The sequence below is a fragment of the Dama dama genome, chromosome 20 (genome assembly GCF_033118175.1).
Source record: "Dama dama isolate Ldn47 chromosome 20, ASM3311817v1, whole genome shotgun sequence".
NCBI classification, from domain to species: Eukaryota; Metazoa; Chordata; class Mammalia; order Artiodactyla; family Cervidae; genus Dama; species Dama dama.
In genome coordinates, this window is record NC_083700.1 from 42,657,122 (window position 1) to 42,801,300 (window position 144,179).

At 39.1% G+C, this 144,179-nt stretch overlaps 2 protein-coding genes and 1 pseudogene across 3 annotated transcripts; 1 reads left to right on the plus strand and 2 right to left on the minus strand.

Annotated features, from left to right (window-relative positions):
• Nucleotides 1-2,625: 2,625 nt before the first annotated feature.
• LOC133040988 (vascular cell adhesion protein 1-like) lies at nucleotides 2,626-25,682 on the minus strand. 2 transcript variants are annotated; one of them, XM_061121286.1, is made up of 9 exons: nucleotides 25,497-25,681; nucleotides 24,679-24,957; nucleotides 21,933-22,253; nucleotides 20,184-20,450; nucleotides 18,004-18,279; nucleotides 15,618-15,938; nucleotides 14,282-14,548; nucleotides 10,413-10,679; nucleotides 2,626-3,546 (listed from the first exon to the last, which is right to left on the minus strand). In XM_061121286.1, the coding sequence occupies exons 1-9, from the start codon at nucleotides 25,558-25,560 to the stop codon at nucleotides 3,401-3,403; spliced, it is 2,208 nt and encodes a 735-aa protein (XP_060977269.1). In that variant the 5' UTR covers nucleotides 25,561-25,681; the 3' UTR covers nucleotides 2,626-3,400. The 2 variants fall into 2 exon arrangements, with proteins under 2 accessions (XP_060977269.1, XP_060977270.1); XM_061121287.1 differs by lacking the exon at nucleotides 10,413-10,679 and having other exon boundaries at nucleotides 25,497-25,682.
• Nucleotides 25,683-44,058: 18,376 nt separating this feature from the next.
• Nucleotides 44,059-71,624, minus strand: LOC133040987 (vascular cell adhesion protein 1-like). The gene is made up of 9 exons (XM_061121285.1): nucleotides 71,439-71,624; nucleotides 70,415-70,693; nucleotides 67,814-68,134; nucleotides 66,087-66,353; nucleotides 62,020-62,295; nucleotides 59,663-59,983; nucleotides 58,297-58,563; nucleotides 56,111-56,377; nucleotides 44,059-44,962 (listed from the first exon to the last, which is right to left on the minus strand). Exons 1-9 carry the CDS (start codon nucleotides 71,500-71,502, stop codon nucleotides 44,802-44,804), a joined length of 2,223 nt encoding a protein of 740 aa, XP_060977268.1. The 5' UTR covers nucleotides 71,503-71,624; the 3' UTR covers nucleotides 44,059-44,801.
• An 18,725-nt stretch (nucleotides 71,625-90,349) lies between these two features.
• LOC133041898 (U2 spliceosomal RNA) lies at nucleotides 90,350-90,559 on the plus strand (annotated as a pseudogene).
• Nucleotides 90,560-144,179: the final 53,620 nt, after the last annotated feature.

Sequence of the window (144,179 nt, forward strand, 5' to 3'; positions counted from 1 at the left end):
AAGAGTCGGACACGACTGAGTGACTTCACTTTCACTTTCATTTTATTAGCACAAAGGCTGGAGGCAGAGATAAAATATACTGTTATAAAGTTCTCATAAAAGTGGTGTAATAGTAAACTGTGACAAGTTAAAGCTATGGGCCATAAAGCAATGGGCTTCCTTGGTGGTTCACTGGTAAAGAATACACCTGCTAACGCAGGAGACACAGCTTCAATCCCTGGGTTGGGAAGATGCCCTGGAGCAGGAAATAGCAACCCACTCCAGTGCTCTTGCTGGGAAATTCCATGGACAGAACAGCCTGGTGGGCTACAGTTCCTGGGGTCACAAAGAGTCTGATATGACTTAGCAACTACTAAAAACAAAAACAAGTAAGCCAACAAGAAGGATAAAATGTAATTGCTAAAAATGTAATAACCCAAAAGAAAGCAGAAAAAGAACATAAAGAACAGATGGGATTATCTTACACCATATACAAAAATTAACTCAAAATAGACAAAGACATAACCTTAAGACCTAAAATTGTAAAACTCCTAGAAGAATACATAGGGGAAACCAACAAAGGACTAGCATCCAGAATAAATACATACACACGTATACATATGAATATTATATATGTTGAATTTTACATGCATGCCTGCTAAGTTGTTTTAGTCACATCAGACTTTTTGTGACCCCATGGGCTGTTGCCCACCAGGCCCCTCTGTCCATGGGATTCTCCAGCAAGAATACTAGAGTGGATTCCCATTTCTTCCTCCAGGGTATCTTTCCAACCTAGGGATCAAATTCCCGTCTCTTCCATCTCCTGCTTTGGCAGGTGAGCTCTTTACTACTAGTGCCACTTGGGAAGCCCATATAAATATATATATATATATTGACCAGGGATCGAACCTGCATCTCCTGAATTGGCAGGCAAATTCTTTATCACTGGGCCACCAAGGAAGCCCATTGCTTTAGGGTAATATATATACATATTCTAAAATATATAAACATATTTTAAAATCTCCCCCAAATCAATAAAAGACTACCAAACACCAGGAAAACAGCAAAAGAAATGTACAGATATTTCACAAAAGGGCCAGCTCCAATGATCCTAAACACAGAGTCCTTAAATATGTGATAAGATGTTCAACCTCACTAGTAATCAGGAAAATGCAAGTTCAAACCATATGGAAAATAATTTTAGGGCATAAGAAAGATAAATTTCAAAGTCAGACAATGTCACTGGTAAGCTATTTAGTAATGTGAACTCTTTTTCGCTGCTTTTGGGAGTATAAATTATTTCAACTACTTCAGAAAATAGTTTAGCTTTCCTTATAAGCCTGAAAGCGTACATTTCCTGCAATCCAGCGATTTCATTAGAATGTATACACTACAGAGGAATTCTTGCACCCTAACTTAATTCGTACACGTAATTCAGGAATATGTAAAACAGTGTTTACAGAAACTTTGATCATATTGTAAAAACTGTAAACAGGTCAAATATCCATCAGTGATGGGATGGATAAATAAGTTGTGGCAAAATCTTATAATAAATAGACATAGCTGAATATAACTATATGGATTAATTAAGCCAAAACATAATTTTGAGTGAAAAACAGTCACTGTCAAATATACCATTTGATTATATTTAGGGGCTTCCCAGGTGGTGCTAGCAGTAAAGAAATCACCTGCCAATGCAGGAGACACAAGAGACAGGAGTTTGATTCCTGGGTTGGAAAGATCCCCTGGAGGAGGAAATGGCAAGCTACTCCAGTATTCTTGTCTGAAGAATCCTGTGCACAGAGGAGCCTGGCAGGCTACAGTCCATGCGGTGACAAAGAGTCTGACTCGACTAAAGCAACTTAGCAGGCATACATGTAAAATTCAAAAGCTGGCAAACAAAACAACGTTCTACTTAGGGTTACCTATATAGGTATAAGGACTTCCCAATGGCTTAGCAGATAAAGGATCTTCCTACGAATGAGGAAACAAAGGAGATGCAGGTTTGATCCCTGGGTCAGGGTGATCCCCTGGAGGAGGAATGGTAACCCACTCCTGCATTCTTGCCTGGAGATCCCATGGACAGAGGAGCCTGGTAGGTGGGCTATAGTCCGTGGGGTCACAGAGTTGGGCATGACTGAGTGAGTAAGCATGCATATAGGTATAAAATTTGGGGATTTTATACCCCCAAGAAAGGGAAAGGTTAATGTACAATCCAAGATATTGTTGAATCCTCAGTAACAGAGCTACAATCAGTGAGTGCCATCTAAAAAGATTTGAAGAACAATAATGTTCTATCTCTTCACTTTAATGGTACATATGGGTGTTCACTTGCTGCCCTTTAACGTGTCCATGTTCATCTGCATTCACTCTTTCTGTGCATACTATATTTTAAAATTTATTTTAAAATTGCAGATTCCAAGGCTACAAAACAGATATTTCAATTCAATAAGTCAGGATGGCCCCAAGATAAGTAAGTATTTGTAGTTTCCATGGTGATTCTGATAAAAGTAATCTGAAGACCACACTTCAAGTATCTGCTTATTATCACCATGGGTTTGAACACTTCAGTCTTGGGACTGATATTACAAAAAGAGTTACAACATGATTAAAGGAGGCAACTTGTAATAAATAAACACACAACTCTTTCAATTCCAGAAATTATCACTTTACTATACAAATAAAAAGCCCTAAATATTTACAAATGAAAATCAAAAGAAGTTGCATTTTTAGACCACTTGGGAAAGTTACACAAGAGTCTGACAAACAAACAACATCAAAAAACATCTCCGTACCGTGTCAGTACCACCCAGAGAAATCCAGTTAACCATTAAATCATAGGTTGAAGTGTTTAGTACCTGAAAGTCAACCCAGTGCCCCCTTGGTCTGTCATTTGCCTATAACAATATAAAACCCTGGCATCTTTCCACAACATGAAATTGTTGCCCATGAACTTTATAGGAATAAAATTTTGTTACAGGAAATAAAATATTAAAAAGATGACATAGGTCAGCTGCCAGTTGATATGAAGATGCATTAAGTTATAACAATCAGTTCAAGCAACATTTTAATAATTTTAGATATATTGACTCTAGTGTGCTGATATTCCAAGCAACCTTGCTACGGCATAGTTTTACATATATACAAATCATGTTATTGTATATACACATCAAGAAATTACTCCAGTCACCTCAATGGTAGTGCCTAGTTTTTAAGCAGAAATTTTCCTTTGGCTTCTTGCTCACAGTGAGGGCCATAGGCAGCCTTTTCTTTCCAAGTGTTCGCTGCATTCAAGAAAGCCTGAACTCCCAGTTTCTGTTTTCCTCATGGAATGATGAGCAGTACTGAGCATCTGAACTGATAGTGTCTTTGGTAGAGCATTTCATGCAGTAGCTACACTTTACAAGCATTAGCACACTTTCTATGCTTCTACAAGACTGTACGACCCTGTCATGTTAGCTCTTCTAGCAAAGTAAATAATCATTCCAATGGCAGGTATTATTAAGGAGGATGCACAATAGAGTACCAGAAGTCCAGGAGAAAAATAGTCCTTGTAACTTTCTCTTCCTGGAAAATAACAAAATAGATGCAATTAATGTCTGGTACAAAAAGAAATTGTTTAATAATAAAAGTCACATGTTTTATTTTAATAGTACCATTAGTTCTCCAAAGAAAAGTGAATCAAAGTGGTGATATGAATCAACAGGACTCAAAATGCACATTTCTTTGAATGTGCATTCAAAGAATGCAAATAATCAAATAATCAGTTAGCAGTTGCTATGGTCATGACGAGTCTAAAGATGTTGTTGGCTTCCGCAAACTTGGATTCAAACACTGATGCTGGTTCAGTAACAGGATGGAAGGAAGGGTGCAAATTTTTAGGGTTCATTTAGAGGAGTAAGAACTGGAGAAGAGTGTTTGCCTTGGGAAATATAAGTATACACTAAAGAACTAGAACGCTGATCATTATGAACTAAAATAACTAACTGTTTCTCCAAGAAAAGTATTTTAACACCTACTATGACACCATCATAGTCAAACGTCACCTGTAAGATATTAAGAGAAAGAATTCTTGCTGATGGTTTTTTTAGAAATATGTAGAAAATTTCATATTTTGTATCTCTGATGTAGGGCACCTTAACATACATTATTCCTCTTCAGCAATTATATCATTTCATGATAATATGAAGTTCTTTGGATAGTATTGTATTTTAGCTTGAGAAGCCCATGAAGAGTATGAAAAGGCAAAAAGATAGGACACTGAAAAAGAACTCCCCAGGTTGGTAGGTGTCCAGTATGCTACAGGAGATCAGTGGAGAAATAACTCCAGAAAGAATGAAGAGATGGAGCCAAAGCAAAAACAACATCTAGTTGTGGATGTGACTGGTGATGGAAGTAAAGTCCAATGCTGTAAAGAATAATATTTCATAGGAACATAGAATATTAGGTCCATGAATCAAGGTAAATTATAAGTGGTCAAACAGGAGATGGCAAGAGTGAACATCAACATTTTAGGAATCAGTGAACTAAAATGGACTGGAATGGATGAACTTAACTCAGATGACCATTTTATCTACTACTCTAGGCAAGAATCCCTTAGAAGAAATGGGGTAGCCCTCATAGTCAACAAAAGAGTGTGAAACGCAGTACTTGGATGCAGTCTCAAAAACGACAGAATGATCTCTGTTCATTTCCAAGGGAAACCATTCAGTATCACAGTAGTCCAAGTCGATGCCCCAACCAGTAAAGCTGAAGAAGCTGAAGTTGAATAGTTCTATGAAGACCTACAAGACCTTCTAGAACTAACACCCAAAAAAGATGTCCTTTTCATTATAGGGGACTGGAATGCAAAAAGTAGGAGGTCAAGAGATACATGGAGTAACAGGCAAATTTGGCCTTGGAGTACAGAATGAAGCAGGGCAAAGGCTAACAGAGTTTTACCAAGAGAACACACTGGTCATAGCAAACACCCTCTTCCAACAACACAAGAGAAGTCTCTACACATGGACATCACCAGATGGTCAATACCAAAATCAGGTTGATTATATTCTTTGCAGCCAAAGATGGAGAAGCTCTATACAGTCAGCAAAAACAAGACCGGGAGCTGACTGTGGCTCAGATCATGAACTTCTTATTGCCAAATTCAGACTTAAATTGCGGAAAGTAGGGAAAACCACTAGACCATTCAGGTATGACCTAAATCAAATCCCTTATGATTATACAGTGGAAGTGAGAAATAGATTCAAGGGATTAGATCTGATAGATCAAGTGCCTGAAGAACTATGGACAGAGGTTCGTGACTTTGTACAGGAGGCAGGGATCAAGACCATTCTCAAGAAAAAGAAATGCAAAGAGGCAAAATAGTTGTCTGAGGAGGCCTTACAAATAGCTGAGAAAAGAAGAGAAGCTAAAGGCAAAGGAGAAAAGGAAAGATAAACCCATTTGGATGCAGAGTTCCAAAGAATAGCAAGGAGAGATAAAAAAAGCCTTCCTCAGTGATCATTGCAAAGAAATAGAGGAAAACAACAGAATGGGAAAGACTAGAGATCTCTTCAAGAAAATTAGAAATACCAGGGATTATTTCATGCAAAGATGGGCTCAATAAAGGACAGAAATGGTATGGACTGAACAGAAGCAGAAGATATTAAGAAGAGGTGGCAAGAATACAAATAAGAACTGCACAAAAAGATCTTCATGATCCAGATAATCATGACAGTATGATCACTCACCTAGAGCCAGACATCAAGTAGGCCTTAGGAAGCATCACTAAGAACAAAGCTAGTGGAGGTGAGGGAATTCCAGTTGAGCTCTTTCAAATCCTAAAAGATGATGCTGTGAAAGTGCTGCATTCAATATGCCAGCAAATTTAGAAAACTCAGCAGTGGCCACAGGACTGGAAAAGGTCAATTTTCATTCCAATTCCAAAGAAAGGCAATGTCAAAGAATGTTCAAACTACTGCACACTTGGACTCATCACACGCTAACAAAGCAATGCTCAAAGTTTTCCAATCCAGGCTTCAACATATATGAACTGTGAACTTCCAGATATTCAAGCTGGGTTTAGAAAAGGCATAGGAAACAGAGATCAAATTGCCAACATCTGCTGGATTATTGAAAAAGCAAGAGAGTTCCAGAAAAACATCTACTTCTGCTTTATTGACTATGCCAAAGCCTTTGACTGTGTGGATTGCAACAAACTATGGAAAATTCTTAAAGATATGGGAATACCAGACCACCTGACCTGCCTCTTGAGAAATTTGTATGTAGGTCAAGAAGTAAGTCAGAACTGGACCTGGAACAACAAACTGGTTCCAAATCAGGAAAGGAGTATGTCAAGGCTGTATATTGTCACCCTGCTCATTTAACTTATATGCAAAGTACATCATGCGAAATGCTGGGCTGGATGAAGCACAAGCTGCTGCAATCATGATTGGTGGGAGAAATATCAATAACCTCAGACACGCATATGACACCACCCTTATGGTGGAAAGCAAAGAAGAACTAAAGAGCCTCTTGATGAAAGTGAAAGAGGAGAGTGAAAAAGTTGGCTTAAAACTCAACATTCAGGAAGCTAAGATCATGGCATCTGGTCCCATCGCTTCATGGAAAATAGTTGGGGAAACAGTGGAAACAGTGGCAGACTTTGTTTTTCTAGGCTCCAAAATCATTGCAGATGGTGATTGAAGCCATGAAATTAGAAGACACTTGCTCCTTGGAAGAAAAGCTATGACCAACCTAGACAGCAAATTAAAAAACAGAGACATTACTTTGCCAACAAAGGTCCACATAGTCAAAGCTATGGTTTTCCCAGTGGTCAGGTATGGATGTGAGAGTTGGACTATAAAGAAAGCTGAGCATCAAAGAATTGATGCTTTTGAACTGTGGTGTTGGAGAAGACTCTTGAGAGTCCCTTGGACTGCAAGGAGATCCAACCAGTCCATCCTAAATGAGATCAGTCCTGGGTGTTCATTGGAAGAACTGATGTTGAAGCTGAAACTCCAATACTTTGACCACCTGATGTGGAGAGCTGACTCATTGGGAAAGACTCCGATGCTAGGAAAGATTGAAGGCAGGAGGAGAAGGGGATGACAGAAAATAAGATCGTTGGATGGCATCACTGCCTCAAAGGACATGGGTTTGAGTAAGCTCCGGGAGTTGGTGATAGACAGGGAAGCCTGGTGTGCTACAGTCCATAGGGTTACAAAGAGTAGGATACGATTGAGCAACTGAACTGAACTGAACTGATATTTTAGCTTAAGTGTTACTTAAACAGAGAGGCATCCTCTGACCTGCATTTCCTCCAGCCTAAATTAGGAACCTTAATATAATTTTTTTCCCTAATATACTTTTATAACCACTACATTTTCCCTCCATAGTTCTCATTACATCTTATAGTTAAACGTTTCTTTGATTATCTATTAATTTTGGTTTCCTCCTTCCGACTGTGAATTACATGAGGAAACAACCTAGTTTCTTTTTGATCCATCACTGTATAGCCAGTAACTGGCTCACTGCTTGGAGTAGCTTGCACCCAGTAAATTTTTTTTTTCCAATAAATATTTTTCTTTCTACATCCTATCATTTTGTCATTTAGTTATAAATTGAGTACATAAAGTAATAGTATCCCAAAACTTGAAATTTAGTACTCTTTCTACTCTACCAAAAATCATCTGACAGCTACAGTATTATTTAACACTTTAACCTTATAAGAACATCTGAAGAAGACATCATGGTATTTACTGGAGAATCATCTCTATTTACATTTATATTTGCATAGCATAGTATGACCTCACAAATACTACATTTTTTCAGTCCTGGAAAAAATGAGTGATTTGGCCTTGGAAGTCATTACTTTACTTCTAGGGGTTTCTAATCACTGGAGGTCAACCAAGAAGAAAAGAATCATTAGATGAAGGGAAGCCCATTTTTGAATTATTGAAGTAAAAAATATATCACCACAAATATAATGAAAACTGTCTTATTTTTCTACTTTCCCTTGCTAGAGTAGAAGTAGTCAGAGTATGAGTCCTAATTTAATGGGATATTCATTATCAAAATTAAAGTTAGGCATCAATATTGATGACATGGTAAGTAATGGTATTGTTAGGGGAAGCACACTGATTGAAACTGCCCACTCTGGCCAGGCACCATAGTAACCATTTGCATGAGTTGTTTTATGACAGGAGATCCTGATAAGGAATACGGAACTAATAAGCCACCACCAACCGGAAGAGTTCTGGAAAGGTCAAAAGGAGACACTGCCTCTCCGTCCACTTCCCAGAATCCCTCTCGCTAGCGTCCATCTTGGCTGAGCAATGCGTGTGCCACCAGGAAAGACTCTGAATTAGAATGATTGGCCAAAGACCGCCCAGAAACTAATCCCATCACCATAAATCCCAAGACTGCGAGCCACGCAGCAGAGCAGTTCTCCTGGGTTCCCTTACCCTCCTGCTCTCCGCCCGGGTGCCCTTCCCAATAAAATCTCTTGCTTTGTCAGCATGTGTCTCCTCGGACAATTCATTTTCGAGACAAGAGCCCAGTTTCAGGCCCTGGAAGGGGTCTCCCTTCCTGCAACAGTATTTTTGATCCTATTGTTTTCTTTTCAATTTAATAAATAGTGTATTATCTTTTCCCTTTGGTTTCCCCCTCAAGCATCTATGGTAAAATTTTGCCAACGAGTTGGTTACCAGGGCAACCTTCAAATACAATTTTCTATTAGCTGTAACACTGAAATTCTTAAAGACTTCCAACCATTTCTATCATTGGACTACATTTGAGCAAATGTATTTTTAAAACAAAATAAACAAAAATTAGTTTAAAATACCAGCTAAATGCAAAGGTTGACTAGATAAAAATTTCCAGGAAAATGACAAATTTTTGTTTCCATTCATTTATAGTTCTTTGAAACCATAATTAGTTTGGGGGTTCTAGCTGAGTGCCTATAATATACTTCAATTGTTCATTTAAGTAATGAGTGAAAAAATAGCAAATAAATAAATTTACTAACTTAATAAAGCAATTAGAAAAGACAGCAATGTGTGAGAAAGAGTTAAAAAGTGGAGAAGAAGCTTTGCTATGTCTTTAAAAGAGAAACATTAAGCACAGAAAAAATTATAAAAATGTTAGGAGTGCAAGTTCCTGGAACCAGGCTTAATTAAAGGTGGTCTGGAGCCAAGAGGGATTAAATAGGAATAGGTGAATTTCAATGTACTCATAATGGAGATCTCAATCTCTCCAGAAATGTCCCCAACCTCATTGGAAGCACTGATTACATATACCCCTGTATCATTTTGAGTGACATGATACAAGGTAAATGTCCCATTCTTTGAACACATAGTAACTTAATTGGCCAGATCAACTCTTTTCAGAATGATCACTGCATGTGGATGACTAAAAGTTTTACATGTAATAGTGATATTTTCCCCTTCTTTAACATTTCTAGATGGATATATTGATATTGTTTCAAGGAGGTACTGTGAAGACAGAAAACCTATGGTAAGGCATGAAATCTTGAGAGATTTGGCCAGATGAGTATAATTTTAAGTCATTTTCTGACCCAGGTGCAAATTTTGTTTACATTGATGAGTAGTTGCTGTATCTGGGAGCTCAGTGCCAGAGGCTCTTAATAGTTGGTATTTGTTTACAATCATGTTTATTTCAAGTTTGGCTTCCAGTACACAAAGGGGGCTCGTTAGCACTCAAGGAGTGGAAGATTGAGTAGTAAAAGCTGACAGATTCTATTCCCACTGATAAGATCAACATATCATACAGTGTGTTCACAGTAGGATTAGCAGGGTTAGAAGATTAAGAGGCCCCTGAAATTCCTCTGCTGAGGCCATTGCCGCCTCCCTTCCTTTCTCCATTAGAATACAGCAGGATGAGTAAGGATCTTGGATATCTAAGAAAGCAGTTCTGCAGTCTAGAGACTCGTTATGCTGTTCAACATTAAGATCACTATTCTCAATTATTATCCTGTAAAGAGTCAATCCCAGAAAATATGCAGTCACTTTGTGTTCAGAGAGTGGCCCTCTCTTCAGGTAGGAAGGAAAAGGGCCTGGATAGAAACTTGCTTTTTCCATGAACCAATTCTACTTCTTCGTTTCCTAATAACTCCCAAGGAAAGGTTTTGAAAATGGATTTAAACACATAAGAAATGCAAGACCTCAGAGACAAATGATGAATTGTCAACGTCTCAAAAAGCAAATGGGAATTCTACACTGACTCATGATAAAAAGTCAACATCCTGGCTAAACTCCTTAGGACAGAGCACATGTACATGATTATTTTAGGAAACACTAAGAAATAACCTAAGTCGACATGGAATTCAGTTCCATTTTGCCAACTCATTCATCTAACCCTTGAAATTTTTTTACAATCCACCAAGCTTGTTATAAAAATAACAAGAAACAAAAATAACAAAGAAATAAACTAACCTTTAACATCAAGTGTTAGGCTTCTTAGCTGTGAGCCAACTTCATTTTTGGATTCACATTGGTATACTCCCGCATCCTCTAACTGAGCCCTGTGAATGGTATATGCACCATCTGTAGACTGTAGCACTGTGTAGCCAGTCTCTGCTTTTTTCTTCAGAATTATCAAAGTTGGGGGAACATTTCCACATGTACAGGAGATAATGACAGTGTCTCCTTCCTTGACACTCTCAGAAGGAAAAGCTGTAAGTTGTATATCTTTTGGAGCAACTGTGGAAAGAATTTAAAGATACCTCTGATTGACTGACATTCAATCGTCATTGAACGGACAGAGGAGACCAGTGGGCTACAGTTCACAGGATCGCAAGAGTCGTCCATGACTTAGCAACTAAACCACCACTGACTGAATGAAATATAAACAAATTCCATATTAATTTAATGACAGTAGTAATAGCTGTCAAGATAGTACTTGTGCTTACTGTTTGCATTAACTATTTATAGAGGCAATTAGAGAGGTCAAGCATTTATTGGATTCTTGTAAAATGATCATGTTTTAATGAAAGAAGACATCTTATGTTTCTCTCATGCTCCTTAATACAAGGGTCCCCAACCACCAAGCCATGGGTCTGTGGCCTGCTGAGAACCCAGTCACACAGCAGGAGGTGAACAAATAGTTATCAAGCTTCTTCTGTATTTACAGACCCTACCCATTACTCAAGAAGTGAGGTGACAAGAATACACAGAAGAATTATACAAAAAACCCAGATAACCACAATGATGTGATCACTCACCTAGAGCCAGACATCTTAGAGTTCAAAGTCAAGTGGGCCTTAGGAAACATCACTATGAACAAAGCTAGTGGAGGTGATGGAATTCCAGTTGGGCTATTTCAAATCCTAAAAAATGATGCTATGAAACTGCTGCACTCAATATGCCAGCAAATTTGGAAAACTCAGCAGTGGCCACAGGACTGTAAAAGGTCAGTTTTCACTCCAGTCCCAAAGAAAGGCAATGCCAAAGAATGCTCAAAGGATTGCCCAATTGCACTCACTTCACAGGCTAGCAAAGTAATGCTCAAAATTCTCCAAGACGGGCTTCAACGTACGTGAACCGTGAACTTCCAGATGTTCAAGCTGGATTTAGAAAAGGCAGAGGAACCAGAGATCCAACTGCCAACATCCGTTGGATCATAGAAAAAGAAAGAGAATTCCAGAAAAACATCTACTTCTGCTTTTTGACAATGCTAAAGTCTTTGACTGTGTGGATCACAACAAGCTATGGAAAATTCTTAAAGAGATGGGAATACCAGACCATCTTACCTGCCTCTTGAGAAACCTGAAGCAGCAGTTAGAACTGGATATGGAACAACAGACTGGTTCCATATCAGGAAAAGAGGACTTCAAGGCTGTATATTGTCACCCTGCTTATTTAACTTATATACAGAATACATCATGCAAAATGCCAGACTAAATGAAGCACAAGCTGGAATAAGATTGCCAAGAGAAACATCAATAATCTCATATGCAAATGACACCACTCTTATGGTAGAAAGTGAAGAAGAACTAAAGAGCCACTTGATGAAGGTGAAAGAGTAGAGTGAAAAGCTGGCTTAAAACTCAATATTCAAAAATGAAGATTGTGGCACCCGGTCCCACCACTTCATGGCAAATAGATGGGGAAACAATGGAAACAGTGACAGACTTTATTTTTGGGGTTCCAAAATCACTGCAGATGGTGACTGCAGCCATGAAGTTAAAAGACACTCCTTGGTAGGAAAGCTATGACCAAACTAGACAGCATATTAAAAGCAGAGATGTTACTTTGCCAACAAAGGTCCATATATATAGTCAAAGCTATGGTTTTCCAGTAGTCATGTATGGATATAAGAGTTGGACTATAAAGGAAGCTGAATGCTGAAGAATTGATGCTTTTGAACTGTGGTGTTGGAGAAGACTCTTGAAAGTCCCTTGGACTGCAAGGAGATCCAACCAGTCCATCCTAAAGGAGATCAGTCCTGAATATTCATTGGAAGGACTGATGCTGAAGCTGAAGCTCCAATACTTTGGTCTCGTGATGCAAAGAGCCAACTCATTAGAAAAGGCCCTGATGCTGGGAAAGATTGAAGGCAGGAGGAGAAGGGGAGGACAGAGGAAGAGATGGTTGGATAGCACCACTGACTCAATGGACATGAGTTTGAGCAAGTTCAAGGACAGGGAAGCCTGGCGTGCTGCAGTCCATTGGGTCACAAAGAGTCGAACATGACTGTGAGACTGAACGACAACAACCCATTGCTTGAATTACCGCCTGAGCTCCACCTCCTGTCAGATCAGGGGTGACATTAGATTCTCACAGAAGAATGAACCCTACTACACTTGAATCTCCCCCAAACCAGCCCCCTCTCCCATCCATGGAAACATTGTGTTCCACGAAATCAGTCCCTGGTGCCAAAAAGGTTGGGAACTGCTGCCTTAATGTAATTCTTACCCAGCTTAGCCAACAAATAGCTGTTTTAAAACAGTCATAGATTTCAAATCTGAAAAATAATTTTTTTTTTTGTCACACAGTTGTGCAGATATTTCTTTAAGTGTAAAAGCCTTTGCAGGATTCTGAGTTTTGAGCTAGATCATTCCAGATCAAAAAATTAAGCTCTGCAGTGATGGCTGTCACAATCCTTAACACCAGTTGTTATCCTGAGCTAAGTACCTGACATACAACACTTCTGTTAATATGCAACCTGTGGAGGGAGGTAACACATCACTGTTTTGTGAGGTTCTCATTAAGATTATCTGTTTTGCAACTTGACACTCTGTCTTCAACCAAAACTACAGTCTAAGGGCCTTCTTTAAGGTAGTGAATTGCTCCTCCAAGTTTCTTCCTTTCCTTTAAAATACAAATTATTATTATAATGGTAACAAGACAGTCCGTAACACCTTAGTGAAAATAATACCAAGAGATAAGAGAGGAACTGACAGCCCTAGTGAAGAAAAGGACCTCAAACCCCAAAAGGGAAGGTATGAGGGAAATCCAAATTGACTACTTCATGACTTTGCCCAAAACTGCCTAGAGCTTCAACCTGTCAACTAGAAATTATTTTGTTCTCAGTTTTGCCTCTCCATCCTGGAAAGAATGGGTCTGGATCTCCTAACTTAATCCATCCTGGTGATTCTATGCCATTTTATTGACGAACCAGAGGGCAAGGTAAGTGCTACTCAATCTCTGAATTTATAAAAGATTTAAGTGCCTTCTTAGGCTTCTAAGCAAACCCTAGCAGTCATTTTATGAGATTACCATGAGGAATTTAATCCAGTTAGATAAGGTGATCTGTATGCTAGGTGCTAAGTTGTTTCAGTCATGTCCAACTCTCTGCGACCCTATGGAGCATAGCCCGCCTGGCCCTCCTGTCCATGGGATTCTCCAGACAAGAACACTGGAGTGGGTTGCCGTGCCCTCCTCCAGGGGATCTTCCAGATCCAGGGATCCAACCCGCATCTCTTACATTTAACCCACATTGTCAGGCAGGTTCTTTACTACGAGAGCCACCTGGGCCCTAAGTAATTCCAAAATATGTATATACATCTTCCTATCCTTTTTTCAACACCATAATCAATGCCTCGAAAGTATAACTGGAACTTCTGGCACAGTTCCTGGAGATAGCCTTCCACTTGAGGTTGAAAGAATTTTAGGCTAAGTGACTTGGAATGGTTCATGGGGATAACTCTTCCAGGAGCTTTCTATGCAGAGGAAATATCATGAGCTCTTCAAAACGCTCACTACTTTTTATTTTAGAAAATCTTATTTCCAGAAGGACTTTGTTCAAAACCAGTAACACAACCAAAATAAGACTAATAACTCATTTAATCACTTTAGCTCACCTTGGATAATTAATTCGACTTCTTTTCTGCTTATTCCAGCCTGGTTAATGCCTTCACAGACATAAATACCAGAATCTTCCATTTTTGTAGACGTGAAGGTGAGAGTTGCATTCTCAGAAATAGGCTGTAGATCCCCATTACTTAGCTGCCTGCTCCACAGGATTTTGGGAGCTGGAAGGCCATCGCTAGCACATGTCATATTCACAGAACTACCTTCCTCCAGGATGGAGGAGGGACTGACCAAGATGGTTGTATCCCTGGGAGCAACTGAAAAGGTAAAACACACTTGTTAGCTTGGCTGGCTACACCCTGCCAAAGAGTTTTACTAATGTTATAAAACTTGGCTATGAGTTGAGTGGATTAGAACAATTTGTATCTTGATAACTTTACCAAAGGAGTTTTCTGCCCCCATTTACTATAGCAGATACAGAATAATTGTTGTTGCTATTGTTTAATCCCTAAGTCATGTCTGCTTCTTTGTGAACCCATGGACTGTAGCCTGCCAGGCTCCTATGTCCGTGGGATTTCCCAGGCAAGAATACTGGAGTGGGTTGCCATTTCCTCCTCAGGGGATCTTCCCCACCCTAGGATCCAACTTGCGTCTCCTGCATCAGCTCTTTACCACTGAGCCACCAGGGAAGCCCAATATAGAATGATAGAGGAGAACATGGATGCATCATGGATATTTACTCTCTTGCTATCAAAGACTGGATGGTCAATGATATTGTGTATTGACATTTAAGGTACATTAAACATGACCATGAACCATGTAAACCACCTATGAAAAGGTGGACTCTATTTTTCTACCTCTTGAATCTAGGCTCCCCTTGTGATTAACTTTGAGCAATATACCCTGGAAGAAGTAACACCGTAGGACTTCCAAGCCTAGACTGCAAGAGGCCACCTTCATTATCACTCTCTTGAAACACTGCACTCTGGTAACTAAATCTATGCTACCTTCCCTGAAAGACACCACATGGAGAAAGGAAGGTCCAGACACCCCCAGCGAAGGCCCAGATGTGTGAGTGAAGCTACCTAGGACCAACCCCCCACTGAGCTTCTAACTGACTGAATGAATATGTAAGCTCATCTAATACCATATTGAACATACTACCCATTTGACCTCTTCTCAAAGTGCCAGCTTAGAATCATAAGCAAATAAATGGTTGCTTTACGCTCAGAGGTGTTTTAAAAAAAAAAAAATCAATATTTTGTAATTTCTTTTCATTTATTTTTTCACAATTGTTTCAACTATGAACCTCATGCTGACTATTACCTGGCAAACATGATAAAAAAAAATCATAATCTATTGTGAATACATCACACATGTACTTACCATTAACATAAAGTGTTTGTGTACTCTGCCTTTGTTTGGGTTCAAATTCCACTTCATCAATTGATAACCGAGCCAGACAAACAAGAACAATTCCAGTGTCTTCAGTGGTGGGGATGAAGGTCTTTTCCAAACTCTTGGTCTCTAGGGCTTTCTTACTTACATCTTTCGAGAAGATTTTATTCATCATAATACTCTCTCCTTTAAGCAATTCAATCTCCAGCTGGTCAAAAGGATATACATTAGGAACCTTGCAGCTTACAGTGACTGGGTTTCCACTCACTAACGGACCACTCATTTCAATTTCTGGATCACTAGAGAAGGCTGCAAATATCAAGCAAAATATGAGGTTTATATGTAACACTAGAAGAAAAACAGAGCTAATCTTTATTAAATGCAAAGGTCTCAAAATGAAGGCTTTAATTCACCTGAAATAAAATGATCACTAATAGATGCATCACAACATTAAATATAAATATTTATGATATCAATATAAATAATGCTGGAAACAAAAAATACCTAGCACATCAAATCATCAACAAATAAATATACTTCTTACTCTTCTCTCCTTAGTGATACAGTCTTGCTGACAGCTACAGACTAGCCTTTTCAAAGGACACCTCAGCTTCTACCAACTTACTTAGTAAATATATATTCTAAGCATTGTATTATTTTTTGTGATATATTAGATGTTTACTGTGTGCTAGTCCCTTAATATCCATTATCTCAGCTTCAAAGCAGCCTAATCTAATGGGTGTTAATTTATTTTAAAGCCAGAAAAATGTACAGAGAATGTATTTGATAGCTAGGGAGACTTATAAAACTTATAAAGGTTAAGAGTCTGCCATTTGACATCATATCTAGCAAGTCACCCAGCTGAAATCAGAATTCTTATTTCTTTGATTTAGAGCCCAGGCTTGGTTTCACAGAGCCATGCAATTTAGACATTTTTATTTCCAACAGCCAAATTTAGGCAGATAGCTTTAAGTGTTCCTGGGATAATACTTGTAGTTCAGAAAAAAATATAAGAGATGTAGATTCTAAATAATGTTGATAATATGTCTGATACAAATCAATAAAAGTGAGATTAGAATGGTTATGAAGAGCAAGAGCAATGCTGAATTATTTCTTTCTCCTTGAGAAAATGTCATCAAAGTGATAGGTTCTCTAATGTTCCCACATGACTGTAAGGCCTCACTGCTGGTTCTCATTGCTGTTGGGAATATGCCTGATTCAGCAGCTCCTGGACTCTTGGTAACATAGTAAAGGAATCATATTGCTTCTTTGGAGAGATTCAGATATCTTTCTGGACATGCTCTAACTCATTTTGAACAAAATCCTGAGGGGTAACACAAGTTTGGGCAGGATTTCTGGAGGAACGTGTCCACAATTGTTCTCTTGAATTCTGCTGAATAAAAACAAGGTAGAATGTACGGGCTGTGTGCTGTGCTTAATCATTCAGTTGTGTCTGACTCTATGCAACCCCATGGACTATGTAGACCCCCAGGCTCCTCTGTTCATGAAATTCTCCAGACAAGAATACTGGAGTGGGTTGCCATTTCCTCCTCCAGAGGATCTTGCTGACCCAGGGATTGAACTCGAATCTCCTGCATTGCAGGCAGATTCTTTACCATCTGAATCACCAGGGAACTTTCTGATCACTTTGCATATCTTGTCCCTCATTCATTACAAGCCAAGTAACTCCAGCAATGGCAATTCATAGAGACTGAAGCTATTCAGGATTTTTGTTAAGGTGACAAGACTAGCAAGAAGAATGTAGTATACGTATGTGGTATAAATCAATACTCAAATCTAGTGCAGTCTCCTGGTGCTTCTTTTCACCTGAGCTGCTGCACTGACCGTCCCTGGTGATCATTCTAACTCCCAGGTTTTCTCCTGCTCCCCATTGCCTCATGTCTCCATCCTGCCAATCAACTTTCAAATGTGCCTTCAAAACTGGAGGTTCGGGCCTCACCCCCAATTTGAATAACTGGGCAACAGTCATCCCACCCGATGATCTGAATGGGCACTGACACTACTTTTTACACACAACCATCTCCGAATACACCATATACATCATATTTCCACCAGAGCAGGGTAGAAAGCAGGGAGTATGAAGTTTGTTCAAGTCCATGATGAGAGAGTATCCACACGACACAAACTAGGGATTGGGGATGCTCGGTTTATACATAATATATGCTTAAGATTTAGGGCAATTAAGCTGCATCAAAAACTCTTGTTTGGAGATTTAGGAACCATTCCCAATGCTAAATTCCCTTCCTAAACACAAAGATCTTGTTGGATATCACAGATTTCCATTCTGCTTCTTCCAATGGAACTGGGAACAACAACAACAACAAAACAGTAAACAATTCTGAAAACCACTTACAGTAGGGCTTCACCTGGATTCTTTTTTCCAGTTTCTTTTGCCCACACATCACAGTGCACAGGTAGAAATGTTCGTTCTCAGGACTCACAGGGCTCAGGGTCAACATGGACTTGGAGCCCTCGCTCCTCACCTCCCCGTTCAAAGGGCTGTCTATCTGGGTTCTCCAAGAGAAAGATGGGGAATCGCAGTCCCTGACATCACAGGTCAACACGACTGAGTCTCCAACCTGAGCAGCAATCTGGGGTCCAGGCAAGATCTCAACAGTAAAGTTTTTCTCTGGGGTGAGGGGAGAAAAGAACAAAAAAATAAAATAAAATATTTTTCTTTCACCAAAGTTTAATACACTGTATTTTTTCTGAACTCTTTTCAGTTAACATCTGTGCCAAGAATATATTACTCCTTTCCACTTTGAGACTATCAGGAAGGGAACCACATCTTTCAAGAACAAACCCACAAGACGCTGTGATTCATTCATTAAAGAGATTGAACAAGGATAAAAACTTGTAGATGGAGATTGGCATATTTTCCCAACAAAAATTCATTCTCCACTCGAATGTATTTATCAAATTCCTATAAATGTGGAAGAACAGCTCAAAAATATGAGGTTCCAGTGTATCAGGCACTATTTAAACCACTTTACATATATTAATATTATCTCATTTAATCCACACAGCTTCATGATCTGGTATCATTACTTCTTCTCCTTGACTCTCATTTTCTGTTTCTACTTTTCCTTATTTTCCGCCCCTTCCTCCTCTCCCTCCTCCTCCCCTTTCTTCTTGAGGAAAATTGATAATTTCACCCAGCTTGCAAGTGGCAAACTTAGGACTTGAAGTCAGGTGATTTAAGATCCCAGCTTTTAACTTGAACAACTAAATCAAAATATCCTCATGTGGAAATAAAATCTAAGAAAAGTACTGAAAAAAAGCTATATGAATATGCCTTCTGATTAGAAGCAGTACCCGTAATGGACCAGTACTTAGAGCTTCTATATCAATAGAATAAAGTTGTACCATTGAAAGTCACACAGAATCACACTGAAAACAAAGTCAAAATTTAAGCTTTAAAGTGGTATGCAAGTCACCTCTTAAACTTGTTTAACACAATGTAAAAATACAATAAATTCAGGGACTGAAAACAAATGCCAGGTCAAACTCCTAAGTCTCAAATATCTAGGAAATCTCTTTGGCTGCCAATGTTATCCCCATGGGGCACCCTGGCTGCTTTGGGATTACTACTGTCCCAGGAGAAAAGGAATTTCAAATCTTGACTCTATTCCCCTGGCGAAAGTGGGAATCCTTGAGCACCTCTGTAAGTGACAGATGAGACTCCACAGAAAACTTGCCCTTATAAATAGCCGGCCGGAGGAGGAAAAAAGAAAGCTCAGCATATACATGATCCAAAGGCACTACATTTTGAAGGGTTCTCATCCATGCCAGAAGATTTTTTTCAGTCTGATTGGTCTGACAGGGACATTATGGTATCTTCCAAAGAATGCTTTCCTCATATTACCATAACAAGCTGATGTGCTATCAGATTTTTGAAGAGAAATTTCATTCAGAGCAATAAGAACTATTTCTGAATTCCTAATATACTAGTGTGAGAATGGAGAATTTAAGGAGATACTTCCTGCCTATGAACAGTCTCAGGTTGTTCTTCACAGCTGCTGCATGTGTTACCGTGTAAACTCACGGCTCCTGGAAAAGCAACTCTGAGATAGAAAAATGTGAGTGTTAGTCGTGTCTGACTCTTTCAAACTCCATGAACTATAGCCACCAGACTCCTCTGTCCATGGAATTCTCCAGGCAAGAATACTGGAGTGGGTAGCCATTCTCTTTTTCAGGGGATTTTCCCAATCCAGGGATCAAACTGAGGTCTCCTGCATTGCAGGCAGATTCTTTACCATCTGAGTCACCAGGGAAGCCCTCAAGGGGCAGAAAGAAGAGGAATGAGACCATGGAAGAATGATGAGCAATGAAAAAGAACCAAAACAGCAGAGCCATGGAAGCTCTGGCAGGAAAGATTTCCAAGAAGCAAGAGTAAGATGAGTATATAATTGTGCTAAAGTACATAACAGTCAGATGGATCATTAATAAAACTTAATGAAATAATTTTGACATTGAAGCTTTTTCACTATTGCTTAAATCTCAATGACAGCACCTTTTTCACATTTTGCTTACCTTGAACAATTAATTCCACCTCTTTTCTGTCTTTCCCAACAGGGTTATCTCCTTCACACACATAAATTCCAGAATCTTCTGCCCTCATAGAAATTAAAGTGAGAGTTGCATTCTCAGAAAGGAGCTGTAGATTCCCATTGTCTAATTTCTTGCTCCAGAGAATCCGGGGAGCTGGTAGACCTGCACTGGTACACGTCATCGTCACAGAGTCGCCTTCCTGCAGCCTTGTGGAGGGATCCACGGATATAGCTGTGTCTTTGGGTGAGACTGAGAAGGCAGAGCACAGTATTAGTCATTGTTAAGCATCATAATGGTCCCACAGGGCTACTGTGTTTCTCTCATAGACTGTATTTACAGCTTTCTCAATTGGACATACTCTGCCAAACTAGCATAAAGAATTGCTGAGTCATAAAAATTAGTCAATCCAGTTTCTGACTGATTTGATGGAGTTACTTTTTTTGATGTTTGGTGTTTTCAGGTGGCCATAGATACTCAGAAATTAAGAAAAACCCTTAGAATTATGTGGTTCAACCTCCCAGGTAAGGTACAAATTCTAGCTCAGCTTCCTTGCCAAATGTTCATGCAAGTCAGCTTTAACACTTCCGTTGTACAAGGCAATCCACTACCTAATAGTAAATATTGTCCATTTGATTTTTGGATAGCTCTGATTATTAGAACATTTTCCCTCTATTGAGCTGAAATCTTTCTCTTTGTAACTAACTTCTATACACCGGTCATAGTTCAGTCCTCTATTGCTAAAGAATAATCCAAATTTCACTTCTACATGACAGCCATTCAGATAATTATAGCTCTTATTTCCAAGTTTTATGTTCCTAGGAAAAATATCTCCTATTTCTGACTGTTCTTCTCAAAACATTGATAAAATCCTTTCCATCTCATTCTGTCTCAGCTAAACACGTTGTAGAAGGCAATGCTCCTTTTAACTATGGTGTCTAGAGAAGACCAGGGCATTTTAGTCAAGAACAGAGCACAGTGAGTCACTCCTCCACAACTTTGGGATTACAAGACTGCCTCAACTCCCCCAGCCATCTCCGAGAGAATGGATATAATCAAATCTCATCTCCTCTCTCCCACCCCATGCACACGTATCCAGGTATGCACACACACATACGCTCACACACAGACTAAGTGCTGCTTGTAAAACTTCTATACCTTGATATTTCAAGGCATGATATAAGACTTTACAAAACATAATTGGAAACATTTTATCACTTGAGCCTATTATTTCCTACTACCTAATCAGATGGTGGTGATTTAGTCACCAAGTCTTTTCGACTCTTGTGACTCCTCTGGGCTATAGCCACGGGGCTCCTCAGTCCATGGGATTTAATAGGCAAGAGTACTGGAGTGGATTGCCATTCACTTCTCCAAGGGATCTTCCCAATCCAGGGATAGAACCCTGGTCTCTGGCATTGCAGGCAGATTCTTTACTGATTGAGCCACCAGGGAAGCTCCCCAATCAGGTGGTATTATCATTATTCCCCTTTGCTAGACTGAGAAATTAAGTGACTCTAATTCACAGTTAATGGAGACAGAACTTAAGCTCAACTTTTCTCAACCCTAATTGGGTGTGCTTTTTTTTTGAATTATGCAGTTGACAAGAATTATGCTCTCGGTGAATCAAAATGGTATAAAAACTACAAACTTGTTTCTTCTTGACTATAGCTGCTTGGTTTATTGCTGTGTACATCTAAGAGTATATTCCCATAGACAGACACAAGGACTTACTGTAGACTTCCAGTTCTTTTGTAGTTTTCCTTACTTTGGGTGGAGAATCATCATCATAAATGTGTAATGTAGCTTGACAAGCTAGAGCTTTCCCAATATCCTCATCAGTAGGTGTGAAGATCACTTCCAAGCTCTTTGTTTCCTGGGCCTTTTTTTCTGAAGGCTCCAGAAATTCCTTTATTTTCATGGAACGGTTGCCTTTCAACAACTCTATCTCCAGCCTTTCAAATGGGTAAACATCAGGCACTGAACACGTGACTGTGACTGGCTTCCCGACCTCTGGGGGGCTATCCAAATAAATCTCTGGATCCTTAGAGAAAGCTGCAAAGGTCAAACGAGTACAAGCATGTGGATTTTTTGTTCATATTGTATAAAGTCCCTTACTGATTTAAATCAATGTAATCTGAGTCTAATATTTTTGTGAATACGATCTTAATACAGCAGAATGAATTGTTTAAATAGCCTTTCATGGTTTGGAGTGCGTTCAAAATCAGAACAACCTGTTAAAGAGTTCTTCAGTTCTGATCCTGCGTGTACAAAGGGTTGCATGTTGCCAGAGTAAAAGGAGGGAGAAGAAACTTATGTTTATTGAATATTGATATGTGCCCATCCCTGTGCTATTCATTTAACACTGATGACTTTATTTTATACTCACAACAAACCTAAGAATTAGATACCATATTTCATAGATTATGAAAGCCTAGATTTAACATATTTTCATAACTTTGCTAAGGTCACACAACTAGTAATGGTAAAGCTGGGATTTAAACTCAAGATTTTTCTTATTCTATATTGCTACTGGGACTTTCATTGTGTTATATCACAGTCTTTTATTTTAGTGAGGGCAGATATACTTCATTTTATAGTAAGGAACCTGAGGCTTAGAATGTCATGGCAAAGAATAATTATTGGGCTAGATAGGCTAAGAAACGAAAAGAACAACTCTAAATAGTTAGCCTCTGAAAATGGTGTCTCTGAAAGACATTCATCAATCGGAAAGGTATACCTATGTGATCTTTAAGTTATGGAAGGCAGATTTGCCTCCCAAAATGTCTAACTCAACATCTACTATTCCACTTGAAATTTTTAGTGCCAAGGAACACACAAGCTCAGTGAGTCATTGCTTTCTTTGCAAGGCTGCTTTCCATTGCAAACCGCCATAATGGTAACACATTGGCTTAATTCAAGACTGTGAAATAAGAAGAATACAAAGGTCCCCACCAAGAATTTTACAATCAAATGTGGAATGGAGACAGGACTGTTAAACATAATGAAAGACAGACACTTTTGGGGAAAAAAAGAAAAACTTCAGGCAAGATAATTAAAGCCAGAAGAAACTTCTGTTCTCTATTTAAATCTTCAACTATATGGTTCCTGCAAGGAAAAGCAAAGGAACTGGCAGATATTTGCGACATGAAGAAACAATACTTTTCATTTATCCACCCATAATTCTGTCCCTTGTATTCTGAAAGATATGCACCCATAATACATATAGTTTGCTGTCAGGTGATACAAGAACTGGCTACTTTCCCCTGTATTTACATAAGGGGGCCTTTCAAGGAGCTCGGAAGGCTGTACAGACATAAACTCTGCATGTACAACCAGCTTAATTGAAAACAGTCAGCCAAGCACAGTTTCTTGAGAAGTATTAGCAACATATGGGATTATTGAAGAATCAGTTAAGGTTATTGGATCAAGTTGAGCTCCACTATAACAAAAGAAAAACAACATAATTAGAAAAGATAATCAAATGATATCTTCCTGAAGAGATGACTATCAAGAATTCCAGTTTTCTGGAAGGAGCAGTAACCAGAATGCAAGTGATGTATTTCAGGTTATTTTTTTTACTCATTTTGCTACCTTTCTTTACTAGTTTGAGAATGAATTGGAATACATTTTGGTAGGCTAGTAAACAAAGGCTATTCATTCACATTCACTAGGCAAATCAAGTTCATTTTCCAAATATCCTTGAGTTTGAGCTGTTGAGCATTAAGACTTAACGGCACCAAACAAAAACAGAAATAAAACCTCCTAAATTTATCTCTGCTGAAGTCAAATGAGTGAAAAGTTTGCAGATATTTTTCTTCCATCTAAGGGGGAAGGTTTTGTACTGAAGCCCATTATTATTATGGGTCTCCTACTTAATCTTTAAACTAATTTTAAGTACCAAATTGCTTTAGAATAAATAAAGAGAAAATCCCTGAAGTATGGAATTCATAGATTATTTGGACACATGGACAAATAAACATGTAAGAATCCAACTGAAAAGAATTAAAAGAAATGAAAAGAAAATAACCTTAGAGAAATTCACTTTATGGCTAAGAAAACTGAGGCCTAGAGAAGCTGAATCTTACCCCTTACCCATGGTCACCATATTCATGGCAGAGTTGGAAGCAGAAGCCAAGATCTGGGTCTCTAGTCTGGTGGGAGATTCAGCTGTCTTCTAGATTTCTTGCTGCAGTATGTCGCCTAGCCAAGAATCTGGACACGAATATCCTTCTTAATTTTTTTCTCTTAAAACTATCCTTTTAATCATTGACAAAACTATCATTTTGTCACTGACTCGATGAACATGAGTTTGAGCAAGCTCCAGGAGTTGGTGATGGACAGGGACGCCTGGCGTGCTGCAGTCCACGCGTTCGCAAAGAGTCAGACATGACTGAGTGACTGAGCTGAACTGATTCTTTTAAAAAACTTATTTTAAAGCAAAATGGAGAGAAAATCAAACATTATCTGAAGTACTCACAGTAGATCTTCACTTGGATTGCTTTCTCCAGTTTTATAGCCCCGCAAATCACTGTGCACAGGTACTGGTGTTCATTCCCGAAACTAACAGGATCCATGATCAGCGTGGATGTGGTCCCCTCATTTCTCACCTTCCCGTTCAGTGGACTGTCCATCTGAGTTCTCCAAGAAAATGATGGGGACTCACAGCTTGCTGTGCTGCAAGTCAGTGAAACAGAGTCACCAATCTGAGCAAAAATTTCGGGTTCACTTGGGAATATGTCGATTTGCGAAGCTTGAGCTATGAAAGCAAAAAGAGAAAAACAAGCTTACCACTCGTTTGTTTAATATTCTACTCCTTCTTCTCTGTTCTAGTATAACACCCAAATCTGGCTGATCTCTTTCCTAAGCTGCTTCTAAGTAATGCAAGGCAGCACTGGAGTCCCTGCCAAAGGAAGGTATTGAAATTATGTTCACTTAGGAGAACTTTCACTTCTGACCTTGATGCCCATTTATCAGTTGTTTTGTCACTAGCCAAGTTTGATCTCATTATCAAGTACAGGAAGCTAAAGAGACAAACCTTCCTAGAGATAGAATCCAATTACTCATTCAACATTGCAAAAATCCAAAAAATATCAACTTTGCTGCTCTGACTATAACAATATAATTGTCTAAATTAATAGCAATAGTCAATAGTATATTAAAAATTAGGTTAAATTAAGTTTTCCCACTCTTTAAAAATCCTTCTGCCTTTCTTTACTATCATAACAAAACTGACTGAAGCCAAAGTCAGGGCTAAAATGGAATGCTAGCATTTGGAACAAATCAAGAAGAACTTACAAACTGCAAACACCATCCAAAGTATATCTGAGGCTCCAAAGATCACAAACATCTTCCTAAACATTTTAAGTTGTTGCTCTTATGAGAAAATGATTTCAAAACGCTTCTTTCTTTCCCTCCTGAAGGTTCCTGGGAAGGGTCTTGAGCTCCTAAAACCAGTGAGGTTTGGTAAGGAATGAAATAGAAAGTCGGCTCTTTATAAAGTGTCTTGTTGCAGAGGCGGAGGGAAATCCCTTCAAGGGGAAACCTGGAGCAGAGCCAGAAAAAAAGTTTAACTGACTCCTAGCCAAGTCCAGCATTAACCCCTTCTGTTGCACTCAGTACTGAAACTGCTCTCTCCATTATAGAAAAAGAAAACACTTCCAAGTCTATAAAATTAAAACTTTTTCTCGTTTTCAATTCCAAAAGAATATCTTGCTTGATACATAAATGCTAATGCTTGCTTCAGAGTGAGGCTTTCTGAATCCAACAGGGGAGAAGAGATTCAGAGAAATAGTAAATTACACTCTAGTTCTTGAAGTGGCCGAACAAGCACTATGTCATGTGAACTGATTTTTCTCCATTATGAAGATATATTTACAATTCTAAAACAGAGACTACATTTTCTCATGCAAGGAAAAGGAAAAGATCCTTTCTTTTGATGTATTATTTTTAAAAGGGGAGACAGCATAGCTTCTGAGTTTTATACATTTCATTCACAAAATAGGTTTTTGGACAACAAACATCAAGTTTCTGAAATGATTTTCTTGAGTAGAGAATGAAGGAATCCTACAAAAAGAAGAGAAATAATTATCTTCTTTTGTTTTAGAAAAGTTACCAATTCTCAGTTCAGTCACTGGATAATTGAGAGCCTTAAATGCAAATATATGGAATTCCTCTGAAATGGTAAATCTCTTAGACTATGAGACTTAAACAGTAAAAACATGAAAAATAATTTGTTTTTCTTACATGAGAGATGAGGACAATAATTTTATGCTCTTTTTCCCCTCCAATAAAATGACTTAAAGGATATTTCTTAATAGCTGTTTTTGCCTTGCACACACATACATAAGTTTTTGCAAAAGATTCCCCATCAGAAAGAAACTGGAACAACCACTTCCTTGTATTATATATGTGCAAGTCTTTCTCCTTTATCGGACCATCAATTCCTATCATGGTCCCTGACCAGTTCTTGTTCATCATTGTATCTACTTCTGCCTTCCCAATGTCTAATGCATGGTTTACACTTAGTGATTACCAAAAAAAGTGCAACTATAAATAGTTTAAATTAAAATTTGGAAAAGAAGCTCCCAAATGGTTAGAAATAATATGTAACTATTGCATGAGAAAAAATGCTGGATTCTAAAAAAAAAAAAATCCCAAGTTCACTGACTCCCAGGGGTGTGTACAATAAACAGCCCTGTGCCTTGTAACAAAGGAAGACCATAACTGAGATTTGTAACTAATAACTGTTCCTCATGGCTGGAGAGGTTCTGGACCTCCTCTTGGGTGCAGATGAGGCTCCCATCAAGGATAAGGAGAGAAAAGAAGTGGAAGCAGCTAGTGACTGTAATAACATGTAAGTGTGACTTCATCTGCCAAAGAGCTAAGGATCAGAAAAGTAGCTTCAGGCAAAATTAGCTGATGAGTAGGTACTCTACAGGTCCTTTACAAGCTCATGTCATGGAAGAAGATGATCAGAACCATGTAGGTTGACTGCTTAACTCAGAAGAGATAGAAAGGGAATTATGGAATTTCAAGGTAATTCTCTGGAATGTAAAGATAAAAGGAAATAATAGGATCCCAAAATGGGATCACCAAGAACAAGTTATTGCAAAAAACTTCTGTTTCACATTAAATAGGGTTCTAAACTTGGAACACTGGGGAAATATCTAATCTATTGAATTAGTTCATAGTTGTTTCAGCAAAAGTCCCTTATGGTATCTTTGAGTTGGATGCCATTTAAGATCCTACCTGCTCCTCCCAGGTTGAGCTGACTGTATTCTCTTCTGTGACCTTTCCACTAGAGCACACTGGCCGTGAAGCACTTTACCTTTTAGCGTGTTGATTGTTCCTAACTGACAAAACTCAGGTAATTTCATTTTCCATCATCGCATCTAGCTTCGAATAAGGTATTCATTAAAATTTACAAAATGAATGAGTTAATAGAAATTCAACTATAAGCTTAAAATATTGAGACTGGATAGACTGTTACTGTGTTCTGTGTATGAAATTGTTCAGTTCAAGATTTTCATCATTAACTTAGGAGATGTTTTTATCATTAACCATTTAGCCTCATCTGCACTGTTTTTATCATTGACATATGATTATCTAGCATTCATAATGCAAGAGAAAGATAGCTAACCTTAGAAATGACAGAATCAAGATAAGGACGATCCTAAAAGATGTAACAATTTGTCCAGATGATGGAGTGAAATTTAATGGGAATGCATTAAAGTCCTGCATAAATGTGAACATCAAAGTCTTGAGTAAAATATGGAAGAGATTTGCCTTGATAGTTATCATAGGAAGATTGTCTGATGGTTTTAGTGAATCACATGCCAACAGTGCCATGAGAAACCAAAATAGATATTGATAACCTCAAGGTGCACTCATAGCATTCAACCTTCATGTCGTCTGAGGTCATGGTCTCTAAGACCATATTGGGAGCAGAGGTGTCAGTTCAAGGTTCTAGTCCTTATGTGAGAGGCTGACAAAATAGAGGGTGTCCAGAAAAAAGTGATAAGGCTGACAAATGACTCCAAAATCCCTGGCCTGATAGGAGTTGTTGAAAGAATTGGATATTTAGTTTGGATAAGAGACACACAAAATCGTGTGATAATTGAATGGCTGATGTGCAGAGGAAGGAATATACTTGCTGCTCTGTGTTATATCAAAGGCTAAGAGTAGAGCTTTTGGGTAGGTAATTGCTAGATTATTAGCTGCAGGAAGACCAGGAGTGTGTGTGTCCTATTCACCAGTAGATCCTCAGCACTTAATATAGTGACCAGTAGATAGTAGTGACTAAGTAAATCAATACTGAATAAACAAACAACAGTTTGAAAGAGAGCTTGACTCGGATCTCATTAGTCCTGAATTCAAATTCACTGCTCCTTCTAGGAATTGTGCAACCTTGCACAAACATAGCTAGCCTTTCTGCAATTTTGTTTGCATGCATGCACACTAAACCGATTCTGTCGTGTCCGACTCTGTCCAATCCTTTGGACTATAGCCCGCCAGGCTCCTCTGTCCATGGGATTCTCCGGGCAAGAATACTGGAGTGGATTGCCGTGCCCTTCTTCAGGGGATCTTCCTGACCCAGAGATTGAACCGACGTCTCTTGCAGCTCCTGCATTGCAGGCGAATTGTTTACCACTGAGGCATCAGGGAAGCCTGCGTTTTTGTTTGTTGTTGTTGTTCAGTCACGTCCAACTCTTTGTGACCCCATGGACTGCAGCACGCCAGGATTCCCTGTCCTTGACCATCCCCCAGAGCTTACTCAAACTCACGTTCATTGACTCGTGATGCCATCCAACTCCTCTTCTCCTCCCACCTTCAATCTTTCCCAGCATCAGTGTCTCTTCTAATGAGTCACCTCTTTGCATCAGGTGACCAAAGTATTGGAGCTTCAGCTTTAGTATCAGTCCTTCCAATGAATATTTAGGACTCATTTCCTTGAGGATGTACTGGTTGGATCTCCTTGCAGTCTAAGAGACTCTCAAGAGTCTTCTCCAACACCGCAGTTCAAAAACATCAGTTCTTCAGTGTCAGCCTTCTTTATGGTCCAGCTCTCACATACATACATCACTACTGGAAAAACCATAGCTTTGACTACACGGACCTTTGTAGGCAAAGTAATGTCTGTTTTTTTTAATATGCTGTTTAGGTTAATCATAGCTTTTCTTCCAAGGAACACCTTTATTTACACATGCTTAAATAAGGATAACAGTATTTCAAGTGGTTCACATGATTTTTATGATTATCAAATCAAAAGTGATGGTGTGAAATCTTTTTAAATGTAAATAGCAAAGTGCTGGGTAAAAAGCATGTAACGATATTAAAATATGGGCTTCACAGGTAGCACTAGTGGTAAAGAACCTGCCAGTTCAGGAGACGTAAGAACTGTGGGTTCGACCCCTGGATGGGGAAGATCCCCTGGAGGAGGGCATGGCAATCCACTCCAGTATTCTTGCCTGGAGAATCCCATGGACAGAGGAGCCTGCTGGGCTACAGTCTATAAGTTTGCACAGAGTTAGACACAACTGAAGTGACTTAACATGCACAGTATTAAGAAACAACCCTATTAAGTTCACTGTGAAGAAGGTCATTCTAATTGCCAAATCTATCCAGCAGTGGAATGGGTCTCCTTAGGAATTAACCAACTCCTAGTCACTGTAAGTTGTCAAGCAAGGTTGGGTGACACCTCCTAAAAATGTGATAGAGGTCAAGTTTTGCTTCTATGAGATATCCAACTGGGTGACCATTAAGGTGCCCTCCAATGTTAAGATTTTGTTTCTGCGTTATCCATCCTTTCTAGACTAACCTCGGCAATCCCCTCATTGTCCATTTCAAAATTCTAAGCATTCTGATTCTGCTCTGGTTGGATCCTGAGAAGATTCAGGCATACTTTTCTCAGCTGGTTTCATAACCACCATGTTCGTAGCAAGTCTCTTTTAGGACTTCCAAGTAATCAATTTGTTATGGGCCTCCCTGGAGCTAAAGTCCCTCACTTTTTCTAACACATCTGAGGCAAATGACACTCCTAGCAGTAAGAGGGACTCTTTAACTTATTCAGTACCAATAAGTACCAATGAAAGAAACACCATATCCTGATGAGCTAAAATGTTCCAATTAGTCTTACCACCTTACCCAATTTAAACCTCCCATGTTCAAAAGTTATTTGAGTTATGGAAAGATTTTATAAAGATACCTCATATTTGTAAAGTGCTTTCTAATTTTTGTTAATTCTTTAATATGTTTTGTCTCACGTGAGCCTTCTAACAATGCTCAGCGTGAGTATTTTTATCTTCATTAGATGGAGGAAGAAACTGAGGATCTGAGAGGTAAACTGACCTCCTCAAAAACACACAGCTAGGTAATAGGAAAGCTAGGACTAGAAGTGAAGTTTTCTGATTCCCTGTTTAAGTGCCCTCTCTGCTAGCACAGTTCAGCTCAACCGTGGACTTTTTTCGGTCTTCCTGGACCTTTTTTGGCTGTCCAGGAAAGCCTTGGAGATAACGAAGGCACTACCTTTTCCTGGGATGTGGTATCGTCAGAAGCAAACTATTTTTATCCTTTTTGCTTCTGATTTCACAGAACAAACTTTCCATTTCCAAATCACACTTAAAAGTTCACTGCCCTGATTAGGAACTATATTTGTAAGAAGTAATGTTGTGAAGTAAATCAACTGAATTCAAAAATTCCCCCTGTATATTTTTGTTGGCTTGGAACATAAGCCGTGGAAATTCCAAAGCTTTCATATAAAAAATTAGAAAAGCCTGCCTGTGATTTGCCACATTATAGCTAAAATTGAACTTAAGGAGAATATCCTGTTTTTGAAGACTTTGTGCCAGAAGAAATACAATAAATACTAAGTGGTTAAACTGTTTAAAAAGAAAGTTATAACAAAAATTTCAATGTCCTTATGGAAGTTAAATATATTTTCTATAAATTTCCTAAGTACTTTTTTTAAAAACCCAAAGGGAAATAAACAAGTAGGGAGAAATGCTGAATGTGAAAATGAAAGTAGATAGCTTTAACCTGAAAAATTTTCCACTTAAAGGATTTGGCCTCCTAGGAATCTGTGGTTTCCGTCTTTTCCTCCAAAACGGGACCGAGGCCATCTTTGCTTCAGATGACAATCTTCTTAAGCCAGATGACACTGGCAGCCTGACATTTTCCATGCCTCTCAGGATCCTGCAGGAGCAGTGATGAAATTGGCAATTTTCTTCTCAGGGATGTTCTTAAAATTTTTCAAAGAACCGCTACAACAACTTTTCCTTTTAGATTAGCAAACTGAACAGAATTTAGAAGTAATGGTGCTGTGTAACTTGGCTTCCAAGCAATCAATCCAGAAAGACCACTGTGAAAGTCTGCTGGACAAAAGTTTCAAGGCCATAAAGGAGAAGTTTGTGTTGGAAGAGATCTGAAAATCATCTCGTCCTGTGGTTCTCAACCAGAGTGGCGATCAGGTAAAGTGCTGCTCTTTGGAGATGATTTTTTTAAAAAATAGATTAGATTGCAGATAATGCCTATGATGATCATCAGGCTTACTCACTTGCTTTCTGAAATGCTTTCCTGATTGAGAGTAAAAAGGTGGAGTTACAGCAAGTTTCCTGTGAATTGCTTATAACCCACAGTCTATCTTATCTGCTACTAGTGAATAAGACAACAGACATTCTGTTCATTATTATAGTTGTTGTAATTAGGGAGAAAAAAGGCGGGCAATCATTTTTCCTGCATCCTTGAAAAATATTTATGGATTTCTCTCAAGTCTGGGTTTGTGAAAATGAAAATCATCCATCCTATATTGTGGTGGAGATAAATTGGAGTCCCTCTGATGAAGTTCAACACCATCCAATGTTAAATGCAGGAAACAGTGACCACCAGAACCACAGATAGCATCTGCAGGACTGGAGTGGAACTCGAATTCTAAGTGAACTAAGGTCTCTGGTGACCTCAGAACATCTGCCTTTAAGATTCGTTGCACATTAGAAATAAAGTAATTTTGAGTAGTTCCATTGAATATCAGCAAGAAAAAGGAATGCATGACCATTTTGAGAAGTATATAAAAATAATTCTTTAAGGATCAGACATACAAAGAAAGCAAAAGAGATGATAAGTTTACAGAACTTAGCCATTTGATTCGTTGTAGAAAATAGAGTAACATCTAAAATATTACAAAGTGTAGTATCTTGTAGTCATAATGTATCCTTTCTCTGTGGCCCCTGACAAGTATATTGTCTCATTAATTCCCACATTATCTTTGGGCAGCAGGACCCATTTTATAGAATGTAAATGGTGGAGTGTTTCCTTTTTTCCAGAATTATATATTTGGAAGCAAGATGCTACTGCAAATCTTGATTCCACCACTTCTTTTTTGAGTAACCTGTGGGAAGTCACTTTGCCTCTCTAGGTAAAGCTTTCCCCATCTATGAAATAGGATAAAAAAAACCACTCATCTAATAGGATTGTCTCAAGGGTTACATAAGATCCTGCAAATAGAATTCATAACACCTTTCACAGTAAACAGAAAATGCTCAGTAAATACAGAGCGAAAGGGAGAACATATCTGAACTCTGATTTGTGATGTTTCTGTTGAATTCTTCTATAAACTGATGAGACACCATCCAAAATACACCAAGCATTTAAAATAATTTTTGGCCAAATTATAAATCAGACTGTCTACAGTTTTGAACCATGAAGAGAGGAAGAGTGGAGAAATTGAGTGACTGTACATGAATTTGCCCTACTCTCCATTTTCTGTGTTGATGGTGTGTGTGTGGTGATTATTACTGGAAAACAGTCTTCTGGAATCTGAACTAGAAGGTCACGATATCATCGCAAAGACTGCCCATCACCCATTGTAACCTGGGGACGAGGTTGACATGGAGGGATCAGATCACTGCCTCAACACTGGGCAAATGATATTCTAGAACCCTGTAGTCCCAGACCAGCAGCAACACATCACCTGAAAATTTGTTAGAAATAAAGTTTTCATATCCTGCCCCAGATCTCCTGAATCAGCAATTCTGGGGGCGGAACTTAGCAATCTGTGTGATTGTGATGCTGCTAAAGTATGAAAACCACTGTTCTCCAAAAGAGTCCAAAAGGGCCCAGGACCATATCCCCATGGCCTGATCTGCTTCTTAGCACAGTGCCTCCATAGGTATCAATAGTTCTGTTCTGGGGAATATTAAATCATAAAAAGAAATGTCAAGATGACAAAAAAACGTTATTTTACATACTTGATCCAAAAAATTAAAAGGTGAGGGCAAGCAGAGGCATAATAGTCTAAGTTCCTATTGTAATTTGACTTTTCCTCTAGGCTTAATACTTTAACAGCTTATGAACTGGACAACATCTTGGCATTTGTCTAGTCTAACTAAAGCCCGCCATCATGTGCCCAAATACATAAGACTGCTTAGAGTAAAAAGCATAATTACTACCCAGGCCTCTAGCCTAAAATTAGTTGAGTTTTTTCAGTGGATTTTTTTTTTCTGTCTTTTATTTTTTATTTTATTTTATTTTTATTATTATTATTTTTTTTATTATTTTTATTTTTTTTTTCCAGTGGGTTTTGTCATACATTGATATGAATCAGCCATGGATTTACATGTATTCCCAATCCCGATCCCCCCTCCCACCTCCCTCTCCACCCGATTCCTCTGGGTCTTCCCAGTGCACCAGGCCAGAGCACTTGTCTCGTGCATCCCACCTGGGCTGGTGATCTGTTTCACCATAGATAGCATACATGCTGTTCTTTTGAAATATCCCACCCTCATATTCTCCCACAAAGTTCAAAAGTCTGTTCTGTATTTCTGTGTCTCTTTTTCTGTTCTGCATATAGGGTTATCGTTATCACCTTTCTAAATTCCATATACATGTGTCAGTATGCTGTAATGTTCTTTATCTTTCTGGCTTACTTCACTCTGTATAAGGGGCTCCAGCTTCATCCATCTCATTAGGACTGGTTCAAATGAATTCTTTTTCATGGCTGAGTAATATTCCATGGTGTATATGTACCACAGCTTCCTTATCCATTCATCTGCTGATGGGCATCTAGGTTGCTTCCATGTCCTGGCTATTATAAACAGTGCTGCGATGAACATTGGGGTGCACGTGTCTCTTTCAGATCTGGTTTCCTCAGTGTGTATGCCCAGTAGTTTCCTAGTGTTTGTTTTACAAGTTCTGTACAAGACATCTGCTCAAGTGACTGGTGACGCTGCTATTGTCCAAAGAGTCAGAGGAAATTTTCCTAAATTACATGGATGAATAAAAACCATTGAGTTCGAGATAAGAATCTCTTGGGAAAAGGATTACAGTGTTTAAAACCTTCAACTCCCCAAATACACACACCTGAATCCCAGGGGACTCTAAAAGAAGCCTTCTCTTCCCTCTCCCTGAGTTGAGATTGAATCATTGCTCTTAAAGTAAGTCTCACTGGTGAATTATAGGACGTATTCTTCCTGGCGAGAGGAGTCTTTGATTTAGCATGAAATTCAAAGTCCCTGTTAAAGATAGAAATGTCCACTAAGAATGTCTGGAATGACTGTATCCGGTTTCCTTAGCGGCTGAGACCTCGCCTTGATAAGAGAGGTGTTGCAGTGTGCTCACTGGGGCTGCCACGGACAGTATCAGAAGAATGTGGCAGGTCTGTGCGGAATAACGTTAAAACAATATGTACAAAATGACTGAGTCAGCTACAAAATCTAATCGTTCTAACACTCAGATTATTATCACTAAGTATTTATGAAATACTTCTGAGAACTCTATCATAAGATGGCTTTATTCTCTTTTCTTTTCCCAGTAGATTTAAACCTAGTCTCCCCCTCACAACCTGTGGTGTCAGGCTTTCCATGTGTCTCATATACAAGGGGTACTAATTAAAAAGGTTATTACCCTTTTTTGACAGATCTTCAGAAGTCAATCATCTTAATTATCTTAAAAACTCACCTTAAGACCTTTGCCAACAAGTTGCCTGAGTTTGACTGTCCCTGATTATAATACAGAGGCATTACTTCTAGTAAACCAGGAAACAGTTAAATGAGTTCAGTTAGAGTTGCCTTCAGCCAAAAGAGATCAGTATATCTCCCATCTCTAACCTTGCTAATTACGGTATAATCACAAATGAGGGAATGTTGGACAGTCCACAGGAAATGTAATAAAACAAATCTAACCCACTTCCCCATTTCAGGATAGGACAAGCTTGTAGAGGCAATGTGACATGGTGCAAAGAGTAGAGAAGAACATTGTAGTCAGAAGAGAAAGTGTCACTCTTTACTCACTGAGTGACTGTAGCCAGCTCAAAATCTGGTCTTTGCATTTATTCAGCTGTTAAATAGTGATGATAATGACAACACCAACTTCACATGTAAGAAAAAGTGGCTACCAACCCCCAGACTAGAGTGTGTTAAATATATTCTAGCCTTATCACCAGCAATTCTACTCCTGGAGTAAAGTTAGAGAGTCCAAAGAGATTCTTACACAGGTTCTTAAGGATCACATACATGAACATTGACTTCGGCACCCTTTGGAGTGAGGTAACTAGAGGTAATCTGGGTGCACATCACTGAAAGACTGCATAGAGGAAATTTTTTGTCGTTAAGTAAATGTATCATAAGGAAAATGTACACATTGTATGGTCGTTGGAAGCAAGGAACTAAATAAACACATAGTACATGTTGTTGTTGCTCTAGTCTCTAAGTCATGTCTGACTCTCGTGGGTCCCCATTGACTGTAGCCCACCAGGCTCCTCTGTTCATGGAATTTCACAGGCAGGAATACTGGAGTGGGTAGCCATTCCTTTCTGCAGGGGATCTTCCTGACCCAGGAACTGAACCCACATGTCCTGCATTGCAGGAGGATTCTTTTCTGCTGAGCCACCAGGGAAGCCACCACACAGAGTACATGTGAAAGTCATTCAGTTCAGGTCAGTCGCTCAGTCGTGTCCGACTCTTTGCAACCCCATGAATCGCAGCACGCCAGGCCTCCCTGTGCATCACAAACTCCCAGAGTCTACTCAAACTCATGCCCATCAAGTCAGTGATGCCATCCAGCCATCTCATCCTCTGTCGTCCCCTTCTCCTCCTGCCCCCAATCCCTCCCAGTATCAGGGTCTTTTCCAATGAGTCAACTCTTCGCATGCGGTGGCCAAAGTATTGGAGTTTCAGCTTCAACATCAGTCCTTCCAATGAACACCCAGGACTGATCTCCTTTCAGTTGTGTCCAATTCTTTGTGACCCTCATGGACTATACAATCCATGGAATTCTCCAGGCCAGAATACTGGAGTGGGTAGCCATTCTATTCTCCAGGGGATCTTCCCAACCCAGGGATCGAAGCCAGGTCTCCCACATTGCAGGCAGATTCTTTACCAGCTGAGCTACATGGGAAGCCCACAGAGTACATGGATGAAGAATCCTCCATATATGGTCCTGAGTAAAAGAAAATTTTAAAGTAAATGTAAACATAAAGCATGATATTATTTATATAAGTTAAATGGAAGCAAAAACACATGCATTTTACAAGAACATGTACAAACCGAAAGGTACATGTTGAATACAATAAAAAATGTCTGCCTGTGGGGAGAAGGAACGGGAATGAGAAACAGAAAAAATAAAAAAGGACTCTTACTTTGAGCAGTGATGATAATGTGTCAACTGAGGGAATAATTAACTCATCCCCTGATGTCCAGAAAGGGAAAAATTATGGAAATGGAATTTGTTAAGAAAATAATTGTTGCCTCCTCTCCAAACTCTTCATCTCTTTCTTTCATCTCTTCATTGAAGAATTTTCCTTCTTTTGATTCTCATTCATTAACTATCAGTTCAGTTCAGTTCAGTTCAGTTGCTCAGTCGTGTCCAACTCTGCGACCCCATGGACTGCAGCACACCAGGCCTCCCTGTCCATCACCAGATCCCAGAGTTTACTCAAACTCATGTCCATTGAGTTGGTGATGCCATCCAACCATCTCATCCTCTGTCATCCCCAACTCTTCCCACCATCAATAATTCCAAGCACCAGTGTCTTTTCAACTGAGTCAGTTCTTCTCATCAGATGATCAAAGTATTGGAGTTTCAGCTTCAGCATCAGTCCTTCCAATGAACACCCAGGACTTATCTCCTTCAGGATGGACTGGTTGGATCTCCTTGCAGTCCAAGGGACTCTCAAGAGTCTTCTCCAACACCACAGTTCAAAAGCATCAATTCTTCAGGGCTCAGCTTTCTTTATAGTCCAACACTCACAGGCATATATGACTACTGGAAAAACCATAGCTTTCACTAGATGGACCTTTTTGGCAAAGTAATGTCTCTGCTTTTTAATATGCTGTCTAGGTTGGTCATAACTTTTCTTCCAAGGAGCAAGTGTCTTTTAATTTCATGGTTGCAGTCACCATCTGCAGTGATTTTGGAGCCCAAAAAAATAAAGTCTGTCACTGTTTCCACTGTTTCCCCATCTATTTGTCATGAAGTGATGGAACCAGATGCCATGATCTTACTCTTCTGAATGTTGAGTTTTAAGCCAACTTTTTCACTCTCCTCTTTCAGTTTCATCAAGACCCTTTAATTCTTCTTCACTTTCTGCCATAGGGTGGTGTCATCTGCATATCTGAGGTTATTGATATTTCTTCTGGCAATCTTGATTCCAGCTTGTGCTTCATCCAGCCCAGCATTTTTCATGATGTACTCTACATATAAGTTGAATAAGCAGGGTGACCATATACAGCCTTGACATACTCCATTCCATATTTTGAACCAGTCTGTTGTTCCATGTCCAGTTCTAACTGTTGCTTGCTGGCCTGCATACAGATTTCTCAAGAGACAGGTCAGGTGGTCTAGTATTCCCATCTCTTTAAGAATTTTCCAGTTTGCTGTGATCCACACAGTCAAAGGCTTTAGCATAGTCAATAAAACAGAAGTAGATGTTTTTCTGGAACTCTCGCTTTTTTGATCATCCAACAGATGTTGGCAATTTGATCTCTGGTTCCTCTGCCTTTTCTAAAACCAGATTGAACATCTGGAAATTCACGGCCCACGTACTATTGAAGCCTGGTTTGGAGAATTTTGAGCATTACTAGTGTATGAGATGGTTCATGTGTAGACTCTTCTCTTGTGTTGTGGGAAGAGGGTATTTGCTATGACCAGTGTGTTCTCTTGGCAAAACTCTATTAGCCTTTGCCCTGCTCCATTCTGTACTCCAATGCCAAATTTGCCTGTTACTCCAGGTGTTTCTTGACTTCCTACCTTTGCATTCCAGTCTCCTATAATGAAAAGGACATCGTTTTGGGGTGTTAGTTATAGAAGGTCTTGTAGGTCTTCATAAGACCATTCAACTTCAGCTTCTTCAGCCTTACTGGTTGGGGCATAGACTTGGATTACTGATATTGAATGGTTTGCCTTGGAAACGAATTAACTATAGCAATTCTTCATTAGAGGAATTGATATGAATAACTTACTTATACATTGTTTTTGTATCCCATTGTGGTATTTGCTGTAATACTATTTTTTGTAGTAGGTGGAAACAAAACTTAAAAGCCTTTCAGCTTTAAGGTGGAATTTAACACTGAGGCAAATGGGTGTACTCTTTGAGATCATAGTGGATCCTCCACTGGTGCCAGGTCACAGACATCCAAGGTCATGAGAGATCTGTGGTTGTAGATTACAAATTTGAGTAAGGCCTCATATAGTCAAAGATACCACAAGAATCTGATTATCTTCTGTCTTTGAAAGTTGGCTTAAATTAGAAACTTTCAGGTCAAAGTGGATTCCATACCATTCTTCCCTAACAAACAGAAGGTTTATTCAGTGAATATGCCTACTTTAATCTATTAACCCCTTTATGATTTTGTAAGTAGAGTGATACAGGAGAAATGAGGTACAGTCGAAAGACTTGAATATCTAGGATTTGGAAGAAACAAACAAAAGACGGATTAATGTAAAATGCAGTTTACTGGGTGCATTGTCCAGTTTGCTGCCCAATAAAATCTCTCCCACCAGGCACCCTCAGACTGCCTAGTCATCTGATTTACCCCCATGAAGAAGTGAAGGGGTTACAGTGAGAGGCTCTCTTTTATATATTAACAAAAGGGCAGGTGTTTGTAGGTGTACTGTGGAGGAGGCTTCTGACGTTTCTTATTCTGTGGATTATGTTTAACTTGTCACTTTGACATCTTTCTTTTGTGTTTCTTATGTTCCCCCTTTAACATCTTCACCTTGTTTTACTGACTCCTTTGTTTCATGAGATGTTAAGGGTCATCAAGCTTTCATAGCCGTTGTCAAGACATTGTCATTTTTCAGGAAAATCAGTCAATGCACTTGTCCCCTTCTACCTGGGTAAACTTCTTTGTGAAGTTTAAAGTTTTGAAGACACTTCTTTGCTCAATTTTGATTACTTAGTCTCTCAGATCTTCTAAGACAATGAAAGAGCATAATATCTGGCCTGTCCTTAATTTGGAAGACATCTTCCAAAATATCTTCCCAAAATAGTTTACAGCAAGAGCATTGACATCTCTTGCTTTCTCTCTCTATCTTTTTTACTTAATTTAGGAGCATTTTTATAATAATTACTTCACCAGCATGCTCTGTGACTTCCAACAAAGATCCAAATATTGAGTAAAATAAACAATTTTAATACATTATTATTTATGGTATAAGTACTATATTTATTGGTATTTTGACTGACTTCCCTACAGGCTTTAATTTTAGTCATTTGTGGGAGTTTAAATTCAGTTATGATGTCCAAATAAGAATAAAATTTCAACTATATTTTATTTTTTTCAAAAGGTGAATATTTATTTAGTAGTAACATAATGTGAGAGATATATGTGCTAATATGGAAAGGTTTAATACACCTACACACAAAAACATATAACAAAGAAAGCAGCAAGACATTATGTCAACTAAACAAGTATCAACTATATTTTATTTGCCTGGATTTCCTGTGGCCTAGTGTTATAGAGCCACGTAGAAGTACAGTGTGAAAATTCAACATAGAAGTACGTTGACCAGGATGGATGCTATTAAGCTGCACTCACCAGTCACAAGCCAGGGTTAGAAATTAAAGGCATAGAAGAGTCGTGAATTTTTTCCCTCTTGGTTTCTAATTTATGGACCCAAAGGAAAGAATGATATTCTCAGGTGAATGATATCTTGTACTAATAAGAGCAGGTGTTGGTCAAGGCACAGTTTTATCTTCTTATCTTTAGAAGCAGTTCAGACAACCAGCTTTCCTTAAATGCACATCTACTCTGATGCCTAGGCTGAAATGTACAATAAAGAACTCTTTAAAAATCCTATGATCAGAGCATCATCTTAATTGTCTCTTTCTCCTCAGAATGATTTGTCAGAAAAGAAGAGAGCTGTGTGAAACATATAGCCAGAAAAGCAAAACAACATAACCAATAACGTCAATCACTTTCCATATGCTGAGGTTGTGGTGGCTTTGGAATGTGTCAACTTGGCTAGTACGAACTACATTACCAAGAATTCATTTCTCTGTATTTCCAGTTAGACTTTTGTGCAATCCTGGATAGTAGATGTGAAGTAACACTCAGATCATTTTGTTTTCTTGTTTGGTATTTTTTGTCTTGTTTGTTTATTTTCTCAAACAAAAGCAAGATAACCAGGACCTGTTGAAACTCATAAGCATTGTCAGTTTGCTGGCTTACTTCATGGACATCAAATGATCCAGATTCTCCGGCACCTCCTTCACCTTTTCTGATTCAAGAGCCAGATGTGTTTGGGTCCACAATGAAGGATTCCAGTGTCTTACTGCCTTGAGATTGAAAGCAGTGGAAACTGACATGGGTTCCCATCCATCATTGCAGGTTCCAGCTGATGCTTATAAGTTCCAATTTTTCCTTGCTGTCTCTGGCTTTACATCCACATTTCCCTTCTGACTGACTTCCTTATAGGCTTCAAACTCTAGCATCAGAAATGAAGACAACAGCCTTGCAGAGACAGTTTAACCAGCTCTTTTCCACTGTGTAGGCTTGAATCACTATCACAAATCCCTTAATATAGAGAAATAGATATATTTCCTTCAAGTGATTCTTCCTGGACTGATACAGAGATCTAGCATGTTACAAGGAAAGGAAAAAGAAAAAGGCAGTCCCCTAGGTGAAAGCATGACAAAATTAGCCAGAGAACAGTGTCAGCTGTGGGGAAGAGGAATGATAAAGAGACAATGGAGAGTCTTGACACCCCTACTGGGATGGCTTCCCCACTCTACCCTTGTCCTTAAATTTACCACAAGAGAAACAGTTAACCTGGAATTTAACTTTCTCATGAAGGCTAGTGAATACTCCTAAAGACTGTGAGCTCACAGGCCCACTAACAAAAGACATTTGATACCAGGATTAAAAAAAGCAAACAGAGAAACTTATACCTGAAAAATAAGACTTAATTAGCTAGAGATTTAAAGTGAGCATTATAATCATCTTCAGAAAGATGAGTAAGATATTATTAACATAAAGAAAGAGCTAGCAGTTATATGGTATAACCAAATAGAAATACTATAGCATAAATAAAAATTTGAGATAAAGAACTCAATGCATGATATGATAGGAGAGTAAAGACAGTTGAAGAACAAGCTAGTGAGCTGAAAGGTAAGAATGAAGAAATCTTAGAAAGCACTAGGAAGAAATAAGGGCTTCCCTGGTGACTCAGATGGTAAAGAATCTGCCTGCAATGTAGGAGACCCAGGTTCAATTCCTGGGTCAGGAAGATCCTCTGGAGAAGGGAATGGTTACCCACTCCAGTATTATTGACTGGGAAATTTCATGGACAGAAGAGCCTGGTGGGCTACAGTTCCTGGGGTCACGGAGAGCCAGATACGACTTAGCTACTAAACAACAAAGACCCTAAAGTAACTACTTAAAAAAAAAAAGACAAGTGAGCCTACAAGAAAGATAAAATGTAATTGCTAAAAATATAATAATTCAAAAGAAAGCCAAAAAAGAGGAAATATAAAGAACAGTGGGATTATACCATTTACAAAAATTAATTCAAAAGAGACAAAGACATAAACATAAGACCTGAAACTGTAAAACTCCCAGAAGGATACAAGGGGAAACCAACAAAGGACTAGCATCCAGAATAAATATAAATGTGTGTGTATATATATATACATGTGTGTGTATGTTTGTATCATGATCTAGGAATAGAATCTGCGCCTCCTGCATTGGCAGACGGATTCTTTATCACTAAGCCACCAGTGAAGCCCAATGTTTTAGGGTGATATATACACATATTCTAAAATATATAAACATATTTTAAAATCTCTCCCAAATCAATAAAAGACCACCAGGAAAACAGCAAAAGAAATGTACAGATATTTCACAAAAGGGCCAGCTCCAATGATCCTAAACACAGAGTCCTTAAATATATGATAAGATGTTCAACCTCACTAGTAATCAGGAAAATACAAGTTAAAAACAACATGGAAAACAATTTTAAGCCATAAGAAAGGCAAATTTCTAAGTGAGACAATGTCACCGGTAAGCTGTTTAGTAATGTGGACGCTTATTCGCTGCTGGTGAGAGTATAAATTATTTCAACTGCTTCAGAAAATAGTTTAGCTTTCCTTATAAGCCTGAAAGCATACATTTCCTGCAATCCAGCCATTTCATTAGAATATATACACTTTAGAGGAATTCTTGCACCCTAAGTTAATTCTCACATGTAATTCAGGAATATGTAAAACAGTGTTTATAGAAATTTTGATCATATTGTAAAAACTGTAAACAGCCCAAATATCCATCCTACATAAATAAGTTGTGGCAAAATCTTATAATGAATAGACATAGCTAAATATAACAGTATGGATTAATTAAGCAAAAACATAATTTTGAGTGAAAAATAAAGTCACCATCAAATATACCATTTGATTATATTTAGGGGCTTCCAAGGTGGTGCTAATGGTAAAGAACTCACCTGCCAAAGCAAAAGACACAAGAGACAGGGTTTCCATCTCTGGGTTGGAAAGATCCCCTGGAGGGAGAAATGACAACCCACTCCAGTATTCTTGCCTGGAGAATCCCATAGACAGAGGAGCCTGGAGGGCTATAGCCCATGGGGTAACAAAGTGTTGGACTTGACTAAAGTGACTTAGCAGGCATGCGTGTAAGATTCAAAAGCTGGAAAACAAAACAATATTCTACTTAGGGTTACCTATAGAGGTATAAGGGCTTCCTCAATGGCTCAGTGGGTAAAGGATCTTCCTGCAAAGCAGGAGACACAGGAGACCTGGGTTCCATCCCTGGGTTGGGAAGGTCTCTTGCAGAAGGAAATGGCAACCCACTCCAGTATTCTTGCCTGGAAATCCCATGGACAGAAGAACCTGGCAGGCTCCAGTCCATGGGGGTGCAAAGAATTGGTCTCGACTAAGAACATATATAGGTATAAAATCCCCAAAGAAAGGAGGGAAAAGGTTAATGTACAATTCAAGATCTTGTTGAAGCCTCAGTAACAGAGCTGCAATCAATGAATGGCATCTAAGAGGCTCTGAAGAACAGTAATGCTCTATCTCTTTGCTTTAATGGTACAGGTGTTCACTTGCTACCCTTTAACATGTCCATGTTCATCTGCATTCACTTTTTCTGTGCATATTATATTTAAAACAATTTTTTTAATTGCAGGTTCCAAGGCAACTAAACCAGGTATTTCAATTCAATAGGTTAGGATGGCCCCAAGATAAAAGTTCCCATGGTAATTCTGATAAAAGTAATCTGTGAGGAGCACACTTCAAGTAGATATTATTTCCATGGGTTTGAACTCTCAGGTATTTGGAACTTGACATTACCAAAAGAGTTACAACATGATTAAATGAGGCAACTTATAATAAATAAACACACAACTCTTTCAATTCCAGAAATTATCACTTTACTGTACAAAAAAATCCCAAAAAACCCTAAACATTTACAAAAGAAAATCAAAAGATGTTGCATTTTTAGACCACTTGGGAAAATTACACAAGTCTGATGAACAAACATCAAAAAATGTCTCCGTACCGTGTCAGTACCACCGAGAGAAATCCAGTTAACCATTATACCATAGATTGAAGTGTTTAGTACCTGAAAGTCAAACAAGTGCCCTCTTGGTTTATCGTTTGCCTATGACAATATAAAACCCTGGCATCTTCCCACAACATGAAATTGTTGCCTATGAACTTTATAGCAATAAAATTTTGTTACAGGAAATAAAATATTAAAAAGATGACATAGGTCAGCTGCCAGTTGATATGAAGATGCATTAAGTTATAACAATCAGTTCAAGCAACATTTTAATAATTTTAGATATATTGACTCTAGTGTGCTGATATTCCAAGCAACCTTGCTACGGCATAGTTTTACATATATACAAATCATGTTATTGTATATACACATCAAGAAATTACTCCAGTCACCTCAATGGTAGTGCCTAGTTTTTAAGCAGAAATTTTCTTTTGGCTTCTTGCTCACAGTGAGGGCCATAGGCAGCCATTTCTTTCCAAGCGTTCACTGCATTCAAGGAAGCCTGAACTCCCAGTTTCTGTTTTCCTCAGGGAATGATGTGCAGTATCGAGGATCTGAACTGACAATGTCTTTAGTAGAACGTTTCAAGCATTAGCTACACTTTTGTTCTCTGTGCTTCTACAAGACTGTACGACCCTGTCATGTTAGCTCTTCTAGCAAAGTAGGTGATCATTCCAATGGCAGTTAATATTAAGGCGGATGCACAATAGAGCACGAGAAATTCAGGAGAAAAATAGTCCTTGTAACTTTCTCTTCCTGGAAAATAACAAGATGGATGCAATTAATGTCTGGTACGAAAAGAAATTGTTTAATAATAACAGTCACATGTTTTATTTTAATAGTACCACTAGTTTTCTGAAGAAAAGTGAATTAAACCAGTGATAAGAACCAACAGGACTCAAATGCACATTTCTCTGAATTAATCAAATAATAGTTAGCAGTTGTTATGGTCATAATGAATCTAAAGATGCCAGCTGCTGACTTCCACAAACTTAGATTAACATAGATGCAGGTCCAATAACAGGATGGAAGGAAGGGTGCGACGTTTTAAGGCTCATTTAGAAGAGTAAGAATGGGACAAGAATGTTTGCTTTGGGAAATAAAAGTATGTACTAAAGAACTAGGATTCAGATTATTAATGAGTTAAAATAACTCACCAATTCTCCAAGAAAGGTCCTGAAATACCTACAGTGCAACCATTATAGTCAAACATCATGTATGAGATAGTAAGAGAAAGAATTCTTGCCAATGGCCTTTTTAGAAATATATAGAAAATTTTATATTTTGTATCTCTGAAGTAGGGCATCTTAATACATAATTCCTCTTCAGCATTTATATCATTTCTTGACAATATGAAGTTCTCTGGATAGCTTTATATTTTTACTTAAGTGTTACTTCCTGAAAGAGGCATTCTCTGACCTGCATTTCCACCAGCCTAAATTAGGAACTTAACATACAGGAGGAGAAGAGGGCAATAGAGCATGAGATGGTTGGATGGCATCACTGACTCAATGGACCTGAGTCTGAGCAGGCTCCAGGAGATGGTGAAGACATGGAAGCCTGGCGTGCTGCAGACCACGGGGTCGCAAAGAGTCAGACACACATAAGTGACTGAACAACAACGATGCGCTTTTTTCCCTGTATACTTCTATAACCCACTACATTTTCCCTTCACAGCCCTCATCACCACTTATAGTTAAACATCTGTGTGTTTGATTATCTATTAATTTTGGTTCCCTCCTTCAGACTGAATTACATAAGGGCATGTATCTAGTTTCTTTTGATCCACCACTCAATAGCTAGTAACTGGCTCACCGCTTGAAGTAGCTTGCACCCAATAAATATCTTTTCTCTCCCCAATAATATCTTTCAAATAACAATATATATTGTTTTCTTTCTACATCCTGTCATTGTCATTTAGTCATAAATTTAATTCATAAAGTAACAGTGTCACAAAACTTTTAAATTAGTACTCTTTCTGCTGCTGCTGCTGCTGCTAAGTCACTTCAGTCGTGTCCGACTCTGTGCGACCCCAGAGATGGCAGCCCACCAGGCTCCCCCGTCCCTGGGATTCTCCAGGCAAAGTACTCTTAGTACGCTTTCTACTACACTGAAAATCGTCTGACAGTTACAATAGTATTTAACATTTTAACCTTATAAGAACATCTGAAGAAGACAGCATGATATTTGCTGGCGATTCGTCTCTATTTATATTTATTCTTGCACAGCACAGTATGACCTCATAAATAGTAAGTTTCTTCAAGAGGCTTCTATATTGTTTTTGGTCTAGAAGAAATGAATGATTTGACATTGATAATCGTTGCTTTACTTCTAGAGGTTTCTAATCACCAGAAGTCAACCAAGAAGAAAAGAATCACTAGGGTCAGATGAAGGGAAGCTGATTTTTGAATTATTGAAGTTAAAAAAACTTCATCATAAACATAATGATAATTACCCTATTTTTCTACTTTTCCTTACTAGGGTAGAACTAAGAGTATGAGAGTAATATTTTAATGACATTCATTATCATAATTATGCTTAGGCATCAGTATTGATGACATGGTAGGCAATGGTATTTCTGATCCTATTGTTTTCAACTTAATAAGTATTATACTGTCTTTTGCCTTTGGTTTTTCCCCTCAGGCATCTGCAGTAAAGTACAAATTTGCTGCTGAGTTGGTTACCAGGGCAACCTTCAAATATAGTTTTCTATTAACCGTATCAATACTGAAAATTCTAAAGACTCCCAAACATTTTTATCATTGAAATATATTTGAGCAAATCTATTTCTAAAGCAAAACAAACCAAAATTAGTTTACAATCTCAGCTAAATGCAAAGGATAACTAGTTCGAAATTCCCAGGAAAACGTCAAATTTTGTTTCCATTCATTTGTAGTTAGTTGAAACCATATTTAGTTTGAGGGTTCTAGCCGAGTGCCCACAATGTGCTTTAATTGTTCATTTAAGTAATGAGTGAAAAATAGCAAATATGTAAAGTTATCAACTTAATAAAGCAATTAGAAAAGACAACAATGTATGAGAAACTTAAAAAGAGAAGACGCTTTGATACGTCTTTAAAAGAGAATCATTGACTACAAAAAGAATAATGAAAATGTTAGGAATCCCTGATGGCTTAGATGGTAAATAGTCTACCTGCAGTGCAGGAAACCAAGGTTTGATCCCTGAGTCAGGAAGATCCCCTGGAGAAGATTGGCAACCCACTCCAGTATTCTTGCCTGGAAATCCCATGGATAGAGTAGCCTGGCAGGCTACAGTCCATGGGGTTGCAAAGAGTCGGACACGACTGAGCGACTTCACTTTAGGAATCCAAGTCCCTGGAACCAGGATTAATTAAAGGTGGTCTGGAGACATCAAGGATTAAATAGCAATAGATGAATTTCAACCTACTCTTAACTGAGATCTCAATCATCCAGAAATCTGGAAGCATTGATTATATACACTCCTGTGTCATTTTGAGTGACATGATACAGGGGATATTGTTGTGTTTCGAGGAGGTATTGTGAAGACAGAAAACAAGGGAAAGCTTGTAATCTTGAGAGATTTGATGAGATGAGTAAAATTTGAACCCAATTTCTGACCCAGATTTAAATTCTCTTTACATTGATAGTTGTTATCTCTGGGAGCCCAATGCCAAAGGCTCTTAAGAGTTGCATTTGTTCACAATCATGTTTATTTCAAGTTTGGCTTCCAGGGGAGGAGCCAAGATGGCGGAGGAGTAGGACGGGGAGACCACTCTCTCTCCTACAAATTCATCAAAAGAATAACTGAACGCAGAGCAAACTTCGCAAAACAACTTCTGATCGCTAGCTGAGGTCATCAGGCGCCCAGAAAAGCAGCCCAGTGTCTTCGAAAGGAGGTAGGACAAAATATAAAAGATAAAAAGTGAGACAAAAGAGCTAAGGACGGAGATCCGTCCCGGGAGCTCTTAGGCGGCATTGCTTGGGGTAGGGTCCGGGCCTGAGTGCCCTGAGGACAATCGGAGGGAGCTTCTGTGAGTTGCCAACTTGAACTGTGGGAGACCAAAGGAGAGAGAGGAAATTAGCCGGCCCGAACACACTGCCGGCCGTTCGCAGAACAAAGAGACCGAGAAAGTCCAGAGAGGAGCTCGCAGGCTGCGGACCGGCCCAGCCCCGCCGGAGGCAGGAGGCAGGGGGAAGGGGAAGGTCGCGGTGAGACACAGGGCGCAGGCACCCGACCGGCGCGGGCGGGACTGGGGCTGGGGACGCGGAGGGCAGAAGGCGCGCGCACCCGACTGGCGCCAGCGGAAACTGAGACTGGGTCCGCGGAAGGGAGGGGGCGCGCCACACCTGGGGAGAGTGCGCCCACCAAGCCCCTGGCTGCCGGGACCGCTCTGACGGGGAAGGCACAGAGAGCAGGCGCAGCTTTTCCTTCCGCGCTTTTGTGGAACACCCGAGGGCTGGAACCTCGTGCAGCGCGGGGCGCGCTCCATATAGAACAGCCGGGAGCCTGAGCAGCGCAGACGGAGAGGGCAGCGTCGGCCCCTCCCGGCGGCGCCAGCCCATCCCCGCGGCGCAAGCCCCGCGGCGCAAGCCCCTCCCCGCAGAGCGACGGAACTAGCTACCTGAATAAGAGTCCACCTCCGCCCGCCTGTGTCAGGGCGGAAATGAGGCTCTGAAGAGACCGGCAAACAGAAGCCAAATAAACAAAGGGAACCGCTTCAGAAGGGACTGGTGCAACAGATTAAAATCCCTCTAGGAAACATTGTCTACACCGGAGGAGCCTGTAGATATCGAGAAGCGTAAGCTGGAACGAGGAGCTATCTGAAACTGACCCGAACCCACACTGACCGCAACAGCTCCAGAGAAACTCCTAGATATAATTTTACTTTTTTCTCTTTTTTTAATTTTTTTTTCTTTTTTTCTTTTTTCTCTTTTATTTTCCTTTAAAATCCCCTATTACTCCCCCATTACTCCTTAACTTTCATTTCCATAGACTTTTACGATTTTTTAATTAGGGGGAAAAAAAAAATTTTTTTTTCCTTTTTTTTTTTTTCTTTTTCTTTCTTTTTTTTCTTTCCTTTTTCTCTTCTATTTTCTATTTTTCTTTTTCTCTTATTTCTTTCAAAGTCCTCTAGTACTCCTCTACTACTCCTTAATTTTCATTTTCAATACACTATAACCTTACAAAAAAAAAAAAAAAGAAGAGAAGCCCTATTTTTAAACCGAAGATTATTCTCTCCCAATCTTGACTCTCTGTTTTCTACCTCAGAACACCTCTATTTCCTCCTTTCCCCTTCTCTTCCCAATCCAATTCTGTGAATCTTTGTAGGTGACTGGGCTACGGAGAACACTCTGGGAACAGACAGCTGTGTAGATCTGTCTCTCTCCTCTTGAGTCCCCCTTTTTCTCCTCCTGTTCATCTCTATCTCCCTCCTCCCTCTCCTCTTCTTCATGTGACTCTGTGAACCTCTCTGGGTGTCCCTAACAGGGGAGAATCTTTTAGCCATTAACCTAGAAGTTTTCTTATCAGGGCTGCATAGTTGGAGAAGTCCTGAGACTACAGGAAGAATAAAACTGAAATCCAGAGGCAGGAGACTTAAGCCCAAAACCTGAGAACACCAGAAAACTCCTGACTACAAGGAACTTTAAGTGATAAGCGACTGTCCAAAAGCCTCCATACCTACACTGAAACCAACCACCACACAAGAGCCAATAAGTTTTAGAGCAAGACATACCACGCAAATTCTCCAGCAACGCAGGAACATAGCCCTGAACATCAACATACAGGCTGCCCAAGGTCACACCTAACACATAGACCCATCTCAAAACTCATTACTGGGCACTCCATTGCTCTCCAAAGAGTAGAAATCAAGTTCCACGCACCAGAACACTGATGCAAGCTTCCCTAACCAGGAAACCTTGACAAGCCAATCGTCTAACCCCATCCACTGGGTTAATCCTCCACAACAAAAAGGAACCACAGACCTCCAGAATACAGAAAGCCCACTCCAGATACAGCAATCTAAACAAGATGAAAAGGCAAAGAAATACCCAACAGGTAAAGGAACATGAAAAATGCCCACCAAGTCAAACAAAAGAGGAGGAGATAGGGAATCTACCTGAAAAAGAATTTAGAATAATGATAATAAAAATGATCCAAAATCTTGAAAACAAAATGGAGTTACAGATAAATAGCCTGGAAACAAAGATTGAAAAGATTCAAGAACTGTTTAATAAAGACCTAGAAGAAATAAAAAAGAGTCAATTACAAATGAATAATGCAATGAATGAGATCAAAAACACTTTGGAGGGAACCAAGAGTAGAATAACGGAGGCAGAAGATAGGATAAGTGAGGTAGAAGATAAAATGGTGGAAATAAATGAAGCAGAGAGGAAAAAAGAAAAAAGGATCAAAAGAAATGAGGACAACCTCAGGGACCTCTGGGACACTGTGAAACGCCCCAACATTCGAATCATAGGAGTTCCAGAAGAAGAAGACAAAAAGAAGGGCCATGAGAAAATACTCGAGGAGATAATAGCTGAAAACTTCCCTAAAATGGGGAAGGAAATAGCCACCCAAATCCAAGAAACCCAGAGAGTCCCAAACAGGATAAACCCAAGGCGAAACACCCCAAGACACATATTAATCAAATTAACAAAGATCAAACACAAAGAACAAATATTAAAAGCAGCAAGGGAAAAACAACAAATAACACACAAAGGGATTCCCATAAGGATAACAGCTGATCTATCAATAGAAACCCTCCAGGCCAGAAGGGAATGGCAGGACGTACTGAAAGTAATGAAAGAGAATAACCTACAACCTAGATTACTGTATCCAGCAAGGATCTCATTCAGATATGAAGGAGAATTCAAAAGCTTTACAGATAAGCAAAAGCTGAGAGAATTCAGCACCACCAAACCAGCTCTTCAACAAATGCTAAAGGATCTTCTCTAGACAGGAAATGCAGAAAGGTTTTATAAATGTGAAACCAAAACAACAAAGTAAATGGCAACAGGACCACACCTATCAATAATTACCCTAAATGTAAATGGGTTGAATGCCCCAACCAAAAGACAAAGATTGGCTGAATGGATACAAAAACAAGACCCCTATATATGCTGTCTACAAGAGACCCACCTCAAAACAAGAGACACATACAGACTAAAAGTGAAGGGCTGGAAAAAAATATTTCATGCAAACGGAGACCAAAAGAAAGCAGGAGTCGCAATACTCATATCAGATAAAATAGACTTTCAAATAAAGGAAGTGAAAAGAGACAAAGAAGGACACTACATAATGATCAAAGGATCAATCAAAAAAGAAGATATAACAATTATAAATATATATGCACCCAACATAGGAGCACCGCAATATGTACGGCAAACGCTAACGAGTATGAAAGAGGAAATTAATAGTAACACAATAATAGTGGGAGACTTTAATACCCCACTCACAACTATGGATAGATCAACTAAACAGAAAATTAACAAGGAAACACAAACCTTAAATGACACAATGGACCAGCTAGACCTAATTGATATCTATAGGACATTTCACCCCAAAACAATCAACTTCACCTTTTTCTCAAGTGCACACGGAACATTCTCCAGAATAGATCACATCCTGGGCCATAAATCTGGTCTTGGAAAATTCAAAAAAATTGAAATCATTCCAGTCATCTTTTCTGACCACAGTGCAGTAAGATTAGATCTCAATTACAGGGAAAAAATTGTTAAAACTTCAAACATATGGAGGCTAAATAACACGCTTCTGAATAACCAACAAATCATAGAAGAAATCAAAAAAGAAATCAAAATATGTATAGAAATGAATGAAAATGAAAACACAACAACCCAAAACCTATGGGACACTGTAAAAGCAGTGCTAAGGGGAAGGTTCATAGCATTACAGGCTTACATCAAGAAACAGGAAAAAAACCAATTAAATAACCTAACTCTACACCTAAAGCAATTAGAGAAGGAAGAAATGAAGAACCCCAGAGTTAGCAGAAGGAAAGAAATCTTAAAAATCAGGGCAGAAATAAATGCAAAAGAAACCAAAGAGACCATAGCAAAAATCAACAAAGCTAAAAGCTGGTTTTTTGAAAAAATAAACAAAATTGACAAACCATTAGCAAGACTCATTAAGAAACAAAGAGAGAAAAACCAAATTAACAAAATTAGAAATGAAAATGGAGAGATCACAACTGACAACACTGAAATACAAAGGATCATAAGAGACTACTACCAGCAGCTCTATGCCAATAAAATGGACAACTTGGATGAAATGGACAAATTCTTAGAAAAGTATAACTTTCCAAAACTGAACCAGGAAGAAATAGAAGATCTTAACAGACCCATCACAAGCAAGGAAATCGAAACTGTCATCAAAAATCTTCCAGCAAACAAAAGCCCAGGACCAGATGGCTTCACAGCTGAATTCTACCAAAAATTTAGAGAAGAGCTAACACCTATCTTACTCAAACTCTTCCAGAAAATTGCAGAAGAAGGTAAGCTTCCAAACTCATTCTATGAGGCCACCATCACCCTAATTCCAAAACCGGACAAAGATGCCACAAAAAAAGAAAACTACAGGCCAATATCACTGATGAACATAGATGCAAAAATCCTTAACAAAATTCTAGCAAACAGAATCCAACAACATATTAAAAAAATCATACACCATGACCAAGTGGGCTTTATCCCAGGAATGCAAGGATTCTTTAATATCCGCAAATCAATCAATGTAATACACCACATTAACAAATTGAAAGATAAAAACCATATGATTATCTCAATAGATGCAGAGAAAGCCTTTGACAAAATTCAACACTCATTTATGATTAAAACTCTCCAAAAAGCAGGAATAGAAGGAACATACCTCAACATAATAAAAGCTATATATGACAAACCCACAGCAAGCATCACCCTCAATGGTGAAAAATTGAAGGCATTTCCCCTGAAATCAGGAACAAGACAAGGGTGCCCACTCTCACCACTACTATTCAACATAGTGTTGGAAGTGCTGGCCACAGCAATCAGAGCAGAAAAAGAAGTAAAAGGAATCCAGATAGGAAAAGAAGAAGTAAAACTCTCACTGTTTGCAGATGACATGATCCTCTACATAGAAAACCCTAAAGATTCTACCAGAAAATTACTAGAGCTAATCAATGAATATAGTAAAGTTGCAGGATATAAAATTAACACACAGAAATCCCTTGCATTCCTATATACTAACAATGAAAAAACAGACAGAGAAATTAAGGAAACAATACCATTCACCATTGCAACAAAAAGAATAAAATACTTAGGAGTATATCTACCTAAAGAAACAAAGGACCTATACATAGAAAACTATAAAACACTGATGAAAGAAATCAAAGAGGACACAAACAGATGGAGAAACATACCGTGTTCATGGATTGGAAGAATTAATATTGTCAAAATGGCTATTCTACCCAAAGCAGTCTATAGATTCAATGCAATCCCTATCAAGCTACCAACGGTATTTTTCACAGAACTAGACCAAAGAATTTCACAATTTGTATGGAAATACAAAAAACCTCGAATAGCCAAAGTAATCTTGAGAAAGAAGAATGGAACTGGAGGAATCAACCTGCCTGACTTCAGACTCTACTACAAAGCCACAGTCATCAAGACAGTATGGTACTGGCACAAAGACAGAAATATAGATCAATGGAACAGAATAGAAAGCCCAGAGATAAATCCACGAACCTATGGACACCTTATCTTTGACAAAGGAGGCAAGGATATACAATGGAAAAAAGACAACCTCTTTAACAAGTGGTGCTGGGAAAACTGGTCAACCACTTGTAAAAGAATGAAACTAGAACACTTTCTAACACCATACACAAAAATAAACTCAAAATGGATTAAAGATCTAAATGTAAGACCAGAAACTATAAAACTCCTAGAGGAGAACATAGGCAAAACACTCTCCGACATAAATCAAAGCAAGATCCTCTATGACCCACCTCCCAGAATATTGGAAATAAAAGCAAAACTAAACAAATGGGACCTAATGAAACTTAAAAGCTTTTGCACTACAAAGGAAACTATAAGTAAGGTGAAAAGACAGCCGTCAGATTGGGAGAAAATAATAGCAAATGAAGAAACAGACAAAGGATTACTCTCAAAAATATACAAGCAACTCCTGCAGCTCAATTCCAGAAAAATAAATGACCCAATCAAAAAATGGGCCAAAGAACTAAACAGACATTTCTCCAAAGAAGACATACAGATGGCTAACAAACACATGAAAAGATGCTCAACATCACTCATTATTAGAGAAATGCAAATCAAAACCACAATGAGGTACCATTACGCGCCAGTCAGGATGGCTGCTATCCAAAAGTCTACAAGCAATAAATGCTGGAGAGGGTGTGGAGAAAAGGGAACCCTCTTACACTGTTGGTGGGAATGCAAACTAGTACAGCCGCTATGGAAAACAGTGTGGAGATTTCTTAAAAAACTGGACATAGAACTGCCATATGACCCAGCAATCCCACTTCTGGGCATACACACTGAGGACACCAGATCTCAAAGAGACACGTGCACCCCAATGTTCATCGCAGCACTGTTTATAATAGCCAGGACATGGAAGCAACCTAGATGCCCATCAGCAGATGAATGGATAAGGAAGCTGTGGTACATATACACCATGGAATATTACTCAGCCATGAAAAAGAATTCATTTGAACCAGTCCTAATGAGATGGATGAAGCTGGAGCCCCTTATACAGAGTGAAGTAAGCCAGAAAGATAAAGAACATTACAGCATACTGACACATGTATATGGAATTTAGAAAGGTGATAACGATAACCCTATATGCAGAACAGAAAAAGAGACACAGAAATACAGAACAGACTTTTGAACTTTGTGGGAGAATATGAGGGTGGGATATTTCAAAAGAACAGCATGTATACTATCTATGGTGAAACAGATCACCAGCCCAGGTGGGATGCACGAGACAAGTGCTCCGGCCTGGTGCACTGGGAAAACCCAGAGGAATCGGGTGGAGAGGGAGGTGGGAGGGGGGATCGGGATTGGGAATACATGTAAATCCATGGCTGATTCATATCAATGTATGACAAAACCCACTGGAAAAAAAAATAATAATAATAAAAAAAAAAAGTTTGGCTTCCAGTACACAGTGGGAGCTCCTTACCACTCAAGGAGTGGAAGACTGAGCAATAAACGCTGACACTTACTACTTTCACAGATAAGATCAACAGATCCTACTGTGAGTTCACAGATGGACTGAAATTAAGCTGGCCCCTGAAATTCCTCTGCTGGGGGCCGTGGCCCCCTCCCTCCCTTTCTCCATCAGAAAACAGCAGGATGGACTAGGAGCTTAGATATTCTAAGGAATAATTCTGTAGTCTATAGACTCCTTTACATTGTTCAGCATTAAGATCATCATTCTTAAATCCAGAAAAGAGTTAATCTGGAAAATATGCAGTCACTTCTTATTCAGAGAGTGACACGCTCTTCGAGTAGGAAGGAAAAGGGTCTAGATAAACCTTTCTTTTTCCATGTGCCAGTTCTACTTCTTTAGTTTCCCTATAACTCCCAAAGAAAGGTTTTGAAAATACATTTAAACACACAAGAAATGAAAGACCTCAGAGACCAACGATGAATTGTCAATGTTTCAAGTAGCAAATGGCAATTCAACACTGATTTATGATAAATGTCAACAACCTGGCTAAACTCCTTAGGACAGAGAACTTGTACACGATTATTTTAGGAAACACTAAGAAATAACCATAATCGACATGGAATTCAGTTCCATTTTGCCAACTCATTCATCTAACCCTTGAAATTCTTTACAATCCACAAAGCTTCAGACCTGTTATTAAATATAACAGGAAACAAAAAACAAAAAAAAACCCAAACTAACCTTTAACATCAAGTGTTAGGCTTCTTAGCTGTGAGCCAACTTCATTTTTGGATTCACATTGGTATACTCCCGCATCCTCTAACTGAGCCCTGTGAATGGTATATGCACCATCTGTAGACTGTAGCACTGTGTAGCCAGTCTCTGCTTTTTTCTTCAAAATTATCAAAGTTGGGGGAACATTCCCACATATACAGGAGATAATGACAGTGTCTCCTTCCTTGACACTCTCAGAGGGAAAAGCTGTAAGTTGTATATCTTTTGGAGCAACTGTGGAAAGAATTTAAAGATACCTCTGATTGAATGAAATATAAACACATTCCATATTAATTTAACGACAGCAACAATAGTTGTCAAGATGGTATTTGTGCTTACTGTTTGCATTAAATATTTAGAGGGACAATTAAAGAAGTCAAACATTTATTGGATTCTTATAAATGGTCATATTTTTAATAAAAGAAGACATCTCATGCTTCCTTCATGTCCCTTATACAAGGGTGCCAAACCCTCAGGCCATGGACTTGTACCAATCTGTGTCCTATTAGGAACCCAGTCACAGAGCAGGAGGTGAGCAGCAGACAAGTGATGCTTCATCTATATTTACAATCCCGCCCCACGGCTACCACCTGAGCTCCACCTCCTGTCAGATCAGTGGCAACATTAGAGTCTCATAGAAGAATGAACCCTACTGCACTTGAATCACTCTGAAATGAGCCCCCTCCCCAACCCATGAAAAAACTGTCTTCCACAAAACCAGACCCTGGTGCCAAAAAGTTTGGGGCCTCAGCCTTAATGTAATTCTTACCCAACCTTAGCCAATGAATGGGTGTTTAAAAACAGTTGGCGATTTCAAATGTGGAAAATAACATTTTTTGGGGGGTCACTAAATTGTGCAACTATTTCTTGAAGTATAAAAGGCTTCTGAGTTTTGAGCTAGACCATTCCAGATCAAGAAATTAAGCTGTGCAGAGATGGCTCTTACAATCCTTAACACACCAGTTGTTATCCTGGGTTTAGTATCTGACATACAACATCTCTGTTAATATGCAACCTGTGGAGGGAGGTACCACATCACCATTTTATAAGTGAGGTTCCCTTTAAGATTATTTGCTTTGTGACTTGATACTCTTTGCTCAACCAAAGCTACATCCTAAGAGCTTTCTTTAGGGTAGTGCATTGCTCTTCCAAGTTTCTTCCTTTCCTTTAAAATACAAATAATTATTGTAACAAGGTAACAAGACAGTCACTAACACCTTATGTGGAAATAATACCAAGGGATAAGAGAAGAACTGACAGCCCTAGTGAAGAAGAGGACCTCAAACCCCAAAAGGGAAGGTATGAGGGAAATCCAAATTGACTACTTCATGACTTTGCCCAAAACTGCCTAGAGCTTCAACCTGTCAACTAGAAATTATTTTGTTCTCAGTTTTGCTTCTCCATCCTGAAAAGAATGGGTCTGGATCTCCTAACTTAATCCATCCTAGCGATTCTATGCCATTAAATTGATGAATCGGAGTGAAAGGTCACTGCTACTCAATCTCAGAATTTATAAAAGATTTAAGAGCCTTCTTAGTCCTCTAAGCAAACCCTAGCAGTCATTTTATGAGATCACCATGAGGAATTTAATCCAGTTAGATAAGGTGATTTTGTATGCTAGGTGCTAAGTTGTTTCAGTCATGTCCAACTCTTTGTGACCCTATGGAGCATAGCCCTCCTGGCCCTCCTGTCCATGGGATTCTCCAGACAAGAACACTGGAGTGGGTTGTCATGCTCTCCTCCAGGGGATCTTCCACATCCAGGGGTCCAACCCACGTCTCTTACATTTAACCCACATTGTCAGGCAGGTTCTTCACCACTAGTGCCACCTGGGCCCTAAGTAATTCCAAAATATGTATATACATCTTCCTATCCTTTTTTCAACACCATAATCAATGCTTCATCATAAGTGAAACTGGAACTCTTGGCACAGTTCCTAGAGCTAGCTTTCCACTTGAGGTTGAAAGAATTTTAGGATAAGTGACTTGGAATGGTTCATGAAGAAGTACTATTCCAGATTTCCACTCAGAGCTCTTCAAAATGTTCAGTGCATTTTGTTTTAGAAAATTTGTTTTAAAAGGACTTTATTCAAAACCAGTAACACAACCAAAATAAGAATAGTGCTAATAACTCATTTAATCACTTTAGCTCACCTTGGATAATTAATTCGACTTCTTTTCTGCTTACTCCAGCCTGGTTAATGCCTTCACAGACATAAATACCAGAATCTTCCATTTTTGTAGACGTGAAGGTGAGAGTTGCATTCTCAGAAATAGGCTGTAGATCCCCATTACTTAACTGCCTGCTCCACAGGATTTTGGGAGCTGGAAGGCCATCGCTAGCACATGTCATATTCACAGAACTACCTTCCTCCAGGATGGAGGAGGGACTGACCAAGATGGTTGTATCCCTGGGAGCAACTGAAAAGGTAGGGACACTTGTTAGCTTGGCTGTTTACACCCCGAGTTCCAAACAGTTTTTATCAGTGTTGCAAAACTTGGCTATGTATTTGTGGGTTAGAACAGTTTATAAACCTTGATAACTTTACCAAAGGAGTTTTCTGCCCTCATTTACTTTAGCAGATACAAAATGATTGTTTTTGTTGTTTAGTCCCTAAGTCATGTCTGATTCTTTGTGACCCCATGGACTGTAGCTTGCCAGGCTTCTCTGTCCATGGGGTGTCCCAGGCAAGAACACTGACGTGGGTTGCCATCTCCTTTCCTGGGGATATTCCCAACTCAAGGATTGAGCCCAGTCTCCCGCATTAGCATACAGATTCTTTACCACTGACCCACCATGGAAGCCTTATACAGAATGATCCAGAGTAGAATATGAACATATCATGGATATTTTTTAATGGAAATAAAATCTATAGAGACATTCTTGCTGTCAAAAAAATGGATGGTCAATGATAGTGTGTATTGACATTTATAGTACATTAAACATGAACACGAACTATGTAAATCACCTATGAAAAGGTAGACTCTATTTTTCTACCTCTTGAATCTAGGCTGTCCTTGTGACTAACTTTGAACAATATACCCTAGAAGAAGTAACTCTGTAGGACTTTCAAGCTTAGGCCCCAAGAAGCCACCTTCATTTTCACTCTCTTGAAGCCCTGCACTCTGGTGACTAAATCTATGCTACTTCTCTTCAATATGAAGAAAGGAAGGCCCAGGCACCCCCAGAGAAGGCCCAGGCTTGGAAGTGAGGCTACCTGAGACCATCCCCCACTGAACTTCCAACAGACTGAAAATGAACATGTGTGTTCATCTGATACCATATTGAATAAACTGCTCATCTGACCTCTTCCCAAACTACCAGCTTAGAATCATAAGCAAATAAACAGTTGCTTTAAGTTTGAGGGTTTTTTTTTAATATGAAATCATTATTTTGTAGTTTCTTTTCAATTATTTCATTTCACAATGGTTTTAACAATGAACTTCATGTTAACTATTACCTGTAAAACATGATAAAAAAATTCACATTAAATTGTGGATACATCATACATGTACTTACCATTAACATAAAGTATCTGTGTACTCTGCCTTTGTTTGGGTTCAAATTCCATTTCATCAATAGGTAACTGAGCCAGACAAACAAGAACATTTCCAGTATCTTCAATGGTGGGGATGAAGGTCATCTCTAAACTCTTGGTCTCTAGGGCTTTCTCACTTAAATCTTCCAAAAAGATTTTATTCATCATAATACTCTCCCCTTTAAACAATTCAATCTCCAGCCGGTCCAAAGGATATACATTAGGAACCTTGCAGCTTACAGTGACTGGGTTTCCACTCACTAATGGACCACTCATTTCAATTTCTGGATCACTAGGGAAGGCTGCAAATATCAAGCAAAATATGAGGTTTATACGTGACACTAGAAGAAAAACAGAGCTAATCTTTATTAAATGCAAAGTTCTCAAAGTGAAGGTTTTAATTCACCTGGGATAAAATGATCACTAATAGATACATCACAACATTAAATATAAATATTTATGATATCAATATAAATAATGCTGGAAACAAAAAATACCTAGCACATCAAATCATCAAGAAATAAATATACTTCTTACTCTTCTCTCCTTAGTGATACAGTCTTGCTGACAGCTAAGGACTAGTCTTTTCAAAGGACATATCAGCTTCCACCATCTTACTTAGTATACATACATTTTAAATATTTTCCATGATGTATTGGATGTTTATTATGTGCTAGTCCCTTAATATTTACTATCTCAGTCTTCAAAACAGCATAATCTAATGGGTATTAACTTATTTTAAAGCTAGAAAAACACACAGAGAATGTATTTGATAGCTAAGGAGACTTATTAAACTTATAAAGGCTAAGAGTCTGCCATTTGACATCATATCTAGTAAGTCACCCAGCTGAGATCAGAATTCCTATTTCCTTGAGCTCAGAGCCCAGGCTTGGTTTCACAGAGCCAAGCAATTTAGACATTTTTATTTCGAATGGCCAGGTTTAGGCAGAAAAGTTTTAAATGTTTCTTGAATAATACTTGTAGTTCAGAAAAAAAAATAAGAGATTCAGATTCTACGTAATATTTATAACACATCTTGATACAAATCAACAAAAGTAAGATGAGAACAGTTGTCAAGAGCAATGCTAAAATTTTTTTCTCCTGAAGCAAAATGTTGTCAAGTGACAGATTCTCTAATGTTTCCACATGACCATAAGGCTTCACTGCTGGTTCTCATTGCTGTTGGGAGTATGCTGCATCAGCGGCTCCTGGACTCTTGGTAATATGATAAAGCAATAAGTTAACCTGTCTTTTGAGAGATTCAAATCCCTTTACAGACATACTCTAACTCATTTTGAGCAAAATCTTGAAGGGTAACACAAGTTTGGGCAGGATTTCTGGAGGAAAATATCCACAATTGTTCTCTTGGATTCTGCTGAATAAAAACAAGGCAGAATGTGTGTGCTGTGTGCTGTGCTTAGCCACTCAGTCATGTCTGACTCTATGCAACCCCATGGACTATGTAGACCCCCAGGCTCCTCCATTCGTGGAATTCTCCAGACAGGACTACTGGATTGAGTTGCCATTTCCTCTTCCAAATGATCTTCCTGACCCAGGGATTGAATTCGCATTTCCTGCATTGCAGGCGGATTCTTTACCATCTGAGCCACCAGGGAACTTTCTGATCACTTTGCATATCTTGTCCTCATTCATTATAAACTGAGGAATTCCAGCAATGTCAATTCATAGAGATTTGAAGCTCTACGATTTTGTTAAGGTGACAGGAATAGCAAGAAGAAGTGTAGTATATGTATGTGGTATAAATCAATACTCAAATCTAGTGCGATCTTCTGGTGCTTCTTTTCACCTGAGTTGCTGCACTAACCATCCCTGGTGATCATTCTAACTCCCAGGTTTTCTCCTGCTCACCATTGCCTCATGTCTCCGTCCTGCCAATCAGCTTTCAAATGTACCTTTAAAACAGTAGTTTTGGGCCTCACCCTCCAATTCGAATAATTCGTCATCCCACCCCATTATCTGAATGGGCACTGTTTCTACTCTTTGCATACAACCATCTCTGTACACACCATATACAACCAGAGTAGGGTGGGTAGCAGGGGACATTCAGTATGTTCAAGTCCATGATGAGAGAGTATAGACAAGACACAACCTAAGGATCAGGGATGCTGGATTCATATGTAATATTTACTATGAAATATATACATCAAAGTTGCATCAAAATCTTTGATTTGGAGATTTGAGAACCATTCCCAATGCTAAATTCCCTTCCTAAACACAAAGACCTTGTTGTGTATCACAGATTTGCATTTTGCTTCTTTCAATGGAACCCGGAACAACAACAACAACAAAACAGTAAACAATTTTGAAATCTACTTACAGTAGAGCTCCACCTGGATTCCCCTTTCCAGTTTCCTTTGCCCACACATCACAGTGCACAGGTAGAAATGTTCGTTCTCAAAACTCACAGGGCTCAGGGTCAATGTGGACTTGGAGCCCTCGGTCCTCACCTTCCCGTTCAGAGGGCTGTCTATCTGCGTTCTCCAAGAGAAAGATGGGGCATCGCAGTCCCTGACATCACAGGTCAACACAACTGAGTCGCCAATCTGAGCAGCAATCTGGGGTCCAGGAGAGATCTCAACAGTAAACATTTTCTCTGGTGGGGAGAAAAGAACAAGACAAAAATAAAATTCTTTCACCAAAGTTCAACATACAGTTTTTTTTTTTTCTGACTTCTTTTTAGCTAACATCTGTGCCAAGAATATACTACTCCTTTCCACATTGGGGCTATCAGGAAGGGAACCACATCTTTTAAGAACAAACATACAAGACGCTGTGATTCATTCACTCAACAGAATGAACAGGGATGAAAATGTGTCATGACAGAGACTGGCACCTTTTCATAACAAAAATTCATTCTCCACTTAAATGTGTTTATCATATTCTTATAACCGAGGAACAAAAGCTCAAAAATATAAGATTCCAGTGTGTCAAGCACTGCTTAAACCACATTACATATATGAATATTATCTCATTTAATCCACACAACTTCAGGATCTGGTATCATTGCTTCTTCTCCTTGACTCTCAGTGTCTCATTCTACTTTTCCTTATTTTCCTTCGCTTCCTCTTTTTCCTCCTCCTCCCATTTCTTCTTGAGGAAAAATAACTTCATCCAAACTGCAAGTGGCAAAATTAGGACTTGAAGTCAGGTGAGTCTGATTTAAGATCCCAGCTTTTCACTTGAACAACTAAATCAAAATATCCTCAGGTGGAAAGAAAACCAAATCTAAGGAAAATACTGAAAAAAAGCTATATAAATATGGCTTCTGATTAGAAACAATAGCTGTAACAGACCAGTATTTAGAGCTTCTGTATCAACAGAACAAAGTTGTAACATGAAAGTCACATAGAATCCCACTGAAAACACATACTGAAATCACACTGAAAAGTATGATTTCAGAATCACACGGCAAAGTCAAAATCTAAGCATTAAAGGGGTATGCAAGCCACCGCTTAAATTTGCTTAATACAACATAAAGATACTTTACAATTATTTCAATGGCTGAAATGCAGGGCAAAAAATCTGAAATATCTAGCAAAGTTCTTTGACTGCCAATGCAATCCCCGCAGGGCACCCCAGCTGCTTTGGGATGACTACTGTCTAGGGAGAAGAAGAATTTTAAATCTTGACTCTATTCCCCTAGCAAAAGTGGGAGTGGTTGGGCGCCTCTAAAAGTGACAGATGAGACTTCACAGAAAACTCACTAAAACTCGCCCTTGTAAAGAGCTGGCTAGAGATAGAAAAAAGAAATCACAGCATATACATAATCCAAAGTCACTACATTTTGAAGGGTTCTCATCCGTGCCAGAAGATTTTTTTCAGTTTGGTTTGTCTAACACGGCCATTATGGTATCTTCCAAAGAATGCTTCCCTCAAATTACCATAACAAACTGACATGCTATCAGATTTTTGAAGGAGAAAGTTCGTTTAGAACAATAACCAGTGTTTCTGAATTCCTTATATGCTAGTGTGAGAATGGAGAACATAAAGATCTGCTTCCTGCCTGTGAACAGTCTCAGACTGTGTTTTACCGTGGCTGCATATGTTGCCGTGTAAACTCATGACTCCTGAAAGAGTAACTGTGAGATAGAAAAAAAGTGTTAGTCTCTCAGTCGTGTCCAACTCCTTATGACCCCAAGGACTATAGCCTTCCAGGCTCCTCTGTCCACAGAATTCTCCAGGCAAGAATACTGGAGTGGGTAGCCATTTCCTTCTCCACTTCTCCAGAAGATCTTCCAGGTCTAAGATAACTGAAGTTCAATTCTCTCTTCAGCACTTAAGGTTGCTAATGTCCCGTGATGCAAAATGAAAAGCAGCACTGCCTAATCCCAGAACATGTTTCCTTTTCACATTGAAATGGGATACAGCTAATCATGGGGTAGAGTTATTCCAGATGAAAGATTAGCTTTACATGCTTTTATCAGTGTAATGTTTTCCCTGGTTTCTTGAAAAATGCTGACCTAAAAGCAAACGGGTTCATCTTTTGAGAGAGTTTGAATTGTATCTTTTTAGCCATGCAAGTTCAAATTCCATGTTTTCATATTTTAAAAGTATGTTTTTTAATTTATGTTCACAAGTTATTCATTCAGTATCTACTGAGCACCTACTACATGGCAGGCACTTGTAAAACACACACACACACACACACACACACACACACACAGACCAGTCCCTAACTTTAAGGAGTTGCCAGTCAGTTTAGTGGAAAGACACACTTACGTAAGTATTGGCTCTTACTAAAAATATTTAAATTATCTATTTATACATCTGCCAATCTCTAGATTATAAGTTCCTCTAGGGTAATCACTGTGACTTTTTATGTCTGTACCCCCAGTACCAAGCACAATTCTTCGATTCTTGGACAAGGCACTTTAATTAATATATGTTAAACTGAACAAAAGCACATACAAGTTCATAAAAAGTGTTGAATGTACATGAAGGGATCAAAAACTAGCTGTGCCTAACACAAACTGGAATTGGGAGGCTGACATGAGCTTGATCTTGAAGAATGGCTAAAACTTTGCCAGATAAGGAAGGAAAGGGCACTCGAAGCAGAAGTTATAGCATAAACAGACACAGAGTCAACCACAAAGATGCAAAGGTCATTTCTGACTAAATTCTGAAGAGTTTTATGCAACTATTTTAGGAAATGTGGGTTTTAATTTATATGCAATTAGGGTCAAGTTGAAGTCATATGAAGTATGCAGTCTTCTTGTTTCAAGTAGATAACTCTGGTAGCGCTACATAGGATTATGCTGGGGGACAGAATGATAGTAGGGTGACCATTTTAAAACAATTAGCCATAGTTAAAAAATCATGGAGTTTGGAGGTTAAATGGGTCTATGTTAAAATCACAGTAAATGCCATTAATGAGTTATGTGACATGGCAAGTTGTGAACTATTCTGAGCCTGAGCTTTTATTCACCTCAAAAGGTTGTGGCAAAAACTAAAGTGGTAGCATTTATAAAGTAGCAAGGAAACTCCTGGCAAGTATTAGATGTACAATAAATAAGGGTCATTATTAATCTCTGTGAGACACTATTCTCTCATCACTAAAATGAATACAAAGTACTTACTCCTTAGTCATTTCTTAAAGATCACAGGAAACATATGTAAAGTGCCTGGGATATAGCTGATGGTCAGTGAATGTTATTTAAGAATATCTTTCAGGACCCCAAAGGAGAGATGATGAAGTAAAGCTATGGCATGAGGTTTGAAGAATAGAGGTCAGATTCTTAGAGGGATCATTTTGAAGTAGAACCAACAGGTTTTGATGATATGGAATAGGATCACAAATTTCAGAGTAAACAACATATATCAATAATACATAGCTCAAGTATTGGAAGTGACAAGGGAGGAGGACTAGACATGGGAAACAGAATACTAATATAAAAGGGGCAGAAGGAAGAGAGAAAACCAAGGGTTGAAGCAATGAAAGAATGATGAGAAATGAAAAGGAACCAAAACAGCAGAACTAATGGAAGCTCTGGCAAGAAAGATTTCATCCAAAAAGCATGAGTAAGGTGAGTATATAATTGTGCTACAGTACAGAACAGTCAAATGGATCATCGTAAAACATAATGAGGCTTCCCCCGGTAACTCAAATGGTAAAGAGTCTGCCTGCCGTGTGGGAGACCTGGGTTCGATTCCTGGGTTGGGAGAATCCCCCAGAGAAGGAAATGCCAACCCATTCCAGTACCCTTGCCAGGAAAATTCCATGGATGAAGGAGCCTGGCAGGCTACAGTCCATGGGCTCGCAAAGAGTTGGACAGAACTGAGAGACTTCACTCACTCACTCAAAACACAATGAAGTATTTCTGGCATTGAAGTTATTTCACTATTGCTTAAATCTGAATGATGGCACCTTTTTCAATTTCTGCTTACCTTGAACAATTAATTCCACCTCTTTTCTGTCTTTCCCAACAGGGTTATCTCCTTCACACACATAAATTCCAGAATCTTCTGCCCTCATAGAAATTAAAGTGAGAGTTGCATTCTCAGAAAGGAGCTGTAGATTCCCATTGTCTAATTTCTTGCTCCAGAGAATCCGGGGAGCTGGTAGACCTGCACTGGTACACGTCATCGTCACAGAGTCGCCTTCCTGCAGCCTTGTGGAGGGATCCACGGATATAGCTGTGTCTTTGGGTGAGACTGAGAAGGCAGGGCACAGTATTAGTCATTGCTAAGCATCATAATGGTCCCACAGGGCTACTGTGTTTCTCTCATAGACTATATTTACAGCTTTCTCAATTGGACATACTCTGCCAAACTAGCATAAAGAATTGCTGAGTCATAAAAATAAGTCAATCCAGTTTCTGACTGATTTGATGGAGTTACTTTTTTTGATGTTTGGTGTTTTCAGGTGGCCATAGATACTCAGAAATTAAGAAAAACCCTTTGAATTATGTGGTTCAACCTCCCAGGTAAGGTACAAATTCTAGCTCAGCTTCCTTGCCAAATGTTCATGCAAGTCAGCTTTAACACTTCCAGTGTACAAGACAATCTACTGTTTTATAGTAAATATTGTCCATTTGATTTTTGGATAGCTCTGATTATTAGAACATTTCCCTCTATTGAGCTGAAATCTTTCTCTTTGTAACTAACTTCTATACACCGGTCATAGTTCAGTCCTCTATTGCTAAAGAATAATCCAAATCCCACTTCTACATGACAGCCATTCAAATACTTAATTATAGCCCTCATTTCCAAGTTTTACATTCTCTAGGAAAAATACCTCCTATTTTTTACTGTTCTTCTGAAAACATTGATAAAATCCTTTCCATCTCATTCTGTCTCAGCTAGACATACTGTAGAAGGCAATGCTCCTTTTAACTATGGTGTCCAGAGAAGACAAGAGCATTTTAATCTAGAACAGAGCACTGTGAGTCACTCCTACACACACTTTGGGATTACAAGACTGCCTCAACTCCCCCAGCCATCTCCGAGAGAATGGAGACAATCAAATCTCATCTCCTCTCTCCCACCCCATGCACACGTGTCCAGGTATGCACGCACACATACGCTCACACACAGACTAAGTGCTGCTTGTAAAACTTCTATACCTTGATATTTCAAGGCATGATATAAGACTTTACAAAACATAATTTAAAACATTTTATCACTTGAGCCTATTATTTCTCACTACCCAATCAGGTGGCAGTGATTTAATCATCAAGTCGGGTCCGACTCTTCTGATCCCATGGACTATAGCCCACTAGTCTCCTCAGTCCATGGGATTTTCCAGGTAAGAGTACTGGAGTGGGTTGCCATTCCCTTCTCCATGGGATCTTCCCAAACCAGGGATAGAACCCTGGTCTCCGGCATTGCAGGCAGATTCTTTACTGATTGAGCCACCAGGGAAGCTCCCCAATCAGGTGGTATTATCATTATTCCCCTTTGCTAGACTGAGAAATTAAGTGACTCTAATTCACAGTTAATGGAGACAGAATTCAAGCTCAACTTTTCTCAACCCTAATTGGGTGTGCTTTTTTTTTGAATTATGCAGTTGACAAGAATTATGCTCTCAGTAAATTTCTTCTTGACTGTAGCTGCTCGGTTTATTGCTGTGTGCATCCAAGAGTATATTCCCATAGACAGACACAAGGACTTACTGTAGACTTCCAGTTCTTTTGTAGTTTTCCTTACTTTGGGTGGAGAATCATCATCATAAATGTGTAATGTAGCTTGACAAGCTAGAGCTTTCCCAATATCCTCATCAGTAGGCGAGAAGGTCACTTCCAAGCTCTTTGTTTCCTGGGCCTTTTTTTCTGAAGGCTCCAGAAATTCCTTTATTTTCATGGAACGGTTGCCTTTCAACAACTCTATCTCCAGCCTTTCAAATGGGTAAACATCAGGCACTGAACACGTGACTGTGACTGGCTTCCCGACCTCTGGGGGGCTATCCAAATAAATATCTGGATCCTTAGAGAAAGCTGCAAAGGTCAAACGAGTACAAGCATGTGGATTTTTTGTTCATATTGTATAAAGTCCCTTACTGATTTAAATCAATGTAATCTGAGTCTAATATTTTTGTGAATACAATCTTAATACAGCAGAATGAATTGTTTAAATACCCTTTCATGGTTTGGGGTCCATTCAAAATCAGAACAACCTGTTAAAGAGTTCTTCAGTTCTGATCCTGCATGTACAAAGGGTTGCATGTTGCCAGAGTAAAAGGAGGGAGAAGAAACTTATGTTTATTGAATATTGCTATGTGCCCATCCCTGTGCTATTCATTTAACATTGATGACTTTATTTTATACTCACAACAAACCTAAGAAATAGATACCACATTTCATAGATATGAAAGCATAGACTCAGCACATTTGCATAACTTTCCTAGGGTCACACAGCTAGTAATGGTGATGCTGGGATTTAAACTCAAGACTTTTATTATTCCATATGACTACTGGGACTTTCATTATGTTATATCACAGTCTTTTATCATTATGTTATATCACAGGCTTTTATTTTGGTCAGGGTAGATATACTTCATCTTACAGATAAGGAACCTGAAGCTTAAAATATCATTGCAAAGAATAATTATTAGGCAAGATATGCTAAGAAATGAAAAGAGCAACTCTAAATAATTGGCTTTTGAACAGGCATTCATCCACCAGAAACATACATCTGTGCAATCTTTAAATTATGGAAGGCAGATTTGCCTCCCAAAATGTCTAACTCAACATCTAACTACTATTCCACTTGAAATTTTTAATGTCGAGGAAAGCACTAGTTCAGTGAGCCATTGCTTTCTTTGCAAGGCTGCTTTCCATTGCAAACCGCCATGATGATAACATACTGGCTTGATTCAAATAAGAAGAATACGAAGGTCCCAACTCTAAAAAATATTACAATCAAATGTGGAATGGAGACAGGACTGTTAAACATAATGAAAGACAGACACTCTTGAAGGAAAAAAAAAAGAAACTTCAGGCAAGATAATTAAAGCCAGAAGGGCCTTCATTTTCATTCTTAAATCTTCAACTATTTGGTTCCTGCAAGGAGAGGCAAAGGAAGTGGCAAAAATTTGCTATGTGAAGAAACAGTACTTCTCATTTTTCCACCAATAATTTTGTCCCTTGTATTCTGAAAGAAATGCGCCTATAATCCACAAAGTTTGCTGTCACATAATGTAAGAACTGGCTACTTTCCCCTGTATTTACATAAGGGAGCCTTTCATGGAGCTCAGAAGGCTTTGCAGACATAAACTCTGCATGTACAACCAGCATAATTGAAAGCAGCTGGCCAAGCACAGCTTCTTGAGAAGCATTAGCTACATAAGGGATTATTGAAGAATCAGTTAAGATTATTGGACCAAGTTGAGCTCCACCATAGCAAAAGAAAAGCAACATAATTAGAAAAGATAATCAAATAAGGTCTTCCTAAAGAGATGACTATCAAGGATTCCGGTTTTCTGTCAGGAGCAGTAACCAGAATGCAAGTGATGTTTTTCAGGTTATTTTTTTCACTCCTTTTTGCTAACTTTCTTGCTGGATTGAGAATGGATTGAAATACATTTTGGTAGGCTAGTAAACAAAGGCTATTCATTCACATTCACTAGGCAAATCGAGTTCATTTTCCAAATATCCTTGAGGTTAAGCTGTTGAGCATTAAGACTTAATGGCACCAAACAAAAACAGAAATAAAGCCTTCTAAATTTATCTCTGCCGAAGTCAAATGAGTGAAAAGTTTGCAGATATTTTTCTTCTGTCTAAGGGGGAAGATTTTGTACCAAAGCCCAGTATTAAATTATATATCTCCTCCTTAAACTTTAACCTAATTTTAAGTACCAAATTGCATAAGAATAAATAGAAAATCCCTGAAGTATGGAATTCATAAGTCATTTGACATATGGCCAAGTAAACATGTAATAAACCAATTGAATCAAATTAAACGCACACACACACAAATAAAATAAAAAGAATCTTAGAGAACTTCACTTTATGTTTAAGAAAACTGAAGCCTAGAGAAGTTGAACCTCACCCGTGGTCACCATATTCGTGGCAGAGTTGGAAACAGAAGCCAAGATCTGGGTCTCTAGTCTGGTGGTAGATTCAGCTGTCTTCTAGATTTCTTGCTGCACTCTGTCCCCTAGCCAAGAATCTGGACATGAGTATCCTTTTTCTTTTTTTTCTTTTAAAATTATCCTTTTACAAAATTTATTTTAAAGCAAAATGGAGAGAAAATCAAACATTATCTGAAGTACTCACAGTAGATCTCCACTCGGATTGCTTTCTCCAGTTTTATAGCCCCACAAATCACTGTGCACAGGTACTGGTGTTCATTCCCGAAATTAACAGGATCCATGATCAGCGTGGATTTGGTCCCGTCATTTCTCACCTTCCCGTTCAGTGGACTGTCCATCTGAGTTCTCCAAGAAAATGATGGGGACTCACAGCCTGTTGTGCTGCAAATCAGTGAAACAGACTCACCAATCTGAGCAAAAATTTTGGATTCATCTGGAAACATGTCCACTTTGAAAGCTTGAGCTGTGAAGGCAAAAAGAGAAAAACAAGCTTACCACTGGTTTGTTTAGTATTCTACTCCTCCTTCTCTGTTCTAGTATAACACCCAGACCTGACTGATCTCTTTCCTAAACTGCTTCTAAGTAACGCAGGGCAGCACAGGAGTTACTGCCAAAAGAAGTTGTTAAAATCATCTTTGCTTCTGAGAATTCTCACTTCTGACCTTGATGCCCATTTATTAGTTGTTTTGTCACTAGCCAAGTTTTTTCTCATTATCAAGTTCAGGAAACTAAAGAGACAGACCTTCCTAGAAACAGAATCCAATTACTAACGCAACATTGAAAAAATCCAAAAAACAACAACTTTGCTGCTTTAACTATGACAATATAATGGTACATATTAATAGCAGTAGTCAGTAGCACATTAAAAGTTAGGCTAAATTAAGTTTTCCTACTCTTTAAAAATCCAGGGCTTCCCTGATGGCTCAAATAGTAAAGAACGCGCCTGAAATGCAGGAGACCAGAGTTTGATTCCTGGGTTGGGAAAAGCCCCTGGAGGAGGGCATGGCAATGCACTCCAGTATTCTTGCCTGGAGAAACTCCATGGACAGAGAACCCTGGTGGGCTACAGTCCATGGGGTTGCAAAGGGTTGGACACAAATGACGAAGCACACACATTGCCTTTCTTTATTATCATAACAAAGTGACTGAAGTCAAAGTCAGGGCTAAAATGGAATACTAGCATTTGGAACAAATCAAGGAGAACTTACAAACTGCAAACACCATCCAAAGAATATTTGAGACGCCAAAGATCACAAACATCTTCCTAGGCATTTACGCTGCTGTTCTTATGAGCAAATAATAATTCCAAAACGTTTCTTTCTGTTCCTCTTGAAGGTTCCTGGGAAGAGTCTTGAGCTCCTAAAGCCAGTGAGTTCGGTGAGGAATGAAATAGAAAGTCAGCTCTTTATATAGGGTCTTGTTGCAGAGATGCAGAAGCAGAGGAAAATCCCTTCAAGGGGAAACCTGGAGCAGAGCCAGAAAAAAAGTTTAACTGACACCCTGCCAAGTTCAGCATTAACCCCTTCCGTGGCACTCAGTACTGAAACTGCTCTCTCCATCATAGAAAAAGAAAACACTCCGAAGACTAAAAATTAAAACTTTACCTCGTTTTTCATTCCAAAAGGATATTTTTGCATGAAGCTAATGTTTTTTTCAGAGTGAGGCTTTCTGAATCCAACTGGGGAGAAGAGAGACAGAAAGAGTATATTACACTCTAGTTCTTGAAGTGGCTGATCAAGCACTATGTCATGTGAACTGATTTTTCTCCATTATGGAGATATGTTTGCAATTCAGAAACAGAGACTATATTTTCTCTTGCAAGAAAAAGGAAAAGACGCTTTTTCCTTTTCTTTTTTGGTGTATTATTTTTAAAAAGGGAGACAGCATAGCTTCTGAGTTTCATACATTTTATTCACAAAATAGGTTTTTGGGCAGCAAAGATCAAGTTTCTGAAATGATTTTCTTGAGTAGAGAATAATGGGATGCTGCCAAAAGAAGAGAAAAATTTTCTTATTTTGTTTTAGAAATGTTATTAATTCTCGATTCAGTTGCTGGATAATTGAGAGTCTTACATGCAGACTCTCGTGCAACGATGGAATTCCTTCGAAGGGGTAAATCTCTTAGAATGTGAGACTTAACCACAAAAGGTTAAAACATGAAAAATAATGTGTTTCTCTTATATGAGATGAGGACAACAATTTTATGCTCTTTATTTCCCCTCTAAAGAAGTGACTTTTTAAAAGGTATTTTTAAATAGCTGTTTTTGCCTTGCACACATGTACTTCAGTCTTTGCAAAACACTTACCCATCATAAAGAAACCAGAACAACCACTTCCTTGTATTATACATGTGCAGGTCTTTCTCCTTCATCGGATCATCAGTTCCTACCATGGTCTCAGACCAGTTCTTGTTCATCATTGTATCTACTTCTCCCTTCCCAAAGTCTAATGCATGTTTTTACACTTAGCAGTTACCAAAAATAGTTTAAATTAAAATTTGGAAAAGAAACTTCCAAAATGTTAGCAATAATATGTAACTACTGCATGAGAAAAAAATGTTGGATTTTACAAAAAAAAAAAAAATTCCAAAGCTCACAGACTCCAAGGGATGTGTACAATAAATAGCCCTGTGCCTTTTGACAGAGGAAGACCATAACTGAGATTTGGAACTAATAACTGTTCCTCATGGCTGGAGAGGTTCTGGACCTCCTCTTGGGTGCAGATGAGGCTCCCATCAAGGATAAGGAGAGAAAAGAAGTGGAAGCAGCTAGTGACTGTAATAACATGTAAGTGTGACTTCATCTGCCAAAGAGCTAAGGATCAGAAAAGCTTCAGGCAAAATTAGCTGACGAGCAGGTACTCTACAGGTCCTTTACAAGCTCATGTCATGGAAAAAGATGATCAGAACCATGTAGGTTGACTGCTTAACTCAGAAGAGATAGAAAGGGAATTATGGAATTTCAAGGTAATTCTCTGGAATGTAAAGATAAAAGGAAATAATAGGATCCCAAAATGGGATCACCAAGAACAAGTTATTGCAAAAAACTTCTGTTTCACACTTAAATAGGGTTCTAAACTTGGAACACTGGGGAAATATCTAATCTATTGAATTAGTTCATAGTTGTTTCAGCAAAAGTCCCTCATGGTATCTTTGAGTTGGATGCCATTTAAGATCCTACCTGCTCCTCCCAGGTTGAGCTGACTGTATTCTCTTCTGTGACCTCTCCACTAGAGCACACTGGCCATGAAGCACTTGTCATGCTGCGTTTACCTCTTAACATATCAATTGTTCCTAACTGACAAAACTCAAATAGTTTCATTTTCCACTATCACATCTAGACTAGAATAAGGCATTCATTAAAATTTACACAATGAATTATTGAATAGAAATTCAAATATAAAGATAACATATTGAGACTGGATAGAGCATTACTGTATTCTGTATTTGAAATTGTTCAGCTCAACATTTTTATCATTAACATAGAAGATGTGATTGCTTAGCATTCATAATGCAAGAGAAAGATAGCTAAACTTAGAATCAAGATGAGGATGATCCAAAAAGATGTAATAATTGTCCAGATGATGAAGTGAAATTTAATGGAATGCATTAAAGTCCCACATTTAAATGTAGAACATCAGAATCTTCAGTAAAATATGGAAAAGATTTGACTTGATGGTCATCAAAGGAAGATTGTCTGATGGTTTTAGTGAATCACAATGTGTACATATGCTGGCAGTGCCATGGGAAACCAAAACAGATATTGATACCCTCAAGGTGCACTCAATCAAGACAGCATTCAAGCTTCAAGTCGCCTGAGGCCATGGTCTCTAAGACCATACTGGGAGCAGAGGGGTCAGTTCAAGGGTCTAGGCCTTATGCGAGAGACTGACAAAATAGAGGGTGTCTAGAAGAAAGTGATAGGGCGATAAATGACTTCAAAATCCCTAGCCTGGTAGGAGCTGTTGAAAGAATTGGATATTTAGTTTGTATAAGAGACACACGAAGGTCATGGATAATTGAATGACTGATGTGCGGAGGAAGGAATATACTTGCTGCACTGTGTTATATCAAAGGCTAAGTGTAGAGTTTTTTGGTAGTAATTACTAGATTATTAGCAGCAAGAAGATCAGGAGTGCATGTCCTATTCACCAGTAGATCCTCAGCACTTAATACAGTGACCAGCAGATAGTAGGGGGCTCAGTAAATCAACACTGAATGGACAAATTAACAATTTGAAAGAGATCTTGACTTGGATCTTATTAGTCTTACATACAAATCCACTACTTTATGTAGGAAGTATACTTTGTACAAACATAGGTAGCCTCTCTGCACTTTGTTTATACATGCTCAAATAGGGATAATAGTATCATTTCAAGTAATTCACATGGTTTTATGGTTACCAAATCAGAAGTGATTGTGTGAAATCTCTTTAAATATAAACAGCAAAGTGATATGTAATAATACTTAAATACAACCCTATTAAGTTCACTGTGAAGAAGGACATTCTAGATACTAAATCTTTTCAGCAGTGGAATGGGTCCCCTTAGGAATTCATCAACTCTTAGTCACTGCAGGTTGTCAAGCGAGGTTGGTGACACCTCCTAAAAATGTGGCAGAAGTCAGGTTTGCTTCTATGAGATATCTAACTGGGTGACAATTAAGGTGACCTCCAATATTAAGATTTTGTTTCTGTGTCGTCCATCCTTTCTAGTCTAACTTCACCAGTCCCCTCATTGTCCATTTCAAAATTCTAAGCACCTTCTAATGTTACTCTGGTTGGACCCTGAGAAGTTTCAGGCGTACTTCTCTCAGCTGGTTTCAGAACCACCACATTTGTAGCAACTATTTTAGGACTTCCAAGTAATCAATTTGTTATGTTATGAGCCTCTCTGGAGCTAAAGTTCCTCACTTTTTCTAACACATCAGAGGCAAGTGACGTTCCTTGTAGTGAGTGTGGCTCTTTATGTAGCCACACTCACCAGGGTGAGAGGAGGAGCAATTCGTTTTTGGGAGGGCATCTCAGAATGAAAAGGGAACCTAAAAGACCCCTGCAGTAGATTTTGCAATGTCAGTTCCTCCTCACTTTGAGAAGTACTCTGGATAGCTTAAAAAAAAAAAAAAAATCAATGTCTGTTACTCCATTAGGCCTATAGTAGGAGTCTCTCACAGTGAATAACGAATGTGAGAGCCAAGGATATGCAGTTCAAAGCTGTTTCAGCTACTTTAGAAAAACTTTGAAAACCAAGATTTCTTCTCGTTTAAGGGATTGTCATCTATAGCTTGTCACTAACCCTCATGATCATAGGACAGCTGCTTCATCTTCAAACATCATATCTATATTTCAGGCAAGAAAACCAGAGAAAGGCAAAGGGGCAGACAGAAAAAACCATTGGAGATTATTCTCTTTTAAAGAGCTTTCCAAGAAGTCCCAGGGAGTGACTTACAGTTACATCTCATTGAAAAGGCTGAAAGATTGAATATTTTAACTGAATATATTGTTGCCCCAAATAAATCAGAATTATGTGTATAAGACAAAGAGAATGGATAATAAGAAGGCAATTAGCAATGCCTGTCACAGTTTCCAAATTCAGCTCAATTCAGAAGATGTTTACCGAGAAACACTATACAGGCACATGCTAGCCCTGGGGATATATAAATGAAGGTGAACGTAATTCCCATGTCAGAATGAATAACTGCACTGTATTGTTCTTGCCTGGAGAATCCCAGGGACGGCGGAGCCTGGTGGGCTGCCATCTGTGGGGTTGCACAGAGTCGGACACGACTGAGGCGACTTAGCAGCAGCAGCAGCATCAGAGAAGAACTTCCACATAATTGAGAGGCCACTTGATTATCTTTGTCTATAATTAGAAAATATAATGTAGGATTCCTTGGTGGCTCAGTGGTAAAGAATCCACCTACCAATGCAGGAGATGTTGCAGGAGACCAATGCAGGGTTCGATCCAGGATCTGGGAATATCCCACATGCTCCAGGGCAACTAAGCCCATATGCCACAGCTACTAAGCCTGTGCTCTAGAACTTGGGGGCCACAACTACTGAAGCCCATGTGCCCTAGAGTCCTTGCTCTGCAACAAGAGAAGTCACTGCAATGAGATGCCTGCGACCCACAAGTAGAGAAAAGCCCACACAGCAATGAAGATCCAGCATAGCCAAGAACAAATAAATAAAAGGAAAGAAAATAAAATATATTTTAGCAACCTGATATAAGTTTGACATTTTCTGGAAAACAAACTACAGGAAGGATCATTGGTTAAATTCTACTTCATCACGGATTTATTGTGGCTTCTGAAATTTTGAGGAACCTGTTACTTATCATTAAGAAATATCTGTTTAATGAATACATATACCTGATAAGAGTGACTTACTGAATTTTTAACCTAGCACTAATTATTGGACAAAATAATGATAGGAAGAAGACTGCCAATATAAATATTATTTCTTCTTTTCCTTTCATAAGTACATATCACAGAATTTAGGCTTTAATCATTTATGCTTTGACTATCCCATGCATTTAAGTTCAACATTTCACACAGACAAAGGTGTCTTTGTGTATTTCCGTTCTACTGTTTGGGATAACTTTCCTCTACTCCCTGCTAATTCCCACCTCTGACCATTTTTGAAGGCTAAGTACTGGAACAACTTTTGCTGAGCCTTCAGAATCTGCTGCAGGTGTAGAAGAATCAGAAGCATGAGCAGACAGTATGGGAACACATTGTTCAGACTGGCTTTTAGTTTCCTATTGAGGTATAATTGACATTTAACACTACATTAATTTCAAGTGTACACCATAAGGATTCAATATTTGTATATATTGTGAGACTATCACCACAATAAATCTAGTTAATATCCATCACCGTGTATAGTTACAAAATTTTTTTCTTGTGATGAGAACTTTTAAGATCTACTCTTTTAACAACTTTAAAATACACAATGCAGTATTATTAGCTACAGAGACTATGTTGCCTGCAATGCAGAAGTCCCAGTTTCGATCCCTGGGTCAGAGAGATTCCCTGGAGAAGGGAATGGCAACCCACTCCAGTATTGTTTCCTGGAGAATTCCATGGGCAGAGGAGCCTAGGAGGCTATACCCCATGGGGTTGCAGAGTCAGACACGACTGAGTGACTAACAATTTAAGGTTTGACTAAACTCCGGGAGTTGGTGATGGACAGGGAGGCCTGGCGTGCTGCGATTAATGGGGTCGCAAAGAGTCGGACATGACTGAGCGACTGAACTGAACTGAACTGAACTGAACTGATGCTGTACATTGCATCCCCATGACTTATTTTATTTTATGTTTTATTGAGGTATAGTTGAATCATAACGTTTCAGGTGTGCATCAAAGTGATTCAGTTATAAACACACATACATATGTGTGTGTGTGTGTGTGTATGTGTATAATTCTTTTTAGATTATTTTCCATTGTAGGTTATTACAAAATACTAAATATAGTTTCCCGTGCTATACATTAGGTTTTTGTTCTTTACCAATTTTATGTATAGCAATGTATACATGTATTCATTCCAAATTCTTAATTTATCCCTCCCTCCTCCCTCCTTTGGCAACCATAAGTTTATTTTCTATGTCTATGAGTCTATTTCTACTTTGTAAATAAGTTCGTTTGTATCTTTTTTTATATTTCATATGTTAAGTGATACATGATATATGTCTTTCTCTGACTTACTTCACTTAGTATAATAATCTCTAGGTCTATCCATGTTGCTGCAAATGGCATTATATTATTCTTACTCAGCCATAAAAAGAATAATATAATGCCATTTGCAGCAACATGGATAGACCTAGAGATTATTATACTAAGTGAAATAAGTCAGAGAAAGACATATATCGTGTATCACCATAGGGTTTCCCTGGTGGTTCAGAGGTTAAAGCATCTGCCTGCAATGCTGGAGACCTGGGTTCAATCCCTGGGTCAGGAAGATCCCCTGGAGAAGGAAATGGCAACCCACTCCAGTACTCTTGCCTGGAGAATCCCATGGACAGGGGAGCCTGACAGGCTACAGTCTATGGGGTCGCGAAGAGTCGGACACGACTGAGCCACTTCACTTCACTTCACCAATGTACATATTCCCTCTGTATATATGTACCACATCTTCTATATCTCTTCATTTGTCAATGAACATTTAGGTGGCTCCCATGTCTTAGCTACTGCAGTGCTGCTGTGAGCACTGGGGTGCACAGGTCTTTTCAAATTAGAGTTTTCACCTGTGACTTATTTTATAACGGAAAGCTTATACCTTTTGATTCCCCTTTATCCATTCTGCCCACCCTTCACTCACTCAGATTCACTCTTGGGGGCTAAGAGTCTAACTTCAAAAGAGGAATTCTCTTTGTCTCTTGTTGGATTTTAGAAGGAGAATTAGAGCCCCTGAGCATCAAAACACACTTCCTAACCATTCTTGGAGCTGCCTCCAGTCAGCTTTAAGTGGGATTTCCTCAGAAACCAGTACCATAAGACTGTCCCACCGACTTCCTGGCCTCAAATGATTCTAACTCCATTCTTCATTTGCAACATGAGCAACACTAAGGAATTGAGGAGATGAAAATATTCAAGTCTCCATCTGTTCCAAAATTGTTATGAAACATCTGTTTACATTGTAAGGGGAGACTTGGAGAGGGCATTTCATGAGCTTACAATAGATGGGGACAAATAAAAACATGAGAAAGAAGAAAAAGCAAATTCGACGGGAGAAAATCACTCTAAACCAAAATATATTAGATCTATAAATAAATTACATATTTAATGTGGTAATGGTCAGGATTTACCATGACCAGAGTTTTGTATAAAAACAATAAAAATATTTTTCTCTCATTTGACTAGCATATCTATGACTAGCTTAGATATTTTTCCCCTAAAACACAAGAAATCACCCTTTAAAACATAATTGTTTAAGTTTATGTGCTGAAGTTCCCATATTCTTAAACAACATACAAGATTTTTTTGTAACTTAGACCCATTTTAAGAATTGTAGCTCAGCATTGCACTACACTGCTTAGGAAGACATTTTAACAGTTGTAGGATGCCATGAAGAAAATGGGCTCCTCTGGTGACTCAGGGATAAAGAATTCACTTGCAGTATAGGAGCAAGGGTTCAATCCCTGGGTCAGGAAGATCCCCTAGAGAAGGAAATGACAACAGACTCCAGTATTCTTGCCTGGGAAATTCCATGGAAAGAGGAGCTTGGCAGGCTACAGTCCATGGGGTTTCAAAAGAATAGGACAAGACTTAGCAACTAAACAACAAGAAACATGAAGAAAAAAGAAGTAGTCAGGAGCAAGGACACCTGGGTTTTGCCTCTATAAATAAAAGTGTAATCTAGAGACTGAGACTTTACTTCCAGGGTCCAAGTTTTTTCATCTGCAAAACAGAAGGGGGCAGGATAGATGGCTTGCAAATTCCTTCCCTTTCGTCATGATTTCTAGGCTATAAATGAGTAGCTAAAGAACCGTAGACATGCTGGCCAAATATTTGCTTGCCCAGGTTTTATGAGTCTAAGTAAACCAACACAGGTCATTTTGCAAGGCACATATTTCCTTGCAGGAACCTCAAGGAAATCTTATTGCATGGTATTTTAAAAAATGGACGCTATTGCTTTTTTTATGCCTTAAACAGACTTTCTGCTGTTGGCTGAGGCTCTGGGCTCTTCTATTTACTCTGCATGTCCCAATATTTGTACTTGAACTCCTGGAAATAAACATGTCTATTTCCCCTCCACAGCTAAGGTTGGTGACAAAAGGAATAGACGGATAGTGAAAGTGTTAGTGGCTCAGTTTTGTCTGACTCTTTGCAACCCCATGAACTGTAGCCCATTTGGCTCTTCTGTCCATGAAATTCTCCAGGCAAGAATACTGGAGTAGGTTGCCATTCCCTTCTCCAGGGGATCTTCCCAACCCAGGGATCAAACCCAGTCTCCTGCATTACAGGCAGATTCTTTACCATCTGAACCAGCGGGGAAGGAACAGATTGCCCCGTATGTGCCAAGCACTGTTCTAGGTCCTCAGGAATACAGTGATGACAAAGCAAATAATATCCCTGCTTTCTTTCATGGAGTCCACATTCTAGTAGAACTAAACAAAAAATATGAAGAGAAGTAAACTAGCAGAGGGAAAGTTAGAAAAGACAGAGAAACAAAGTAAACCCCAGGTGAAAATTACAAAGTGTTTGAAAAGGATGGTGAGTGTCTTTCAGAAATCCCTCCTCTCATTCTCTTTTATCTATTAAAAAAAGGTGTGAGTAGCCTGAAATATAGAATATGGTGTGAAATGAACATCTTAAGAAATCACATTCCTAAAAAAGTCACTGATTTTGCCCCAAGCAGGTTTAGCTTCAGCAGTGCAAATTCTGCATGGTGTAATGTTGAAATGAACAAAGTTCAGGGTTTGCCAAGTATGGACGATGGAGAAAAATAAGGACACGGGAGGTGACAGTGAATCTGGAATACAGTATATGGTAGCAATAAGACAGAATCAAAGAACTATTAAATCTGGATTGTAGACAGTAAGTGAACTGAAGAAAACATAAGGGGTTAGTGGTCAGAAAATGGGAATCTTGGGACTTCCCTGGAGGTACAGTGGTTGAGACTTTGCCTTCTAATACAGGGGATGAGATTTCAATCTTTGGTCAGGGAGCTGAGATTTGACGTGCTTCAGGGTCAAAAACATAAACGTAATCATAGAACACAAGCAGTATTGTAACAAATTCAATAAAGACTTAAAAAAAAATGGTCCACATCAAAAAAAGAAACTTTTAAGAAAAAGTAAAGGGAATCTTGATACCAAAATTTCAATTAGGAATAGTTTGGATGATGACAAGTTTTAGAGAATGACTATGAGAGGGAATGACTAAGGTTTGACAGAGGCAATGATTGCTATGGGCAAAGAGGTCAAAGAATTCAGAGGTCAGGTCCATGAAGGTATTCAAGCTATTAAGTTAAAAGTAGGAGTAATGGAGAGGAAGAGATTGAATCAGGTGTCAAAATAGTTAATGAATAAAGTAGGCTCATCAGAAGTTATCAGGACCTTAAAGAAGATGGACTCTGAGAAGTAGTGGAGAAGACTAATGCTTGAGAATTGGCACTGAGAAGAAGAAAGATCCTTAATCTCAACGTAAGTTCAGTGGCATGTCTTGGTTATCATCTGTCAGGACTCCAATGGAAAGAGTGTTATCAAACCAAGCCAGTTTTATATTGTAATAAAAAGATGGAAAAAGGCTTAGTGAAGGTAGAGATTATCAGAGATTTTGCAGATAACTAATCTTAAATTCTAGAGATCACAGTGAAAGTCTTGGAAGACCAATAATTGGCACAGAATAAGGGAATCCTAGGGAACTGGAATGTCAAAGTAGAAAGTCAAGAGATACCTGGAGTGACAGGCAAGTTTGGGCTTGGAGTACAAAATGAAGCAGGGCAAAGTCTAAAAGAGTTTTGCCAAGAGAACTCACTGATCATAGCAAACACCCTTTTCCAACAAAACAAGAGAAGACTCTACACATGCACATCACCAGATGGTCAATACTGAAATCAGATTAATTATGTTCTTTGCAGCTGAAGAAGGAAAAACTCTATACAGTCAGCAAAAACAAAACTGAGATCTGACTGTGGCTCAGATCATGAACTCCTTACTGCCAAATTCAGACTTAAATTGAAGAAACACTAGGCCATTCAGGTATGACCTAAATCAAATCCTTTATGATTGTACAGTGGAAGTGACAAATAGATTCAAGGGATTAAATCTGATAGACAAAGTGCCTGAAGAGATATGGATGGAGGTCTGTAACACTGTACAGGAGGCAGTGATCAAAACCATCCCCAAGAAAAGAAATGCAAAAAGGCAAAATGGTTGTCTGAGGAGGCTTATAAATAGCTGAGAAAAGAAGAGACGCGAAAGGCAAAGGAGAAAAAGAAAGGTATATGCCCATCTGAATGCTGAGTTCCAAAAAATAACAAGGAAAGATAAGAAAGCCTTCCTAAGGGAGTAATGCAAAGAAATAGAGGAAAACAATAGAATGGGAAAGACTAGAGATCTCTTCAAGAAAATTGGAGATACCAAGGGAACATTATAATGGCATCTGATCCCATCACTTCATGGCAAATAGATGGCGAAACAGTAGAAAGAGTGACAGACTTTATTTTGGGGGGCTCCCAAATCACTGCAGATGGTGATTGCAGCCATGAAATTAAAAGATGCTTACTCCTTGGAAGGAAAGTTTTGACCAACCTAGGTAGCATATTAAAAAGCAGAGACATTACTTTGCCAACAAAGGTCCATTTAGTCAAGGCTATGGTTTTCCCAGAAGTCATGTATGGATATGAGAGTTGGACTATAAAGAAAGCTGAGCGCTAAAGAATTGATGCTTTTGAACTGTGGTGTTGGAGAAGACTCTGGAGAGTCCCTTGGACTGCAAGGAGATCCAACCAGTCCATCCTAAATGAGATCAGTCCTGGGTGTTCATTGGAAGGACTGATGTTGAAGCTGAAACTCCAATACTTTGGCCAGCTGATTCAAAGAGCTGACTCATTTGAAAAGACTCTGATGCTGGGAAAGATTGAGGGCAGGAAGAGAAGGGGACGACAAAGGATGAGATGGTTTGATAGCATCACCAACTCAATGGACATGAGTTTGGGTAGGCTCCAGGAGTTGGTGATGGACAGGGAGGCCTGGCATGCTGTGGTTCATGGGGTTGCAAAGAGTTGGACAAGACTGAGTGACTGAACTGAACTGAACTGAACTGAAAGGAACATTTCATGCAAGATGGGCACAATAAAAGACAGAAATGGTATGGACCTAATGGAAACAAAAGATAATAAGAAGAGGTGGCAAGAATACACAGAAGAACTACACAAAAAAGATCTTAATGATACAGATAACCACGATGGGGTGATCACTCACCTAGAACCAGATATCTTGGAGTGTGAAGTCAAGTGGACCTTAGGAAACATCACTATAAACAAGGCTAGTGGAGGTGATGGAATTCCAGCCTAAAAGACGGATTCTGTTAAAGTGCTGCACTCAACATGCCAGGAAATTTGGAAAACTCAGCAAGGGTCACAGGACTGGAAAAGGTCAGTTTTCTTTCCAATTTCAAAGAAAGGCAATGTCAAAGAGTGTTCAAACTACCACACGATTGCACTCATCTCACACGCTAGCAAAGTAATGCTCAAAATTCTCCAAGTTAGGCTTTAACAATACATGAACTATAAACTTCCAGATGTTCAAGATGGATTTAGAAAAGGCAGAGGAACCAGAGATCAAATTGCCAACATCTGTTGAATCATAGAAAAAGCAAGAGAACTCCAGAAAAACATCTACTTCTTCATTGACTACTACACTAAAGTCTTTGTGTGGATCACTACAAACTGTGGAAAATTCTTAAAGAGATGGGAATACCAGACCACCTTACCCTCCTCCTGAGAAATCTGTATGCAAGTCAAGAAACAACAGTTAGAACTGGACATGAAACAACAGACTGGTTCCAAATTGTGGAGTACTTCAAGGCTGTATATTGTTACCCTGCTTAGTTAACTTATGTGCAGAGTACATCATGCAAAATTCCAGGCTGGATGAAGCACAAGCTGGAATCAAGATTGCAAGGAGAAATATCAATAACCTCAAATATGCAGATGACACCACCCTTATGGCAGAAAGCAAAGAGGAACTAAAGAACTTCTTGATGAAGGTGAAAGAGGAGAATGAAAAAGCTGGCTTAAAACTCAGCATTCAAAAAACAAAGATCATGGCATCTGGTCCCATCGCTTCATGGCAAATAGATGGGGAATCAATGAGAACAATGACAGACTTTATTTTATTGGGCTCCAAAATCACTGGAGATTGTAACTGCAGCCATGAAATTAAAAGACACTTGCTTCTTGGAAGAAAAGCTATGACCAACCTAGAGAGCATATTAAAAAGCAGAGACATTACTTTGTTGACCAACATACATCTAGTCAAAGCTATTGTTTTTCCAGTAATCAAGTAGGGATGTGAGAGTTGGACCATAAGAAGGCTGAGCACTAAAGAATTGATGCTTTTGAATTGTGTTGTTGGAGAAGACTCTTAAGAATCCCTTGGACCACAAAGAGATCAAACCAGTCCATCCCAAAGGAAACCAACCTTGAATACTCACTGGAAGGACTAATGCTGAAACTGAAGCTCCAATACTTTGGCCACCTGCTGCAAAATGCCAACTCATTAAAAAAGACCTGATGCTGGGAAAGATTGAAGGCAGGAGAAGAAGGCAACAACAGAAGATGAGGTGGTTACATGGCATCACTGACTCAGCAGACATGAGTTTGAGCAGGCTCCAGGAGACAGTGAAGGACAGGGAAGCCTGGAATGTTGCAGTCCATCGGGTTGCAAAGAGTCAGACAAGACTGAGGAACTGAACAACAACAAAGGAATTCACAGAGAGTTATTGAAGTGAAGCTTGGACTTATTAAGAAGGACATAAGAAGAGATGGGATTCATCTTACTGGAAGGTCTATGATCAGATCTGATTATCACCATCTTCTGGATATGGTTTCATCTTTTGGATTTGGCAATTTGTAGTGGTAAGACTAAGATGAGCAGGGGAGTGGTGGTCTTTCCAGGAGGTCACTGAATTTTGGAAGAGCAGAATGAAATAATGAGGTCCTAACAGTAATAATGCAATAGTTTTCCTTTAAATCCTATAGCAGAATCAAAAGATTGGTATAGCCACTAAAGAAAGCAGTATGGGAGGTTCCTTAAAAAACTAAAAATAAAACTACCATATGATCCAGCAATCCCACTCCTGGCCATATATCTGAAGAAATACATGGTTCAAAAGAATATATGTATTCCAATGTTCATTGCAACACTGTTTACAATAGCCAAAACATGGAAGCAACCTAAATGTCTATCAACAGATGAATGAATAATGAAGATGTGGTACATATATACAATTGAATACTACTCAGACCTTGGAATGAAAGAGCTCATAAAGTATAAAATAGTGTAAATAAGAAAAAAACCTGTACCTAAACATCTCATAATAAAATGTAAAAAAAGTTAAGAAAGGAAAAAATCTAAAATATTGTTGGGACAAACCACAGATCACCTATAAAGAAGTAAGTATAAAGGTAACATCAGATTTTCTAACAGTAACTGGAATGCAAGAAAACAACAGTTATTATTTTGAAAGAAAAGAACTTTCACAATCAACTAAGCTATTATTGAATTGTGATTGAAAAATACATTTCTTTTTGGGCATTTTAGGTCATAAGTTTACTATGCAAGAACCTTTTTTGAAAAAAAACAAAACAAAAAGTCAAAAACCTTTTGGAGGCACTTGCCTGGTAGTTCAGTAGCTAGACTCTGAACTCCCAAAACAGGGGGCCTGGGTTCAATTCCTGGTCAGGGAATTAGATCTTGACTATGGTGACAAAGAACCCACATGTCCCAACTAAGACCTGGTGTAGCCAAATAAATAAATAAAAATTTAAAAACTAAAAAACAACAACAACAAAAATAAACCTTTTAGAGAAAGTGATTTAGCAAAATCAGCAAAAAGTTCAGAAGGAAGCTATAAATTATATAGTGTTTCAGTTACCCAGTACTGTATACCAAATCATCCCAAAACTTAGTGGTTTAAAGCAGTAGCCTTTCTTTTGCTCACTAACCTGCACTAGGCGGGCAGACTCTCTCTGCCCTCTTCCCACCACCGTTTATCAGTATGACTCAAAGGCTGGTATTGAGTATGATCTGAAGATTCACTCTCTCATGTGACCGGCACCTGGGCTTAGAAAACTCAAACCGCTGACAACTAGCGCAGCTGGGACTCCTTCAGTATCTCAAATGTAGACTCTCCATGTAATCTTTCCAGCCCACAGGCTTCAAGGTAGTCAAACATATAGCATATCGACTCAGGACTCCCAAGGCATGCGCCTCAAGAGAATAAGCCAAGTGGAAGTACTTGTACTTGTGTTTTCTAACCTAGACTATTCAATTTTTCTGTCAAGAACTGTGATGAGTATGAGCATTTACATTGCTTACAAGCTAACAGGTTAGCCTGCCACATTTTCATGAATGTTGGCAGAAGGCACAAGACTCCTGGGTCAAAGACAGAGGATAGTTCATTAATTGCAGTAAAAGCAGTAGATGGAGAATAAGCATTCTCTCCCACTAATGCCTTGAGCCCCAGTTTCATAGGACGTTGCATAGATGGTCAAGCTCCTCACACACTGGGTTGCATTTATAGAACAGGAGCATTGAGTTTTGGAAACCCAAATATATTTTACTGAACAATAAACATTTTTATACTTCACTCTAGAGAGAGACACTCTCTATTTTAAGACTTTAAGCAAATCTGTTCTTTGCCCCAGAGGGAGATATTATCTTCTAGGTCAGTTAATTACCTAAATATCCTTCAAAAGTTAGTATAGAAGAAATATGGTCAATGCCTCTGCTTGGAAGACATGAGGAAATGCAACAGACGCATAGAGAATTATCTCTCAAGAGTCTCATTTCTACTACATTCTATTTGTTAGAAGGATAAACATTTACTGAGAGATTGAGGCACAAGGACTTTTGCTTTCAACAAAGATGGAATAACAAGGGCCAGCTTTACTCTCTAGTCTGAAGCCCAAAACTGGACAAAATATATGAACAATGGATTTCAAGACATTGGAATTAGAAAATGAGTGATGGTAACCCCCGAGAAATGGAAAACAAACAAGTAAACTCTATGATTCCTCACGCTACTGACTTGAGAGAGTTTTTGGACCTTGACTGGTAGAGAGTGATCACAAACAGAGCTCAGAAAATTCCCTGATGCTAAGCTGAGAGTCTGGGGAGATCAAGGTGGTTAAAGTTCTCAGGGCAAAGTACAGGGGAGGAGAGAGCAATACCCAGAGATAGAAACACTGGGCTAATAAGCTTACTAAAAATTATTGTTGCTCTTAAAAAAAAAAAAAATGGCTGCACTGGGTCTTTGTTGTGGCATGTGGGCTTTGCTAGTTGTGGCACATGGGCTTCGTTGCCCCACAGCATGCAAGATCTTGGTTCCTTGGCCAGGATTGAACCCAAGTCTCTTGCATTGGAAGGCAAATTCTTAACCACTGGACCACCGGGGAAGCTCCTTTAAAAAAACTTTTTTTTAAGTTATTTCTATCTTTGAATAAAGAACCAAAACAAACAAAAAATCCAATGCTCAAGATCATTTATATCAACCCAGAACTAAAACAGCAGCAAATAATAACAGGCAAAAGTTAGAGACAGGGGACAAAAAGGGATTTTTTTAAAGAGCTTAAAATGTGTTAAGATGTTTGTCGGCTTGTATAGAAGGGAAATATGAAGGATAATAAACTGATAGATGAAAGTTTGTATAAGAAAACCATCTAAAAAGAAAAATAGGATATAATTTTTAAATAACCAGAATATAATTTAATACACCCAAACAGAGGCGGGAAAAGATTATTTGTAAGAAAAACAAGGTGTTTAGAATATATTAAATGAGCTAGCAGAAATGTTTTAATATGGGTAATTAAAATAAAATATATGGATAAGCTTAATGATCAAAAGAGGAGAGTCTTAGCTTATGTTCTCAAAACCAAGACCAGGAGTAAGTAGTTTACAAGAATCAACCTGCTATAAGAAAAAGATAAAGTTGAAACTAAAGGGAGAAAAGACAAATATGAACCAAAAGAAAGCCTGGATAGTAATTTTACTATCAAAATACACTTGAAAATAAAAACATCCTAAGTGTTAAAGAGGGGTGTTCTCTAGTGCTGAGAAAATGAACAATAGTTCAAGAAGCTGCTACTGGTAATTGGAAATACTAAGTCATGTCTCAGAAAGTGATATGTGAAGCAGAAATTTTCTTGAGAATTAAAATTAATTAGCTATGTTAAAAAGATCATGGGATTTAATATCAATTCAAATTGCCCTCATCCCTATTAAGTTCCAGTTTCCATCTCTATTTACTAGCTTTGCTCCTTTCAACAAGTCACTTATCTTTTTTTGGTCAGTGCCCTCCTCTTTACAACAGGATACACAATATCTAGCTAACCAACTGTGTGACTTTAAGCTTGTCTCTCTGATTCTCAACTTCCAATTTCTAAAAGTGAAGTGAAGTCGCTCAGTCGTGTCCGACTCTCTGCGACCCCACGAACTGTAGCCCACCAGGCTCCTCCATCCATGGAATTTTCCAGGCAAGAGAATTGGAGTGGGTTACCATTTCCTTCTCCAGAGGATCTTCCCCACCCAAGGATCGAACCCAGGTCTCCCACATTGCAAGCAGATGCTTTTACCATCTGAGCCACGAGGGAATTTCTAAAGTAGATATTTAAAAATACCTGCTATGCCAAACAAGGTTGGTAAGAGAAAATGAATGTAAAGTGTTTGCTGAAATGTGATGTCCTATAGATATTATTGTTGTTTTTACCACTATAGCAGCAAGTTTCTCACTGTTCAAAAATTTAGAACATGGCTTCCCAGGTGGTGCAGTGGTAAAGAATCTGCCTGCCAATACAGGAAACCAAAGAGACTTGGGTTCAATCCCTGGGTAGGGAAGATCCCCTGGAGAAGGAAATGGCAACTCACTCTAGTATTCTTGCCTGGAAAATTCCATGGGGAGAGGAGAAGCCTGGTGGGCTACAGTCCATGGGGTCGGAAAGAATGAACACAGCTGAGTGTGCACACACACACACACACACACATGCACATCATTATAACAACAATTCAGTCACTGTTCAGCTGTACTGTTTGAAAAATTAGAACATGTCAATATAATAATATTATCATGTATGTACACAAAATGCATGTATTTTCACACTATTTTTCACCACCCAATTAGGTGTTGCTATGCCCACTGTAAGACAATGACACTAATTCAGAAAGTTCACAGAACTGGACAAGGATCATTCAGCTAGAAACCTACAGAGCATGTATTGAACTCATATCTTTTGGACACCACTATTAAAATGTGACACTCTATTTGCCAAGTAAAATATACATAACAAGCGTTCTTATCAAACAGTGAAGAGACACTTTGGAATGAGTTAAAACTAAGAAAGGAAATGGCCTCTTAGTCCTTAAAGAGGTGTAGAGGCGTAAGGAAGTAATTAGAGAAGTAGTCAACTTTCATTGCACCTCAGAGCATGAGAGAAACCAATGTCATAAATGCAGTGAGGCGTCCAGTTCTCTGGGTCGTCCTCCAATGAAAGCTGAGAATGGCAGAGAAAGCCTCATACTGTCAAGTATTCCACACAACCCTCTATTTCAGGGGAAATGCATAGGGATCACTTCTTCTACACATGGCATCTTCTCAGAAAGCACAAAATGAAACCAGATGCTGAAACAAAGGAATGACCTTTCTTAGCAGCAGCTGAATGCCCTGGATTCTTTTCTTCTTTCCGTAGTCAACAACATCCAGGAACTCACTGCCTTTCTAGGCAGAGAAGAGCAATCCACGTATGAGCAATGGAGACAAGAGGGGTGGAAGAGTCTCATTGGTGGCGTTGTTTGGGAGACACCCAAGTTGTCTGTCAAGTACTTTCTCAGTGTTAGTGAAAGGTGAGACTGGGGTAAAGTTGTGAGGAAGCTACTGTAAGTCCTCTCCCCTCCCCCAGTCCATATTTCAGAATCTTCTTGCTGGGAAAGCCCCGTTTCCCTTTCCCCACACTAGCCAGCTTTCTCCTACTTCCTCATTGTTCTGACTACAAATCTGTTTTTAAGCATTTACACCTAAGGGTAAGAACAAAAAGCATTTGCTCTGGGCACACTTGCTCTTCAAGCTTCATCTCCATTCGTTGACGGAGGGAGTCAGTCACCTCATCGAGGCAATTTTGAGGAGAAAGAGGAGAAGCTCTGGATGGAAGAAGCTGAGGGTCCCTCCCTGCCTGTGAAATCTCAGAGCTGAGGTGTAGGCTTACTCCTATGATGGCAGGGCAAAGCAGTGGGCAATTCCCTTTCCACTTGCCAGCTACAAGCTCCATATTGCACCATTTATTAACCAAGGATTTTGAGGAAGGAAATTTTGTGGCCACCTTGGTCAGTGAGGGAGAAATAATTCCACCAGGGATAAGTGGGCTGTTTTATGAACCACAAAGAGGAAATTAAAATCCTTTCCCATCACTTCTTGGCCTTTTGGCTAGAATCAAGTGTAGTTTCTGTTCTTATCAGTTTAATATCTTTTCCCACTGAAAAATGTAGCTCTGCTATGTTGGGGCCAAGAGTAATTAAACCAGTGTTAGAAGGAAAGAAAGTGAAGTCACTTGGTTGTGTCGGACTCTTTGCAACCCCATGGACACCAGGCTCCTCTGTCCATGGGATTTTCTAGGCAAGAGTACTGGAGTGGGTTGCCATTTCCTTCTCCAGGGAATCTTCCCGACCCAAGGATCGAACCCAGGTCTCCCGCATTATAGACAGATGCTTTACTATCTGAGCCACCAGGGAAAACAAACACAAATTATGAGATTTTCTAATCAAATAACATAGCTTCCCAGGTGACTCAGTGGTAAAGAACCTGCCTGCAATGCAGGAGACTCAGGTTCGATCCCTGGGTGAGGAAGATCCCCCGGAGGAGGAGATGGCAATCCACTCCAGTATTCTTCCCTGGAGAATCACATGGACAGAGGAGCCTGGCGGGTTACAGTCCATGGGGTTGAAAAAGAGTTGGACATGACTTAGTGACTAAACAACAATTAAATAACACACTTCAACCTTTGATTTTCCAGCATAAAGTAAGGCTTGAGAAAAAATGTGGTCTTAGGTTTTTTACCTTTAACCATAAAAGTTATCCGCATTATGAACTTCTTAGGGAAAACTAGTTAACCAGAGCCTAAACTGCTGGGATATTATCAGAGTTGAATTGATCTGAGGGAAGAACATTATCTGATTCCAGTCACCTCTAGCCTTCCATGTGAATATAGGAAAATACTCAACCCCAGCCTGTTCTAGTCATTCTGTCTGGCCTAAAGCAGGGAGTGAAAAGTGAGAAACACTTCTGAAGTTCCCACTCCAGAGGCACAGGCTCATTAAAAGACTGAGACCTAATCAGAGACTTTAGAACACTTCCCCTTCCCCCACACCTCACCACCATATTGTGAAAGGTGCTTTGACAGCATTCTCTCTCACCTGGTACATCATGTCTAGCTACCAAGATACAGCAAGGATGTGGAGCCACAGGAGCTCTCATACATTACTGGGGGAATGTAAAATAGCACAGCCACTTTGGAAGACAGTTTCGGAGTTTCTTACAAAATTAAATATACTCTTACCATATGACCCAGCAATCACTCTCCTAGGTATTTTCCTAAATGAGTTGAAAATTTTGTTCATTGTTGTTCAGCCACTAAGTCATGTCTGACTCTTTGTGACCCTATGGACTGCAGCATGCCAGGCTCCCCTGTCCTTCAATATCTCCCAGAGTTTGCTCCAGTTCTTGTCCATTGAGTCAGTGATGCTATCCATCTCATCATTTGCTTCCCTCTTGTCTCTTTTGCCTTCAGTCTTTCCCAGCAACAGGATCTTTTCCAATGAGTCAGCTCTTTGCATCAGATGGCCAAAGTATTAGAACTTCAGCTTCAACACCAGTCCTTCCAATGAATATTCAGGGATGATTTCCTTTAGGATTGACTGGTTTGATCTCCTTGCAGTCCAAGGGATTTTCAAGAGTATTCTCCAGCACCACAATTTGAAAGCATCAATTCTTTGGTGCTCAGCCTTCTTTATGGTCCAACTCTCACATCTTTACATGACTGCCAGAAAAACCATAGCTTTGACTATAAGGACCTTTGTTGGCAAAGTGATGTTGAAGGCTTATGTCCACACAAAATCCCACCAAGGGATAGTCATAGTGAAACAGAGCAAGACCCTATGGTCCTTTCCCACTGTGTCCTCCGTCTGACTTTGTGGAAAAACCTTAACCAGAGGATAAGTTTAATCAAAGAAATGAGAAAATGCAAAAAACAAAGGCAAATAGTCCAATAAGACGAAATAATAATAGTTTAGTCATTGAAAGTGGAGGATAGTGAAAGTGTTAGTCGCTCAGTCACATCTAACTCTTTGCAAACCCGTGGACTGTAGCCCATTATACTCCTCTGTTCATAGAATTCTCCAGGCAGGAGTAGTGGAGTGGGTAGCCATTCCCTTTTCCAGAGGATCTTCCTGGCCCTGTGATTGAACCAGGGTCTCCTGCCTTGCAGGCAGGTTCTTTACTGTCTGAGCCACTAATGTCTGAGCCATTAGTCATTAAGCATAGTCAAGAATCTTTAGTTCCTTCTCAAGGACTATAGATAATATTCTAAGCCATGTCCTGTGAGTTTTCTTATAGATACTGAAACTCCTACCAGGTAGAAGTTAACTACATGATGATCAGATCTTAGCCATTAAATAAACTGCCGCAATTCCCAGAACTGGCCTCAAAGAAATAGGAACACATCAACCCTGGAATTGAAGATTGACGTGTCCATAATCAACATTCCCCATCAGAATGTTACATTTTTAACCTCAGATGAAGTTATTATTATATTGACATCTCATAATTATCCAAAGTCCTAAGGGCTCACTCTTGATGTTGTTCATTCAATGGGTTTAGATGAATGTATAATAATATATGTTGTTGTTGTTTAGTTGCTACGTTATCCCTGACTCTTTCGTGACCCCATGGACTGCAGTCTGCCAGGATCCTCTGTCCATGGGATTTTCCATGCAAGAATATTGGATTGGGTTGCCATTTCCTTCTCCAAGTAATCTTCCTGACCCAGAGATTGAACCTGCAATCCAGGAGACCTGGGTTCGATCACTGATGGGGGATGCTGATAACGGTGGGGGCAATGCATGTACAAGTATAGGGGATATATGGGAAATCTCTATACTCTTCTTCCAATTCTGTTTTTAAAAAGTGAAGTCCTTTAAAAAAGAAAGAACCATTTAGCCATGCTACCTCAGTGTGTGACCACTTCCACAACAAACAAAAACAAACAAAAACTCCCCTAAAGCAAAAACCCTTAAACAGGGGAGTAGGCATCTCTTTTTAGTACCAAATCTATGTGTAAAGTATGCTGTTGTTTAATAACAGTATAGGGTGTAGCTGGAAAGTCAGAGCTAGTGGTAGAACTCAAGGTAAGTAAAGCCCACAGAGAAGCTTTATTTACAGCTGTCTGCTTATAAAACTTCAAAACCATAGTTTTATAATGAGCATTTAGTGGAATAAAACTCATGCATCTCAAGATTGTTATTAATTTCAATTATTTGTGCTTATTGGTCCAGTCTTGCTGGCCTGTCACCTGGAGACTATTAATTAAACAACAGCAAAAGCAGCAGGTGGTGATGTACTTCTAGTGTGCTCACCAAAGATATTTTTTGAGTAATTACTTTGACTACAAAGTTCAAACCAACCACTTTCAGGTTAGAGGTCTTTGGGTCACATTTGGAAAGGCAGAGATTTCCTGTCAAAATGTGGACAGAAAGAATAATCTTCCTCTATCTTTATTTCAATTGCCAAGTAAACCCCCTGGAAGGCATTTAATTTATTTATTTTCAACAAAAAGATGATTGATTGCACCCAGATGAAGAAGTGGATTCAGGAAGAGGAAAAGATAAATGGGTATTCCTCTACCCAAAGGAAACATTCAAACTCTTATGTTTAGGCCACAGGACACGTCTGTTCTCCACATGCTGGCAGTCTTGGGGTCCAGTGGGGAGCAATTACCAAACATGTGTGCACGTAGCATAAACCATAGAGCCCCAGTGCCCTTCATTGTAACCAGGATGTATGTAATGTCCCTTAAAACAACAATATCACAGTAACCATTCTCACACTGCCATGGGACCTGATTAAATGCTGGAAAAGTCTAAGTTTTTATGCTTCAACCACTGCCTGGATATGGAAAGGGAGAAAAGACAGAAAAGAACTGATAATGAGGGAGTGGAGGTAGGGGTTGTGAGGAGATTTGTTAGAAAAGATTTCACAGAAAGGATATCTCTTGGACTAAGACTTACAAGATGAGTGTATAGTCTTCTGGAATTCTGGAAGAAAGGACAATCTGAGTAAAGATTCAGAGATGAGAAACAGTCAGGAATAACACACTCATGTCTTCTGCACCTCCTCATCTTTTGGTATGAGCTCATGATTTGGGATCATAGCCTGCACTGTTTATTTAAATTTATTTATTTTTAATTGGACGATAATTGCTTTACGGTACTGTGTTGGTTTCTGTACTATATCAACATGAATCAGTCATAGGTATACATATGTCCCTTCCCTCTTGAATCTCCCTCCTACCTCCCAACCCATCCTATCCCTCTAGGTTATCACAGAGCACCTGATTTGAGCGCCAGACATCATACAACAAATTTGCACTGATAGCATGAACTATTTAAATGGTTTTTCTCTCCTGCTCTCTTCCCAGTGTGTGGCATATTAGATCCATTCAAAGGAGTTTGACCATAGGCAATTTGCAACCTCAGAGTTTTAAGGCAAAGATAGCATGAGGGCAGGGAAGAGAATGAATGGCAGATCCATTTGGAATTAAATGTAATAGCTCAAGAAAAAGAAAGAAAAACTGCTAGCCTGAACTCAAGGCCAGACTAAGATACATGGGGAACATCAGTTGTCTAACTATCTACCCCCATAAACCGGTGTTTTCTCATATTTGCTCCACATTTGTATAGAGGAGCTGGGTGCTAATCCCCACTCGGCAAACACCTAGTCCTGCATTACCCACAACCCACCCGCTTCCTAAGACAGCTTAGAGACCATCTGCTGTTACTGAAGCAGATTTCATGAAGGTCTCAGCCCTCACTCCAACTAGTGCAGAGTCGTCCTTAAAAAATCATCAGTATAAACAAAATTTCCAATAAACTTTAAGCACCTCTTATAGACTAGGATTCCAGCTTTCAGGCTTGACATACTCCTTGGTCTGTCTCTGCTTAATTAAATCATAGCAGAGTACTTAGGTAGGAAAGGATTGATACAGACACTACCAAAAAGTGGGGTGAGTTTGGGATTGACATGTACACACTGCTATATTTAAACCAAAATGCCCTTCCATGAAAAAAATAAGTAAAGTGTGACCTGGCAGCTGAAAAGCAAGAGTTAAGGCAGAAGGTAAAAGTCAGCAGTGAACAACAGGAAAGAAGAGCTGGAAAGGTAGGAAAAGAAACTTGAAATAAGTGAGTCTTAAAAGCTGTGTTAGGGTTGCATGTTGTTGAGTCACTAAGTTGTGTCTGATTCTTTTGCAACCCATGGACAGTAGCCTGCCAGGATCCTCTATGCACGGGATTTCCCAGGCAAGAATACTGGAATGGGTAGCCATTTCCTTCTCCAGTAAATCTTCCCAACCCATGTCTCCTGCAATGGCAGGTGGGTTCTTTACCACTGAGCCACCAACAACGCCATTTGAGTTAAATAAGAGCCCCCAAATCACAGAGGCTTGACACAGAGGCTTAAGAAAATCCAATGTGATTCTCGACACAGGAAACTCTCCGGGGAGGCTGTCCTCAAGGTGGTGACTCAGACTATTTCTCCCTGGGTCTCTTCCTTCTCGTGGTTTTAAAGTCGCCCTGGTGTTAGCCTGCCAGCAGGTGTTTAGAGGATCAGTTCAGAAGTGACATATCACTTCCTCCCACATTGTTGACAATAACTAGTCATGAGGCCCACTTTGACATAAACGGGACCAGGAAATGTAATCTCTATCTGGGTGATGCTGTCCAGCAAATCTACACTATGGAAGAGGGACCTTAAAATGATCGTCTCCCAGCCAACTCTGCCACAGACACCAAGGGGAGACAAAATTCAAACAGTAATTGATAAAAATATTCTTTCTTCATCCCCAAACATGAATGGATAAACAAATGTGGTATATACATAATATGGATTATTATCCAGCCTTAAAAAGGAAGGAAATTCTAACATATACTAAACATGAATGAACCTTTAAAATATTGTGCTAACTAAAATATACTAGTCATGCCTTGCTAAGTTACTCGATCATGTTCAACTCTTTGTGACCCTTTGGACTGTAGCCCGCCAGACTTCTCTGTCCATGGGATTCTCCAGGCATGAATACTGGAGTGGGTTGCCATGCCTTCCTCCAGGGGATCTTTCCAACCCAGGGATCAGACCTGAGTCTCTTACTTCTCTTGAATTGGCAGATGGATTCTTTACCACTAGCACCACCTGGGAATGTACATGTATGGCTGAATTTCTTCGCTGTCCACCTGAAACTCTTACATTGTTTGTTAATCAGCTATACCTCAATACAAAATAAAAAGTTAAAAAAAAATCTAATAGATGTGTATTACCTTTAAAATCTGTTAGTCTAAAATGCAGACAATTCTCAGGTTCTGAGACTATTAGGTTTCTTAACTTTGGGAAAAATTTCTTCCAGGGTATATGCAATGGTGGATCTCTGAGATACACCTTCCCCCACCGAGGTTTGTTTTTTTCTTTATTCAAGAACATTTGACACCCTCTAACTTGAATAGGTTTGTATTTTCCCTGGTGACTCAGACGGTAAAGCATCTGCCTACAATGTGGAAGATCCGGCTTTGATCCCTGGGTCGGGAAGATCCCTTGGAGAAGGAAATGGAAACCCACACCAGTACTCTTGCCTGGAAAATCCCGTGGACGGAGGAGCCTACAGTAGGCTACTGTCCGTGGGGTCGCAGTTGGACACAACTGAACAACTTCACTTTCTTTTTTTTTAAACTTGAATAGGCTTAATTATATGCTGTAACTTAACATTTCTCAGAGGACCAGAAGATAAATCTCTTGCCAAGGAACACGCCACATAAACAACTTCCTCTGGGATTTTAACCTTTTTAACAAATAGCTCTGTCACAAAGGGTACAGAGGAAGTGACAGGATGTCCAAGTAAAATATACAACACTGGCAAGAAGTGCATATGTGAAACTGCCCCCGAAGTCCTGACAGGCAACACTTGTGCTCTCTTTTCCTCTTAGTCTCCATTCTTCTGACCCTCTGGTTCTGATTTTCTTACTTGCTTGTCCTTCAGTCATCTCTGCAGCATCCTTTAAGACAGTTATTGGGCAAAGGAGAACGTGAACTCGGTGCTCATAAGAACAAAGTACCTGGTACAAAGGAAGCACTTAACAACTTTTTTAAGGAGCTAAGATTGAAGATTGCAAAGCAGCCATTTCATTACAAATGCAACGTGTGTTTTAGTCACTCAATAGTGTCCAGCTCTTTGTGACCCCTTGGACTGTAGCCTGCCAGGCTCCTCTGTCCATGGAATTCTCCAGGCAAGAATATTGGAGTGGATTGCCATTTCCTTCTCTAACAAATGCAAAGTCTGGCTAATTCTTCAATATAGTCTTGCTATTGGTGAGACTTTGATGGGGCCAAAATTGTAAATCCTTAAGGAGGAGCCAAAGTAGAGTGATTCAATTTCATTGCCTTTTGCGTAAGGGAAGAAATTATAAATTCACCAGCATGTTTTGTTTTATACACTTTCATAAACCTTAAGGTACATATAATTTAAATACAAAACTTTTTGCCTTTCTTCTCAGATTTGGTCACACTTTTTTCTTTTGTCACTTTTTAAAATTTTTATTTATTTCTAATTGGAGAATAATTGCTTTACAATATTGTGTTGGTTTCTGCCATATATCAACATGAATCAACAATAAATATACACAGGTCCCCCTCTTGAAATTCTCTCCCCCTCCCACAATATCCCACCCCTGTAGGTTGTCACAGAGCTTTTTAAAAACATTTTTATTGGAGTATAGTTGATTTACAATGCTATGTAAGTTTCACATATACGGCAAAATGATTCAGCTATATATATATATATATATATATATATTCACTCTTTTTAAAATTCTTTTCCCATATAGGCCATTACAGAGTATTGAGTAGAGTTCCCTGTGCTATCTGTGCTATATAGTAGTAGGTCCTAATTAATTAACTATTTTATATATAGTAGATTGTATATATGTCAGTCCCAATCTCCCAATTTATTCCCCCCTCCCTTGCAACCTGATAGCCCTATGTTTGTTTTCTACATCTGTAACTCTATTACTGTTTTGTAGATAAGTTCATTTGTACTCTTTGTTTTAGATATGAGTAGCAGCTCATCTCCTCCAAGGCTTCTTAGGGTCCGGAAGGGTCAGAATGTTTTTTTCTAGCCTTCCTTATATCATTTACAGAGTTCAGCATTTCACCAGGCATGTAGTAGTTGCTTACTATATGTATATGTTGATTTGATTTTTTAATCAAGGAATATATCCACTTTTCAAACACAGTGATAACAAAAATACTTAAAAGACTTTCATAGAAAACAACAGCAGTGCAGTCTCTTGTACACATCCTCACCCATACTTGATTTAAGCAACTACTTTGAATTCTCAAGCCATTTCTGCTGGCACTTTTTCCATCTTACTTTTCCATATGCCTATTATTGTTTGGTTTATCTCCCCTGTTGACTTTTTGCACTGATAGAGGATTTAATATCATTAAAACACCACTACTCACACATTCAGTTCTCTTCTCTGTTTGTCTCAATAAAGGCATATCACAAGAGTAAAAGAAATACTAGATATATTGCAAAGATGATGCAACTGTTATTCACTGCTGAGACAGCATATGCGAGAATTACATTTTTCTATACTAAAAACCTTCTGTTTCACTTTCTTTTATCATTTGTAATTTTCTATGTGACTAATGATTCCATCATATTTGCTAAATGTTTGTCTATGTTCTTTCTCAAGAGCTCTTTTCTTTCCCCTAGAGTTCTCCACTCTGGATTTCTGCATCTTTCTGCCCAACATCATTCTGGGACTTCCTTACTTTGGCTCTTGTTCCTTAGCTAGCTCTTTCTCAAGTCTTGTCATTCTCAATCCAGATTTACCACCCTCAGTAAATCTTGCCATGACAGGATGCATGGAAGTTACATCTTTTGATATCTTATATGCATAAAAATTAATTACTTTTCACACTTGACTTCTGAATAAAAATGAGCCAATAAGTGGGAAATGGAATAGCATGTTCAAGGGCCCAGAGGCAAGAAAACATGGCACATTTGTGAAACTATAAGAGTCATAGGCTTGCACCAAGCAGATGAACAAAAAGATACTAGATTGCAGCATCATTTTTATAAGAAGATAATTTCAAATGAGAACAGAAAAAATAACTTCAGCTGACTATTAATTCAATAACTTACAAAAGCCAAGAATCATCTGGAGGAGCACAGAAGAGTCTTATTTATATAGCTGGACAGAATTAGAGACAATACCATTGATGATTTTACATTCTAAAACAAAATTCTAACAGCAGAAAGTTGTTGTGGAAACAAGATGATTCAAGGAAACTTTTTTCTGCTGCTTTTTAATAATTTCATCTGCTTTTGAATGAGATCATTATGACTATTTAGTCTTTATAGTGGTTTCCAAACCTAACTGTGTATCAAAATTACAAGGAGAGCATTAAAACAAATCAAGAGAAACCCACTTGGCTAGAGTTTAAAAATAAGGGGTGAAGAGAAAAGAAACTGAGAGTATTGTGGATTAACAACTAACGGAAGTTCACCTGTCTCCCATGCCCTCAGGGTGTCCAGTTACTGTCCTATTCAGGGAGCAAAGCCTCTGCCTTATACCTTACTTTATCTCAATGCCCAGAACTCTCTCTGGCCAATGGCACACACTCATTAAACCTATGTTGGATAAAAGAATCGGTGATACTCTTCACTTTCAGCTATAATTGCTGATAATCTAACTGCCCCACAACCCTACCACCCCTAATTAGCCTGCAAGATACTTGAGCACCTCAGTGATATGTATTATATCAGCCTACCTAAATAAAATATCAGAAGTATTAATACACGAAAAAATAAATATAATAAGAAGGAAGTTATTGAAATAAAGAAGTTGTATAGTATATAAACTTGATAACAGCTTTAACTGATTGTTTTTTCTGATATCAAAGGAACAAGACAAAGCATGCTGTACTTTGTTGTTTCTTAAAGAATATGTAAACAAAACTAAAATTTCAAGATTGGAGATGAGGTTTGGAGGTGGGGAGAATAGGAAACAGGCAGTGACCTCTTGGAGATTCTTCTGAGCGTAGGTAATATTGAATTGGACATAAGAGTCCTATTAAAAGGAAATCTTGCAATATTCTTATTACACAGCTGTTAATTAGCAGCATATAATTTCTGTTGGATTTTTTTATAAATAAACATTTACAATCAGGAGCTCTATCTGACTATTATTTGCAAGAGATAAAAAAAAGCTGCCTGGTAACATCTTTAGTGCAGACACTGAAAACTTCCTCACTCAGGAAAATGATGCTTAACAGGGTAAGTTTAACCAATGACCGGCCAGTGTGTGAAAAAAAGAGTCAAATAATTACAATAACAAGCTTCAAACCAATTTTCCTAAAAATTTGAAATTCAAGAATTGAGATTTTAAGTCGCCTAAATCTAGCAAATCTTGAAAAACCATGCTGCATAAATGTTCAGAAGTCCCCAAATGTGTGATTTTTCGTGGTAAGTCTTATACAAGGACAAATGTTGTGGTCAGAAATTTTCCTACTTTTCCTTTGGGAAGAAATAAAAACTCCATCAGAATATTCTATGGTCATTTTCTTTCCTTTCAGCTTTTAAATTTCTTTCTGGTTATTAAAATAATATGCATCTACTTGTAAAGTACATGTAAGTAGGTATCTTATTTTTTTTCCGAATTCCTTACACAACTGAAATATAGTGTGCACATTTAGAATCTTGACTTTTCCACTTACTGTATTTGTGGATAAAATTTTACTTATTTCTGATTGTTCTCATGTAATACATTTATAAAATAATAAATAAAGTGTGAATACTAAGGATTTTAACATATATAGCCAAATTGCTTTTCAGAAATTTTGTACCAATATACTCACCAAAATTTGATGGTAATATCCATTCTATTTCACTCTATATTAACACTGGATTTTTAAAAAATTATTCTTTGCTAATCTGAAAGACAGAAATGTAGCTTCTTTTTTGTTTAGTTTGTACTTACTTAAGCACTAGTAAAGTTCTTTATATTTTCCAGTTAGTTATATTTTTCTTATGCAAATGGGAGGTTCATATTCTTTGCCTGTTTATCTCTCAAGGTATTACTACATTTATTACAATTTTGTATGACTTCTTAATATGTTAAGATTATAAAGCTATCTATCATGTTTCATAGAAATACTACACTTTCTTGATTCTAAATTGCCATTGATGGAAAGACATACCATTACTTTAATAACATTTTTTAAAGAAAAAAATGAAATGCTATACTTATAAGATGTTGATTATAAGACATCTTGATTTTAGAGATGTTAAGGTACAGTTAATTTTAAAATATTAAATTGGGGAGAATATTAAAATACAAAGTTGGTTCCAAAAGGAGGATAATGACTTGTGTGTAGTTTAAGAGTTTATGTGTGCATGCTAAGTTACTTCAGTCATGTCCCACACTTTGCGACCCTATGGGTCCTCTGACCAGGGGGGATTCTCAATACAAGAATATTGGAATGGGCTGACATTTCCTTCTCCAGGGGATCTTTCCAACCCAGGGATCAAACTCCCTCTCATTTCTTCTGCATTGACAGGAGAGTTCTTTACCACTAGCACTACCTGGGGAGCCCCTTAAGAGTTTATATTTGGGTACAAATATTATTCAAAATGTAAGATAATAGTTGATATCTCAGCAATATGATTTAAGATGATTATTGGGTATCTTGCTTATTGTGAAAATAATAACTACCTTAACCAAAGGCTCTTTGGAGCTATTTGTCAGGGCAGCCACCAACTAAAGCCTTTTAGTGACGGAGCTGTTCCTCCCAGTCTTGAGGAGCAAACCAGTTCCTTGGAGTCCTATGGTTGCCAAAGCGAAGCTCACTCCAGTCTGCACTCCAGAGCACAAGAGGAATCTTGTGCTCCATCTCTTGCCTGGAGTGATGGGAAAATGCAGTGTTTGTTCCCCCACTGGCCTGGGGATATTTTTCCCTTTACCATGGGTCCAGACATGACAGGAGGGAGCAATTATGCATGTTTTTGTTTTGCTCACACCTGTGAACTTCTATTTCCTGAGTAAAAGGTCATTTTGCTTTTAGTTGGATTTTTAAAATCTGCCTTTAATTAGCCAGCATGACATAGTCTGAATCACCTCACTGTTATCCCAGCTCTGTTGGCTCCTGTCTTAATTTAAAATTTTAATACCTTATTCATCATGAATATTTTTGCATTAGTTTTGATTTTTTCCAAAATATGGCATTAAAATATTATTTCTCTTGATTACTGAGTGACTCCCTTTAATTTTGTACCTGAGATGAATACCCTGCTCACCCCACCCTAGTCCAGATCCTGCCCTGAAGGACTGTGTGGAGCAGAGTCCATCTACCAACCACATTGAACTGGGAGTAATAAATGTTCGTTGTGCTATAACAACTGAAGTCATTTACCTTAACTAATATAATTTATTAATTTATGTGATTAATTTTCCTGGATATCCAGCAGATGTTTCTTAAATTTATCCTTTATTTAACAAAGACTTCTATTTCTATAATATCCAAAACTTGTCTTGTGGCTAATTCAGGAGACATGCTGATGATTAGATTCTGTTATCATTTTGGAATCCATTAAAAACCTTTTATCATTGGTTCCGCTCAGAATAGTCTCCCAGATCTGATACTCCTCCAGTGGATCTTCTCAATCCAGGGATCAAACCTGCATCTCTTTTATGTCCTTGTGTCTCCTGCATTAGCTGGCAGGTTCTTTACTAGCACCACCAGGGATGCCTCTGAGGGCATACACATTCAGGTATCTTGAGCAGCAATATAGAACAGTTATGCACAGACTGTGGGATCAGATATTCTGGATCTGAACACAAATTTGGTGGACTGAGTAATCTTAGATTCGATAGTAATTTCTTCAAACCTCAATTTCTTCGTTTATAAAATGAGGCATGTAATAGTACCTGTCTCACAGTGTTGTGTGAGGAAGACTTGAGATAAGACTTGGCATATAGTCAGCAAATGAAAATTATTAGTAGTTATTCTAATTTTCTTTTGGGTAGAGGTCACTTTTTACCTCTCCCATTTTGGTATTTGATGTAAATCTGAATTGAGACAATATTATCAACTAATGGTGCCTGATTTGTTTTAGCAGAATCATAGATGCTAGACAAAAACTTAACACTGAAATTTAAAAAGCTGTACAGTAAAGATGTCCTGTGCCAGTCCTATTGCTGGGAAAGCAGTGGAATGGACAGGCAGGAACTGCCACAGCCCGGAAACTCAGGTGTCAGACTGGCTCCAAAGAGCTTGGGTTACCACCCATAATGGGAGCTGGCAGCAGGGGAGTTATAAATAAGTGTGGAATCTCCTCTCCTATTGGATTAAATTCAAAATATGCAATAGCAACTTGAATTAAGATATCTTTGCCAAAAAGAAATCAAAGAAAACAATGGACTTTGGAATTTTCTCTTGAAATCAGTTTCCCAAAGGGACTTTTTTTTTTTTTTTTTTGCTTGCTTGCTAACTTGTTACCTTAAAATGTCTCGATTCACAGGAAACAGTTAACAGAAAAAAAATTCATAATATTACCCCATATCTCAATGGCAATTCATAGAAGAGGAGATTAGATAAGAAAATTGACTTTTTATTTCGGTTTACTGAAAAGATTTGTGTCCTGGGTTATGGACTCATGGATTCATTGAGCTTAAAGCCATGAGGGACCCTTGAAAGCACTCGGACACCTCCTCCATCTCCTACACCTCCTCTCTCTTCTTGTTCTTCTCCTCCTACTTTTTCTTCCTCTTCTCTTCATTCTTCTTTTTCTCCTTCTCCTCCTTCTTCTTTGCAGATGAAGAAACTAAGGCTTCAAAAAGAAGGAGAAGCTAGGTCCCCTGACTTGATCTAGTGCTTATTTGGTATGATTCTTCACCTGCTGTATGTTGCCTAGTTTTTCTTAAAAGTTCTACAGTTGTACAAAAGCTCTGCAAACACCTTCACTCTGTCCAAAGACTTCAGAGCAGGATACTAAAAACATGATAATATTGGTAAATTCCAATTTCTTTTTAGAGTATTTAAAATGGAAAGGAATGGTTTTGAAACCCACACTAAGGTCTCTTTCAAAGGGCTGAGTGTTACATTTTAGTTGCTCAGGGCTGGGACAACAGACATACATCTGCTATTTTGCTTGGAATCTCAGGCCTTCTCAGACAAGATTTAATAAGATTTGTGTTTTGGTAGAACACAGAGAAAAGGAGGGACAGTTGTGAAGGGGTTGCTAGCCACAGAGATTATCTTCAAGGTGCTTGCGAGACATAAAATGACATAAACACCCCCCCCCCAAAACTATGCTTGTTACACTTCTTTATGCATTAATTCAATGAACATACATACTCTGCACTGTGTGCAAACTGGACAATTAAAGGCTCTGCTCCATAGGAAGGCAAACTCGTAAGAATCTACAATGCAATCTGATCAGCATAGTAACCTGCCAGGATTTGAGGAGTCAGGCAAGGCTACAGTGATGGGGACTGCTGACCCCAGTTTTTCAGGATGAGTAAGTTGAGGTGGACAAGATAGGAAGGGTGTTCCTGGAAAGGAGGCAATAAACTGCAAGTTTTGTTCATCCGCGGTGGTGACTCGTGGCTAAACTCTGAAGGATGAGTAAGAATATATAGACAAGATAGGAAGAGCAATCTGGGAAGAGGAAGCAGAGAAAATCTTTAAAGTTTCTTTCCAGTTGTGATAAGCTTCTGAAGGGCAGGGGCCATGTGTTGCTCAACATTATAACCCTAACTCTAGCACAAAGCCTGGCCAAGGGTAGGGTATATGGAATGATTGACTGTTGAGTAAATGATGGATAGATGCAGAGAGGAGGTGGGGGGGGGTCCTCATTTTCAGTCTGCAGAACTTCACACTGTATCCCAAATGGAGCTAGGGAATCTATGTACTTTTCCAAGCTCCCCCGAGCCTCTGGCGTGAGACATTCATCAGACCCCATGACCAAGGGCAACATCTGGCAGCAGCTGCTTGGCTGTCCAAGACACACCAGTCTGAAGAGGAAGATACTGTTTTCTTAGTTTGGGGCTTTGGTGGGGAATGAAGTAAATCTTAACAAAGAGATAAAAATAAGCTGCAGGATAAATCAAGTTGTCCTTTAATAAAAAGCATGGACTAGGGGGTATGGGTGGGGGTGGTGAACAAATTAAATTCCCCTTAGTGGGTAGACAGTCTTCCTTTGATGTTGGTTTTAAAATTAAGGATCATTTTATAGTATCTGGATAAAGTAAGCTGTCCCCCTAGCTACAGAGCTGACAGAACTTAAGAGGAACATGGTTAAACCTCCCCAGATCCCTAGCTTCCGAAGCCTTCTGCTGCTTCTAGAAACTAAAGTTTGGGCTGTGGTTGTGAAAGCATTGGGGAAAATAACTTTCATCATGTTGGTTTTTTTTTTAGCAGAAAAAATAATACAAACCAATGGTATTTTTTTCAAACAGAACAAAAAGATAACGTAAAGCAATATTCATAATTGTTGGTCCAGAGTGATGGGTAAATGGGCAGCAGGCTCATTATATCATTCTTCCAGCCTGGCAATGTTTAAAATTTTCCCTAACAAGATATATTTTTAAAAAGAACTTGCACTCATCCCCATGGTCTGTATCCTTTTAGGCCTCCAATTCCACTCTCCAGAGTTACATATGGTAATTATTTCTGCTATATTCCTCCAAACATTTTCTGATCATTTATAAGCACATATCTTCACATACAAAGCCCGATTTTTAAAGTAGTATTTTATATGCATATTAGCTGGAAACTTCATTTTTTTTCCTTAATATTACATTACATAAGTTCTTTCCACAGCAGAGCTCATTCTTTTAATGGTTGTTTAGTATTTCATTACAAGTAGCTATCAATGCTCTGTACACTCTGTGGAATTCCTGTTTTAAATATTCTTGCAAATACAGCAGGTGAAAAAGTGTTTCATTAATTATAAGTAAGGGCCAGCATTTTTTCATATATTTATTGATCACGCGTATTTCTTTCTTTGTGAATTTCTCGTTCAAATCTTTTACCCATTTCTCTTTCAGGGATTTTCTTGTCCTTTATTTTATTTGTTTGTAATGTTTCTCTGAGAATTATAAGGCAGTTTTCCTCTTATCTGATGTATGCAAATATTTTGGAGCACAGCGGAATGGTGTGGTCAAGAGTAGCCCCCTGGAGTCAGACGATCAGGAGGCTGGAACCCTGCTCACTCTTAGGCGATACAGCCAGTCTGCTCCAAACATCCATTCATTGAAATGTACTTTTGGTAAAAAAAAAAAAATTCAAGATTTGCCTCTCTTAATACCAAAGACACCAGATAGGAAAAATTTTCTCAGCAGGTGCACACACACACATATACAAATTAGGAACCTTTCTACAAGACTTTCTCAAGAACTTTCACAAGTGGATCTGATCATGGTGACTTCTGCCAAAGGCTGCAGTCTTTTCATCTCCCAGAACAATGACTTATTTGGAAGTACTGCCTTTCCAGGGTGATCTGACCACTGAACCACTCCCATCATTTCGTCCCCTCCTCTCCTCTTTTTCTTCTTCTTTTTCTTCTCTTCTTCTTTTTCTTCTTCTCTCTTTCTTCTCTTCTTTTTCTTCCCCCTCCCCCAATCAGAAGACTAACTTCTTGGAGTTCCTTCTTGGTGTTCCCCAGCCTGGATAATACACAGAAGAGACAGTCTGGCTCTTCTTGATCCCCAACCCAGGTGCAAGCCTCGCTGGTTACTGATATTTTATCATTTCCCCTCATCCCAACTCCCCGTTCCTTTTCTCTCTTCCAAATCTTTCCTCTGAGTCTCCCACCACTCTCATCCCATGATGAAGCTTCCTAGGTCTTCACGGCTCTTCTCTCTTTGCCTTAAATAAAACGTAGCTCTTTCCTGAGACACCAAGCAGGCTCTCGAGTGACAGCTGCTCCTTTTCTACATCCCATGTAAAGCTTTGGGTCTGAAAATTAAATCAGGACCTTCCTTACTCCCCACTATTGCTTTCAGACCATTTCTCCTCCACACTTTTGAAAAAGCCTCTATTTACAGTCACCAAACTTACAAACTTACCTGCAACTATACCCATAATTTCTATCTCTTTTTTCTCCTATTACAATATTCCTTCCTGCCTGGGGTTGATCTCTCCACTTGTGCTCTTGGCCCCATTCCCCTCCCAGCTTTGGAGGTACCTTGAAAAGTGAAAGTGTTAATCATTCAGTCATGCATGACTCTTAACAACCCCATGGACTATATACCGCCGGGCTCCTCTGTCCATGAGATTCTCCAGGAAGGAATATTGGAGTAGGTTGTCATGCCCTCTTCCAGGAGATCTTCATGACCCAGGGATCAAACCCACATCTTTCTTGTCTCCTGCATTGGCAGGCAGGTTTTTTATCACTGAGCTACCAGGGGAGCCAAGTTGCCTAGGGACAATTCCTGACTTCATCTTGACAGTCATGTAGCCTTAGGCAAGTTCTTTGCCATTTGCAAAATGAAGACCATAAGATTATTTCCTCTTATGAGGATTAAGTCCTTGAATATGTGTAAAGCATTTAGAATAGTGCCTGATCCATTGCAAATATCATAGAAGTGTTTACTAAATCATTCACATTTTAAAATGTCTCTCCTTTGACACAAACCAAACCTACAAACAGTACACTTTCCCTAGATCCCACTTTCCTCTCTATGGGATCCCACTACCATACTATGCTTTTTGCAACACTCTTGACACTTACTGGGTGTCAACAGTAAGTGTCATTACCTTGTATTCATAGTACAACTTGCTGCAGATGGAACTCACTAAATCTATTCTTAAAAAGGACAATATTTATGACTTCCTAGTTGAATCCAATAGCTTCTTTCCAGTCTTTATTGATTTGTTGTTGGTGTTTAATTATTACCCCCTTGAAAGGCTCACTGCTGACTCTATAGCACCATCATCCTCTTCTGTTTCTGCTACTAAAAGTCCATCCCCCCACCCCTCTGTTCCTTTAATGGTCCTTTTCTTTGGCACAATCCCCTAAACAGAGATGTCCTCAAGGTTCTGCTCTAGGTTTCTCGGTGATCTCAGGTACTAGCCAAGCTTTGATCACCATTTCTAACTTCAGTCTCCATTCCAGATCTGGTCTGAGACAAGGAGAGAGACATGCCTCCTGGACATCATCACTTGGATGAGAAGCTAAAACTAGTAAGTTCAAATGTGTCCACCAGTCTGCCACCTCCACACACTTCCTATTCTCTGAGTTCCCTCTCTTAAGGAATGGTGGAGAGTCTACCCTGCCCCCTAAACCCAAATCCCATTTGTATTTCTTGGATGCTCCCCCTTCCTAAGCCTCCACATCTGGTCAATCATCTGTTGCTCTAATCTCTTCTAAGTCCATTTTTTTTTTTCCTGAATCTCAAATCCACTGGCTTTTCAGTCTGCACCAGCCTCTTTGCCTCTAGACTTGCCTCTATGGCCTCACTGAAGCCAAAGTGATCTTTCTGAAATTTGGACCTGATGCTCTGCTTCCCTGGCTGCCAGCATATCACAGGCTACCTGTTGCCCTAGAGTCCAAACTCTTAGCCCACAACCAGGATATACTAGAGGTCACTTGCAACTGCCCCAGAGCTGATTTTTAACAATCCAGGAATTTGGCATGCCCCCTTGTTAAGTTATTGATGACTGAAATCAGTCAGGATAGGCACAGTCTACGGAAATCGGTCAATGACCCCAGAGCTGGTTTACCAACACATTTCACCTACCACCTCATCTCCTAAAACTTCCTAGCTGGAGCTCCGTTCTACAGCTGTACTGAAACTGAACCATTGCCAAGCGCCTACTACTGCTCCACCCTTGTACCACACTGCCGCCAAAGGGCATCTCCTCCTCTTCTATAGGCTCTCTCCTACTCATTCTTACATTAGTACTCAGCGCCTCAAGGAGGCCTCTCCTGATGTTCCACCCTCAAATTAACTGATGTACCCCTTACCTGATGGTTCAGACAGTAAATAATCTGCCTGCAATGCAAGAGATCCAGGTTCAATCCCGGATCAGAGAGATCCCCTGGAGAAGGGAATGTCAACCCACTCCGGAATTCTTGTCTGGGAAATTCCAAGGACAGAAGAGCCTGGTGGGCTACAGTCCACGGGGTCACAAAGAGTCAGACATGACTGAGTGATTAACAGACACTCCTTCTATGTTCTGTCACAACACCCTGTCCTTCATAAGTCTCTGTCTGCATCCATGACGACATATAAAATGAAGGCCTTCTATTTGCCACACAGTGTAGAAAAAGTTGAAATGCATGACCTCATTTAATCCTCATGATAATCATATGAAATGTTTGCTTTAAGATAGAGAAATTTAGTCTCAGAGCAGTTCTGTATGCTCCACAAGGTAAGAGGCTACCTGCACACCCAATGTATATCACAGTGCTGGTACTCAGCAGGTGTTCAACACAAGTAGACATTGAATAAATTAATTCTAAACCACTAAAATACCTGCTTGCCAAATTCTACATTATAACATTCACTGTTTTTGGCCCCTGATTTATTAATATTCATATATCTTCTACAATTGTACAAATGATATTGACTGAAAAGTTAACCCACAACTCTCCATAAACAGCTGGTACAAGACTCCTTTTGCAGGCAGCAGTGATCAAGAGTGCACCCTAAACCATATCATTAATCAGACCCAAACTACACATTGCTTCTGGGTTTCCATCTACCTGTCAAGTCTCGGGGGCTAGGGCTTCTGTCTTAAAAGCATTGGCTTCCAGAGGTTCTGTAATATGCTCAAGTACTTGTTCAGTGTTTTGTCTTTATGTTATGATTTCTCCATGATCACAGTTGAAATTCAATTGACCTTTTCCCATGGTTTCAAAACAGCAGTCAAGAAGCTGAGTTTTAAAATTGAACCAGAGACAGGGATTATGAACCTGGGTGCTCTCCCAGCCATTTGGTTGCACTGTAGACAATTAGGGCACAGTTTCCCCCCAATGAAATGATATTCATTTGAGAATGAAACTGCTCCCAACTGACTTTACCTTGTAGGTTTCTTTGACATTCATGACAAGTGTCTGCTGCACCTTAGTGGGACATTTCCTATCAATGGCATCCTTCATGCTCTCTCTTGTCCCTTTATGTATTGGTTCCTTAAATGGATTCAAGACTCCTAAATGCAAGAGCGCATTTCCTCCTTGGAATAGAACCATGTGTTTCCTGTAAGTAGAGCAATGGTTTATTTGAATCATTAAGAAAAATCAACCAAATCAAGGTAAAAGAATTTTTAAGTCAATTGATTAAAAATTGGTACTTTTTAAAATGATGTATAAAACTCAAACTTTTATTGATTACTCCTGAAATTAACTACCAGAATCAGAGAAGCACTAATGGGAGGCCACTGTATCTGAAGAAAACCGAAGTAAAACCATTCTATGAGAAGGGTTCGCTCTCCCTTTTCTTTAGTCTCCTGGCAAAGTGTTTGCAACATAGCAAAGCAGACTGAAATAAACTTTGTTATGAGAATTCCATAAAGGGGGCTATTTACCTGATTCAGGTTTCTATAGTTCACCATACTTCAGAGGGGATTCTTTAACCTCAAGGCAACCAGAAGTGATAAAAGGACTCCCCTGGCAGTCCAGTGGTTAAAACTCCATGTTTCCACTGTAGGAAGAAACAAAGATCCCACATGCTGCACAGCACAGCCAAAAAAAAATTAAATACAAATTTTAAGATAAAAAAATAAAAGAAACGATTAAAAATATTTGCTGAAAATAAATGAACCCACATTCTGTACTGTGAATCACATGTATAATGAGCAGTGGGTTATATCACTGTTGATATCCAATATGTATGGAAAGCTATTTTGATTAAAATTTTCTATTATGTTTACTTTTCTAAAATTTGGGCCACAAACTATATTCACAGGGAAGTACTGGATACAGCTATCATTGTATCATCAGTGTATCACCAATGAAGTGCTGGTATCTTGAGTACGAGCTTAAATTTTGGATCTCCAAGTATAAACTTCTGAAAAGGCTCCATTTCCTTCTATATTTTTAAATTTAGCTATAATATACATATAATAAAGTTCTTAAATCTTACATACAGCTTAATTACTTTTTACATGTGTATACACCCATGAAACTATCATAAGGCTTCGCAGTGCCCATTCCAGGTCAATATCCTCCAAGGATAACCACTGTTCTTCTATCTCCATGAGTTAGTTTTAACTGTCTTTGAACTTTATACAAATGGAAACAATTATTTTGTATCTGCCTTCTTTCACTCAGTGCTATGTCTGTGAGATTCATCCATGTTTTTGCATGTAACAATAGCGTGTTCTCTTTCATTGTTTTGTAATATTCTACTGTGTATGGACATTTGGGCTTGTTTAAGTCTTTGGTTATTATGAATGAAGGAACTATGAACATTCTTGTATATCTTTGAGGTGCAAGTATTTCTCTTTAGGTACATACCTAGAGGTAGAATTGCTGCAGTATAGAAGTGGCTATGTTTGGAAATTAGCTAATTGGGAAAAAGTGGTGATAGGGGAGAAAAAAATTACCTTCTACTGGTATCTACTTGTGTTACTTGACATTCTTAGAGAGGATTTTATAATTGCAGTTGGCCAAATGAAATATGTGATTCTAGGTAAAATTGCAAGGAACAAGTGGGAAGTCAGAAGGTACTTGAACTACATCACTAATACATTGCATATGGGCCGAATGAGAATTATTTGTGTGATTTATTTGAGCCTATCAGGAAATGCCAAGGTGCCAAATATTCTGGTCATTAAAATTTCTTGGAAAGATGAAAGTGCTCTAATTGAACTCAATTATAAGAGCTTTGATGCAATACAAAGGTCACCCTAGAACCCAAGTAATCACTAAAGAATACTTTTCTACAGGGAAGTAAACAGTGCTCTCATCAACTTTGTTTTTTCCATTCGTCACTGTGGGGTTTGGTACTTCCACTTGGAAGTCATCAGTGAGAATAAAAATACTTTCAATTATTATTTTATCCATGGCACCCACCTTCAAATACAATGTCTCCTCCTCCCTCTCAGGGTTTTTCCTAGCTTGAGTTAATTCTTTGTGTAGAGAATAAAGCTGGTGCCAAATACAAGTTAATAATTATATTGTGCTTATCCTCTGGGGAAGCTGAAGTCTGATCAACTTCCTCCACATTGCAAAACTGTTTCTTCTTCCCCTTGAATGTTTCCTTGCCCTCCCCTACCCTCCCCTCAACCACCACACACAAATGGTTTGTATTTACCTTTTCTGTCCTAGTCTCCATTTGCATTTTATTCTTTATTACTCCACCTTATTCTCTGTAAAAACCCCTTTGACAATGCAGATCTGTAACTCTCTCCTCACATCCCACTGGCATTAGATCAATTATACAAAGGTTATCTTGAGGTTTTGTCTAGACTTAAAAAAAAAAAAAAAAGCATCCTGGGAATAGTTCCAGGCTTTTTGATTAACTGGGCAGTTCTGGAAATTGTCTGCTTTTGTCATGCCTCACTTGAATTACGGTATTCATCACTGGTCCTCCATATCAGGGTGTGCTGCTGAGAGTTCTGCTAATACAGGATGTGACAGTTTGGACTCTCATGAAAGTGTTCACTCTGTGTTCATTCTCAGAAAGAGGTGAAATGATCTAAATAGAAATATTTATTTAGATTTCTTAATAAAAGCGAGTCTATGTTAGACTTTTGCTAAAAAAAATTCTACGAAGTCCTTATCAAGATCAGTGCAGTCCTCAAATTTTTTCCTTCTAATGGTCTTAACTTCTTTTGGCTCAATTTAACTTTGTTTCAAAGAAATATGGATCAGAGCAGACTATGTTGTACACTATATAAGCAATCATTCTTCATGATCGTCAACTGTGTTCTTATGTGGGAATCTACATGTACAATTCAGAAAACTATGGTGACTGTAACTTTAATCAAATTGATCAGGAGTGTGTGGCTACATGAGTGGCAACCAACAAATTGAGAGTAATCAATATATTGATTGCAAAACGAGATCAGCTCTGCCTTCATGGGATGGGCCAAGAGTTGCTTCTTGCTAAGTGACTTTTGCATGCTTTACCACTAAAGAAAGGCGAGGTAGAAAGTAGAAACTAACATTCACTGAGTGTCACACGCCAAACACTCTGCAAACATTTTACCTGGGTTCTGATTACCCCATTGGGTGTGAAATAACTCTTCGTAACAATGAGAATATGGAATTCCTTAACCTAGGGGTGTTATGGATTTTACAGATTCTTGTCCAGTCTGAGGGAAATTTCTTGAGGGTTTGACTGGAAGGCTCGAGCATCTGAGTCTAAAAGACTTCCCTGTTTTATTCAGTTTCATGCTCTGTGATGACCTAGGGGATAGGATGGGGGTGGCATGGGAGGGAGGCTCAGGAGGAAAGAGTTCTATGTATACATGTAGCTGATTCACTTTGTGTACAACAGAAACTAACACAAAATTGTAAAGCAATTATATGCCAATTAAAAATGTTAAATTTTTAAAAAATTAAAAAGATTTCCCTGTCTTAAATAATTATTGGTCCAGCTCATGAGAATATTTTCTCAATTGCTGCTTCCTGCTTCTCAATTGCTACTCAGCTTTGCCCCATCTCTGTTATTAAATATTTAAAGCAGCTTGTTAATAATTTACTGCTCTGCTTCTCTACTGCTGTCTGGCTACCACACCAGGGGTGGGATTTCTCCTGGATCACAGCTCAGTTCTTATGCTCACTCTTGTCCTACTTGGGCTGCCTGCCCTACTCATTTTTTCAAAAACTCCTAGCAATACTCCTGGTTGACTCCTGATTTTATACCTGCCAAGTCTTGCCGATTCTTCCAAGATATTTCAGCTCTGGATCAGTTCTGGACTTGTTCCACCTTGTTTGGTTTCCCATTCTTATATAACCCAACTTTAGATCTGACACATGGTACATGGTTGAAAAGGCATATATGGTTGTCTATATCTAGGGATCTCTGTACAGTTACACTGAATAGATCACATTGACCAGGATGATTCTGGAAATTATTATTTCCATTGGCCTATAGATCTAGGCTAAAAAATAAATTAAAGAGTATTCCAATAGTTGATCCTGAAAATCAACAAAAAGTTGCAGGAGAATCCAAATCTACTTACCTATTTTCTTGAGGAATAGCATCTAATGGTTTAATAATGTGTTAAGGAACTCTGTGGGGCATCCTAGGTGGCGCTAGTGATAACCTTGCCTGCCAATGCAGGAGATCTAAGTTGGATTCCTGGGTGGGAAAGATCCCACCAGGAGGAGGGCACAGCAACACACTCCATTATTCTTGCCTGGAGAATCCCACAGATCAAGGAGCCTGGCAGGCTGCAGTCCATAGGATTGCACAGAGTCGGACCAACTGAAGAGACATTTTCTGATGTTGGAAGTCTTATATGATATCAAACAATTGGAAATCTCTGATTTTCTGATTACAGAATGGACTTAATATAGTGCTAGGTGCCAGATATTCAGTTTAGTTTCTTTCCTGATTTCAAAGAAAAAAAATTTTAATTATTATCTTAAAAAACATAGCCTTTTGTAAAAGGTTTAGCAATCCCTGCATGAGAGGAAAATGATTACAAGCTCATTAAGTGTAGTTTATTTGGCTACTACATTGATGGCTATCATCAATTCTTTTCTTCCTTCTATGTGCGTGAGACACCTCCATCTAAAGATGGAGTCTATTCCTTCAACACCCAGAATCTGGGCTCTCCTGCTGGGTGCTTCAACCTATAGAATATGATGGAAATGACATTGTGTCAGTTTTGCAACTGGCTTTTGTAAGGACTGAAAGTTTCCATGTCCTACCTCTTGGAGCCCTGAACTGCCATATCAGAAGTGCAAGATACGTTGCTAAACAAAAAGACCACTTGGAGGAGCTCGGAAATGCCACACATGTGATAAGAAGCCAGTTTGGTTCAACTCAGCCCAGTTGAACTTCCACATGGCTCCAATTCAGCAGCTCTACAACTGCAACTGCACGAGGGACCCCAAGTGAAGTCGGCCCAGATGAGCTCAGTCAACTCACAAAACTAGGAGAGGTAATAATAAAGGGTGGTCTTAAGCCAGTAAGTGTTGATTACACAACTGTAGACAACTAAGACAAATGAGTCCCAAGGTACAAGATAAGGCAAGAATCCAAACCAATTACTTCCCATTAAAAAATTTTATCTCTGAATTTCCCTCCCCACATTCAACTTAGTTGGCCTTTCTCCAATTGATTTATCCATAATTTTAGTAATGAATATGAATTATTACTGTTAAGCCTAAGTCTTATATATGTATATATGTCTATATAAATCTTAAAATTTGTTTGTAAATTTACTATATAAATACACAAAATTCACAAAAACTGTTGGCACATTACAAAGTCAGGATGGTAAAATTAATGGTGGGGAATCCCAGTGGAGATCACCAAATTTTACATATCAGTGATTTATTGGACAATAAGCATACTTTATCTGATATATGTTCTTATTCTTTTTCCATAAAAGGATACTAATGGAAGCCATTGTATGGCCCACTAAAAATATCCAACATGATAATTTGCTACTGGCTTCCAGAAGAAATGTGTCCTTTGCCATAATTAAAAGACCTCTCCAGCCCCCAGAAAGTGGAAATGTAAAACTTCCTCAATCCACTGTTGGACTCCTGAACATCAAATCACTCTTCCTGCTGAAACCCTCTAACTCTATATCCTGATTTCAGTGACTAGACTTCTGGTTTGCCTTTTTTGTCCAAAAACAGAGAGGAAATGTTACATAGCAGGGAAATAGCCAATATATTCTACGTTTACAACATACTAACATTTTTCTATGTGCTTATAGATCATCTCCTGGTCCAAGGATAAAGGTACTTTTCTTTTTCTTATTTCACCTCATCTCAGCAAAAGAGACCAGTGTCCATCAGCTTCCTTATTCCCTAACCCAAGTGAAATCCTTGATGCCTGTCTTTCCCTTCATACTTTGAATCAACTCCATTATCAAGTCCTGTTAAATCTATCTCTGAGACCACAGAATTTTACACTTTAAATGTGTACAATTAAAAGGAATGTTATGGTATGTGAATTATACCTCAATAAAGCAATTATTTAAAAAATTAAAAATACATCTAAGAATCTTTCCACCACTCCTTGTCACCACTACTGTCATCCTTATCCAAACCTCTATCTTCTCTTGTTGGATTACTGTAGCAGCTTATTAAATGGTCTCCCTGCTTCAGGTCCCGCCCTTTTATGGCTTATTTCCATGTAGCAGTCAAAGCAATCCTCTAAGACATGGTAGAGTCATCTTTTAAGGGTTCACAAGTGCTTATTGCTAAATTTTCAGGAATTTCTTAGCCAGTTGTTAAATACAGACATAATTAAAAATTAAATTTGGTAAATGTCTAATTAGGTAAATTTTAAGAAAACAAAAATAAAACTCAAAAAAGAAAGAAAAAGCAATCTCTAAAAACATAATCCCTAACCTATTGCTTTCTTGTTTTAAATCCATCCAACAATTTTCCATCACACTGAAAACAGAGCCTTCCAGGCCCACATAATCTGGCCTCTCTTCCCAGCTTTGTATCTACCACTCTCCACCTGTTCTTTTGACTTCTACCACACAGACCTGGCTCTCTCTAAAAATGTGCCAAGTTCATTCCCATCTCAGGAATAAATAGTCTTAGCATCAACTGTTCACTCTGCCTCAGTTCAGTTCATTTGCTCAGTTGTGTCTGACTCTTTGCGACCCCATGAACTGCAGCACACCAGGCCTCCCTGTCCATCACCAACTCCCAGAGTCCACTCAAATCCATGTCCATTGTGTCGGTGATCCAACCATCTCATCCTCTATCGTCCCCTTCTCCTCCTGCCCTCAATCTTTCCCAGCATCAGAGTCTTTTCAAATGAGTCAGCTCTTTGAATCAAGTGGCCAAAATATTGGAGTTTCAGCTTCAACATCAGTCCTTCCAATGAACACCCAGGACTGATCTCCCTTAGGTTGGACTGGTTGGATCTCCTTGCTGTCCAAGGGACTCTCAAGAGTCTTATCCAACACCACAGTTCAAAAGCGTCAATTCTTCACTGCTCAGCTTTCTTTATAGTGCAACTCTCACATCCATACATGACCACTGGAAAAACCATAGCCTTGACTAGATGGACGTTTGTTGATGAAGTAATGTCTCTGCTTTTTAATACACTGTCTAGGTTGGTAATAACTTTCCTTCCAAGGAGTAAGCGTCTTTTAATTTCATGGCTGCAATCACCATCTGCAGTGATTTTGGCGCCCAGAAAAATAAAGTCAGCCATTGTTTCCCCATCTATTTGCCATGAAGTGATGGAACCGGATGCCATGATCTTAGTTTTCTGAATGTTGAGCTTTAAGCCAACTTTTTCACTCTCCTCTTTCACTTTCATCAAGAGGCTCTTTGGTTCTTCTTCACTTTCTGCCTTAAGGGTGGTGTCATCTGCATATCTGAGGTTATTGATATTTCTCCCGGCAATATTGATTCCAGCTTGTGCTTCCTCACTCTGCCTAGGGCATGCTTTCTCCAGATCTTTCAGATCTTGGTTTAGTGTTTGCTCATCAGAGACCTTCCAAAGCATTTCTAAATGAAACAGTCCCAACAGTCCCAATCTCTCTCAGTACCAATTTATTCTTTATCTCTTTAACTTGCTTTATTTTTCTTTATAATGGTCATCATTACATGATATTGTGTAGCATTGTTATTTATCCACAGCAATGTAGTCTCCATCAGTGAAGAGGCTCTGTCTTCAGCACTTAGAATATTACCTGACACATGCAGCAGATGCCCAGAAAAAAATTTTAGAATGCTGAATGAGTGTTACTGATGAATGAGGAAATAAATATTATAAATATCCCTCTTTGCTAAGGTCACCAGTTCTTCCTCATATCACAGATCACAACCCAGAATATTACTAGGTTTTGCTTTGCTTGGGTTTTATTTCTCCTCAAAGCTTGGTAGCTTGCAAGGTTCATAGTCACTTTGAAGAAATGCCAGCAAATTCAAACTAGAAGGAAGAAAATGTCTCTAATATGCTCTCAAAAAAATGTTGAAGTGCTCTTCTCCCATCATAAGGACACTTGGACCAATGTATGAGCCTTGTGCAACAAACCCATTTTCCTAAAATTATCCATGCTGTAGCACAATAATACATTCCCCAAATTATTTATTGCATGTGAGTATATGGCAGGCCCTTGCTGGACTTTGACTGTGTGAAAATAACTCAGTCGTGTCCAGCTCTTTGTGGCCCCATGAACTATACAGTCCCTGGAATTCTCTAGGCCAGAATACTGGAGTGGGTAGTCTCCCTTCTCCAGGATATCTTCCCAACCCAGGAATTGAACCCAGTTCTCCTGCATTGCAGGTGGATTCTTTACCAGCTGAGCCACAAGGGAAACCCAAGAATACTGGAATGGGTAGCCTATCCCTTCCCCAGGGTATCTTTCCAACATAGGAATCGAACCAGGGTCTCCTGCATTGCAGGCAGATTCTTTATCAACTGAGCTATCATTGACTCTATAATAATAAATTCAATGTAGTCACTTGAAAGATCTCTTCTACTTCCTATGACTAATTTTACATACATGATTTTTAAAAATCTAATTTTTCAATAATATATTTATTTTTAATTTCAAAGAATGAACATATTTAATACTCCCTACTTTGGTAAGAGCTACCTTAAAATCTGTTTCTGATTGACAGTTTCCTCTCTTAGTACATGTTCTCCTCTGTCCTCCCTTTGCAGAATATGTCCATCTTCTTTTCAGAAGAGAACCCACTCACTATACTCTTGATTCCACCCTTTTGCACTGCCCCTCCTCCATTCAATGTCTAGAGTTTTCATTATCTCAAAAGAACATCCCCAATCTGCACTGAAGTTGTTTTCCTTATTCATCACCACTAATCTCTTCCTCCAGTACCACTTCCCATTTCTCTTCCTCCTGGTGCTCTCTGAAGTACTTGATACTACTGATCTCTCCCTCCTACTCAGATCCTCTTCAGCTCAGTGCTCCCAGTCAGTGCTCCTCAGGCTCCCTCCCAAGTGTATCTTCATCTTTGCTCACCCTGCATGTGGGGAACCCCCAAGACTCTGCCTATTAGCCACATTCCCCTTTGATAATCTCTCGTGTATCCACAGTTTCAATTGTCACCTCTTTATGGGGTCCCACAGGTCTACATCTTCAATCACAACCACAATCCTAAACCCTATTCCCATAGACCCATATGCCTGCTAACCATTTCTATCTGAAATTCTTCAAATCCATCATAGCTAAAATAAAACTTATTAATTCCCTATTCCACAAGTCGATGCTTTCTTATTTTTCCATTAATGACACCACTCCTCTTCAGTCATTTTCACCTCCTCTCTCTCTCTCTTTTGGTCTCTCTCTCTGCTCTCTCTCTCCTTTCTCCCCAAACACATCAGTTTTCAAGTCTTGTTGATTTCCTTTGCAGGTTGTCTATATCTGTTTGGTCTTTTTCATTATATTTGTCAATGTCCTGGTTCTCCCTTTATTATCTCTTGCCTGGACTCTTCAAAGAGTCTTACAAATGTCTTCAGCTTCTCTCCAACCTCTTCTTCAATTAGCTTCCGAAATCTCCAATGGCCTGCCACTGCCTACCGAATAGATTCTCAATTCTTTAGTCTGAAGTTTAATCCACTATTATTTCTCTATGTAGCATCTGAGTAGTAGTGGTGGTCTTAGTTGCTCAGTCGTGTCCAACTCTTTGCAACCCCACAGACTGTAGCCCGCCAGGCTCCTCTGTCCATGGAATTTTCCAGGCAAGAATACTGCAGTAGGTTGCCATGCCCTCCTCCAGGGGATCTTTCTGACCCAGGGATTGAACTCAGGTCTCCTGCATTGTAGGCAGATTTTTTGCCATCTGAGCTACAGGGAAGGGCTTCCCTGGTGGCTCAGATGTGGCATCATACCTCCCCCACCACCAAAAGTGTACTATCCACTTTTTTCCTGAGTACACTTTTTGTTTGAACACCTTCATGAGTCTCCTAATACTCTTCTTCACTTAGACTGACTTTCCCCATTTCCTTCTAACAAAATCTTAGTGTCCAATCTGAAGGATGTACCTATTAAGCCTTCTATGCCTAACCCCAGGCAACAGAAACCTCTCTTTCCTCTTACATCTATAAATTGTTGCTTACATTTCATTTTAAAAATTGTGGTTGTAAAAAATAAAAATAAATAAAATAAAAATTGTGGTTGTATCTAGCTCACTCCCTCAACTATATTTTAAACTCCTTAAAAGTAAGGATGACTTCTCTGGTAGATTGTATTATTATCCTCAAAATATTCACTGTCTTCTCTGTGGAAGAATCATACTTCTCTGCCTTTCATGGGAGGTTTTGCTACATGACTGGCTTTAACCAATTAAATCTGAGCAAAACTAACATACACCACTTCTGGTCTGTAGTGTTTCTGACATCTCTTTTGTCCCCCTGCCACCAGATAGCTTGTCCCAGTTAGTAGCTGCTCTTCCTGCCCAGATGCCAGAATAAAAATATGGGAAGAAGAGGTGCACCTAACTCACAGTGGACATTAACACAGATGAGGAAAGAAACTGCTGTTTTGTGAATTATTGAAATCTGGGGGTTGTTTGTTAAGGCAGCATAAATTAGCCTACATTGAATCCACTTCCTATCCAACTCAACAAGTATTCAGTCATTCATTTCACAATCTTGAGAACATATACCCTGTACCAAGACTTCTTTTAATATCGTGAAATTGCAAAAATTTGTAGAATGTCATGTCTGTCTTCAGTTGTCTTAGTTTTGAATAGTAAAATAAGACATGCTTTCAGGTTGCTACAATACAATAGAAAGCATCATGAATTTCTTTGGAGATTTGCGAACAGAGTCATTTGTTCTTGTGTTCAATTGTGTCCAACTCTGAGACTCTGGACTGCAGCTCCCCAGGCTCCCTGCCCATAGGATTTTTCAGGCAAGAATACTGGAGCTGGTTGCCATTTCTGCCTCTAGGGGATCTTCCCAAACCAGGGATCAAACCCGTGTCTCCTGTGTCTACTACACTGGCAGAGGAATTCTTTACCCACTGAGCCATCAGAGAAACCCAAGAGCCAGTCAGTTTCAGGAAACAGAGAAATAGCATTACACTGGAGGAATCAGAAAAAGTTGCATAAGGTATTATTTGTATCTTGCACTACACTTAGCACATAATAGGTTTTTAAAGATGTGCTGAGTAGAAAAACAAATGAGTTAATAATAAAGCAAAAAAACATGAAAGTTAGTTGTAGTCAATAAAGGCTGACATTTCTGTGTTAATTAAATCACTTAGTTTGCTACATCAGGGCAAGTGAAGTGTTTCAGGGTAAAAAATAATGGCACTTAAGAACTTATGAGTGGGTGAATTTGCTTTAACAAGATCCTTTGATGAAAGAAATCTTACTCATCGACATTGGCATCTTTAAAGCTCCAATTATTTCTGGTTTGTCATGTGGTTTTCATATGATCTGCTGCTTTCAGCAGGCTGCTTAAGCAAGTTTATGTACCACTCAGCAACCAAATGGTTCCTATTTTCAGTTTTATCCTTGCTGGGAACCGTCAAGCAGAACCTTTGGGGCTGGTACTTCCGAGTTTATTAGGGCTAAGAGAACTCGGTCCAGGGATCAGCAAGGCATGCACAAGTTCCCACAGTGGGCAAGATTGTCACCTTAAATAGCCAAGATGAGAGTTTTTAGAAGAAAGCTTTTCCTTCCCAACTCTGACACATGCATCTGGGATGATTCAAATGATAAATGCCCTATTCCTGGGTTAATACATCACAAAGTCGGGAATGGTTTCAATAGCTTAATCATGCACCCAGCACCACAGACAGGAAAATGTTGAGTCCAGGAAGACAGGATGGGAGGGCCATAAAGGAACTCTTGACCTAGCTTTCCCCTAACCTAGACAGGGACTTCTCTGGGGGCTCAGACAGTAAAGAATCTGCCTGTAATGAGGGAGACCTGGGTTCAGTTCCTGGGTTTGGAAGATCCCCTTGAGGAGGGCATGGCAACCACTCCAGTATTCTTGCTGGAGAATCCCCATGGACAGAGGACCCTGATGGGCTACAGTCCATGAAGTTGCAAAAGAGTCAGACACAACCGAGCGGCTAAGCACACAGCCTGGACAGAGATGCAGAGGAAAAATTCCATCTCTCAGATCTCTTCAGCTCTGAAATTCTCTGAGCCTGTGAAACTATGCATATTCAAAACGATTTGCCTCTGGGAAGTGGAGGTCCTACTCTCACTGGACATTTTTTCAAAGGGCAGCGGGCTTCCCCATGGTCTTCCTAGCTAAGCAGGGTGAGCAGGTTTCTGAAATGGCAGTGCCAGAGGTTACCACAGGATAACAATAGACACCGCACATGCCTACCCCTGAGTCCAAGCAGCCCCACTGGAATAACATCTTTGGATAATGTTACCACTGCAGCAGAGATGTGACAGGTCACCTCTTTCCAAGAGAGACCACTCTCTAATAATGAAGTGACAGTGGCAAGGGTGCTGAGTTTACAACAGTTGCTGAGAAGAATGTCAAACTCGCCACAGCTCAGAGCCGAGCTAAACAAGAGTCATTCCTGACTTTAGAAAAGTTACTGACTCTCTCTACACTTCGGTTTTCAGATCTGTTGGACAGCCTACCTTGTGTGGCTATGATGAGGTTATTTTGTGGATGTGAAAGTTCCTAGGGCCCTGTAGGCACTCACATGAGCTTAACGCATATTAACTTTCTTCCTCTTAGGAGGCTCCCTTAGCCCACTTTAGTTCCTTTCTTGAATATTATTTTATTAACTCTCTTTTTCTTTATCTTTCAGTTATATGTTTCTTTCACTTATGTTTAATAGGTTTCACAGTAAGCTGAGAAACCTCACACAAGATTTTTTAATCCAGGATAAAAAGAAGTACCAATGGGTCACACAGTGTAGATCCAACATCTTCTTTTAGGCTTACTGACAAAGTTTGAGCTCTCTCATCATCCCACAAAATTTCTTCTGGCCCATAACAGCTTCAGTTGTAAAATTCCCAGAATACTAAGCAGTGCTATCTTACAGGTCATTTCCGATCACATACTCGGAAGCTCCCATTCTGGAAGCAGGCAATCTTATCTCAGCCCAACTCTATTCCCAACTACCCAACTTACTCAAATTCCTGTACCAACCCAAAGCCCATGTTGGCTTCCACAAACAGATGATTCTTTTCACTGCACACTCTCATGACTCCTAAGACTAACAGTCACCACCCTCTCACAGCTGAATGAATGGAAGAGGGTTTCATACCCTTCCTTTTTACACTTTGTCTCTATATTACAGTATTTTCAGGTATAATATTGGCTGTGTGCTTCAGTTTACACAGGAGGAAACTAAAGGACAGGAAGATGAATGATTTACTCAATGTCAAGAAGTTACCAGGCTTCCCTGGTGGCTCAGTGGTAAAGAAACTGCCTGCAGTACAGGAGACTCGAATTTGATCCCTGGGTTGGGAAGATCCCCTGGAGAAGGAAATGGCAACCCACTCCAGTGTTCTTGCCTGGGAAATTCCATGGACAGAGGAGCCTGGTGGGCTACAGTCTCTGGGGTTCAGACACAGCTTAGAGACTAAACAACAACAAGAAGTTACCAGCAAAGGTCAATGTTAAAACTGAGCTCTCTGCCTTTTCTTAGAAGCAGGACTGTCGTACAGAGAAGGATTTATGGAATAGGTGTTACATAAATGAATGCTTGTTTCCTCCACCTTAAACTGACAGTGACACTGACTCTTTTCTGAAATTGGTACAACCTATTGTTGCAATTGATTTAGGTCATACCTGAATGGTCTAGTGGTTTTCCCTACTTTCTGCAATTTAAGTCTGAATTTGGCAATAAGGAGTTCATGATCTGAGCCACATTCAGCTCCCGGTCTTGTTTTTGCTGACTGTATAGACCTTCTCCATCTTTGGCTGCAAAGAATATAATCAATCTGATTTCAGTGTTGACCATCTGGTGATGTCCATGTGTAGAGTCTTCTCTTGTGTTGTTGGAAGAGGGTGTTTGCTATGACCAGTGTGTTCTCTTGGCAAAATTCTCTCTTGGCAAAGCCTTTGCCCTGCTTCATTCTGTAATCCAAGGCCAAATTTGCCTGTTACTCCAGGTGTTTCTTGACTTCCTACTTTTATATTCCAGTCCCCTAAAATGAAAAGGACATCTTTTTTGGGTGTTAGTTCTAAAAGGTCATGTATGTCTTCATAGAACCATTCAACTTCAGTTTTTTCAGCGTTACTGGTTGGGGCATAGGCTTGGATTACCATGATATTGAATGGTTTGCCTTGGAAATGAACAGAGATCATTCTGTCATTTTTGAGATTGCATCCAAGTACTGCATTTCGGACTCTTTTGTTGACCATGATGGCTACTCCATTTCTTCTAAGGGATTCCTGCACACAGTAGTAGATATAATGGTCACCTGAGTTAAATTCACCCATTCTAGTCCATTTTAGTTTGCTGATTCCTAGAATGTCAACATTCACTCTTGCCATCTCCTGTTTGACCACTTCCAATTTGCCTTGATTCATGGACCTAATATTCCAGGTTCCTATGCAATATTGCTCTTTACAGCATTGGACATTGCTTCTATCACCAGTCCCATCCACAACTGGGTATTGTTTTTGCTTTGGCTCCATCTCTTCATTCTTTCTGGAGTTATTTCTCAACTCATCTCCAGTAGCATATTGGACACCCACCGACCTGGGGAGTTCCTCTTTCAGTATCCTATCATTTTGCCTTTTCATACTGTTCATGGGGTTCTTAAGGTAAGATGAACTATGGACAGAGGTTTGTGACATTGTACAGGAGACAGGGATCAAGACCATCCCCATGGAAAAGAAATGCAAAAAGGCAAAATAGTTGTCTGAGGAGGGCTGTGAAAAGAAGAGAAATGAAAAGCAAAGGAGAAAAGGAAAGATATTCCCATTTGAATGCAGAGTTCCAAAGAATAGCAAGGAGAGATAAGAAGCCTTACTCAGTGATCAATGCAAAGAAATAGAGGAAAACAACAGCATGGGAAAGACTAGAGATCTCTTCAGGAAAATTAGAGATACCAAGGGAACATTTCAGGCAAAGATGGGTTCAATAAAGGACAGAAATGGTATGGACCTAATAGAAGCAGAAGATATTAAGAAGAGGCGGCAAGAATACACAGAAGAACTGAACAAAAAAGATCTTCACAACCCAGATAATCACGATGGTGCGATCACTGACCTAGAGCCAGACATCCTGGAATGTGAAGTCAAGTGGGCCTTAGGAAGCATCACTATGAATAAAGCTAGTGGAGGTGATGGAATTCCAGTTGAGCTATTTCAAATCCTGAAAGATGATTCTGTGAAAGTGCTGCACTCAATATGCCAGCAAATTTGGAAAACTCAGCAGTGGCCACGGGACTGGAAAAGGTCAGTTTTCATTCCAATCCCAAAGAAAGGCAATCCCAAAGAATGCTCAAACTAACACACAATTGCACTCATCTCACACGCTAGTAAAGCAATGCTCAAAATTCTCCAAGCCAGGCTTCAGCAATACGTGAACCGTGAACTTTCAGATGTCCAAGCTGGTTTTAGAAAAGGCAGAGGAACCAGAGATCAAATTGCCAACATCTGCTGGATCATTGAAAAAGCAAGAGAGTTCCAGAAAAACATCTATTTCTGCTTTATTGACTATGCCAAAGCCTTTGACTGTGTGGATCACAATAAACTGTGGAAAATTCTGAAAGAGATGGGAATATCAGACTACTGACCTGCCTCATGAGAAACCTGTATGCAGGTCAAGAAGCAACAGTTAGAACTGGACATGGAACAACAGACTGGTTCCAAATAGGAAACAGAGTACGTCAAGGCTGTATATTTATTTATTTAACTTATTTAACTTGCTTATTTAACTTATTTAACCTATTTATTTAACTTATTTAACTTATTTAACCTGCTTATTTAACTTATACGCAGAGTACATCCTGAGGAATGCTGGGCTGGGAGAAGCACAAACTGGAATCAAGATTGCAGGGAAATATATCAATAACCTCAGATATGCAGATGACACCACCCTTATGGCAGAAAGTGAAGAGGAATTGAAAAGCCTCTTGATGAAAGTGAAAGAGGAGAGTGAAAAAGTTGGCTTAAAGCTCAACATTTGGAAACTAAGATCATGGCATCTGGTCCCATCACTTCATGGAAAATGGATGGGGAGACAGTGGAAACAGTGTCAGACTTTATTTTTTTGGGCTCCAAAATCACTGCAGATGGTGACTCCAGCCATGAAATTAGAAGACGCTTACTCCTTGGAAGGAAAGTTATGGCCAACCTAGACAGCATATTAAAAAGCAGAGACATTACTTTGCCAACAAAGGTCCATCTAGTCAAGGCTATGGTTTTTCCAGTGGTCATGTATGGATGTGAGAGTTGGACTGTGAAGAAAGCTGAGTGCCAAAAAATTGATGCTTTTGAACTGTGGTGTTGGAGAAGACTCTTGAGAGTCCCTTGGACTGCAGGGAGATCCAACCAGTCCATCCTAAAGGAGTCAGTCCTGGGTGTTCATTGGAAGGACTGATGTTGAAGCTGAAACTCCAATACTTTGGCCACCTCATGTGAAGAGTTGACTCACTGGAAAATACCCTGATGCTGGGTGGGACCGGGGGCAGGAGTAGAAGGGGACGACAAAGGATAAGATGGCTGGATAGTATCACCAACTTGATGAATTTGAATTTGAGTAAACTCCGGGAGTTGGTGATGGACAGGGAGGCCTGGCGTGCTGCGATTCATGGGGTCGCAAAGAGTCAGACACGACTGAGCAACTGACCTGAACTAATTGTTGCAATCTTTAGGATTAAGTGTTAGAATATTACTCAGCAGTCTGGATGTCTCTCTTTTTTTTTTTTTATTAGTTGGAGGCTAATTACTTCACAACATTTCAGTGGGTTTTGTCATACATTGATATGAATCAGCCATAGATTTACACGTATTCCCCATCCCGATCCCCCCTCCCACCTCCCTCTCCACCCGATTCCCCTGGGTCTTCCCAGTGCACCAGGCCCGAGCACTTGTCTCATGCATCCCACCTGGGCTGGTGATCTGTTTCACTATAGATAATATACAGGTTTCGATGCTGTTCTCTCGAAACATCCCACCCTCGCCTTCTCCCACAGAGTCCAAAAGTCTGTTCTGTACTTCTGTGTCTCTTTTTCTGTTTTGCATATAGGGTTATCATTACCATCTTTCTAGATTCCATATATATGTGTTAGTATGCTGTAATGTTCTTTATCTTTCTGGCTTACTTCACTCTATATAATGGGCTCCAGTTTCATCCATCTCAGTAGAGCTGATTCAAATGAATTTTTTTTAATGGCTGAGTAATATTCCATGGTATATATGTACCACAGCTTCTTTATCCATTCATCTGCTGATGGGCATCTAGGTTGCTTCCTTGTCCTGGCTATTATAAACAGTGCCGCGATGAACATTGGGGTGCTGGATGTCTCTTTATCTCTTCTTCTTCAGCTTAGTAAGATGTGGTAACATATACACGATACACACACACAAAGATATACCTTTCAGGTATTTCATAAGCTAAGGCAGAAAACAAAAAAAGAGAAAGTCTGAGTCTTATTCTATGAGGTAACAGAAGAAGGAACATGATCAGGTTGCAGATCAATCCACTGATGTTATAATTTATTATGTGCTTTCATAAACCTTAGCTCATTTGAAACTCATATCAACTTTATGGCAATGGTAGGGCAGACTTCATCTCCATTTAGCCTTTGAAAACTTGAAAACTCAAAGAAGTTGAGTGAATTTTCCAAGGTTACAGAAATCTCTTTCTAGATTTCTTGTGCTACCAATCATCAGTTATAAAGCATTTAACCCTTGATGCTGAGCATGACTTTTTAAAAATGAGTGTATTTCATTTCTCCACTTCCTAGAGAAGGAAATGGCAACCCACTCCAGTATTCTTACCTGAAAAATTCCATGGACAGAAGAACCTGGTGGGCTACAGTCCGTAGGGTCTCAAAGAATCGACCACGGCTGAGCACATCAGCACATTTTCCCCCTTAAGGACACTGAGGGCAGGGCTATGGATTCCTTACATCTAAGCTGAGTTTCTTTCACAAAGTAGATGCTTAATGACATTTAATAAAGATAACATTATTTTGGTGGATAAAAATAACATTTTTAATAAACAGTCGCTTTATTTAACAAGCTGGCCTTCCAGGATATTGACTAATTAGTTCTCTGGTCACATGACCTGAGCAAGATTGAAAACTTTATTTCTTAATGTATGTCTTATCAACTTTGAGCAAAATTATTTATGAGGGAAATTCATTCATTTTAAGGGAAGCTGTTTTAACTCTTTCTGAATGTACCTTCTTCTGATGTCCCTAAAAAAATCTCTGATTTGCCAAATGATGAAAAAGTACATCTCTTCTGAATTCTAAGATTATGAACAGTATCTTCTCCACCCTTTTTTTTCCTTACACCCCTGTTGGAAGAGGTCTCCCTGTTACCCTTTAGGGGTTGGTTTAACCAAAAAGCTTCTCCTTATTTTTAGAATGCAGGGCATGTTTATCCTAGAATCTTCATCATTAACATAGATAATATTTATGGAGTTTCCTATGTGTGTCATGTTTTTTATGCATTATTTCATTAAACTCTTAAATCATATAACTCATTTAACATCTCACTATTTTATAGGAACCCCTTGGCATAGGGAATATTATTATCCTAGTAAGAATAATAATATAGTTAAGGAGACTAAGTCTTAGAGATCACATAACTAGTAAGTAGCAGGAGTGAGATTTGATCATAGATCTCTCTGAGTTTGGAATTCAACAACTACATATACATATACGTATAAGGAGACATAAGAGATGCAGGTTCAATCCTTGGGTTGGGAAGATTCTCTGGAGGAGGGTGTGGTAACCCACTCCAGTATTCTTGCCTGGAGAATCCCATGGACAGAGGAACCTGGTGGGCTACAGTCTATAGCGTCTCAAACAGTCAGACAGGACTGAAGCGACTTAGCATGCGCACACACATTCATATACATATACAGTTTCTATCGATATTGATTGGCAGAGGGACCTCACAACAATGGAAGATAGCCTCAATTTCCTTTTGAATAAATAATTGATCAATTTACAGACTAAGATATTAAAAGCTTAACTCATCCTCACACTTATTCTTCAATTATGTAAAGATATTTTTTACTTTAATATTACGTGTAATAGTATATAAAACTACAATAAAACAACACCTCACATCCATTAGGATGGTAGTATAAAAACAAACCAAAAACAGAAAAAAAATAACAAGGGTTGGTGAGGATGTGGAGTAATTGGAACCCTTGTGTACAGTTGGTGGGAATGTTAATGGTACAGACACTATGGGAAAAGTTTCCTCAAAAAATTAAAAATTGGATTACTGTATAATCCAACAATTTCACTTCTAGGTATATCCTCAAAGTATTGAAAGCCTCATCTCAAAGTGGCATCTATACACCCATGTTCACATCAGCATTAGTCACAGTAGCAAAAACATATGTGCAACCCAAATGTCTATTGACAGATGAATGGTTTAAACGTATGATGAAATATTATTCAGCCTAAAAAAAGGGGGAAAGTCTGGAATACATTACAAGATGGATGAATCTTGAATACATTATGTTAAATGAAATAAGCCTATCACAAAAAGAAAAGTACTGTATAATTTCATTCATATGAGACATTTAGAATAGTCAAAATCATGAGGACAAAAAGTAGGACAGAGATTGCCAGGGGCTAGATAGAAAGGGAAAATGTAGAGTTATTGTTCACTGGGTATTGAGTTTTAGTTTCACAAAATGGAAGAATTCTGGAGATGGGTGGTAGTAATGGTTGCACAATATTACAAACATATTTAATATCACTGAACTGTAAACACTTAAAAATGGTAAAGATGGTAAATTTTATGTTATGCATTTTGTTGTTTTTATTCAGTCTCTAAGTCATGTCCAACTCTTTATGACTCCATGGACTGCAGCACTCCAGGCTTCCCTGTCCTTCACCATCTCCTGGAGTTTGATCAAATTCACGTCCGTTGAGTCAGTGATACTATCTAACCATCTCATCCTCTGCCTCCTTTTGCCTTCTTTTTATTTCACCACAATTTAAAAATTGGAAAAAAAATTAAAGTTGAGTAATTGCCAATTTATGGTTATTGTGAACCAGCAATCCAGGTGTGTCTGATGAAAAAGTAGACTCATTTTCAGACAATAAAAAATGAACAAGGAACAAGAGAGTCACATTCAGAAAGGGGCAGCTTGTTTTTATTTACCAGCAACGGATAACATGGTCTGTGATTAAAAGGCAATGCATATGCCCCCTTCCTCTGGCTGATTCATGTTGATGTTTGGCAGAAACCAACACAATTCTTAAAGCAATTATCCTTCATATAAAAAAATTAATAAATTTAAAAAAAATTTTTAAAGGCAGTCCAGATGCACAGGACCTCTGAGGAAACAACTCCTGCAGAGTGAGGCAGCGGAGGGCTGGCAGTCCGGACAGCTCATTCATCACAGCACAGAAAGCAATCTCTCCAGAACTTGTAAACGAGACGAAGAGCTCTCTCCAAAGGTTACGGCAAACACACACCGGCCCTCTGTGTTCTCCGTCTAGGGTCATTTCCCTTACAATGATTCATCTTAATCTTAAAAATTCTGGGAATTGTAGGATACATCAGGCAGGAGGTATCACATTTCTAAGCTTCTAGACTTTAATACGAAGAAGAAATCTTTTCTGGATGAGCACGCTTTAGAGAACGGTGGGACAGAGTGGCGTTATGCATGGATTGTTTACTCAAAAAATCCCTAAGAACTAACAGAGCAAAAATTGCATTTAGGAAGCCAGATGAAAACTTATTTTAGTGACCTTCGGAAGAGACACTTCTGAACCAAAACTTATCATAAATTTACCTTATTTTGCTTTATGAAATGAGATTCTTTCACCAAAGATTAAACACCACTGGTTATTTCACCTTCACCTCTATTGCTGTATTTTTAGGATATAGTCCATGTTATTTCCATAGATTTTGGCCTTATTTGCAGCGGAAAAGGAATCTGGTCTTGTATCTCTAGAATTCTTTCTGTAGTTTGCTTTAAGCTATTCAGACCCTCTCTCCTACTCTGTCACATACCTCTTGACAGCTTGCCAATTGTAATGAATGAAAATGGCTGGCCCAGAGGAAACTCAATTTAAGGCAGCGAGCTCCTGGTGACGAGCCAACTGGTCTGGACAGAGATTAAGCTGTGACTTCTGATCAGTAGCATCTTTTCCTTCTTCCCATAATGAGCACTAAATCCTACAGGTAACTGAGGTATTTAAGGAACAGTGTATCACTGCAACAAATTTCTGCCTGCATAAGCCCAGAAATGGAGATCCATAAAATATCTACGAAGTTATTGCCCCAAGTGATTGATCAGTAGATGAAAACTGTACTCCAACGTTGGCTCTACCATTCAATTGTTGATTTATTCATGCATTCAGCAAGTAGCTGTTGAATGGCTCCCAGGTGCTGGCCACTAGAAATACTGTGATGAACAAGATAGATGTGGTCCCTTCAATCACAGAATGTACTATCCAGCAGGAGAAAGGGTACAGAGAAGGTGAGAGAAAATTCACAGTAGCTTGCATTTATGTTATCAAAAGGGAAGAATTATTGTCACTATTGAGACCACAAAGGAGGGGGTAACTACTGCATGTAGGGGTGAATGTATGTACAGAGGCTGGTCAGCAAGAGCTCATAGGATTAAATTGTCATTGATACTTTAAATATGAATTTTAGTTAGCTAGATAGAGGAGTGGGAGTGGAAAAAGGAGGAACTATCATGTACAAAGGTCCAGAGGCTAGAAAGAACATACCATTAATTCCATAATGCTTTGACAACTTTTCCACAACTTCTTTTCTTTTCTGTGACAGAAAGCAATGTCATGGCCAAATGATTGGGCAAGACTGTCTGGAGTTGCTGAAAGCTGTTGCTCATAAAAGTTGTTTTCTATGTTTAAAATGGTTAAGCAGTTTGAAATGCACTCCCCCTTTAAAATGTGACCAAGTTGCAGACAAGGATCATGGCTCACTGTATTTCCCAGAACCCAGGGCAGCATTCTGTACACACTGGAAACTTAAGAAATGCTTGTGCTACACAGTTAGATAAACAGCAAAAAAAGGTCAGCACCCAAGCTGAAACTCCCAGAATTTTCAAGGGAGTGGCAATGTTTATCCAACAAAGTTTTTTAACCATAGTTACTTGCTTAACTTTCAGCTTTGAGAGTTTAGTCATAAAGATCGTCATTAAATGGTTATCTTGGCAATCCAATTAGTTGCTGCCCCTCTGACTTGAGTTTAGTTGACTTGGTTGATTAAAGAAGCCAAAATCAGGAGCTTCAAGTCCCAGGAAAGTTTCGTTACCTTCAGGGAGAGAAGAAAGGTTCATTCCCTAGTCCCACACATCAGCGATACCCTGAGCTCTGGCCAGGCTGAGGGAAGCACTGTCGCATGTAGCACCTGGCCCATGTTATGGGCTAGGCACTGTACTAGGTGCTGTTGCCACCGTGACTCTTTGGACTGTAGCCTGCCAGGTTCCTCTATCCATGGGATTTTCCAGATAAGAATACTGGAGTGGGTTGCCATTTCCTTCTCCAGGGGCTCTTCTCAACCCAGGGACCAAATCCGGCTATCCTGTGTTTCCTGCATTGCAGGCAGATTCTTTACCAACTGAGCCACTGGGGAAGCCTGTTTATTGCCCTCAATAACACTTGTCAGAAGCTCTGGATTTTGAGTTTCCTGAGCCGTGAACAAGCCATTTTGCTTCCAGGGCACTTTCCTTGGGCCTCTTTGAAATGAATTGCAATCATGTCTTAGCTATTTCCTGGGTGAAGAAACCTACTTCGTTTCTCATATTTTGGTATCAATGTGGATAAGTGGGTGTGTGAGAGAAATGAAAAGGGCTCTGCCACCACACAGTGAGTATTAATCCCTCCTAGTGATGGGGCAATCAGGACAGGAAGACAAGGTTAACTTAATGGCAATACCCTGAAAGCTCAGTTGGTAAAGAATCTGCCTGCAATGCAGGAGACACCAGTTTAATTCCTGGATCGGGAAGATACGCTGGAGTAGGGAAAGGCTACCCACTCCAGTATGCTTGGGCTTCCCTTGTGGCTCGGCTAGTAAAGAATCCTCCTGCAATGTGGGAGACCTGGGTTCCATCCCTGGGCTGGGAAGATCCCTGGAGAATGGAAAGGCTACCCACTCCAGTATTCTGGCCTAGAGAATTCAATGGACTGTATAGCCCAAGGGGTTGCAAAGAGTAGGACATGACTGGGCAACTTTCACTTCAATGGCAGTACAGTAACCGGCTCAACATACAATGTTTATTACATCTGTACAACACACACAGACTTCAGAAGGAAATAAAATAATGAGCTGCATTACCCCACAACTAAGTTTTTTTTCACAAAAATGTTCTGTATCAAAACTTATCTCTTTCATTCACTTTCCCCTACTTCTCACCTCCTCAAGCTGACCAGAAATATTTTCTGCCCTGGTTTCTTCCGTTGGGTCATTTGATCAGCCATCACTCATTCAGCAAGTACATACTGAGCTATTGTCACATACCAGGAGCTGAGAGTAGGTTCCAGAGTTTCTATCTAGTAATTAAACATACAAAGTATAGGATGATATATGCAATAAGAAGATATCTAGAAAGGGCTTTCCAGGTGGTTCTAGTGGTAAAGAATCTACCTGCCAATGCAGGAGACCACAAGAGACACAGATTTGATCCCTGGGTTGGGAAGATCCCCTGGAGTAGGAAACGGCAATCCACTCCAATATTCTTGCCTGGAGAGTCCCATGGACAGAGGAGACTGCTGGGCTCTAGTCCATGGGGTCACAGAAGAGTTGGACACAACTGAGTGATTGAGCACGGAAAGCATAAAGACAGGGAGGGAAAGACATATGTCAAGAACTTTGTTAGAGCTGTTCCTGATAACTTCCCTAAAATTCAGACACTGGAAAGGAGTCTTGCAAGACACATGGGATTTTCTGGTCAAATAAGTATTGAGAAAGCATCAGGTGGCCAAGACAACTCTAGAGAAAGGAAAACTACTGGCAGCAGCCAACCCTTACTGCTGTGTTTACAGTGTGCCAAGCACTGTTCTACGTTCTTTACCTGCATTGATCTTCTTAATCCTCATAAGAACCAGATGCGAGTCTCTGTTTTTATTCCTATTCTGGCAGCTGATAAACAGAGAGTCCAAATAGTTGGCCAAATCACACAGCTAGATGGTGTCAAAGCCACAATGAGAACCAGAGCCTGAGCTCTTAACCATTATAGGATAGCATACAGAAAGATATAAGCAAAGATCCAGAGATGAGAGGACAGGGCCTTCTGGGGGAAATGGCAGTCGACATGAATGGGGCAGAGCTGTCATGAGGGAGCATTGGAAGCAAATGAAAGTAGAGAGATAATAGGATGATCAAGAGTCTGTGTACCTTGCTAAAGTTCTTACTTGATCCTGAGAGCAATTGGAGCCATGACAATCTTTATACCCAAGCTCAGATCTACATTTCAGAAAGATGACCAACAGCAGAGTAGCAAATGGCTTGCAGAGTGGGCAGCGAGCAGGAGATCAGGGAAAACAGTCAGATAACTGTACAGGCAATAAGTGGTGAGGGGCCTAAGGGAATAGGAACAGGGAAGGAAGAAAGGAAAACCACAGTAGCTATTAATATTTAAATGATAAAATTTATAGAATTAGGAGAGAATCTGCCTGGATGTAGAAGTTGATCCAGAAGAAAAGGATGACTTCTAGGTTCAGGTTAGTGTAGAAGCTGTGACATTAACCAGAACAGGGAATGTAAGAGGAGCTCCCAGTTGAAGAAAAGGACAGTTTGTTCTGCTTGGGAATATCACATCTGAAAGGCCTATTCCTGCTATTTATCGCTACATAACAAACCATCCCAAAACTCAGTAGCTTAAAATAATAATTTGTGATTTTTGCTCATGGGTCTGAGTCAACTGGATTCAGCTGGGTAATTCTTGCTTGAGGGCTCTCAGATAATTACTGTCTGTTGCTGGGCTGCAATCTTCCAAAGGTTCAGCTGAGCTAGTTGTACAAGGAGGTTCACTCATGTGGGTGGCAATTGGTCCTGGCTTTTGGATAGGAGTTCAGCTGGGCTTTTCTACCTACATGTGGCTTCTCCATGTGGATTGAGCTTCTTACAGCAGGATAGCTGGGTAACAAGAGATAGAGTCCAACAAGCAAGTGTTTTAAGAACCCTGCACAAAAAGCTACAGGGTTTCTAATGACATAGCCTTGGGAATCATATCATGGTTTTTTTGTTTGTTTGTTTGTTTTCCATTTATTTTTATTAGTTGGAGGCTAATTACTTTACAATATTGAAGTGGGTTTTGTCATATATTGACATGAATCAGCCATGGAGTTACATGTATTCCCCATCCCAATCCCCCCTCCCACCTCCCTCTCCACCCAATTCCTCTGGGTCTTCCCAGTGCACCAGGCCTGAGCACTTGTCTCATGCATCCAACCTGGGCTGGTGATCTGTTTCACTATAGATAATATACAGGTTTTGATGCTGTTCTCTCGAAACATCCCACCATTGCCTTCTTCCACAGAGTCCAAAAGTCTGTTCTGTACTTCTGTGTCTCTTTTTCTGTTTTGCATATAGGGTTGTTGTTACCATCTTTCTAGATTCCATATATATGTGTTAGTATGCTGTAATGTTCTTTATCTTTCTGGCTTACTTCACTCTGTATAATGGGCTCCAGTTTCATCCATCTCATTAGGACTGATTCAAATGAATTTTTTTTAATGGCTGAGTAATATTCCATGGTGTATATGTACCATAGCTTCCTTATCCATTCATCTGCTGATGGGCATCTAGGTTGCTTCCATGTCCTGGCTATTATAAACAGTGCTGTGATGAACATTGGGGTGCACGTGTCTCTTTCAGATCTGGTTTCCTCGGTGTGTATGCCCAGAAGTGGGATTGCTGGGTCATATGGCAGTTCTATTTCCAGTTTTTTAAGAAATCTCCACACTGTTCTCCATAGTGGCTGTACTAGTTTGCATTCCCACCAACAGTGTAAGAGGGTTCCCTTTTCTCCACACCCTCTCCAGCATTTATTGCTTGTAGACTTTTGGATAGCAGCCATTCTGACTGGCGTGTAATGGTACCTCATTGTGGTTTTGATTTGCATTTCTCTGATAATGAGTGATGTTGAGCATCTTTGCATGTGTTTGTTAGCCATCTGTATGTGTTCTTTGGAGAAATGTCTGTTTAGTTCTTTGGTCCATTTTTTGATTGGGTCATTTATTTTTCTGGAATTGAGCTGCAGGAGTTGCTTGTATATTTTTGAGATTAATCCTTTGTCTGTTTCTTCATTTGCTATTATTTTCTCCCAATCTGAAGTCTGTCTTTTCACCTTGCTTATAGCTTCCTTTGTTCTGCAAAAGCTTTTAAGTTTCATTAGGTCCCATTTGTTTATTTTTGCTTTTATTTCCAATATTCTGGGAGGTGGGTCATAGAGGATCCTGCTGTGATTTATGTCGGAGAGTGTTTTGCCTATGTTCTCCTCTAGGAGTTTTATAGTTTCTGGTCTTACATTTAGATCTTTAATCCATTTTGAGTTTGTTTTTGTGTATGGTGTTAGAAAGTGTTCTAGTTTCATTCTTTTGCAAGTGGTTGACCAGTTTTCCCAGCACCACTTGTTAAAGAGGTTGTCTTTTTTCCATTGTATATCCTTGCCTCCTTTGTCAAAGATAAGATGTCCATAGGTTCGTGGATTTATCTCTGGGCTTTCTATTCTGTTCCATTGATCTATATTTCTGTCTTTGTGCCAGTACCATACTGTCTTGATGACTGTGGCTTTGTAGTAGAGTCTGAAGTCAGGCAGGTTGATTCCTCCAGTTCCATTCTTCTTTCTCAAGATTACTTTGGCTATTCAAGGTTTTTTGTATTTCCATACAAATTGTGAAATTCTTTGGTCTAGTTCTGTGAAAAATATCGTTGGTAGCTTGATAGGGATTGCATTGAATCTATAGATTGCTTTGGGTAGTATAGCCACATTGACAATATTGATTCTTCCAATCCATGAACACAGTGTGTTTCTCCATCTGTTTGTGTCCTCTTTGATTTCTTTCATCAGTGTTTTATAGTTTTCTATGTATAGGTCTTTTGTTTCTTTAGGTAGATATACTCCTAAGTATTTTATTCTTTTTGTTGCAATGGTGAATGCTATTGTTTCCTTAATTTCTCTTTCTGTTTTCTCATTGTTAGTGTATAGGAATGCAAGGGATTTCTGTGTGTTAATTTTATATCCTGCAACTTTACTATATTCATTGATTAGCTCTAGTAATTTTCTGGTAGAGTCTTTAGGGTTTTCTATGTAGAGAATCATGTCATCTGCAAACAGTGAGAGTTTCACTTCTTCTTTTCCTATCTGGATTCCTTTTATTTCTTTTTCTGCTCTGATTGTTGTGGCCAAAACTTCCAAAACTATGTTGAATAGTAGTGGTGAGAGTGGGCACCCTTGTCTTGTTCCTGATTTCGGGGGAAATGCTTTCATTTTTTCACCATTGAGGGTAATGCTTGCTGTGGGTTTGTCATATATAGCTTTTATTATGTTGAGGTATGTTCCTTCTATTCCTGCTTTCTGGAGAGCTTTAATAATAAATGAGTGTTGAATTTTGTCAAAGGCTTTCTCTGCGTCTATTCAGATAATCATATGGTTTTTATCTTTCAATTTGTTAATGTGGTGTATTACATTGATTGATTTGCGGATATTAAAGAATCCTTGCATTCCTGGGATAAAGCCCACTTGGTCATGGTGTATGATTTTTTTAATATGTTGTTGGATTCTGTTTGCTAGAATTTTGTTAAGGATTTTTGCATCTATGTTCATCAGTGATATTGGCCTGTAGTTTTCTTTTTTTGTGTGTGTGGCATCTTTGTCTGGAATTTGGAATTCTATGGTGGCCTCATAGAATGAGTTTGGAAGCTTACCTTCTCCTGCAATTTTCTGGGAGAGTTTGAGTAAGATAGGTGTTAGCTCTTCTCTAAATTTTTGGTAGAATTCAGCTGTGAAGCCATCTGGTCCTGGGCTTTTGTTTGCTGGAAGATTTTTGATGACAGTTTCGATTTCCTTGCTTGTGATGGGTCTGTTAAGATCTTCTATTTCTTCCTGGTTCAGTTTTGGAAAGTTATACTTTTCTAAGAATTTGTCCACTTCATCCAAGTTGTCCATTTTATTGGCATAGAGCTGCTGGTAGTAGTCTCTTATGATCCTTTGTATTTCAGTGTTGTCTGTTGTGATCTCTCCATTTTCATTTCTAATTTTGTTAATTTGGTTCTTCTCTCTTTGTTTCTTAATGAGTCTTGCTAATGGTTTGTCAATTTTGTTTATGTTTCCAAAAAACCAGCTTTTAGCTTTGTTGATTTTTGCTATGGTCTCTTTGGTTTCTTTTGCATTTATTTCTGCCCTAATTTTTAAGATTTCTTTCCTTCTGCTAACCCTGGGGTTCTTCATTTCTTCCTTCTCTAATTGCCTTAGGTGTAGAGTTAGGTTATTTATTTGGGTTTTTTCTTGTTTCTTGATGTAAGCCTGTAATGCTATGAACCTTCCCCTTAGCACTGCTTTTACAGTGTCCTATAGGTTTTGGGTTGTTGTGTTTTCATTTTCATTCATTTCTATACATATTTTTATTTCTTTTTTGATTTCTTCTATGATTTGTTGGTTATTCAGAAGCGTGTTATTTAGCCTCCATATGTTTGAGGTTTTAACAATTGTTTCCCTGTGATTAAGATATAATCTTACTTCACTGTGGTCAGAAAAGATGACTGGAATGATTTCATTTTTTTTTTAATTTTCCAACACTAGATTTATGGCCCAGGATGTGATCTATTCTGGAAAAGGTTCCAAGTGCACTTGAGAAAAAGGTGAAGTTGATTGCTTTGGGGTGAAATGTCCTATAGATATCAATTAGGTCTAGCTGGTCCATTGTGTCATTTAAAGTTTGTGTTTCCTTGTTAATTTTCTGTTTAGTTGATCTATCCATAGTTGTGAGTGGGGTATTAAAGTCTCCCACTATTACTGTGTTACTATTAATTTCCTCTTTCATACTCGTTAGTGTTTGCCTTACATATTGTGGTGCTCCTATGTTGGGTGCATATATATTTATAATTGTTATATCTTCTTCTTGGATTGATCCTTTGATCATTATGTAGTGTCCTTCTTTGTCTCTTTTCACTTCCTTTATTTGAAAGTCTATTTTATCTGATATGAGTATTGCGACTCCTGCTTTCTTTTGGTCTCCGTTTGCATGAAATATTTTTTTCCAGCCCTTCACTTTTAGTCTGTATGTGTCTCTTGCTTTGAGGTGGGTCTCCTGTAGACAGCATATGTAGGGGTCTTGTTTTAGTATCCATTCAGCCAGTCTTTGTCTTTTGGTTGTGGCATTCAACCCATTTACATTTAGGGTAATTATTGATAGGTGTGGTCCCGTTGCCATTTACTTTGTTGTTTTGGGTTCACGTTTATACAACCTTTCTGTGTTTCCTGTCTAGAGAAGATCCTTTAGCATTTGTTGAAGAGCTGGTTTGGTGGTGCTGACTTCTCTCAGCTTTTGCTTGTCTGTAAAGCTTTTGAATTCTCCTTCATATCTGAATGAGATCCTTGCTGGGTACAGTAATCTAGGTTGTAGGTTATTCTCTTTCACTACTTGATGTATGTCCTGCCATTCCCTTCTGGCCTGGAGGGTTTCTATTGATAGATCAGCTGTTATCCTTATGGGAATCCCTTTGTGTGTTATTTGTTATTTCTCCCTTGCTGCTTTTAATATTTTTTCTTTGTGTTTGATCATTGTTAATTTGATTAATATGTGTCTTGGGGTGTTTCGCCTTGGGTTTATCCTGTTTGGGACTCTCTGGGTTTCTTGGACTTGGGTGGCTATTTCCTTCCCCATTTTAGGGAAGTTTTCAGCTATTATCTCCTCGAGTATTTTCTCATGGCCTTTCTTTTTGTCTTCTTCTTCTGGGACTCCTATGATTTGAATGTTGGGGCATTTCACATTGTCCCAGAGGTTCCTGAGGTTGTCCTCATTTCTTTTGATTCTTTTTTCTTTTTTCCTCTCTGCTTCATTTATTTCCACCATTTTATCTTCTACCTCACTTATCCTATCTTCTGTCTCTGTTATTCTACTATTGGTTCCCTCCAGAGTGTTTTTTATCTCATTTATTGCATTATTCATTTTTAACTGACTCTTTTTTATTTCTTCTAGGTCTTTATTAAACATCATATCATGGTTAAGAATGACTCACAGGTCATTCCAGATTCAAGGAGTGGGGACTCCTTGGGGCTTGAAGATGAAGCAGCATATTTCATCAGGGCCCATCTTTGGAGATTAACTCAGTTCCTCCGGGACATGCAACTGGAGAAGTTTAACTGATTTTCAAGCTACAGATCCCTAATTCAGAGAGAGATCTGAGCTGGGTATCTAGCTGTGAAGACAACCTATATGTAGGTGGTGATTGAAGCCATCAATGTCACTGAGATCTCCCAGAGAGGATATGCAGAGTGCAACAGGAACAAGTCCCGGGGAAGTACCGTGAAACACCAATATTTGAAGGGTAATCAATGGAGTAGCAATTCTTGGTCCCCCAAAAGAGACCAAAGAAAGTGGGGCCACAGAAGTAGACAAAACCATGAAAGGATATGCATATGTAAGCCAAATGCAACATAGCAAGGAAAAGACAGAGTCAATAGTACCACATGCTACAGAGAGGCAATGTCATGTGGGGCCTGAAATCTATTCTCACCAGATTTGACATTTAGGTGGTCTTGGTCAGAATAGTTTCAGGGAATAGGAAAAGCAAAGAAAAAATAAAAGGCTGACAACTTCCTTGGAAATCCAGTGGTTGGGACTTCATCTCCCAATGTGAGGGGTGCAGGTTCAATTCCCAGTTGGGGAGCTGAGATCTCACATGTCTTGTGGCCAAAAAACCAAAACATAAAGCAGAAACAATATTATAGCAAATTAAAGACTTTAAAAATGGTCCAAATTAAAAAAAAATCTTTAAAAAATAAAAGACTGAAGTGGAATAAACTGTGAATGATTGCTGAGAGAGAGATAGCAAGAAGCTATCACAAGACATGCAGTTGAAGGAGGGTTTGTGTTTTAAGATGCTTAGGGCAAGTGTCTTGGGGACAGATTGTTTGTTTGCATGGATTTGCATTTTGACTCTCCCTGCTGTGTAATTTAACCTCTCTACAGCTCAATTTTCCTTGAAAAGGTAACATTTAAGCTGATGCCAGAAGGATGAGCAGAAATCAGTCAGGTAATGGGTTGGGAGAATAAAGTTCTTGACTGGAGTAACAGTGAGCATATGAGTGAGCTGGGAGCATGCTTGGCTTGTTTGACAAACCTACTGGAGTGGGACACGCTGGCCAGGGAGGTGGTCAGAGGAGATGGTCAGGGGAGGTGGTCAGGGGAGTTCCAGGAGACTGAGTTAAGAAGAAAGGAGTCTGTGTTTTTGGGCTTTACACTTGGGGGGAATTTTATTCTAAGAGCAATGGAAGTCATTGGAATATTGTAAACACAGGAGTGACATTATTTGACACATTTTAAAAAGATCACTCTGCTTTAGAAGTAAACATACACCTACCCAGCAATTCTACTCCCAGGTATTCACCCAAAACAAATGGAAATGTGCATTTAAAAAAAGGCTCGTGTCAAGACTATTCATAGCAGTTTTATTCATAATAGCCCCAGACTGGAAACAGTCCATATATCCATCAATTTAAAAAAATTATAAACACACTGAAATATATTCTTAAACTGGTTATTACGCAGCAATAAAAAGAAATGAATTACTGACACTGCAACAACATATTGTATGATTTCATTTATATGATATTCTTGAATAGGCAAAGCTAATCTACAGTAGAAAAAACTCAGAACCATGGTTTCCTCAGAGATGGAAGCAGGAGCAAGGATTGCCTCGGCAGGGTATAAGGGAATTTTCTGAAGGAGTGGTTAGTATTATACTTGATAAGGGTTAGGGTTACACAGTCAAAACTCAGCAGGTGTGAATTTAGAAATTAAATTTTTAAAAAACTACACAAATATAGAATTCCAGTTAACTATTATATATGTATGCTGGTGTTTAGAGGCAAGAATACTGATATCTGCAATTTCTTTGAAATGCACCCAACTTAAGATGGACTAATGGATAAACGGAGGGATGGATGGAGAGACAGAAATGTGCTGAAGCAAGCGTATGGAATATGGGCTGAATTGTATAGGTGAGCCCTTACATGTCATAGGCTCAAAGTTCACGTGTTGACGATCTAAGCCCTAGCACCTCAGATTGGGACCGTATTTGGAGATAGGACGTTTAAAATGGCAATTCAGATAATATAAGATGGTATGTTGCTGTCATTGTTCAGTCGCCCAGTCAAGTCCAATTCTTTGGACCCCAAGGACTGCAGTACGCCAGGCCTCCCTATCCCTCACCACCTCCCAGAGTTTGCCCAAGTTCACCCTCATTGCATCGGTGATGCTGTCCAGGCATCTCATCCTCTGACCCCCTCTTCTGCTCTCAATTTTTCCCAGCATCAAGGACTTTTGCAATAATGAGTCGTCTGTTCACATCAGATGACCAAAATCCTGGAGCTTCAGCTTCAGCATCAGTCCTTCCAGTGAACATTCAAGGCTGATCTCCCTTAAGATTGACTGGTTTGATCTCCTTGCTGTCCAAGGGACTTTTAGGAGTCTACTCCAGCACCACGGTTCAAAGGCATCCATTTTTTGGCATGTGGAGGAGGGCCTAATCCAGTATGAGTGGTACCCTTACAAAAAGAGGAGATTAAGGAACAGACAACACAGGCCGAGGGACAGCCCTGTGAGGACAGAGCAAAGAGAGCCATGTGCAAGCCCCGCGGGAGGCCTCAGAGCAAACCAACTCTGCCCACACTTTTAGGTTTTAGACCTCTGGCCTCTGAAACTATGAGAAAATACGTTTTTGTTGTCTAAGCCACTCAGCCTGTGGTAGTTTGTTATAGTTGCCCTAGCAAACTAAATTCACATAACTAAAATGTTAAGTGTTGAATCTAGTTGGTAGATATGAATGTTCACTATAAAATTATTTCAACCTTGCAGAACTTTTCATAGTAAACCGTTAGGGTAAGGTCACTTTGATCTTTGGGCATACTGGATTTAGGGAACAACTGTGCAAGTTAGAAGGAAGCTGTTACAGTGGCCAAACTGAAGAGCGATGGCAGCTTGGACTGAAGTGGTGAGAGTGGATTTAGAGAGAAAGAGGCAGATTCTGTTCATGTTGGATAGAAATAGCAGAACTGCCTGAGAGATTGGATATAAAATATGAATAAAAGACAAAATCAAAGATGACTACTATGTATTTCTACAACTGAGTGGCTGGTGGTATTTACTAGGTTGGAAAATATCTGAATTACAGGAGTAAATGAATAAATTGTAGGTTTTGTTTTGGTTCTGTTAAGTTTGAAATGCCTATGAGATACCCAAGTGGTATTGTCATGTAGTAAGTTAAATATCCTCCTTTGGAGAAGGAGATGGCAACCCACTGTAGTATTCTTGCCTAGGAAATTCCATGGACAGTGGAGCCTGGCAAGCTACAGTCCATGGGGTCGCAAAAAAGAGTTGGGGCCAACTTAGTGACTTAACAACAACAAAGGTAAATTATACAATTTAGAGCTCAGAGGATACAGAATACATAAACTGCTTAGCATTAGACCTGATGCCTATAAGCATAATAAATGCTTAG

Excerpts from the sequence above, each read along its gene's own strand:
- LOC133040988 (XM_061121286.1), bottom strand. The coding sequence starts at position 25,560 with ATGTTTAGGAAGATGTTTGTGATCTTTGGAGCCTCAGATATACTTTGG. Across the intron at positions 20,451-21,932 it reads AAAAGAACTGGAAGTCTACA|TCTCACCCAAAGACACAGCT; the intron begins GTAAGTCCTTGT and ends CTGCCTTCTCAG. Across the intron at positions 3,547-10,412 it reads CCTAACACTTGATGTTAAAG|GAAGAGAAAGTTACAAGGAC; the intron begins GTTAGTTTATTT and ends GTTATTTTCCAG.
- LOC133040987 (XM_061121285.1), bottom strand. The coding sequence starts at position 71,502 with ATGCCTAGGAAGATGTTTGTGATCTTTGGCGTCTCAAATATTCTTTGG. Across the intron at positions 62,296-66,086 it reads GGTGGAATTAATTGTTCAAG|AGAAAATGTTTACTGTTGAG; the intron begins GTAAGCAGAAAT and ends TCTCCCCACCAG. Across the intron at positions 58,564-59,662 it reads ACAGATACTTTATGTTAATG|TTGCTCCCAGGGATACAACC; the intron begins GTAAGTACATGT and ends CTACCTTTTCAG.